The sequence below is a fragment of the Ranitomeya imitator genome, chromosome 7 (genome assembly GCF_032444005.1).
Source record: "Ranitomeya imitator isolate aRanImi1 chromosome 7, aRanImi1.pri, whole genome shotgun sequence".
In the NCBI taxonomy this organism is placed as follows: Eukaryota; Metazoa; Chordata; class Amphibia; order Anura; family Dendrobatidae; genus Ranitomeya; species Ranitomeya imitator.
In genome coordinates, this window is record NC_091288.1 from 59,342,012 (window position 1) to 59,486,190 (window position 144,179).

Here is a 144,179-nt window from a genome sequence, read left to right on the forward strand (position 1 = left end):
TCCAGCCATGCAGAAATTTATAGAGTAACCATTGTTGCATTCTTTTTTTTGTTCCTTACATAAAATAGTACACATGAAAAAAAAGCAACTTAAGAAATATTATAATCAAGAGAATGATTTTAGGAATTGTCCCCTTGAATTGAGAACACAGGCAAGATAAAGAAGCAGATTTCTTCAATAAGAGCTCATTTTATATGAAAAGGAGAGTTACCAGTTTGAGACATATCAATTAGGAGAGCAGACTGTCAGTCACTATGTGTCTCACACTGGTAATGATTAGTGATGAGCGAATATACTCGTTACTCAAGATTTTCCGAGAACGCTCGGGGGTCCTCCGAGTATTTTTTAGTGCTCGGAGATTTAGTTTTTATTGCTGCAGCTGAATGATTTACATCTGTTAGCCAGCATAAGTACATGTGTGGGTTGCCTGGTTCCTAGGGAATCTCCACATGTACTTATGCTGGCTAACAGATGTAAATCATTCAGCCGCGGCAAGAAAAACTAAATCTCCGAGCACTAAAAAATACTCGGATGACACCTGAGCATGCTGGGGAAATCTCGAGTAACGAGTATATTAGCTCATCACTAGTAATGATTCCATTCATTTAAAATAAATTGGATTCTCAGAGAGATCTATGTCCGGCCCATAGATCTTAACTAATTATTTACATATTATGAAAAATATGGGATTCATGTGGACTAAAACATCAGATCACAGACATCAAGGTATCATTTTATTCAACTTTCTATAACCTCCATGCCCATATAGACGGCTTAGGCTACTTTCACACTAGCGTTGTGCGACGTACGTCGCAATGCGTAGTTTTGGAGAAAAAACGCATCCTGCAAAGTTGCCCACAGGATGCGTTATTTTTTCCATAGACTTGCATTAGCCAACGCATGTAATTGTTCATCGATATTGCTTCTGCTTCACAGATGTTTAAATGCAATCAAAGTTGCTGTTAAATGATCATACATTAATGATTTATTACACAAATCTCATCAAATGCTCGTCTGCCATCATGTGCAGATTGTTTATTCCGATTGTATTGTTCATCTCTTGCATGATTTGTCTATTAGTATATTAGAACAGGTTTGGCATTAAATGCAAAATTGCACTAAAATATTGACATATTACTGGCGCTAAATATAAATGAATATTCGAGTGTCTAAAGTAAAATTTGTTAAACAGGAGCCAGCGTGATAAATTTGGTGCACTCTCAACAGGAAGTTGCATAAGAAGAAAAGCAGCTTTTGAAAGAAAAAAAAAGGAAAAGGATTATATGTAAAGATTTGCCAGATTATCCAACTTCTAAATTTGTCACTAACACTGTAAAGGCAATGTGGCCTCATGTTAAACTAGAATGAAAAGGATCCATGGCAGTCCATATGATCTATTGAGCACACAAGTAGGCTACCATTGAATCGGTCACCAGGGTTTTGCTATGTAATCTGAGAGCAGCACGAAGTAGGAGCAGAGAGCCTGATTCCAGAGATGTGTCACTTAAGGTACCGTCACACTAAGCGACGCTGCAGCGATACCGACAACGATGTCGATCGCTGCAGCGTCGCTGTTTGGTCGCTGGAGAGCTGTCACACAGACAGCTCTCCAGCGACCAACGATCCCGAAGTCCCCGGGTAACCAGGGTAAACATCGGGTTACTAAGTGCAGGGCCGCGCTTAGTAACCCGATGTTTACCCTGGTTACCAGTGTAAATCTAAAAAAACAAACACTACATACTTACATTCCCGGTGTCTGGTCATGTCCCTCGCATTCAGCTTCCCGCACTGACTGAGCGCCGGCCGTAAAGTACAGCGGTGATGTCACCGCTGTGCTGTGCTTTACGGCTGGCCGGCGCTCACCAGTCAGTGCGGGAAGCTGACGGCGGGGGACATGACCAGACACCGGGAATGTAAGTATGTAGTGTTTGTTTCTTTACATTTACAATGATAACCAGGGTAAACATCGTGTTACTAAGTGCGGCCCTGCGCTTAGTAACACGATGTTTACCCTGGTTACCAGTGAAGACATCGCTGAATCGGCGTCACACACGCCGATTCAGCGATGTCAGCAGGAGATCCAGCGACAAAATAAAGTGCTGGACTTTCCCCAGCGACCAACGATCTCCCAGCAGGGGCCTGATCGTTGGTCGCTGTCACACAGAATGATTTTGTTAACGATATCGTTGCTACGTCACAAAAAGCAACGATATCGTTAACGATATCGTTATGTGTGACGGTACCTTTACTGGTCTGCATGAAGTAATTTTGATACAAATCACTGTTTTCTCTACTGCAGATCCAGCAGTGCTCAGAATGCTGAGCCATTTATGACCCCTCCCAAAGTGATAACCTCCTGCAGATAAAACACTGTTTTTTTTATTAAAACAGCAAAACACAACCCAGTAAGAGACATCGCTGGAATCAGAGTCTCACCCTCCCAACATTATGCTGCTCTCAGATTACATATAAAAACCCACTGACTGATTCCTTTTAAGCCAAAATATGAACAGAAAACTTGGCACTCCCTTGTAGTATATTAATGAAGAGTCAATGCTTTATTGGCCCAGCAATCTCAAAAATGTGTGATGTTTCGGTCAGGCAAACTGCACCCATCAAGCAACAGCAGAGTATGTCTGCCTATTTTGACCTTACAAGACAGATTGGACAAAATGTCACACGTTTTAGAGACTGCTGAGCCAATAACGTATGGATTCTTCATTAATATACTACGTTGGAAAGCCGGGTTTTCTCTTCACGACAGACTTGTTTAAACTAAGTTTGTAATTTAAGGGCTCACACAGACAAGCATATAAAAAAATTGGACAGCACCCTGCCCCATGTTATTCAATAGTGCTGTTCAGATTTTTTTTTTTTTTCCGGTCCAAAAGCAAAAAAAAATAAAATAGAAAAAAAAAATCTCATTCTCCATTCTATGGGTACACGGAAAAAAAAGATTGGATCCCACATTTTTCAAAAGGAAATTGTGATCATGTACATATGGAAATGGATCTCGCGGATGTAAAATAAATAAATAAATAAATAATTTTTTTTAAAAAGCACACGGTTTACAATTAGGAAAAAAAAAAAAAACATCCGAATTTTCTGGATAAAACACGGATAACATTCTTCTGCACTTTGAACAAAATATGTGTAAATAATATTCATATTCTTTCTCGAAAAAAAAAAGTGAAAAAAATAGGCAATAGATATACCGTAGATAGATCTATTTTTTTTTCCCATTTAATTTTCTATTTGAGCATTTAACCACAATACCCAGAAAGTTAAAAAGGAAATACACATTGCATCTTACAACTCTTTGACCTAGACTTTTATTAGACTCATGTGAAATGAATGCGAGGTAGTTAGAAATTTGTCAGAAATAAATTTACAAGGAACAGTGAAAAGAAAAAAAAAAGGACATGTCTGCTCCTAGCCAACATCTTCCAGTAGTAAAAGCCTTTTTCTATGCAGACATGCAATGAAGGGACAATGGGGGGCTGGTGTGAGCGAGACTTGTAAGCCCATCTGTCTATTGGGAGAAGTGCAGTCTTTATATTAATACAACAGGATAAGGCACAGCAAAAACACTAACAGGTCCTAGGGACCGGTGGACCAGTTACAAAAAGTCAGATTGAGACTGAAACATCAACTCAAAACCAGGCAGAGTGTTTTATTATTTCCAGGTCAAGGCGTTCGATGTGATAACCCGATCAGACTGCATTGGAGGGCACCGGTGAATGGCATCTAGCTCCAGCAAGTCTCTGCCTAGATTAAACCCACTATGTATTGCTTTAAACAGGCACATGTGACAAACGATTGTCCGCTAGATGTCCTACATACACTTAGGGGAATTATTCGGGGACAAAGCTGCATATTTACAAGACAATAATTAGCCAAAATGAGACATAAAATCAAAAGGTTACAAAAAGAAAAAAAGATGATAACCCAAAAGGGGAAGGTCGTATAAAATAATCCATGCAGAACATGAACTAGAAGTCACAAATGACCCTGTGCAAGGAGGCCATCAACAACTACGGAGAAGAAACGCTGAAGGATAGGATACAAAGAAGTGAATGCATTTGTGCTCCTTCTGAAACCATTTATGCGGAGTCCGGAGGATTAAATCTCCGGCTCCCAAATCACCCTGTGTCTTTAAACCATCCCCATGTATTTACACTGTACACAATCCCTAGAGACAGAACAAACAAGAGAGGAGCAGGGACTAAAAGCCAGGGTCACCCAGTGTACAGACTCAAATAGGTCTGCATGGATTAAAAAAATTAAATAGTTGCAGATGTAACCCTTACCAATGGAGGCGTTAATCTGTTTCACTAATATACATCAGCTCACTGGAACATTACACGGCATTAAAGGTGCCAAAATAGTACAAAATTCACAACATTAAAGATCTGACGGTAATAGTCCAAGTCTAACAATTAATGCATTAAAAACGGGCATTCTGTGCTCAGTCCATCCATAGCAATGTGCCGACTAGATGACACAGTCCTCCTGCTCCTGTGTGCTGAAAGCGTTGGCTCTCAAGATGTCCAAAGAATTCACAAGAATGAGCGTCCCCGTGAGATGCTTCCACCTCTTGGTGATGGGACTGCGCATTTTATCCAGGCCTGTGTGCAGCTCCTGGATGACGTCTCGGTAACTGTCCCCAATCTGCGCACTCCACGTAAGAAGAAAATCATAGGCTGGCTTCCACATGGCCTGAGAACAAAACAAGAGCGTTACACTGAATGGTTGAGAAGATCTGGATGGGACAAATACAGATAGGGCAGTAGCGTAAAGGCCCTGTCATACTTAGCGACGCTACAGCGATCCCGACAACGATACGACCTGCCAGGGATCGTTGCTGCGTCGCTATGTGGTCGCTGGTGAGATGTCAAACTGTGAGATCTCCCCAACGATGCAGCAGCGATGCGGCGACCTGTACAACGATGTCACATGGCAGCTATTTCATGACGATTAGCAGACCTCAATGCGGGACGTCCTGTCATGAGGTCGTTGGTAAGGTGTCAAACACAGCGATGTGTGCTACCCAGCGGGACCTCAACGACCAAAAAAAGGTCCAGGCCATTCCGACACGACCAGCGATCTCACAGCAGGGGCCTGGTTGCTGCTACGTGTCACACATAGCGAGATCGCTACTGAGGTCGCTGTTGCGTCACAAAACTTGTGACTCAGCAGCGATCTCGCTAGCGATCTCGCTTTGTGTGACGGGGGCTTAAGGAACAAGATGGGGGGTGAGTGTGATGGTAGCGCTTACCTGTAAGGGTTGGGTAAGGACACTACACGTATAGAAGCCGCAGCCCCGTGGCTGGATGAGAGCATTGGAAAAGGCGAGATCATGATGTGCCGGCTGCGCTCACGGAAAGTATAAGCAAAGTTTTTTTTTTTCACCAATGCGTTTCAGTGCTGGACCGGAACCTTTCTTAAAAGTAAATAAAAATGTGTCATTTGTTTTTTTTACATTGCGAAAGGCACAGGTGCAGAGCCAAAGCGCGTAGGTGAATAAAAAAAACAAACGAAAAACAAAAAACCTTGTTTGTACTCGCCAGATCGCACCCTTTCCATGAGCGCAGCCGGCACATCATGATAAATTCCCACACTGCCAAGTTACAATGAATTATTAGCTAGTGCTCCTGTATTGGTGAGTAGAGACTATTAGGGCCTAGAAGCCCATACAGTTAATTATGAGACAAGAAAAATAGTCAAGTTGAATTGCTGAAAAAATTTTATGATGATTTTTGACATTGAATATTAAAAATTTATACTTTAAGAAGGAAAAACTTCAAAGCCTGTGCACCAGTTTTCTGTAATAACATTCACATTGCCATCTTTTCACACAAAAATTAGCAATTGATTTTGTTTTTGCCTTCAAAACATTTTACTGTGAAAGTTAATATTTTTGAAGTTACCGTATTCCATTTTGATAGAGTGGAGTTTATAGATGTGGAAATACCTAAAATGCTCTATTATAACTTTCTTTAGATTTCTTTAATTTTGGATTTGGAAAAGGGGGGAGAGGAGGAAGGGAGTCATTTCAAGTCATAACTTTTTTTTTTTTTTTTAAATTAAACATCTGTCATTTTTACTTTATACTACAATATAAAAAGTATTGCAGTATACAGCACAAGTTATCTATCAATAAGCTATGTATAAGCTATAAAAAAAAAATCTGTTGCTTGGGACATATCAGATGGTATCAGCCATATTGGTTTTTTTTTTCCTCTGATGATAAACCCAGAGCTTATGACTGGTGGGACAAAAAAAATCGAATATGCTAGGACATTCAGTCTTTTGAAAAATACTGTAAATTCAGTCTGCAATCAGTGAAAATTTGGCCAATTTTTATAAAATGTATTTAGGGGTCATTGCACTACTGCTTTTCCCCCAATTAGCAGTAGTCTGAATGTCTCAGTGATCTCACTTGCCGTAATATCAGTCAGGCTTAAAAGAAGTTAAGCTTTGCAGAATTACAAATACTGACTGCTTATAGGCAAAAACCACGCCACAAGTTGTTTCTAGTATTGGTCAGCCCAATTCATTCAATAGAGTAGAGCTGCAACGCCAGACAATCTATAGTCACCTGTGGTGAGGCACCTGGTGGAAACGGTCATAAATGTCTAATCCTGTACAACAGCTTTGATTGCTTATATTTATCGGCTTTTATGTCTTATACAGTCCTCATGTGACACCAGTGTGTTCGGACATCAGTGTGTTGGACCTGCACTCTGATCTACGCTCTCTGATCCATCTTACCTCACTGTCCAGGATTCCATTTTTGTCACGGTGGGGAGCTTCATAGCCTTCCATCTGTTGTCTTGACACCTTTGCCAGTTTTTCGGCCAGCTCTCGCCAACGTTGTGCAACTTCAACTGCAGTCGTGAGCAATACAAAGTCCTGAATAAGGCGGACCACCAGGCCTTGGCAGTCCATTTTCAGCAATGCCTGTAAGAAGCCGGAAGGGTCATAATGGAAAGGATTTGTACAGTTTCTAGTAAAAAGCTTAATCACTGTACATATCTTGTATGGGAGGGGAGGAAGATAGGGAAAGAATGTGTAGTAAAATTTAACTTTTATTATAGTTCAAATAAACCTATAAATTCACATACATCCTATAGGATGTATATTGGATCACAGTTTTAACGGTATTTTATTATTTAAACTGTGATCCACTAAATTCCAATGAATAAAAGAGTGCAAGATATGTTGCAATTAGAGGACAGTATACAGCCTGTTATAGGAGCTTCTAATTGAGAAGTATCATCTACTGGTGGTGTACACCAATCTTGTCTAATGAGATCTGACAACAAAAACACTTTCCGTATATACTTGAGTATAAGCCGACCCCCCTAATTTTGCCACAAAAAAACTGGGAAAACTTATTGACTTGAGTATAAGCCTAGGGTGGAAATGCAGCATTTACCGGTGAATTTCAAAAATAAAAATAGATCATTATTTTCCCATAGCTGTGCCATATAGTGCTCTGCACCGTTCATTATTTCCCCAGAGCTGTTCCATATAGTGCTCTGCACCGTTCATATTGCCCCATATCTGTGCCATATAGTGCTCTGCACCGTTCATATTGCCCCATATCTGTGCCCCATATAGTGCTCTGCACCGTTCATATTGCCCCATATCTGTGCCCCATATAGTGCTCTGCGCCGTTCATTATTGCCCCGTAGCTGTGCCATATAGTGCTCTGCACCGTTCATTATTGCCCCATATCTGTGCCATATAGTGCCCTGCACCGTTCATATTGCCCCATATCTGTGCCCCATATAGTGCTCTGCACCGTTCATATTGCCCCATATCTGTGCCCCATATAGTGCTCTGCACCGTTCATATTGCCCCATATCTGTGCCCCATATAGTGCTCTGCACCGTTCATATTGCCCCATATCTGTGCCCCATATAGTGCCCTGCACCGTTCATATTTCCCCATATCTGTGCCCCATATAGTGCTCTGCACCGTTCATATTGCCCCATATCTGTGCCCCATATATGCTCTGCACCGTTCATTTTTGTCCCATAGCTGTGCCCCATATAGTGCTCTGCACCGTTCATATTTCCCCATAGATGCTCCACATAAATCTGTGCCGCTGCTGCTGCTGCAATAAAAAAAAAAAAAAAAAAGCCATACTCCCCTCTCTTGATTGCAGCTCCCAGCGTCCGGTCCCGGCGTCTCTCCGCTCTGACTGATCAGGCAGAGGGCGCCGCGCACACTATATGCGTCATCGCGCCCTCTGACCTGCACAGTCAGAGCGCAGATAGACGCAAGGAAGATGGAGCGGCGCCCGGCGGCTGGAACGTGGACAGGTGAATATGACATACTTACCTAGTCCCAGCGATCCTGGCGCTCCCCGCCTGTCCCATGGTCTTCTGTGCTGCAGCCTCTTCCTCTATCAGCGGTCACCGGCACCGCTGATTAGAGAAATGAATAGGCGGCTCCACCCCTATGGGAGGTGGAGCCGCCTATTCATTTCTCTAATGAGCGGTCCCACGTGACCGCTGAAGAGGGGAAGAAGCTGCAGCACAGAAGACCGTGGGCGGCAGGGGGAGCGCCAGGATCGCTGGGACTAGGTAAGTATGCCTCAGCGCCCTCTCCCCCTCACCTGCCGACCCCACCGCTACCGTGACTCGAGTATAAGCCGAGAGGGGCACTTTCAGCCCAAAAATTTGGGCTGAAAATCTCGGCTTATACTCGAGTATATACGGTAATCACTGTACAGTAATACAATGCAAACGTCTGGAAAATAGTGAAGAACCAAAAGTATATTTGATTTTGGCTTGATAATTTTCTTTACAATCACACACAAACCCTGTGCAAACCCAATATCGGCCATAGTTAAACTATTTTTTTTGTAGGTGAAGGCTTGGTTTGTAGAAAAATAACAAAATCAAGCTTACTTGGTCCCTGCAGCTTCAGATTCCCTGCTTCCCCCGGTGTCCCAGCTACAGCATGTGAACACTGCAGCGAATCACTGGGCTAGGCCAAATTGGGCCATTAACATCAGCAAGACCGCTGAGTCCAGTGGCTGAATCCAGTGGTCACATTCTGTGGCGGAGACATCGCCATTGCAACCTGTCAAGAAAGACCACGGACAGTGCATTGGAAGGGGTTATTCAAGATTTTTTATTTTTTTTGGGAGGGGGTGTAAAAGTAAAGTTAAAACCTGAAAAACCTCTTAGGCTAGGTTCACATTGCGTTCATTGACTACGTTAAACGGACTACGTTACACCGCGGCATAACGCGGTGTAACGTAGTCCGTTAACGCCACCATTGAATGCAATGGCGAACGCATCGCTAGCGCACGCCCACAATGGGCGTGCGCTAGCGATGTGCCGTCATTTGAGTGACGGACCCGAGACGCTGGCTGCTGCGTTTCCGGGTCCGTCACTGCTAGCGCAGATGGAGCTAGCGTGATGTAGCGCAGGCACTTGCGCTAGCAGCAGCCCGTTAGTGTACGTGCTGAATGGGCTGCTGCTAACGCAATGTGAACCTAGCCTTGGGCTACTTTCACACATCAGTTTTTTGTCGTCAGGCTCAATCAGGCGAATTCTGAAAAAAAACGGATCCGGCAAAAGTTGCCGCCAGATCAGTCTTTTTCTCATAGACTTGTATTAGCGACGGATGGTCTCATATTTTTTGCAGGATCCGTCGAAAATTGGTTTTCCGGCGGCCTGAAAAAACGGACTTAGTAACATTTGCGCCTGTCAAATAGACAGCGACAGATCCATCGCCGTCTGTCGTTTGCTACAATGGAAACCTATGGCGTCGGAGCCGTTAAATGACTGAATCCGGCGACGAATTCCAATTTTTTTATTTTAATTTTTTTTTTTTTTTAACTGAGCATGTTCCAATTTTTGGGGGATCCAATTAGCTGGATCAGCTAGTCGGATCCGTCGCATCAGTTTTTCACAATCTGCGATGGATCTGGTTTTTTTTCAACATTCGAGAAATTGTACCTGACGGCAAAAACCTGATGTGTGAAAGTAGTTTTATACTTTTGGGAACTTTTTTTTTTTTTTTTTTTCTTCTTACCTACATTGAGGCGCTGTGATAACATTAAGACAAGAAGACATTAGTGCCACGTATGTGTTTAGCTCACAGTGGTACAAGGTTTCTGGTTTAGGCACATCAAACAATTAGTTGTGAAAAAAATGGTTCAAAATGGTTTGCAAACAGATCTGAATGAAAAGAAAATCATAAAACCCTGATCCATTGCACATTCTGGTACTCCGTGGCAACAGGTCATTGCAGTGCCAACGTCCTCAGCTGGTACTCAGTTGGGATTACTAGACCTAGTATCTAGGGTCATGACATTGCTAGGGCCTAATTACAGAGGTGCCCAGGATGCCAGCATTCAAGTTCCGGCCGAGGAAGTTTGCACTGCTCTGATCTAGCTGCCATGGAAGTACCGAGGTGGACTGGAGTAACTCAAAATATTTTGCTTATGTCCACTTGGAAGCTTTAGGTGTAATCTCAAATGTTTTAATTCAATGACTGTTGACGAAACTGGCTAAACGATAACATTTTAGTGGAATATACTACAGCTCCCAAATAGAAAAAAAAAAAAAAAGAAGCAGAATGATGGAGAGACTTAATTCAGCTCTCAGCCTTACCGAAAACAGCTCCTTTTGGAAGGACTTTCTTTCCTTGCCCTCATTGTTGTTGCACTCCTCCTTTAGTTTTTCCAATACCGATGCCACTCTTTCAGTCTCATGCTCCAGTTCCACGCGGCAAAAGTATGAAAGGGGTAGATTTCCATAACCGAGGGCATCAGCAAAGGATCTCCAGCTACCAATGTTCTCCATTAGCAAAGTCCGAACAGAGGCATAGATATAGGTTAAAAACTTACAAGGTCGCAGAATCTGCTCTAAAAGGATGCCTGTGGTCAACTCTGATCCAGAGAAAAAGTTTGGTTTTGCTTTTCCAACAACGAGTACATTCTTAGCATGAATCAGGCCTATCTTGCTCTGGTAATACCCAATGTACCACTCTTTATTCCATAGTTGTCCCTTTAGTCGGATCTTCTCTTCACTCAGTAGAGCCACCACATCTCCCTTTTTGTACTCCAGCAGGTAGGGGTTCTTACTTTGTCGCATAACAGTCTTTATTAATTTGCCATATTTTAGGTTTGTTACCTGCCGTTCTTGGAATGTCGGATACTTACATGTAACAGCCAGTGGAGACAAAACTATTTTTCCTATTTCTTTTTTCTTAAGAAATCTTCTTGGCCCTGTGGTTTTCAGTCCAGTTTTTGGAGGAGGCCTTGGGGTTTGTACACAGTATTGTGATAAGATGTTACCTACTTCATCTCTAACCTGCACCCTGAGAGTGAAGTCGGAAAGCTGTGCAGGGTCATGGCAATTAATTGGGAAGATTAAGCGACTGACTTTTCCCAGTTTCAGTTGAAATCCTCTTACAATCTTGCCCTGGTCACTGGCTTCCACTCTATAGTTGGTCATGTTGGAGTAAAGGCAAAGTTTGAGATCCTGAGGTTTGGAAAGAATAAATTGTTGTTTCCCCCATAGCTGTAAGGTTACTGGTGCTACCCCATGGATTTGCTGGCCTACTTCATTGACAAGAAGTGTTTTAGGGGCACAATCATGACCAAATATAGCAAGTACTGCCTTAAATGAAGGATGAATATGCTTGGGGCCATATAGTCCAACAGTTACCTTCTTGTTAACATATTGCCACACCGTAGACGGTGGTACCATCATCTGGGCTTGAACGACCATCACAACGTACATAACTGGTTCTAAATTTTCCAAATTCACTTGAACGGTGTCACCATATGTGTAGGAATGAGGCAACAAGTTGTAAGGACCTTCTTTAGCATCGCTCCGCAAGCACTTTATGGCGACACCGCTTGGAGCAGGTATATTAAATCGCAGCTCTACAGAGACTTTGACCTCTAACGTCAGAGAGGTCTGCACCTCCATATTGCTAAGTTTGATTTCCATTACAGGGCTTACCGTGGTGCACCTATCATTGTTGAGTTCCAGTGGGGGATCAAGCAAGGCTTTGAGAGAGATTTGCTGCGTCTCACCAGAAGCTACATGCCCTTCGGGGACATGAATACTAATATTTGTATCCGGCAGCTGCACGGCACCCCCAGAGCTGTCCAGCCTGCAGACAATGCTCGTTTCCACAGGCTGAGTCTGACCCCAGCCAGGATTCTGGCCCAACAAGTCCAGATCATGGCAGGACCGGGCCAGCTTGCGGTGATTGAGCCATGCAGTTCTGAAATCTTCCCTGCTTTGGAACTGCTCAGGAGCTGGGGACTTGAGACCAGCAAAAAAGCTACCCATGGCTGGATTATCAGACTTTGCCTGGAGAATGGACAGCTCGGAGAGGCTGTAGGAACGCTTGCTCCGGAAGAATGGGTTATCCCTCTTTACAGGAGCTAGCTCTTCCATTAAATCGAATTGATTGGCACGTGGTAAAACCTCAGAAAACACACCATTGCTTGTTTCTGTGGAGCTAGCAGATGAGGGTGCTAATGGATCAAATATCAGCAAATCCACTGAATTTCCAGAATCTGGGGCCACCTTCTGTGGGGCATTCACTGGACCATTCAGAAAAGGGTTTGAAACGGGCCGTAAGAAGGTGTTGTTGTTATTTGTTTTAACAGAGTTCTGATTAAGTGTATCAGTCCAATCACCTAATAGATCCAGCTCTTTAACACCTTCATCAACGCTTTCCATCAGTCCATCTATCATACCACTGTCGCTAAGACAGGAGTCCCGATAGTTGACAGGTTGTACATAGGCAGATGGTATGTAGCCCATTTCTGTTGTATTATGCGCATACCACCATTCACCTCCTGAAGCGTCCAGCACATATAAGTGTTCTCCTTTAGAAAATTTCAGAGTAGTAAAGTTACTGGGACAATAATCCTTAATAGCCACCACCTCCTTTACATTCTCCAGGGATGTAGGACTGTCCACACGCAAAGAACTAGGTGACAACACTGAAAAATAAAGAAAAATAGATTAAACAAAGAATGAACAACTTTAAATAAACTCCAACTTTAGTTCAGTATTCAAAACATTTGTTTTCGGAGATCGTTAACTAAAAGGTATTTTTTGCATCTTACCACACATATAAATACCGTATATGGTTTTGCGATAAAAAAAAAAAACACACACAAAAAAAAAAAAAACATTCACATATCCTCACCTTCCGGACTGGCGTGCCCTCTTCGCACTGTGTACCAATTTCCCCACCGATCTCTTCTGGCATGAACAGCTGGTGAGGGGCATCGGGTGCTTCATCTCTGTCATCTCAACCATAATTGTGATATTTGCCTAACAAGTTACTAGATAGTAGAAACGAGCAAAAAAGCTTACAAAACCCTAGTCCGGAATACCACCGTTCTCTGTGGCAGCCAGACCAGGGTAGTGTACACCTTCTCGGTCAGCACCTCTTGGGACTGCTTAGCGCTAGTGGCGTTAGGATGTTGCAGGATGCCTAGGAATCAGGCCTCATGTGATGTCATGGTGGCCAAGTAATCACAAGAGATGCCCATGAGGATGCCATTTCAGTGCTGCCAGAGGAACTTCACACAACCCTGGACTGGCTGCTATGGAGTACCAAAGTGGACATTGGACAACGGTGGTGCGAGTCTTTTTCCTTGCGTCTACTGGGTAATTTTAGAACCTAAGCCAAGAACTAAGAATATAAAATAGACAATAGGTATTTTTAATTGACATTTTATTTTAGAACGGTTTTGCTTGCATATATGGTAATTTTATTTTGTTGCTTTTTGTACTTCGTCTACTGAAGTTTAACACTGGAATAAGTACGGTAGACTAAATTGGCTGTAATCAATAGTCAATTTGCACCCCGAGAGGAAGGTAAATGAAAGATTAAATAAGTGGAAACAGATTACCCTCCTACAGAGATCTGGAGCTGGTGTGTGTACATGACCTTGTGAATTAAAAATGTTGTGGGTTCTGAGCTATACTGCTGGAAAAAAGTGTCCTTGTGAGTTACTGGAAGGTAAATGGAAGTAATAATAATGTATGCAAATAAACAATTATAAGTGAGCATTAAAAGCAAAATAATATCTTGCAAAAATAGGAAAGAAAAAAAAAAGTAAACGTTAAAACCTGAAAAGCAGCCAGTGATTGGGGTGGGTCAGATCGTGCACTTTACACAAAGTGAATCCTGTTTACAGTAATCTCTGTAGTGTTGATCATACATACAATGCCGAGAACCTGGCAATTACAATTTGATGAATACTAGAAAAACACGACAACGTGATAACATTCCCTCCTCACACACGTGGGAAAATGTACACGTGTGATAGGCAGAATATTCAGAATTAAACTGGAAATGAATTAACTAGTCAAAAGGTCAAATATAAAATGCTGAAGAATGGGCCACTTTGGCTATTTCACACAGAACGCAACATTTTAGCTTGCTACATAAAAAGCGAGTCCATGCAATGCTGCTGCAAACTGCTCAATATTAGATATAAACAGCCAAGCTATTCCTAATCTATAATCTAATGATTATTTAATAATTAACATTTACTGGCAGGAAAGCACATTTAAGAGAATATTTACCGTATATACTCGAGTTTAAGCCGACCAGAGTATAAGCCGACCCCCCCCCCCTAATTTTGCCACAAAAAACTGGGAAAAAATGACTCGAGTATAAGCCTAGGGTGGGAAATGCAGCAGCTACTGGTAAATTTCAAAAGTAAAAATAGATACCAATAAAAGTAAAATTAATTGAGACATCAGTAAGTTAAGTGTTTTTGAATATCCATATTGAATCAGGAGCCCCATATAATGCTCCCTAAAGTTTATGATGGGCCCCATAAGATGCTACATAATAAAATATGCCCCATGTAAACCTGCATAAAGGTTAATAATGGCCCCATAAGATGCTCCATAAAGATATTTGCCCAATATAATGCTGCACAAACGTTATGGCCCCATAAGATGCTCAATACAGACATTTGCCCCATATAGTGCTGCACAAACGTTGATTATGGCCCCATAAGATGCTCCATACAGACACTTGCCCAATTTGCTGTTGCTGCGATAAAAAAAAAAAAATAATAATAAAAATCAGATACTCACCTCACGTCGCTCAGGCCCCCGGCACTTTAAATATTCACCTTTCCTCTTTCCGGCCAAGGCTCCATCTTCAGTGTCTTCTGCATTGACGTTCAGGCAGAGTGTGCGCACTAACCACGTCATCGCGCCCTCTGACCTGAGCGTCACTGCAGAAGTCGCTGAAGACGGAGCGGCTCCCGGAACGAGGAGCAGGTGAATATCGCGCAGCGCTCCCCCTCCCCATTATACTCACCTGCTCCTGGCACGGTGCAGTCCCTGGTTCCCCAGCGCTGCAGCTTCTTCCTGTATTGAGCGTTTACATGGTACCTCTCATTACAGTAATGAATATGCGGCTCTACCCCTATGGGAGGTGGAGCTGCATATTCATTACTGTAATGAGCGGTATCATGTGACCGCTCAGTACAGGTCAGGAAGAAGCTGAGGCACTGGGAGAAACAGGGTCCGCGCCAGGAGCAGATGAGTATTATTAGACAGCCCCCGCTCCCCTCCCCTGCCGACCCTTGGGTATGACTCGAGTATAAGCCGAGGGGGGGACTTTCAACCCCAAAAAATGGGCTGAAAATCTCGGCTTATACTCGAGTATATACGGTATTATTATTTTATTTAACCCTGCTGTTCTGTTCGGTCTGGGGAGACCTATTTTGAACTTTGGTATTTTTTGGGGTGTTCAAGATGCGGTTCTGAAACTTGTGGTTGATTGACTTAAATGAGGATGGGTCGGTCGGCCACGGGTTTCAGAGCCGCATCTTGAATATTTTAAAGAATATTGAAGTTCAAAGTCGGTCATTTTTGACCAACAGAACAGCAGGGTTAAAGGGAACCTGTCACCTGAATTTGGCGGGACTGGTTTTGGGTCATATGGGCGGAGTTTTCGGGTGTTTGATTCACCCTTTCCTTACCCGCTGGCTGCATGCTGGCTGCAATATTGGATTGAAGTTCATTCTCTGTCCTCCATAGTACACGCCTGCACAAGGCAAGATTGCTTTGCGCAGGCATGTACTATGGAGGACAGAGAATGAACTTCAATCCAATATTGCAGCCAGCATGCAGCCAGCGGGTAAGGAAAGGGTGAATCAAACACCCGAAAACTCCGCCCATATGACCCAAAACCAGTCCCGCCAAATTCAGGTGACAGAGTCCCTTTAATGGCCTTCGACTCGCTCTTGAACCATGACAACTGGATAAAAGATCAGTAGGAGGATCCACCAAGGTCTTCTCCACCATTTTCTTTTTAGTATCAAGCCACTGGATTGCTGGTCTTGCTCTTCATTTATTCCTTCTATTCTTCAGACCATGATGTAGTCATCTAGCGATTACGGTCTTTGTATGATGCTTCCAAAGTAGGCAAGTCGTACCTTGGCGATCCTTGTTCCGAATGACACCTCTGGCTTGACATGTTCAAAAATTGATTTCTTTGTCCTTCTTTCCATATGTGGTATTGAGAACATCCTTCTCCAGCATGACAATTTGACGGCGTCGATTCATCTTCTGTCTTGTTTCTTGATCGTCCAGGATTCGCATCCGTAGGTTACCAAAGAAAAGACCAGACTATGTACGAGTCGGGTCTTCGTCAACAGTGAAAGAGAATATATCCCTTCTTAAAATCATGATTAAAAGGGATTCTCCAATTATCCTTCGGATAGTTCATCAATATCAGAATTGTGGGAGTCTGCACCCCCTTTTGAAGAGAATAGGAGTAGATCTTCAGTACTCAATGTACAGAGCTTTGCGTTCCCAGTCTGTGTACTGTGGATATGATAACAGCTGAATGATGGGGATAGGGAGTAGAAAGGAAGCGCATAGCAGTGCAAGGGGTGCTGGCACAACTGGACGAATCCAAAGTCAGATGAGGAGAAATAAAAACAAAACATGACCGCCAACAATATATTGTAAGAATGTAAAAAAAAAAAAAAGAAAATAGCTGTAATGCCACCATTTTTTTTCAACATTCTTACAATACATTGCTGGCTGTCATGTTTGCATTTATTTTTTTCCCCCTTATCTGGAATGGTATTATGTTTTACATTTATTCTAACTTGTGTGTTCCATCTGTACACCATAATAATCATTTATATATATTTCCCACCTTTCTTTTAGCGATGTTTGAGAAAGACCCGGACGGGGTCGAAACTTCATGCACTACTTAATATCACATTGTCTATTATCTATTTTTTTGTTGTGGTATACAACTTTGTATTGAACCTATACAATTAAAAAATTCATACTTCAAAACCTCTGCGAGTGCAGCCGATTCAACCTAAACTAAAATGATGGGGATAGGCAGGTGTCAGACTACATATTGGATATTGATGACCAATCCTGAGAATGGGTAAAAGTATCAAAATAATATGCCCGACAACCCCTTTAAGTGAAGAAGCATAAATTAAAGCATCACCTCAACAAACCTTTGTAAATCTGGATATTGTCTCCCTGGGTATAATTAGATTATACACCCGTAACAAAAAATAATAATCACCCACACATGTTGGAAGAAATAGTTGTTGGAGTGGAATATTCTCTTTGAACATATAGACATATAAAATTGCTGGAATATTATATACACACACTCCAAAAACTACTTTATAAACCCATCAATGCATGATCAAATGTGTGACATCATTTAATGGGGATTTGTCACCAGATTTTTGCTACCTCATCTGAGAGAAAACCTATGTCAAAGTGAACAAGAGACTAAAGCATCAAAGAAGATTTAAAAGCAACATTTCAAATAAGATATAAAACCGAAAAACTGACAAATTGACAACAGAACTGTACAATATCATATTGCAAAAAATGATAAGTGTAGAGAACAGATCCAAATAATATAATAAAAGATACCAGACAAAATGTACTCCAGGGGAGAAAACCCACATATACAGCTATAATGAGCCGACTATCCAGACTCAATAAAGTGCTTGTGCACCGAGTCGGAGTCCCTGTGAGCTACAGATCACCTCTACACTGTTACTAGTATTTCTCTAAAGACTTTAATGCACTTTGCTGTTTTGAAAGACCATTCACTATATTTTGCACAAGCACTTTATTGAGTCTGGATAGTCGGCTCATTATAGCTGTACATTTTGTCTGGTAACTTTTATTATATTGTTTGGATCTGTTCTCTACACTTATTTTTTGTAATATGATATTGTACAGTTCTGTTGTCAGTTTTTCGGTTTTATATCTTATTTAAAATAAATTTTGCTTCTAAATCTTCTTTGATGCTTTAGTCTCTTGTTCACTTTGACATAGGTTTTGTATTGTTTGGTGGACATTATTCACTAGGGTGAATTGCTTTTTTGTGTTGAATACTCATCTGAGAGAAGCCTGATGTAGGCAAAGAGAAGCGGAATCCAAACAATGTATGACTTAGATTACCGGGTGCAGCAGTTCTGACAGTTTTTAGATTTAGAATGAAGTAGAGCTGAGAAAGCGAATTCTGCTTACACCACACTCTGTATACACAATGTCCATAGACAGTGAGCTGCCTATCACAGGAGGGGAGTGTTGGACCAGGGCTCACATGACCAGCTAATCACAGCAATGATAAGCTCCTGGTGCTAAAAACTGTCATTGTAAGCAAACAAAACCTCTAAGGCTACTGTTACATGGCGACGGCCCCGTACCGACGCACGTTGTGAAAAGAAATGCACAACAGGGGCAGCGGATGGAGTTTTTCAATGCATCCGCTGCCCCATTGTAATGTCCGGGAAGGAGGGGGCGGAGTTTCGGCCGCGCATGCGTGGTCGAAAATAGCGGACGCACAAAAAACGTTACATTGAACTTTTTTTGTGCCGACGGTCCGCCAAAACACGACGCATCTGTCGCACGACGGATGCGACGTGTGGCCATACGTCGCAATGCGTCGCTAATGCAAGTCTATGGAGAGAAAACGCATCCTGCGGGCAAATTTGCAGGATGCATTTTTCCTCCACAACGACGCATTGCGACGTACGGCACACGACGCAAGTGTGGAAGTAGCCTTAGCTTGATAAAAGAGACATCTCTGATGTTTTAACCCCTACAGCATGCAGTCTTCAGATTACATAGCAAAAACCTGCTGAAAGATTCCCTTTAAAAAAGAAAAAAAAAAGCCACATACCACAACCAGGGTGGATAAAAATCATATTTTAAAAAAAAAAAAACGGATTTTTTTTATTTAAATCGGATTTTTTTTTATTTAAAACTGATTTTTTTCAATAAACTGCTTTTTGAGGAAAATATTTTACCATCCAAAGGTTCTTCCATCATGAGATAAAGCTGAGTTGTTTAACTCAGTAGAATAAAGGCTGTATATGTGTAACATTCACAATGCCATGCTCTTCCAGAGGTTTCTGTAGGATTAGTGGGCAGTTTCTCTCCTATATTATCACAGACGTTCGCTTTACTTATGCAGTTCTCAAAACTGAATTGGACTCCGCAGAGGTCCCAGCCTCTTCTTCACGGCAAAAATGTTACAACATGAACAGAGTTGAGAAAAAGACCTTAATCCTATTGTTCTACAAACCTATGAATACAGAATCAACCCCTTCAGTGCCAAGTCCAAGAAGTTAGACAATATGTTTCTGATTGTTTGGAGTGGAATAGATCTGCACAACACAAGAAGAATGTGAATCTAAGTGTGAGGAGGAGGAAGGGCAAGCAGACAAGAAAATGAAAGTGAAACTTTGAGCACAATACTGCAGCATAGCCACAGACAGACAACTCTGGATATGTTTGTGTGTACGATCTGAGGTTTATTACATTCTTTCCTTATAATGGCAGCAGGCCGTAAAAGAGACCCAGTTTGGGAATATTTTAATGAAGCTCCTTCGCCTATCGGTAAGGCAGGCATGCGTGCAAAATGCAAACGATGCAACAAAGAGATGCAAGGCCTGGTGGCGCGAATGAGGCAACATCATGAGAAGTGCGGTGATGAAGATGACCAAAGAAACACTTCTGAACAGGCAGGATCTTCAGGTTGGTAAACATTTTTATTGAATCCTATTTCTAAAGACTGAACTGTCATGTGTGAGAAAAATTATATTTCTTATTATTACTGCATGTTACTGTCATTTGGTACAGTTATGAAGAAAAACAAATATTCCTTTTGGGGCAGGGGCAGTGATGTGTTGTGTACAATAAGCAGAAATTGTATAAACAATAAAATAACAGCATTGACTTTTTTTGTTTAGGGGAATTCATGGATTCTGGAAACTATCCACCTCCAAGATCACCATCATCCTGTTCTACAGTTTCAGAGTTATCCATCCAGGATAGTGCTTCATTAGCAGCAGCATCATCATCAGACACCCACAGCCACATATCACCATCACGCAAAAGGAAGAAAAAACCTTTACCTCCTGGAACCACCATAGATAGGTTTGTGATAAGAACTAGCAGATTAGAAAAAGAGTTGATTGATGAAAAAATTGCCCAGTTTATTTATGCAACGAACTCTTCTTTCCGTCTGACTGAGAACCCACATTTCATTAATATGATTCAGTCACTGAGACCAGGATACAGTCCATCCAGCAGAGCTGATGTTGCAGGGAAACTGCTGGATCAAGTGTATGAGAGAGAAATGGAGCAATGTGCAACAGCTCTGGAGGGTAAAATTGTTAACCTAAGTATTGATGGGTGGAGTAATGTCCACAATGATCCTATTGTATGTGCTTGTATAACAACAGAAGAAGGTAAAGTCTTCCTTGCACAAACAACTGATACGTCAGGAAATGCACACACAGCAGAATACTTACAAGAAGTGGCAGTAAAAGCTATAACGACATGTGAACAAAAATTCAAATGTCTAGTACGCAGTTTGGTCACTGACAATGCTGCAAACGTATCCAAGGTGAAGAGATTTAGAAGAGCATGGAGGGAATACAAAGCTGCTAATAACATATGGTTGGGGTGCTCATTTGCTGCACCTCTTAGCCAAAGACTTAAGTGTTCCAGAAATAAAGGCTAATGTTGTTGAAATTGCTAAATACTTCCGTAATAATCATTTTGCTGCAGCAGCTCTGAAAAGGATGGGTGGAACCAAGCTAACGCTCCCACAAGATGTTAGATGGAACTCTGTGGTGGATATATCAAAAACTGGCCTATTCTGATGACACTTTGTGAAGAAAATCGAGATAAAATAGATGGCACTGTCACGGCCAAAATCCTCAACATTGGGCTTAAGAGAAATGTTGAACATATGCTGAGCTTCCTGAAACCCATCTCTCAAGCTTTAAACAAAATACAGAAAAATAGCTGTTTTATTGCGGATGCTGTTGAAATTTGGAAGGAACTGAGTGAACACTTAAAAACAGAACTACACATGGACAGAATTAAATTACAAGCAGTAAACAAACGAATGGGACAAGCACTGACCCCAGCTCATTTTTTGGCAAATATTGTCAATATCAGGGTCAAAACCTAAGTGCTGAGGAAGAGGAGTTAGCTATGGCATGGGTATCCAGCAATCATCCATCTTTAATGCCAACTATAATAAACTTCAGAGCTAAGGGGGGAACCATTCAAGAAATATATGTTTGCTGAAGATATTTTAAGGAAGGTCACACCAGTAAACTGGTGGAAGTCACTTAAGCGCTTGGATTTAGAGACTGTTCAAGTAATGATTTCACTTTTAACAGCAGTAGCTTCTTCTGCAGGCGTTGAAAGAATATTCCCTTCCTTTGGACTCATTCATTCTAAATTGAGAAATCGGTTGGGACCCAATAAAGCAGGAAAGCTTGTTTTTCTTTTCCAGATTATGAATAGGAACAAAGAAGAAGATGATGATGAAGATGACGACAAGTGAGCTACAGAGGACTGCAGGGACAGTAGTATTTAAGTTTTTCATGTGTCGGCTGGGCTGACAGTCTAAGTTTCTTAAAATATATATATATTTTGTTTAGCCAAATTAGTTAACAAACATGGATGTTTGTTTAAGCAAATAACTTATGCTGTAATGTTGTTATTGTTTCAGTTGAATAAATCTATTTAAATTGTTATTAAGGTCAGGATTATTTTTCTCCTTCCTAAGTACAACAGAACAGTGGTGTCCAAATATGAATGATTAACCCATTAAACTGGGGAGAAAAAAGTAATATAAATAGTGATTCTAAAAATCTTCATCTACTTGCATGTTAAAGTAGCAAGAACTAGTTTAGGTAGAAACTTTGATTTAAATCACTGATTTAAATCAAGCCTTACTGACTAGTGATTTAAATCGTGATTTAAAATCAGTTAGATTTAAATCAAATCCACCCTGAAAACTATAGAAAATATTTTTTTTAACTCACCTTTGACATCACTAAGGCTCTGATCAGGGGCACTGCTGCTAATATCAATCAGTGTTCCCTCGGACTTGCAACGAGGCAGACCATTGGCGTTAGCAGACCGAATCTTTTGTGCAGCCATTTTTGCTGAATCTCTCCTCTTCCCTCAGCGGAACATGTCCTCCTGTTGGATCACTTTCACAATATGCAATGTAGCGATGGGAGGCAGCTGAAAAGAACAGGATCATTGGTTAACAAACCTACTTCAGAGCCAGCAATATACAGCATTGGCAGAGGGAGCCATTTCACAGGATAAACACATGGTAGTACAGCGCCACAACTGTCCACAGGTTATATGAGGTATTGCAGATCTGCTTTAGGCTGGGTCTACACGGCGACTTTAGCGTCACAAACCATTGCTCTACATCGCAGCACAAGGATACTTCACACTCCAGGTTCAGATGAATGTTGGAACATTTAAAGGGACACTGTCACCTGGATTTGGAGGGAACAATCTTCAGCCATGGAGGCGGGGTTTTGGGGTTTTTGATTCACCCTTTCCTTACCCGCTAGCTGCATGCTGGCTGCAACATTGGATTGACGTTCATTCTCTGTCCTCCGTAGTACATGCCTGCACAAGGTAATCTTGCCTTGCGCAGGCGTGTACTATGGAGGGCAGAGAATGAACTTCAATCCAATATTGCAGCCAGCATGCAGCTAGCGGGTAAGGAAAGGGTGAATCAAAAACCCCAAAACCCCGCCTCCATGGCTGAAGATTGTTGCCTCCAAATCCAGGTGACAGTGTCCCTTTAAGGCCCCTTCACATTAAGCGACGCTGCAGCGATACCGACAACGATCCGGATCGCTGCAGCGTCGCTGTTTGGTCGCTGGAGAGCTGTCACACAGACCGTTCTCCAGCGACCAACGATCCCGAAGTCCCTGGGTAACCAGGGTAAATATCGGGTTACTAAGCGCAGGGCTGCGCTTAGTAACCCGATGTTTACCCTGGTTACCAGCGTAAAAGTAAAAAAAAAAAAAAACTCTACATACTTACCTACCGCTCTCTGTCCCCAGCGCTCAGCTTCTCTGCACTCCTCCTGTACTGGCTGTGAGCACAGCGGCCGGAAAGCAGAGTGGTGACGTCACCGCTCTGCTTTCCAGCTGCCCGGCGCTCACAGCCAGTGCAGGAAGAGTGCAGAGCACAGCGCCGGGGACAGACAGCGGTAGGTAAGTATGTAGAGTTTTTTTTTTTTTACTTTTACGCTGGTAACCAGGGTAAACATCGTGTTACTAATCGCGGCCCTGCGCTTAGTTACCCGATGTTTACCCTGGTTACCAGTGAAGACATCGCTGGATCGGTGTCACACACGCCGATCCAGCGATGTCCACGGGAGATCCAGCGACGAAATAAAGTTCTGGACTTTGTTCAGCGACCAACGATCTCCCAGCAGGGGCCTGATCGTTGGTCGCTGTCACACAGAACGATTTCCTTAACGATATCGTTGCTACGTCACAAAAAGCAACGATATCGTTAACGATATCGTTATGTGTGAAGGTACCTTTAGTCTGGGAGATAATTATTTTGATAATTGAGTATTTGATGCCAAATTAAAGCAATTTTACTATAGTAAGATGGCTCTAGCCTAAAGCTTCACTCCAAGGCAATAAAGAAGCTTATCTCCAGCGAGAAGAAGATATAGATCAGCAATAAACACTTAATTGTTAGATATACAGTATATTACTGCCCGAAGCCTGTGGCTCTAAAAGCTATACAAACCTATGGCAGGAAGACAAGGCAATATTCATTTATCTTTATGAGGTAGTGAGAAAGTGCAATATTTATACAACTCGCACACATTGAAAGTAAATAACCGGACTGATAAAAAATGATAAAGCGTTCCACTAGTGAATGGATTACACTGTGGCATTGTAAAGAACAACAAAAACGCGTTCAGTGTACGGGAAAACGGAAAATCCACAATCCATTATACCAAGTGTCCAGCGGTAACGGCGACTGGAGGAGAACCCATGACATGCACCCTGCTCCCCATTTGGAGAGCCCACGGTTTTAACCTTTTATCAGAAAGTTTTTGGATATGACCAATAACACTGAATTTCTAGGCGTTTGGTTCAGGGTGTGGGAGAAACTTCTGAGTGCACCCCATAGTTCCCAATACAGTTTTATGGCCATCACAATGTTCTAATAAATTAAAAATATAATACTCACCTCTCCGCCTTGTTCCCCACAGCTCCGGTCCCCACAGCTTGTCTTCTGAAGCGTCGCACATCTCAGGATTTCATGTAGTGACTTAACTGGCAGACACCGAAGAATGATGGGGGCGGAAGTGCCAATGATGGAAAATCCTCCATCATTGCTTTCAACTGTTGAATAAGGGGGGGGATTGGTGCTGGTGATGGCCCCTTAGCCGCGATGCAGTGCGGGAGTTAGTCTCTCAGGGCCTGGTGCGACCGCTCCCTTGCAAGTTACACTATTAATTTCCAGTAGAAGAGCTTATTTCTTTAACCAAACAAATAATTTATCAAGTGTTGCTGGGAAAAAAAAAAAAAAAAACATATTCCATCTCCTAAATCTTCCCACTTCTCATTTAAAAAGGAAGCTTAGGCATAACAATTAGGCTATGTGCACGCATGGAGTATTTGGATGAAAATTTCTTTTTTGGTTACAACAATGAGGGGGACCCCCCAGTTTTGTTTTTCATTTATTTAATCATAAAAAAAAGTAAATCTAGAATTAGTCCCCCCTTTTCAACATGTCAAAAGATCCCCCCCTATTAAAAAACCTTCAGTATCAATTTTTTGCTGCATTTTTGGTCTAAATACCTAAAAAAGTTAAATCATGCTTTTTGGGGGGCTATTAAACCTTATCAAAATTCACGAGAGACAACAAAAACGCAGCAATAAACGAAGAAAAAAATGCAACATTTGAACATAGCCTAAGAGTTAATTATCTTGTTCTATTACGGTACTTCTAAAAGGTACCTTCACACTGAGCAACTTTACAACGAGAACGACAGCGATCCGTGACGTTGCAGCGTCCTGGATAGCGATCTCGTTGTGTTTGACACGCAGCAGCGATCTGGATCCCGCTGTGACATCGCTGGTCGGAGCTAGAAGTCCAGAACTTTATTTGGTCATCAGGTCGGCGTGTATCGTCATGTTTGACATCAAAAGCAACGATGCCAGCAATGTTTTACATGGAGCTAACAACCAGCGAGAACGATAAGTGAGTCGCCGTTACGTCACTAGATCGCTCCTGCATCGTTCTGCTGTTGCCGTGTTTGACGTCTCCTAGCGACCTAAACAGCGACGCTGCAGCGATCGGCTCATTGTCTATATCGCTGCAGCGTCGCTAAATGTGACGGTACCTTTAGGCTTTAGCTATAATTGTTATGTATACATAGATTATCAGTTGACCAATTTAGAAGTACAAACAGTATTCAGTCATCTCAGAGGAGGTTTTTAGCAGGAATAAACTAGGTTTTCAAGTCGCAAACTTCCTGAGATATCACAAGATCACAAGTGACAAAACACGGTCTATTAATTTCTTTAACACCCTGTAAGGTGATAATGGGATTCCTATACATAGGGGCCTAGTGACAAAAGAACGTTTGGACTTTTGCAACATTTTGTATCAGGGAAAATTAGAAAGCTGAAAAATCTATTTCATTTTATCCATGAAAGAAGTATTGTCATGGGGTGAAATGTACACTGACCAAATCTACATCTAGTACGTGAATAATCTTCACTTAACCAGCAAACCAGAATGGAGTTACCGTTTTCTTCGGACTGCAAGACACTTCTTTCCCAAAAATTTCTTTTGGGAAAAATGGGGGTGCATCTTATAGTCCGTGTGTACTTACAAGGAGTGTGATACCACCAAAAGGCCCCCAAGAATATTATTCAGGAAACAGAATGTTTAGTTCAAACATATAAATTTTATTGATCCATAAGAACAACTTTGTAAAAAACACATAGAATACAAAAAATTGTGCAAGTACCTCCAATCCAAATAAACAAGAATTGATATGTGCTTAATAGTTACACCTGACATACATGCTGACCTTAATTTGAGACCGTGTTACGAGTCAGATTGTTGCATGACAATGCTATGCAGGCTCTAGATTCTTATTGCAAGGTGACTGTTTTAATATGAACTTTCTAAAGTGCCAATGTGCCTAGGTACCTATCTGCATGCTGGGATTTTGCGGCCAAGATCCACTGTGATACTGCCAAAATATATATATATATATATATATATATATATATATATATATATATATATATATATATATATATATATATATATATATATATATATATATATATATATATATAGTAAATACAGCACTACTTCTTTAGCTCATGCCCTAATGAAAAATCCCTTCATAATGCACACATGCCTAGTTAGAACTTTAAGACGGTAAGTATAGAGCATAAAAACATATTCACCTTGCTGGAGCACACTCAAAAGAAACCCCTACGCGCGTTTCGATTGTGTGTGCTCCAGCAAGGTGAATATGTTTTTATGCTCTATTATATATAGAAGTTTATATGGACTAATATGTATAAATTACAAGGAGTGTGGTAGTAGCAGATGTCAGGAGATTCTGCCAGCCCTTGGCTGGGAAGAGAGGGTGTTCGGTGGTCCAATGCTGCAGGGCGATGATCTGACTCCCATCCCACGCTGGTGCAGCAGGTTTGGCAGCGCTCAGTGGTCCGTGGCTCCCCCGACATTTTGTGAAGTTGTGAAACATTGCTGCAATGTGGTAGCCTCTGGGAAAATGGCCACCGGAGGTGGCACAAATGCAGATTGAGAGCTAGGCAACGAGCAATGAATGTGTGGGGGCTCTAGGCTTTCACAAAATGTTGGCGGAGCCCCCACACCACCGATCACTGCCGAATATGCCATACCAACCTGGGATGGAAGTTAGATCATCGCCGGACCACTGAACACCTCCTGTGACTCCGATCCACCAGCGATACATTTCCTTCCCATCCTCCCCCTGGTAAGCTGAATTCAGACTGTAAGACGGACCCCCATTTGAGGTATTAATTCCCAAATTTTCCTTCTGAAAATTTGGGGCGAGTTGCATGGTCCGGTGCGTCTTATAGTCTGAAAAATGTGGTATTTGTTAAAAACAAAAAATTTGTAAAGATAAAATGTAGTTTCCCCATAAACCTTTAAGTAAGTTAGGGCTTAGATTTCTTATAGCCATCTGCTATAAAGGTACTCTTCCCCAATTCCCCCCAATCCTGCACATGTTTAGCTTGCCAGGGTAATTTCACAGTACGACAAGACACTATCAAACACTTCTGCCTGTAGCTCATCTCCAGTGAGAACCGCAGGTTGAAACCCAATGTGTCTGACCCTTTTCTTTATTATTGGAGGGAGAGTGGATATACCACTATACACATTACATGCTCAAATCGGTTTGGCCAACATTCATAACCACACTCCTCAAATAACGGATCGACCCATTCACTGGCAAAAAGACTTGCAGTACCCTGATCCAGCTCCCACATTGGTAGTCTTTGGCGACGGGACCAGAGCTCTGCATACTTCAGCCTACTTATGCCATCCCTGTAGCCTCTTCTGATTAGCAGGACCAGTGCCACGTCATTATTGCAGTGTAATGCAAGCATGATGCCATGCTGGGCTTAGTAATCAGAAGAGGCTATGGGGATGCCAGTAGGTAGGAGGTCGTATGTAGGACTCTGGTTCAGTAGCCAAGCACTACCGGCATGACCACTGGACCAGGGTCCTGTTTTTTTTCCCCCTCAGCTCAATTCAGCCAACAGCTATTTTTCCCCCGACTTCCCAAGCATTAATCTGTTTTTAATAGGGTGAGTTGAGTAAAGTCTTGCCAGACAGCTCTGGGGGTGGCAAATGTCCCAGGACAAATTTAACATCTGCTGTTGTGGGAGAGTCGCGAAGCCTACATACACAATAAATGTTTAGCTGAACCCACAGATATGCATCTTGGGCCTAAAGTAATGGTAAAAACATGTGAAACTATGGTTTCAATAGGTTCTCCCAAATGGAAAGACTCAAGACAAAGAAGTGATCATTCCAAACTTCCCATCAGTAGTCATTTATGGAAACACTGCACGATTATCACAAAAGGGTGTTCACAGGAAGGGGGCTGAAAAAGCATCATGCTTGATAGCTCAATGTTCTGTGTAATCATGACAAGCGTTGCCAAAAAAAAAAAAAATGGCAGTCTACACGTGCATAGAATTCTCTGATCGATCAGTTTTCATAGAAACTGCAGTCTGTCGGTCTATTAAATAAGTACCGAACAACAAACAAGTGATCGCTGATCATTTAAAGGGACTATCTGTAAAGAATGAGTGTATAAACCAAATACAGGTGCTCAATGAATCATGGTGGGGCCAAACATTTAACTGCACCTTCCCACGTGCTTGTTTTCTCTCTCTAACCCAGTGGTCCCCAACTCCAGGCCTCGAGGGCCGCCAACAGTGCAGGTTTTCAGGATTTCCTTAGTATTGCATCGGTGGTAATGTGATCATCTGCACAGGTGATGATTCCAACCCCTGTGCAATACTAAGGAAATCCTGAAAACCTGCACTGTTGGCGGCCCTCGAGGCCCGGAGTTGGGGACCACTGCTCTAACCCATTACTTGGCTTTGAATGACATCTCTTGCTTTATGGAGCCAGAGAAAGGCTGAGATAGATGAAGACCTGTCGGTGGGAAGGTGCACTCCCTTTACGTCAAGTGATGCAAACTCACCCTTAATAAGGAACCAGACAGCTGATACAAACTGCCTGTGTATTGGGATTAGGCAGCATGGATATTGCATGATTGGGAATGAGTGTTCGTAGGAAAAATAACAATCATTCTCGGCAGCACATCGTCCTGTGTAAACAGGACCTGTGCTTCAGTGAACAATGGCAGACTGCACATGGAACGATCCATTAGATTATGTTCTCACGGTCAGTAAATGCTGCGTGTTGGATGCTGCGTACAGCTGCAACGGCCAGATGATACAGCATAGTGGATGGGATTTTAAGAAATCCCATGTCCACTACGCGTGCACGGACGCCTCCAGCTTCCCTGTGGAGACGGCCATGTGGCACGACTTTCCAGACCGCAGCATGTCTATTTATCTTGCGGAGACGCTCAGTCTCCGAAAGATAAATGTCACCCATACAATGTATAGGATGTGGTGACTCCGCACATTTCAATGAACACATGCGGAATCACCGGTGTTCAAAAGCCGTCAGCGCTTTGGACGGAGCGGACATGTGCTGCCGATTACTGACCGTGGGGACTTAGCCTTAGGGTACCGTCACACTGAAACGACGCTGCAGCGTCACTGTTTGGTCGCTGGAGAGCTGTCACACAGACAGCTCTCCAGCGACCAACAATCCCGAAGTCCCCTGGTAACCAGGGTAAACATCGGGTTACTAAGCGCAGGGCCACGCTTAGTAACCCGATGTTTACCCTGGTTACCAGCGTAAACGTAAAAAAACCAAACACTACATACTTACTTTCCGTGTCTGTCCTCCGGCGCTGTGCTTTCCTCTGCACTGTCAGCGCCGGTCAGCCGTAAAGCAGAGCGGTGACGTCACCGCTGTGCTTTCCGGCTGACCGGCGCTGACAGTGCAGAGAAGCACAGCGCCGGAGGACAGACACAGAAGGTAAGTATGTAGTGTTTGTTTTTTTACGTTTACGCTGATAACCAGGGTAAACATCGGGTTACTAAGTGCGGCCCTGCGCTTAGTAACCCGATGTTTACCCTGGTTACCAGTGAAGACATCGCTGAATCGGCGTCACACACGCCGATCCAGCAATGTCAGCGGGAGATCCAGCGACGAAATAACGTTTCAAACGATCTGCTACGACGTACGATTCTCAGCGGGGTCCCTGATCGCAGTAGCGTGTCAGACACAGCGAGATCGTAACGATATCGCTGGAACATCACGGATCGTGCCGTCCTAGCGATCAAAGTGCCACTGTGTGACGGTACCCTTACTGTTTGTTACAATTGAGCAGTTTGCAGGCAGAGCATTCTCTTCCGAGACTGAATAACCCTATTATCTAGTCCCTATATCATGGTCGCCACTTTTCACAAACTTCACAGATCAAATGTAATCACTGTTAAGTTCCACAGCTCATTCCAAATGTAAAGGGGAATCATTGCCTTGATGAAACTAAAAACAGAAAAAGACTTTAGGGATAAATAGGTGTTGCTCTCTGTCTAAATATACAGATATATTATACACACACACGCACGCACGCATGCACCTCACAAAATTAATCAAAAAGTTAATTTATTTATTACACATACACGCATTCATGCACAGAGATCTACAATGAACAATAGAATGGTAAAATACCAAATCTGATCAAAGCTTGTCCCATCGCACATCTATACCACTGCCAGAACACATCATTGTTACCCCAGGAAGCTTTTTAGAACAGGAGAAATTATAGTGTGGCACCAGAGAGCATGGACAATAAATGGAAACAGAAACAGCAGGAATCTAAAGGGGTCATTAAGGAATTCACAACAGTTTCTAGAAAACCACAGGACAGGATTACACAGAAAAACAAACCAAAAGTGCAACAGTGAAACTGCAGGCAACAATAAACATACGGTAAGTCTAGTGTGTGCACACAGTGAAACTGCAGAACAATGGCTGGAGCGGCAGGATGGAAACCGCACACCTGCACAGACCTCCTCCGACTGAGCATCTGACACAAACACTTCAGAAATCCAAAAATATGACATTTCATTTCATTAAGGCTCTCCTGCAAACAAACTGTATTAAGGCCAGACGGTCACAGTCGTTTGCCAATCGGCTGCTCACAAGATGATCAGTGGTCACTTACCGTAATTTCCTGGTTAGACAGGATGGCCGCACAGCACTATTGTTAGGCCACATTCACACATTCAGTATTTGGTCAGTAATTTACATCAGTATAATTGTAAGCCAAAACCAGGAGTGGGTGATAAATACAGAAGTGGTGACGTGTTTCTATTATACTTCTCCTCTGATTGTTCCATTCCTGGTTTTGACTTAAATACTGAGCGTGTGAATGTAGCCTTAGGATGATAGTTTAGTGTTCATGGAACATTATGTTTTCGGCAGCACATGTACCATTTGTAAAGAACAATGTGCTGTCGAGAGAAACAACTTTTTTATCCTACTTATTAAAAAATTATTTATAACATTTATCACCATCCCATAAATTACATACATTTATGGTCCATAAGTTAATTGTCTATTTATGATCTCTGCTCCCATTTACATGAATGGACATCAAGTAAGACATACTCAATGCCACGTTTTCCCTATAGCAGTGATAAAAAAGATCTTGCTTCACAAGCTATCCTGTGAAAAGGCGATAAAGGGTATTTATTGTCCTATCCCTTTAATACCTTCTATATTACAAGAGTAGATCTCGGCATCACCAACATTGCCGGCTGATGCTACACAGTAACACGGACATAACTTCAGGGGTAATTCAATAAAGATCTCAGGCTTCTCTGAGCCGGCTGCTCTTAGCAATCGATGATCAATTATAGCTACGTGCCTCTGATGTGATTCACAAGGCAACTAGATAGAAAAAAATAAAAAAAATAAAAAATTTGCAGTGCTTGGTTTGTTTTTGTTTTTAAGACAACCAGCAGTATATATTTCTCTGCTAAGGCAAGGTTTTAACAAAAAATAAAACAAACAACAAATAAAAAAAACTGCAGCATTCAGTAACTGATGCATTTGATCTGCATGTTTCATTTACACAAGTAAAATGAAGAAAATATGTCCTACATCTACGGCTTTGCAATTTCTATATCAATGTGGACATCTACAAAACATTTTTACATCACTAGATCACAGTGATCTCTTCTGAATGGAGCACTATCTGCTGCAACAATCACAAATTAGTCCATGGCGCAAAACCAATAAAGAGCTCATCGTACATCCTAGGAGCCCTTAAAGAGGCATAGAAGTCTTTATTCCCTCTATACCCAGCAGATCCCTCATGCCTTTCCTGGCTAGACTCCTTGCTTGCCTTGTCTTACTCCCCCCATCAGGATTAGCTCCCTTCCGGTTTATATACACACACAATGGCTCAAAGCTATAAATACTCAATAGTCTGGTCAGACTGGGTGGGTGTTTGGTATCCATATTCTCCTCCCCTCCAGGGGGTCTCCAGGGAAACTCAGTCTTCCAATTGTGGGAAATGGCAAATCAAGGACATCAGATTTCGCCTTAAAAGATAGCTGCAGGGCGGGTTATTGTTCAAATCATATTTTACAAAGGCACCTGGTAACCAACACTGATGTCCGGATTAAATATTAAGCCCGTCTACCCCCCAACAAGTATCACTGGCGGGATTACTGAGACAATATGAGTAGTACACAACCCAAAAGCTTTATTTTAACCCTTTCCTACATGCTTCTTCAATGTTAGAGCAACTGGCTTCCCACCGAAGGATACCCACATTTGCACTAGTGAAAACACTTACAAATCATTGTTATATTTGAACATAGGCATTTTTTTTTCTGGACTGCTCTGATATGGGTATACCGTGAAGTTTGGTAGAGCAGCTTAGTATACATTTTTTTGCAAAAAACGTATCACCCAAATACCCTGTTTTTTTACATCTTTTACTAGCACTTGCGGATTACTGCGATTTTTTTCAAACTGAGTGTTTTTGGTTTTACTATTCTCTTTTGTGTCTTCAAATTCTTTTTTCTGGGTTGTAAACCCAAAAGACACAATAATGTATAATATATATATATTATAATAATAATAATAGGGACCATGTTCTGTACAGTACTAGGACATGGCTGTTTAAGGGTATGTCTCCACGGTCAGGAAACGCTGCGGGTTTGACATCCACGCAGAATAAATTTCCCATTGACTAATAATAATCTTTATTTTTATATAGCGCTAACATATTCCGCAGTGCTTTTTTTTTTTTTTTTTACACATTATCGTCACTGTCCCTGATGGGGCTCACAATCTAAATTCCCTATCAGTATGTCTTTGGAGTGTGGAAGGAAACCGGAGTACCCGGAGGAAACCCACGCAAACACGGAGAGAACATATAAACTCTTTGCAGATGTTGTCCTTGGTGGGGTTTGAACCCAGGACTCCAGCGCTGCAAGGCTGCAGTGCTAACCACTGCGCCACCGTGCCGCCCCATCAAAACAGCTGACATGTCCCGGCTTTGATGCGGGCTCACCGCCGGAGCCCGCATCAAAGCAGGGGTTCTGACCTCGGACGTACTATCCCGTCCGAGGTCAGAAAGGGGTTAATATCAACCCGCAGCTGTCTGCCTTGCCTTTGCCGGTTATTAATTATGGGGGAAGCCCACGTCATTTTTTTGGGTCCCCCTATTTAAAAAGCCAGTAAAGGATAAGTATACAGCTGCGGGCCAATATTCATAGCCTGGGAAGCTCCTTGGGTATTACCGCCTTCCCAGGCTATAAACATCAGCCCCCAGTTGCTGGCTTTCCCTCTGCTGGTTCTGAAAATTGCAAGGGAGCCCACACCATTTAAAAAAAAAAAATTATTTGTTTAGTTAAAAAAAAAAGAAAAGGACATAACATGTTCCTGTGTGGCCGGTGTCACACTTGCGAGTATGATGTGAGAAACTCACGCGAGTCTCTCGCATCAACACTCGGAACCGGAGTGTGCGGCTGCATGTATTTCTATGCAGCCGCACGTTGGTCCGAGTGTTGGCGTCCGTGCCAGGTGTTGATGCGCGAGTTTCTCGCATCACATTCGCAAGTGTGACACCGGCCCGTCACGTACTTCCGGATGTGACACAAGAATCAACATAAGTAAATTAGTACGTTCCTGCAGTTATTACGCATGTGACTAATAATTAGATGCAGTTTTACCGCATGTAATGATAGTCTATGGGAAATTTACTCTGCGGGGACTGAGCGTCTCCATATCGTAAATAGACATGCTGTGGTCTGGAAAGACGTGCCGCATGTCCGGATACGCAGGTCTACCGCCTGCATCTTTGAACGCATAGTAGAGATGGGGTTTCATGAAATCCCACCCACTATGCTGTAACATCTGGATGCTGCGGCTGTATGCAGCGTCCAACCTGCAGTGTTTACTGACTGTGTGCACGTACCCTATCTGCAAAAAGGAAATCACTTTTTTTTTTCCCTTCCCAGAAGCCAACTTTCAATAAGCTTTATTTCAAGTGACAAAAAAAAAAAAAAAATGTATGTAAAGAAAAAACGCATCAAAAACACAGATGACCTGCCAGTAACCTCAGATGCAGATTTCACCTGCGTCAAATCCCGAGCAAATACGGAGCCAATCCTGACTGTGGAAACATACCCTTAAAGTAAAAACCTATGTTTTGTACCCCCTCTTACCTCGAACTCCCAATCACTAGTCTTGTATGTAGGCATCACCCTCATATATATATATAAAAAAAAAAAAAAAGTACCCATGTTGTGGAGGAGAGACTCCGTGTGGCACACCAAAATGTAGCAGCATGGTGGCTCAGTGGTTAGCAGCACTGTTGCTTTGCAGCGCTGGAGTCCTGGGTTTATATCCCACCAAGGACAACATCTGCAAGGAGTTTGTATGTTCTCCCCGTGTTTGTGTGGGTTTCCTCCGGGTTCTCCGGTTTCCTCCCAAATTCCAAAGATATACTGTTAGGGAATCTAGATTGAGAGCCCCAATGTAACATAGTAACATAGTTATTAAGGTTGAAGGAAGACTTTAAGTCCATCTAGTACAACCCATAGCCTAACCTAACATGTTGATACAGAGGAAGGCAAAAAAAAAACCATGTGGCAAAGAGTAAGCTCCACATTGGGGAAAAAAATTCCTTCCCGACTCCACATACGGCAATCAGACTAGTTCCCTGGATCAACGCCCTATCGAGGAATCTAGTATATATACCCTGTAACATTATACTTTTCAAGAAAGGCATCCAGTCCCCCCTTAAATTTAAGTAATGAATCACTCATTACAACATCATACAGCAGAGAGTTCCATAGTCTCACTGCTCTTACTGTAAAGAACCCGCGTCTGTTATTATGCTTAAACCTTCTTTCCTCCAGACATAGAGGATGCCCCCTTGTCCCTGTCTCAGGTCTATGATTAAAAAGATCATCAGAAAGGTCTTTGTACTGTCCCCTCATATATTTATACAGTGATGATCATGTCTAAAGCGCTGTGGAGTTAATGGTGCTAAATAACCAAAGCATAATCTACTATATAATTGGCTAAGGGTCACTTCCGTCTTTCTGTCTGTCCTTCTGTCTGTCTGACACGGATATTCATTGGTTGCGGCCTCTGTCTGTCATGGAATCCAAGTCGCTGATTGGCCATGGCAAAACGCCCACGACCATTGCTACGACCAATCAGCGACGGCCACAGTCCGGCAGCAATATGGCCGCTCTTTCCTCCCTGCAGTCAGTGCCCGCTCCATACTCCCCTCCAGTCATCCAGTCAGCCCTCACACAGGGTTAATGCCAGCGTTACTGGAGCGCGGTGTAACGCACTCCGGTTACACAGCTATTAACCCTGTGTGACCAACTTTTTACTATTGATGCTGCGCTTTATCAATAGTAAAATGATCCAATCTTAAAAATAATAATAGTAATAATTAAAAAAAAGGTTATTCTCACCCTCCGACGTGTGTGCTGTGACCGCGACGTCATCAGAGGTCCTGTGCTCATACCAACCCTGGGACCGGAAGCTGCCGCGTGCACCGCACACAGGCGACAGGACTACAAGGGGCCCCTCGGAAGGCGAGTATATGTTTATTTTTTATTTTTTAACCTGTTACATACGTGACTGGGTAATATACTACGTGGCTGGGCAATATACTACGTGGACATGCATATTCTAGAATACTCGATGCGTTAGAATCGGGCCACCATCTAGTAATAAATAAACACTTTCAGACCAGTATTACAATGTAACGGCTAAACCTTACTGATACAAAAAACCCATTCCAGAAGTTTCCAGGTACGGTAATAATGCAGCACACTGATGAATTCTCCATTCTCATACCAGGAATTGGATGTAGGAGTACACTCACTGCATAAAGACAAAAGTCATTTCATCCCCTCCTACCACAACTACTAACCATGAAAGACCTAATTTTTGTAGGTCATGAGAGGTGAAGATAAGAAACCTAGTAGACCAAATAGTGATCACCGATTGCAGTGCCCTATGCAATTACGGTACACAATAAGAAATTCCCCCAGGTTATAAACTATACAAAGAAAGGTAAACCTGACTCCGTAGGGTGATGAAGGGTTAATGGGAGCACGTCAACAAATCCTAAGCAGGTGACAAGCGTCATCCTGATCCCATAATAAGGAGCAGCAGATGTCAGAACCAGGGACTTCATGTACAGTATATGGATACATTTAATACATGTGGATACAGTATATGGATGCATTTCATCATACTGTATATATTGCAACCAATATATGCAAATGACATGAAAGTGTTGAAGGGGTTGTACACCCTTCAGGACAATATTAGCTTTATATTTTTTATTCTTAAATTAAATGCATGGAATTTGGGCTGAATTTTTTTTCTTCTTGTAATTGTGCTTCATTATAAATTTTGCACAGTTTGCCTTTATAACTCTTTTCTGAGCTCCTCTCCACTGAATTATGACCACATCAAAAGTTGACGGTGAAGGGAAATACAAATCCTGTAAATAAAAAAAAAATAAAAATTCAAAAAGGTGGACAACCTTTCATTGATGCTGTTGTAATAAGGTCTAATGAGGTTGTAGTAGTAAGGTGCTACATGCATCTGCACCTTTTCTGCTCTGTGACATCAGACCTCTGGTTACAGCCTAAGCTCTCCATGTGCCTGTACATTGCAGGCAGCCTCAAAACATTTTTATGAGAATACTTTTTCACAGAAACAAGTGTGATGTTGAATCTCACCTGGGGACTGCAGATGTTTGTGAATAAGGCAATAGTTAACTGTGAAGCTGGTCTGCGACTTGCTGTTGTGCAAATATAGCTTTGCTTTTACTGTATATAAAACAACCAACTTGCACACAAGTGACATGGCCAGTCAAGGCGCCGCGCGTCAGGGCCGCCAGTCAAGGCGCCGCGCGTCAGGGCCGCCAGTCAAGGCGCCGCGCGTCAGGGCCGCCAGTCAAGGCGCCGCGCGTCAGGGCCGCCAGTCAAGGCGCCGCGCGTCAGGGCCGCCAGTCAAGGCGCCGCGCGTCAGGGCCGCCAGTCAAGGCGCCGCGCGTCAGGGCCGCCAGTCAAGGCGCCGCGCGTCAGGGCCGCCAGTCAAGGCGCCGCGCGTCAGGGCCGCCAGTCAAGGCGCCGCGCGTCAGGGCCGCCAGTCAAGGCGCCGCGCGTCAGGGCCGCCAGTCAAGGCGCCGCGCGTCAGGGCCGCCAGTCAAGGCGCCGCGCGTCAGGGCCGCCAGTCAAGGCGCCGCGCGTCAGGGCCGCCAGTCAAGGCGCCGCGCGTCAGGGCCGCCAGTCAAGGCGCCGCGCGTCAGGGCCGCCAGTCAAGGCGCCGCGCGTCAGGGCCGCCAGTCAAGGCGCCGCGCGTCAGGGCCGCCAGTCAAGGCGCCGCGCGTCAGGGCCGCCAGTCAAGGCGCCGCGCGTCAGGGCCGCCAGTCAAGGCGCCGCGCGTCAGGGCCGCCAGTCAAGGCGCCGCGCGTCAGGGCCGCCAGTCAAGGCGCCGCGCGTCAGGGCCGCCAGTCAAGGCGCCGGGCCACCAAAGCCAACATTTCTGTGAGCCGTGTCTTTAATTGCTCCAGGCATGCCTGTAAGACAAAGCCTGCAGCATGGCATGGACCTTTAAACATACACCCCCTGGCAAAAATTATGGAATCACTGGCCTTTGAGGATGTTCATTCAGATGTTTAATTTTGTAGAAAAAAATAGAATTATTCTTACCGTTAATTCGGTTTCTAGGAACCTTCCACGACGGCATACGGAGGTTGCCTCTTTGCCCTAATGGGGAACATGAAATGGAGAGGTTAAAAGGCCCTTCCACCTCCCTCTCACCAGTGACTTATAACTGAAAACCATAGCACCGGTTTACCTTAAATCCCAGATTAAAATCCAGGAGTACATAGGGAGGGAACTAGCGCCGTCGTGGAAGGTTCCTAGAAACCGAATTAACGGTAAGAATAATTCTATTTTCTCTAGTCACCTTCCACGACGGCATACGGAGGAATACCAACTAATTTTGGCGCTAGGGAGGGACAACAGCCTGGAGTACTTTCCGGCCGAAGGCTAAATCCTTGTTGGACATTACGTCTAGTCTGTAATGTCTGGAGAAAGTATGCAACGAAGACCACGTGGCTGCCCTGCAGATTTGCTCTGTTGATGCACCTGCTCTTTCTGCCCAGGAGACTGAGGTTGATCTAGTCGAATGAGCTTTGATTCCCACTGGAGTTTTATCTTGAGCGAGATATGCTTCTGCTATCGCTTTCTTTATCCAGTTGGCAATAGTGCTTTTTGCTACTTTCTTTCCTTTATTTTGTCCTGATGGATGGACAAATAGGTTCTGATCAATTCTGTAAGAGCTGGTTTGCTCTAGGTAAAACAATACAATGCGTCTGACATCCAGAGTATGAAACTTTTCTTCTTTTGGATTTGTTGAGTTTTGGCAAAAGGAAGGTAAAATAATTTCCTGAGAGCGGTGGAAATCTGATACGACCTTTGGAAGAAAGGAAGGGTCAAGGCGCAGTATTATAGAATCATCTCGTATAGATAAGTATGGTTCTCTTATTGAGAGGCCTGTAATTCTCCTATCCTCCTTGCTAAGGTAATGGCCACTAGAAAAATTGTTTTATAAATCAGATTTTTCTGAGAGCAGGAGGATAAAGGTTCAAAGGGTGGACCTGTAAGCCCTTGTAATACCAGATTCAGGTCCCATATTGGTACTGTTAATTGTTTTTTAGGGTTCATTCTAGAGGCTGATATCATGAACCTCCATCGATGATTCGCCAGATCTTGGTCAAATATTGAACTGAGGGCGGAAACTTGGACTTTTAGGGTGCTAGGCATGAGGCCTAATTCTAAACATTTTTGCAGAAAATCTAGGATTTGTGATAAATTCGGATTGAAGGGATCCGGTACTTCAGGAAGACAAAAAGATGAAAATTTCTTCCATATTTTATTGTATATAGCAATGGTTACCGGCTTTCTTGATTTTTGAAGTGTGGAAACCACTGCTTCTGATAGTCCTTTGGCTTTCAACACCTGGGCTTCAGTAGCCATGCCGCCAGGTTCCATTTGTGGACATCTAGTAGATTGATTGGTCCTTGAGAAAGAAGGTTTTCTTCTATCGGAAACTGGAACGGCCCATCCACCTGTAAATCCACTATCATGTTGTACCAACTCCTCTTTGGCCACAAAGGAGCTACCAATATAGTTGGTGTCTGTTCTTCCCGAATCTTCTGCAAGACTTTGGCCAATATCGGAATTGGTGGAAACGCATATGCCAGTCGAAAATTCCATTTCTGGATCAATGCATCCACTCCTCTGGAGCCGTCTCTGGGGTTTAGGGAGAAGAAGGTTTCGACCTTCGCATTTTGCCGGGACGCAAAGAGGTCGATTTCTGGAAGACCCCATTTGTTCACCAGCATCTCGAAACTTCGGTTGCTCAAACACCATTCTCCGGGATGTATGTCCTGACGGCTTAGATAATCTGCCTGAGTGTTGGATGAGCCCTTCAGGTGAACTGCCGTCAGGGATAACAGATGTCTTTCTGCCCAGGAGCATATCCGGGCAGATATGTTCTTCAGGTTGTTGTTTTTTGAACTGCCCTGATGTCTGATGTGAGCCACCGTGGTCACATTGTCCGAATATATTCGAACATGATGTCCCTTGATAAGGTGACCCCCTATCATAAGGGCTTCCTCTACCGCTTTTAGCTCTCTGTAGTTGGATGATTTCTTTCTTGTCGATTGGTCCCAGAGCCCTTGGAAAGGGGTGTGATTTATCATGGTCCCCCAGCCTCTTTTGCTGGCATCTGTTGTAACAGTAGTCAGAGGGACTTGTGTCCAACTGACTCCTTTTTGTAGATTTTTTGGGGCCATCCACCATGCCAGGGAGGCCTTGACACGACCTGGTGTATACAACCTCCTGTTCAAAGAACTGGGCTGGCCGTTCCAATTCTGTAGGATATGTGCCTGAAGAATCCTGGAATGGGCTTGGGCCCATGGTACCGATTGGATGCAAGCCGTCATCGATCCTAGCAGAGACATGCCTTCTCTGATTGTAGGGGATCTGGTGTCTCTCAACATCTTGACCTTTGATAGTAGGGTCAGACGATGTTCCAATGGGAGGAAGGACATTTGTCTTGCAGAGTCCAGAAGAACTCCCAGGAATTTCCTGCATTTGGAGGGTCGTAGATGAGATTTTTCTAAGTTCGGCACCCATCCCAGAGATGTCAGAATATCGAGTGTCTTCGATACATGAGACTCCAGAGCTTGTTTGGTGGAAGCCACTAACAAAAGGTCGTCTAAGTACGGCACTATACAGACGCCTTGCCTCCGGATAAAGGAGACTACTTCCCCCATTACCTTGGAAAATACTCTTGGAGCAGAGGAGATCCCAAAGGGAAGTACGTTGAACTGATAGTGCTTTATCCGACGTCCCTTCTGCACTGCAAACTTGAGGTACTGGCGATGTCTCTGGTGAATGGGGATGTGAAAGTATGCATCTTTCAAATCGATAGTGGCCATGAAGGAGTGCGGGCTTATCAAGGGAATCGCATTTTTCACTGATTCCATCTTGAATTTCCGGTATTTGACATGCCGGTTGAGGCCCTTTAGATTTATAATAATACGGGACTCGCCCGATGGTTTGGGAACCAGAAATAGACGAGAGTAGTGACCCCCGATCCCTCTCTGATTCCGGAACCTGGGATATCACATTTGACATCTTTAGGGTCCTGAGACCCGACTCTAGCATGGACTGGTCTTTCACGGAGGGAAGGGAGGTAATTTTTAGACCCCGTGGGGGAGAGGAAATGAATTCTATTAGAAGACCCTCTTTGATTACTTTGAGGACCCAGGAGCAATTGGTGATTTTTTGCCACTGGAGTATAAATTCTGAGGGTCTCCCCCCCACCGGGTCGAAGTCACCACTTTTCTTGTTGAGACTGCTGCTGCTGTTGCTGAGGGATAAGGATGTTTCTCCCGCCTCCCTTCGGGTAACTCCACCTCCCGGTTTTGCCTTTCCCTCTCTGAGAGGTCTGGCCCTGAAAGGGACGAAAAAACTTCTTTTTGGGAGTTTTTTGTTCTGGGAGGGCTTTCTTTTTATCGGTTGCCTTTTCCAAGATGTCATCCAGGGAAGGCCCGAAGACATAGTTACCCTTAAACGGTATGGCGCATAATTTGGCTTTGGAGGTGATATCACCGGACCACATTTTCAACCAAAGCGCCCTTCTAGCCGAATTAGTTTGTACTAATGACCTAGCAGCGATTCTGATGGTCTCCATAGAAGAATCTGCTAGGAAACCCGTGGCTCTAAGGAGACTGGGTAGGGATTCCAATAATTCAGCTCTAGGGGTACCCTGGGATATGTGTGATTCCAGTTCGCCTATCCAACGGAAAAGTGCTCTAGCCACACATGTTGAGGCAATATTGGCTTTGAGAGCTACCGTGGAGGTCTCCCACGATTTTTTCAACAGACTTTCTATTTTTCTGTCCATTGGGTCTTTTAATTGAGACGAGTCTTCGAATGGAAGAGCCGTTCTCTTAGCCACTCTTGCCACCTGTGAATCAACTTTAGGTGTATCCCATTTGGTCAAATCCCCTTCTAAAGGGAATCTATGTTTCATCTCGGATGGACTACTGAGACGTTTTTCAGGTGATTCCCACTCTTGATCAATCATGTCAGATATATTTGAGTGGATTGGGAACCCCACCCGTTTACCCTTAGATATACCGCCAAACATCTGGTCCTGTATGGACTGTGGCTCTGGCTCTTCCTCCAGCCCCATAGTACTGCGTACGGCAGCTACTAGATCCTCAACCCATTCTGAAGAGAAAAGATAGTTTCTAGCTTCAGCAGTTATAGGGGACGTAGGTTCCTCCCGTCGACCCGAGGATGAGGCATAGGAGAGGTCTGATTCGGACTCCGAATCCTCCTCCTGGATCTTCCTTTTTTTAGCTGGAGAGAGTGGTGGAGGGGGTGGGGGGGGGGGGGTAAAGGCCGCTAGGGAGGATTGCACCTCTTGTTTGACCAGAAAGCGTATTTCTTCCAGTAAAGAAGGTTGCTCTGCCCTGACAATCTTATCAGTACAGGTCCTGCAGAGTTTCTTCTCCCATAATGGTGGCAGCTTAATGTTACAGATGGCACACTTCTTTTTAGTAGTAGTTTTGGGGGTAGACTTTTCTCCCTGCAATGAGAGGGGAGAGAGAGTCATACTAATAATACCCCCAAGTCACTAACTAGGGACCCCCTGTCCCTGCAGCACTTACTGTGGCAGGGGCAGCGCTGGGCTCTGCAAGCGCAGGACAGGTATTGCTCTCCATGTCAGGATAGTCTTACCTGCGACGTCTTCTGGCAGGTTTTATGCTCTGCGGCATGTCCCTGCCCCCAGCGATTCGAAAAATCCCCCTCCCCTCCATGGTCCAGGGTGGAGGACACCGTCCTGCACGAGACACCGCCGGCGGAAGTGCCTCCAGGGAGCGCAGAAAGGACCGGAAGTGACGCGCGCGATCACTTCCGGGTCGCCAGCGGCATGTGGAGGAGAGGGAACCGGAGAGCTCCAGGAGGACTCCGGATGGAAACTAGCCTGCTTTGCCCTCACGGGGGCGCGGGAAGGCTAGGACCAGGTCCCGAGGACACCGCAGCGCGGCGTGATGGGAGCAGCATAACAGGGGGAGGTAAGATACGACCCCATGCTGCCCGGATACATTTCAGGCAGAGCCTGCAGCAGTAGTTACCGGCCACCACTGCATACGTAGTAAACCTCTCCTGTCCCATGGGGAACAGGAAAGACACTGGTGAGAGGGAGGTGGGAGGGCCTTTTAACCTCTCCATTTCCTGTTCCCCATTAGGGCAAAGAGGCAACCTCCGTATGCCGTTGTGGAAGGTGACTAGAGAAAAAGCAGATCACAGACAAGGCACCAAACTAAAGTCATTTCAATGGCAACTTTCTGGCTTTAAGAAACACTAAAAGAAATCAAGAACAAAAAGTGTGGTAGTCAGTAACGGTTACTTTTTTTTTTAACCAAGCATAGGGGAAAAATTATGGAATCATGAAAAACAAAGAAACAAAAAAACACTCCAAAACATCACTAGTATTTTGTTGCACCACCTCTGGCTTTTATAACAGCTTGCAGTTTCTGAGGCATGGACTTAATGAGTGTCAAACAGTACTCTCCATCAATCTGGCTTTAACTTTCTCGGATTGCTGATGCCAGATCAGCTTTGCAGGTTGGAGCCTTGTCATGGACCATTTTCTTCAACTTCCACCAAAGATTTTCAATTGGATTGAGATCCGGCCTATTTGCAGGCCATGACATTGACCTTATGTGTCTTTTTTTCAAGGAATGTTTTCACAGTTTTTGCTCTATGGCAGGATGCATTATCATCTTGAAAAGTGATTTCATCATCCCTAAACATCCTTTCAATTGATGGGATAAGAAAAGTGTCCAAAATATCAACATAAACTTGTGCATTTATTGAAGATGTAATGACAGCCATCTCCCCAGTCCCTTTACCTGACATGTAGCCCCATATCATCAATGACTGTGGAAATTTGCATGTTCTCTTCAGGCAGTCCTCTTTATAAATCTCATTGGAACGGCACCAAACAAAAGTTCCAGCATCACCACCTTGCCCAATGAAGATTCGCGATTCATCACTGAATATGACTTTCATCCAGTCATCCACAGTCCACGATTACTTTTCCTTAGCCCATTGTAACCTTGCTTTTTTCTGTTTAGGTGTTAATGATGGCTTTCATTTAGCTTTTCTGTATGTAAATCCCATTTGCTTTAGGCGGTTTCCTATAGTTCGGTCACAGACGTTGACTCCAGCTTCCACCCATTCGTTCCTCATTTGTTTTGTTGTGCATTTTCTGTTTTGGAGACATATTGCTTTAGGTTTCTGGTCTTGACGCTTTTGCAGCGCCCCAGGGTCCTGGTCGTTGCAGTAATGTCATTCTTCCACCTGGGGGAGTGATGTTACATCTGATGGCAATAAAGGAGATCACCTTACCAGGTATCACAAACCATACAACACACTTCACACTCCAGGCCGCCAGGGGGAACCATGCTTCTATCTATTAGGGCACTCCTCACAATTAGGCAAAACTGGTAGTCTGGATAGGAAGTCAGGGAGAAGCTGGCTGGAGTGAGAGGGAGCCAGATGCAGACTGAGGTCTGTGGAGAACGAGGGTTCACGGAGCTGCGCCTGCCCCACGTGCGGCAGCATCCTAAGGAAGGACACAAAGGGAATTGCGTTGCTGAGAGTGAGAAACTAAGTCATAGCACAAGGAGAGGAATCCATAGGGAGTTCTGCCCTGCAATAGGCTGCCTCCCTCTGAGGCGCACAAGCCGGTAGCCAGAACACAGAGGGAGTATGGATCTCTATGCTTTACTTTAGAGACTGGCGGGACAGTTAATTCCATGTTGGCTGTCCGACCTTATACCCAGGAGGCACGGTGGCAACTAGTGGGGGCTGGGGCTTTGTAGGGTCCCTGTAAAAAGCCTCGGGCCATCAGTCATACGGGTTTGTCCTATCCATCAGGGGGGACAGAGAGAAAGAGACATTACATCTACGATAGTTGTGAGGACCTCACCCAGAAGCTCAGCAGGGAGGAACTACAACACTCAGGCGCTAGAGGAAGGCTACTAATTTCCACCTGGATAAGGGGACTCTAGATTTACCTTCGGACCGGCCAGACTCTGCCTGCCCTGTGGTCTGGTGCTCTGGACTGTGGACACTGAAGCCTTCAGTAAAAGGTAAAGAGACTGCAATCTTGTGTCCTCGTTCTTTACTGCGCCTCACACTATCCATCATCTACACTCTGGGAAGCCCTGGGGACATACTTCACCTGTGGGAAGGTATACCATCTAGCTGCCATAACATTACCCCAGCGGACCCCTAAGCAGCGTCGGTCACCATGGCCGAATACCACAGGTGGTGTCACGAACATTTCCCCTTTAAATACCTTTCCCCCATTTATTAACGGACGTCCCCTAGGGCCAGGGACCGGGTCAGCCACAGTGACAACCCCCTTGAGAACCGACGGGCCCGGCTCCGAGTACCCCACTGCCCTACTGGGGGTGCTCCACTTTGATGTCTTCCTTGGTCTACCAGTATATTTGCCTTTAACAACCTTCCCATGTTGTTCGTATTTGGTCCAGATTTTAGACACAGCTGACTGTGAACAACCAACATCTTTTGCAACATTGTGTGATGTTTTTCCTCAGAATTGAGTGATTCCATAATTTTTTACCTATGCTTGGTTAAAAAAAAGTAACCATTACTGACTACAACATTTATTGCTCTTGATTTCTTTTATAGTGTTTCTAAAAGCCAGAAAGTTGCCATTTGAAATTACTTTAGTTCTGTGCCATGTCTGTGATCTGCTTTTTTTTCTACAAAATTAAACAACTGGTTGAACATCCTCCAAGGCCAGTGATTCCATAATTGTTGCCAGGGGTTGTACACATTAGATACTTCTTGAATTCTCCATAAACAAAACTCTTGTCCGAGCAAAGCGTTCCTGTGTCCTCAGAGACCTGCTGCCAGATTCCTCTGGCAACGTCCTCTGTGTGCAAAACAAAAGGATGGGCTCTTGAAATTCAACAGGTTGGATTCTTTCTCCACCAACATTACCTATTGGGAGAAAATTGAGAGTTCCCCCATACTGTCAAAACTGAAAACTTATCTACTGTTTATGGGGTTCTTTACTTGTTGTACTGCCGATACCATGTTGACACAAGTTACCGCTGCAGCCAATCAATGCTCTCGGGGGGGCATCAATGTTTTTTGTTTAAAGTAAACAGGAAGTGATCATGCACATGACTGCATTTTGGGATCTTTATGACACGGGCCCTGAGCAAGTGACATGAATCTTAATAGGATTTAACATGCCACTAAAAACAAATACAGGAGCATACAGTTTCTTTACATGTATTCGGAATGAAAAAAAAAAAAAATGCGACAGAATGCTGGACACTGAGCTTATTAGATCTAGAAAGCCAGGCTTAAAAAGGTGTCCATACACCTCAAATAGATTAGTTTTGTTTTATTTTTAGACCACGCTGGGTTCACATTACTGGTGGATTTACAATACACCACCCGTGGGGCTGAACAGCTGTTAGGTTACATAGAAGTCATTTAACAGGTCCAGTAATCCTACCCTTTAGAATTGATCCAGCATGCAACCGTTTGACAACTTTACCTGCCTGAAAAAAGCCAATTTCAACTGGATCCATTTCTTTTTTCTTTTTACATTCAAGACTATCGAAAAAGGATTAGTTAAATAGCCACCCGTTTTTCTCGTATTTGAAAAGAAGAATCTGTTTTTTGCTGGATCAGTGTAAATAGAAGATTACTTGAAAGCTCAGATGATCAGTAGTATGTGTTAAATATTTATTTTTCAACACCAAGTAAGCAAAAAACAGATGGAAAATTAACGGATCAGTTTTCTATAGACTTCAATGTAAAAAAAAATATATATTTTTTTTTACAACATTGTTTTTGGTCTTACTGTGCACTTTTGTGTCTTCAAGTTTCTTGGTGGTGTGTGGACATGTTCCTACAGACTTGTTCACTGTGCAAGTAGCCCGTGTGTGTGTGTGTGTGTGTGTGTGTGTGTGTGTGTGTGTGTGTGTGTGTGTGTGTGTGTGTGTGTGTGTGTGTGTATGTATGTACATATATGTATATATTTTTTTTTTTTTTTCAGGCAGACAAAGCTGTGTTTGCACAAATTTTTTGTCAATGGATTGCTGATGGATCAGTTCTACAGAATGATTACTGGACATTTGAACTTTAGTTTTATGACCAAGAAAGTGTGATCACCTTGTCTCAAGGCTATCAGTAATATAATGGTCATCTGCGTACAGAGTACCATTGTTCTCGGCAGCACGTTTTGTTTACACAGAACAATGATTTTTAAGCAAGCACTTGTTTGTCGGATGATTTGCGGCTTGTTTACACTGGCATTTATTTTCGGAAACAAGCACTCCTAGGAATGCTCATGCCCATTACAAGTTCAGTGCAAGTGGACCTAATTTTTCTCTATAAAAGGGTGGATAACATGTTTGCTGCAGTAATGAAAGCATATCAGTAAAAAAAAAAAATTGTTTAATTCTGCCATGTGCCAGATGAATTGTGCCTAAAGGCCATTCATTCTTTAATTAATTTTTGGGGTGCAGGAGCGGAGATCTCCACCGACCGCTCATAATACCGATCGGATGCACTCACTTCTGCAATAGCATTGCTCAGCTCTTGCACGAGTGCACGCACATCATTGGAGGGGCTCAATAGAAAGTCTATGAGCCCATACTGAAATTATTGAAGTCATGTCAAATATAAATTACCGTAATATGGAAAAATAAAGTAATTTCAGATGGTAGTTACCCTCCCAAGGTGCAAAACCTGCTTTTTGTTGAGGCTTCTGTCTCAGTGTTTTACCTGCAGTTGAGATGTCATGTTGACAGCTTACATCACCACTGCAGCCAATCACTGAGCTCAACAGATTGTGCCATCTACTCTGTCAAAGTTGTGAAGCTCAGTGATTGGCTGCAGTGGTGATGCAAGTCGTCAAAATGATGTCACTGTAGCCAAAACACTGAGACACCACTGCAGCCAAAACACAGACAAACACTGGCAGAGGGCAGGCACTCGACCTGGAGAGGAGGAGTACAATTTGATTTTGGTATTTTACAAAAGTGCTATTAGGGGACCACTTTTTTTTTTTTTTTTTTTTTTTTTTTTTTAAGGCAGAGATAGTAAATTTCAACGGGAAGTCACCCATTTTGGATGTTATTCATACAACACAAATATAATTACAATCCGTTAGGTGATTAAAGAAGTTATGGTGAATTGTGAAAACATTTAATTCAGTGATACTAATAACTCAGATAGGTATTGGACTATGTAACTATTAATATTGGGCACTTTCATTAAAGTGCATCGACATTGCACAATGATGCTTTCCGACATGATGGGACAGGGTGGTCAGATTGCTGCTGTGGTCAGAGAATGGGGTAATACCTCTAAAAACTTGGCAAATATTAAACTTAATTAGAAAGGACATTAAAATCAGATCAGTGGGGTGAGACTTCCCAAAAGTTGGCAGAATACAGGGCACAGCTCTACACTGTTGGTAGTTGCTGTGCCCGTCATTGCAGCTAAGTTCTATTTGAGTAGATTCAAAGCATTGGAAAAGAAATGCCAGCCGCAAGAGGACAACACATACCAAATTATATACATTAGTTTTTATATCAATAATAACAATGGAAGACACATAAAAACCTGTTCTGCATCATTTAGATGAGAACATAAAAAGATTATTAAAAAGGGAATACTCGTTGCTGAGAGCCTAACTTTCAGTTATACACTCATTGCTTTTACAAGTGGTTGGCAAAGGGCAAGCAAGAATCAAAAATGCCTGGCACAATACATGTTTACAATGAACAAAGCCAAGAATCTCTCCGAATAAACAGCACGAGTACAGAGGAGCTGAAATGGCTTATCCTCCGACTGGTACGTAGCTGGCAGTGTAAAAAAAAACAAAAAAAACAGTCAAACAAAGGGTTAACTTTTTCGGAAGCAGCAAGAGGATGAAGGCTCTGAGAGGGCACCAAAATTGGCCTTAATCCTTTCATAAAAAAAGAAAGAGAACCCGCACCCTCTCCTCCCAGGATCCCACACTGCCTGGACAAATGACAAGAATCATTCTTCAAGCAACACAACCAGCCAGCTACTAGACACAGAGGGAAATGCCCAAGATCATGCATGGTGTATTACTGTACAAAACACATGCAACCCACAGAAGATGGGTAGAAATGAAGCAAAAGGAGAAAATGGAAGACATACCTGAAAGGAAGGATGTGCAGTTGTAGATGTAAAGAGTTGTAGATGTAAAGTGACCAGATAGGTCTGAAGAGTGAAAGCCAAGACTGGCATTAGGGTAAGCGCCACATGGATCCCGAGCATAGAGGCCAAAGAGAACCGAAAACTATATGGAGGAACGGAAGGTTTTCTTTTTACAGGATTCAATTAGAAAAATCACGCATACTTTAATGCCAGTCTTATGAAATACTGACCTTTTTCACAAGAATGGTAACCTGCTGGTAATGGTCCTCCTAAAAATTTCAGAGAAAAAACAAACAAACGAACCACTTTAGGATACTCCAGATTTGCTATTTTAGGCTACATTGACACATCGGTTGTACACGTTTATGTGGCGGATGTTTTTTCTTGGACACCACACTGACATATACACATCAGTCTTAAAAATGGATCCGTGTCTCCGGGACAAAAGGCTCAGAGCAAGTGCTATTCTCATCTGATCTGTGGATCAGATCTGGCCATTAACGTATGTGACGATCTGTTAAACACAGATCAAACACGGATGGAAAACTGAAGACAAATGTAGGCCTTTTGTTTTCATCCATTTTCACTAATCCATTGAAAAGGGATAATGGATTAAAAAAAAAAAAAAAAAATAATAAAAATTAATAATAGTAAGTTCACACAGTTTCCCCTCTTTCAATTTTTATAAACCGATACAATGCGGAGGCTATATGGAATACGTGAGAGAAAAATATAGTTCTTACCGATAACGGTATTTCTCTGAGCCCATGACGGCACCACGGAGAGAGAGGGGATCCGCCCACCAAGGACAGGAAACCTACGGATAAAAAGGCGGTACCACTCTCCTGCATCAGTTGTTTTACATAGAGAACGATGGGAGACTACTAAACATTTGTTAAATTTTAACTGTTTATCATAACGAGATACCGCGTGTTTAAAGACTATAAATAGACTATGGCACTAATTTGATGTGTGCACCCATAAGTGAAGGGAGGGAATGTACGGGTGCCGTCATGGGCTCAGAGAAATACCGTTATCGGTAAGAACTATATTTTTCTCTGATCGCCCATGACGGCACCACGGAGAGAATTGCATAGATAGTACATTCAGGGAGGGACAACCGCCTCCAGAACCCTTTTACCAAAAGTAAGGTCTGAAGAGGAGATTAGGTCCAATCTATAGTGCCTATAGAATGTGGATGGTGAGGACCAGGTAGCAGCTCTACATATCTGGTCTATGGAAGCTCCGGCCTTCTCCGCCCAGGAAGTCGCTACTGCTCTTGTTGAGTGAGCCTTAATCTCCCCGGGAACAGACATCCCACTTGCTGAGTATGATAGACTGATGGCGTCCGTGATCCATCTTGCTATGGTGGCTTTAGATGCTTTTTTCCCCTTCCGGGGACCCTGGAAACACACAAACAGAGATGAATCCTCCCTACTCTCTCTAGTGACTTCTAGGTAGTGTAAGAGACATCTTCTTACATCTAGTGTATGTAATGTTTGTTCCTCCTTATTTTTAGGATTGGGACAGAAGGAGGGGAGAGATATCTCTTGAGACCTGTGAAATTTTGAAGCCACTTTTGGGAGATATGCTGGGTCTGTTTTTAAAATGACCCTATCCTCTAGGAATTGTGTGTAGGGAGGGTTAGCTGAGAGAGCCTGTAAATCGCTAACCCTGCGGGCCGAAGTGAGGGCGACTAATAGAGCTGTTTCGTGCAGTGTGCAGGCTGACGCGTGCTAGGGGAGGGCCACGCCGCACCTCCCGCAACCACAGAGGGACCCCCCTGGATGTTGCCGCTGCTGCATCTTACCTGGGGAGGTGACCGCGAACTCCTTGTCACCTCCCCCGCACACCCTGTCGGCCCACTGGCTCCCAGCGGTGGCGCTTCGGGTCACCACCCTAGCCGAGGCAGAGGGACCCCAGCTGCCTGAATCGGACTGGTTGGCCCCGGAATTCCAACGACGACTGGTAAGTCCGTAGGTCTCCCATCAAGGACAGGAAACCAACTGATGCAGGAGAGTGGTACCGCCTTTTTATCCGTAGGTTTCCTGTCCTTGGTGGGCGGATCCCCTCTCTCTCCGTGGTGCCGTCATGGGCGATCAGAGAAAAATTGTCTGTTTTACATGGATGTGTGAATGCAGCCTTACGGGAAGTATTCGGATTCTCTGGGCTTGTTTAATTCACACAACCAGTGGAAGCGACCAATGTTTTTGTTGTGTTCTGTGCCCCCTTCAGTATCATGGACCAGCACACTATTAACGTGTCATTTGGCACAGTTCGCACCATCTGACCCACCAGAGATAGTGCACGCAGTCACAATTTGACTATGTGAATTGTGCCCCTCATGCAAACTTTTACACATTACACATGTAGTGTGTGTGGATTGCTACATTCACACAATCGCTTCCATTTTTGCATCCAATAAATGACTTCCATTTTTCAGTTTTACATCTATGTTTGTGTCTCATACACTTTTTTTATATAATGGAAGTAAACTAAATTTTTTTTTTTTTATCCATTGACTCTTTGCAAAGCATGTCTTCCATTTAGAACAGGTTCACTTTAATGGCCGAGTCCAGATCTGCAAAACAGATCAGAATGCTTTGGATTTCACAGATCTGACACACATGGATCTGTTTTGTTCATGGATGTATGAATGGATCAAAGAAACTGTATGTTTATTTGCTGTCCGTATAAAAAAAAAAAAAACACAGCACATTTGACAATAACAAATGTAGCCTCGGGTTGAGTTCATACAACCATATGAAAAAAAAAATATATAGTCAGTCACGTCTGCAGGATGCAAATGGGATTTGCTCTGTGTGCTCATCCGTATCACAGATGGATGCAGAAGATGCCTTCTAGTGCATGCGCTGTTCTACAAACTAGACCAAACTAGGGCATGCTGCAATGCTGTGTCCCATAGACTATTATTGGTCAGTGCTGTCCGTTGGGTGCACGAAGCGCACAATGACCGAAAACACTGTCGTATGAAAAATCAAGCCAGTAGCATCTATAAATTGGTGACGCGATTGACTCTGTGCTCGCTCACAAAACAGATGGGTGCAGAAGTTGGCTATTTACATGCACTTGTCTGATTTGTGTTGAGGTGGGGGAGCAGAAGAAAGAAAGAAAATATATGTGTCCTATCTCACATGACATTGATGGATTAATAAAAAAAAATAAAAAGATAGAGGCAGCTATTCTTCCTTACCACTTATGGTGTCCACATTTTCAGTGGCCACGTTCACACAACACAAGTTCAGTATTTGGTCAGTATTTTACATCAGTATTTGTAAGCCAAAACCAGGAGTCGGTGATAAATGACAGAAGTTGTGTCGTGTCTCTTTTATACTTTTCCCCTGATTATTTCACTCCCAATTTTGGCTTACAAATATGGATGTAAAATACCGAAAGTGTGAACGTGGCCTTACAGGTACTTCGGTCAATGAACACTTCTAAGATTATTCGGGATCCTAAACTTTATCGTCTCACTTCTAACAATTCCCCAAGTGGTTCAAAGGCCAGGACTGCGGATGACTTGAAGTCTTTGCCCAGCATGAGCCTCTATCCAAGGTCACAGTGCTGGCCGTGATTTCTTCTCAGTGAATACAATAATCTCTATAGATGAACTTTATGATATGGGCTGACTGCAACCGCCCATATAATTTAGAAAACAATAAGTTATTTGTGGGCTGTATAAACAGACCAATGTGGCAGACAAACGATCGATTTCCTCAGGTAGAGAATGTCAGGGTAGACCCATGCTGACCATAAGTCTGGAAAGAAAAGATTTACCAAAGTTAAAACAATAGTACAGGCATTTCCTAGAATCTCATTTATCTAACATTCATGTTAGTTGCCTACATGGAGAAAAATAAATTCCATAAATAAATAGAGATGTAATGAAACAATTATTATTATTATTATTATTATTATTATTATTATTAAACAATGGCTCAGTAAAAGCCTAAAAAGAATGAGGTAGACTAAAGACATTCCACAAACACTGGTTGAGGAGATAAGAGACAAGGCAAACTAATCTGAAACAGGGCAGCACGTTATCCTAAATCACTGTATCCAGCATTGCACGGAGATTAAAGGTTTTTGATTAAAGACAGTCATCTACAATTTTGACATAAAACATATGTCTTTACCAGATGCCTGGTGTGAAAGGCTGTCATCGAAACAAGCAGACTGGTAACATAAGGATACCACAGTTGGAGACATACCCTTTTGCTATACAAGTGGAAAGAGTGGAGAACAAAAAAAAAAAAAAAGGGAAACCATTTCAGTTTTGTGTCAATCTACTAAGTCTATGCACAAACATGCCTATAATTTATTTACCTAAACCCTCCAACAGTAGAATTTCTTCTGAGAGGCACCAATGCTCAGGCTTATTAATTAGGATCCATATACACAGGTGACAGTGAGGCTGGCCCTGCAGTGATCAGAGGTGTGTGGCCCACTAGTAAAAAGCCATACAACTTATGTACAGAGATTTTCCTCCCTAGAAGCAATGCCTCCATGGGAAAATACGCCTGTACATTTGCCATGTAAAACAGACGGAAGCCGAGACATCCCACTGATTATTATGGGGGTCCATCATGCAGACCTTTGAGGGCCCGATTCATTAAGACGTTTACATTACAGTTCTCGTATAAAACACCTTCATTGCAAAATCTTTGAGCAACTGAGAAGTTTTGAGTTCTGGCGTTTTCACTTTTATCCCACCCACCTATCAAAATTCATGGAAAGTTACCGTAAGTCATTTTAGTGGTGTAACTTACTCCGCTTCTAACTGGAGTAACATTTTTGGCAATGGCGCACGCCACTTGTAAGATGCACTCAATTCATTAAGTTGCGTGTGCCTCTTAATGAATTCGAATTGAACGCAAGAGAGCCCTTTAATTAACACTGATATATGCAAGGTCAATCTTGATGAATCAGCTAAAAACACATATTTAAAGGAGGCTGTAATAACCAATGAGGTCCCTCTGTTTCCATTTGCGCCAGTAATACAATGGATCCATTTCAGACACAATTCCAATTGTCTGTTCCTAAAAAGTACAAAAAAAAGTCTAAAACAGAAGTGTGAAAGAAAATAGACAAGGCACTCAACTTATGCAGAACCTTTTGTAGTTTAATGTAGTCAACAAATAAACATTTCGGCCATAGTAAAAGGCCTTCTTCAGTAACAGTTAGTACCAGAAGAAGATGATAACGTAGGAGTGTCTGGCAGGGACATGGTATCCGCTTGTCAGCTGACAAGCGGTGGATACCGCATCCCTGCCAGACACGCCGGCACGTTGTCCTTTCTGGGTCTCTCATACACACCGGTTGCTCCGGTTGGGACCTTATACTCCTGCACAGATACGGCTATTATCGTGCCTACGTTATATAACCACTTTCACCTATGTTATTATCTTCTTCTAGTACTAACCATTACGGAAGAAGGCCTTTTACTGTGGCCGAAACGTTTATTTGTTGACTACATTAAACCACAAAAAGTTCTGCATAAGTTGAGTGCCTAGTCTATTTTCTTCTACATATATGGTGTGGGACCCTACTAAGGCACCTATTCTGGTAGTGCATACGGTGTTTCTTCATAAACAGAAGTGTGAACACAGCCATACATGAAGTCAAATGAGTGCTCCTGCTAATCATCACACTTTTGGGAATAAAAGGTCAGCACATACGGTAAGTCTGCACATACTTTAGGGTAATTCATTTCATATGAATGAAAAAACAAACAAACAATCGGACAGTTCAGGGCTGATGAAAAGTTAAACTTGCTATTCACTTGCGCATCAAAAAATATAGTTCTTACCGATAACGGTATTTCTCTGAGCCCATGACGGCACCACGGAGAGAGGGGATCCACCAAGCCCACCAAGGACAGGAAACCTACGGATAAAAAGGCGGTACCACTCTCCTGCATCAGTTGTTTTACATAGAGAACGATGGGAGACTACTAAAACATTTGTAAATTTTAACTGTTTATCATAACGAGATACCGCGTGTTTAAAGACTATAAATAGACTATGGCACTAATTTGATGTGCGCACCCATAAGTGAAGGGAGGGAATGTACGGGTGCCGTCATGGGCTCAGAGAAATACCGTTATCGGTAAGAACTATATTTTTCTCTGATCGCCCATGATGGCACCACGGAGAGAATTGCATAGATAGTACATTCAGGGAGGGACCACCGCCTCCAGAACCCTTTTACCGAAAGTAAGGTCTGAAGAGGAGATTAGGTCCAATCTATAGTGCCTATAGAATGTGGATGGTGAAGACCAGGTAGCAGCTCTACATATCTGGTCTATGGAAGCTCCGGCCTTCTCCGCCCAGGAAGTTGCCACTGCCCTTGTTGAGTGAGCCTTAACCTCCCCGGGAACGGACATCCCACTTGCCGAGTATGAGAGACTGATGGCGTCCGTGATCCATCTTGCTATGGTGGCTTTGGATGCTTTTTTCCCCTTCCGGGGACCCTGGAAACACACAAACAGAGAGGGATCCTCCCTACTCTCTCTAGTGGCTTCTATGTAATGTAAGAGACACCTTTTTACATCTAGTGTATGTAATGTTTGTTCCTCCTTATTTTTAGGGTTGGGACAGAAGGAGGGGAGAGATATCTCTTGGGACCTGTGAAATTTTGAAGCCACTTTCGGTAGATATGCTGGGTCTGTTTTTAAAATGACTCTATCCTCTAGAAATTGTGTGTAGGGAGGATTGGCTGAGAGAGCCTGTAAGTCGCTAACCCTACGGGCAGAAGTGAGGGCGACTAACAGAGCAGTTTTTAGAGATAAATTTTTCAGTGAAGCTTCGCGTAATGGTTCAAATGGAGTACTAGTCAGGGCTTTAAGGACCAAGTTTAAGTCCCATTGAGGAACAACTTTTACTGGAAGAGGCCTCGATCTTCCTGCTGCCCTGATAAATCTAGAGACCCATCTGTTTGAAGCCAAGTCAAAATTGAATAGGGCTCCCAAAGCTGCCACATGAACTTTTAGGGTACTAGTGGCCAACCCCATCTCCAACCCATTTTGTAGGAATTCCAGTATGGAAGTAAGGGGAATTTCTTTCCCTATTCTTACACCTGAAGAAGACAGAAATTTTTTCCATACCTTGCCGTATTGTTTTGTTGTAACCGGCTTCCTACTTTGTAACAGAGTTGAGATTAGCCCCGGAGAGAACCCTCTGCTCTCTAATAATTTCCTTTCAAGAGCCAAGCTGTCAAGTGCAAGTTCTTGACTCGTGGATGACAGACTGGTCCCTGCGACAATAGATCCTGAAGGTCTGGTAATACCCAAGGGTCGGATATTGACATCTTCCTCATCCATGAGAACCAAGGTCTCTTCGGCCAGAACGGGGCAATTAGGATGACCAGCGCCCCGTCCTCCCGAATCTTCCTCAGCACTGCTGGAATCAGAATAAGAGGAGGGAAGGCATAGACCAGATGGTGACCCCAAGATATCAGGAAAGCGTCCACCGCTACTGGGTTCCCCAGAGGAGATAGGGAGCAAAAGGAGGCTACTTTTTTGTTTAGATGGCTCGCAAAGAGATCTATTTTGGGAACACCCCATCTTTCTGTGATCTGGGTGAATATTGACCGATTTAGTTCCCATTCCCCCTGTTTTAGGCTGGACCGGCTGAGGAAGTCTGCTTTGTAATTGTCTACTCCCCTTATGTGTAGGCTTGTTAGGGATAAGAGATTGCTCTCGGCTATTTGCAGGATTGAGTCGGTCACTTCCATTAGATTTTTGGAACGGGTACCCCCCTGGTGATTTAGGTAAGATACTACCACCCGGTTGTCCGACATTACTCTTACATGGTGAGAGTGAAGGACCCCCAAGAATTCTTGAAGGCCAAATTTTACTGCAAGGAGTTCCTTCATGTTGGAGGATTTGTTTACCAGAGATGGAGACCAAATGCCCTGGGCTACTAGGTCGCCCAGATGGGCCCCCCACCCTGAAGGGCTTGCGTCTGTAGTCAGGACTTTCGAGACCTGAATTACCCATGGGACTCCCTGGGAAAGATTTTCCTGCGATTTCCACCATGTTAGAGAGTGATTGGTGCGAGGAGATAGTCAACTGCCCGTCTAAATGCCCTCCTAGATGGATTTGCTCCGATAATATCTGCCATTGAAGGACTCTCGAATGTAATTGGGCCCACTGGACCGCTGGAATACAAGAGGTCATGGAGCCTAAGAGGGACATGGCCTGACGGAGTGTTATGGAGGGGAGAGATTGGGTTCTTGATACTAAACTTTTTAGTTTTTGTATCTTGTTCTCTGGGAGCCGACACTCCATCTTTTTGGAGTCTAGAGTAAGACCTAGGTACTCCTGGACCTGAGAAGGCATTAGTCTGGATTTCTCTATGTTTATTAGCCAGCCCAATTCCTTTAAAGAATGCATCACTATTGCCAGTTGATCCTCGCAATGTTGCGGGGAGGAGCCTATCACCAAGAAATCGTCCAGATATGGAACGATTAGGGTATTTTCTTCCCTGAGGTGAGCCATTACCTCTGCTATCAGCTTTGTGAAAACCCTCGGGGCTATGGCAAGGCCAAATAGTAGAGCTGAAAATTGGAAGTGATTTAGGACTCCCCTGATGAGAACTGCCATCCTGAGGAACCTCTGGTGATCCTTGTGTATTGGGACGTGATAATATGCGTCCTTTAGGTCCAGGACCACCATGAAGCATTGGGGAAACAACATTTTGATAGATGATTTTATCGTTTCCATCTTGAATGCTTGAACATCCAAGTAATCGTTTAGTTTTTTTAGATTTATAATGGTCCTGAAGGAACCGTCTGGTTTCTTCCTCAGGAATAGAGGGGAATAGTACCCTTGCCCTCTTTCTTGTGGGGGAACCTCCAGGAGTACTCCCTTTTTTACTAGCCCGATGACCTCGTTTTCCAGTGCCAGCTGTTGTTCTGCCGAAGATCTTATAGATGTCATCGTAAAAGAGGGACGGGGCCATTTTTTGAATGTCAGCCTCAGACCTGATTCTAAGATGTTTAGAATCCATTGACTGGAGGTAATCTTTTTCCAGGCTGGGAGAAAGAGATAATCTCCCTCCCACCTGGGGCGAACCTTCATTGAGAAGGCTTCTTGGTATCGCTGGGGTTTTTGTTAAAGATGAACCCCTTGTTCTTGTTCCTCTTATCCTCCCACTTTCCCTGGCCTCTCCCAGGGTTCTTACGGAAAAACCTCTTGTTCCGAAAGGGCTTCCTGTAAGAGGGGAGACCTAGAGAGGGAAAGGACTTTTTCTTGTCCCCTGCTTTTTCCAAGATATCATCTAATGTGGAACCGAACAAAAACTCCCCTTCGCAGGGGATAGTACACAATTTTGTTTTTGTTTGTAGATCGCCAGGCCAATTCTTAAGCCAGAGGGCACGCCTGGCCGCATTAGCAAATACTGCCGACCTGGCAGCTAATCTTATAGAGTCTGCCGAGGCGTCAGCCAGAAAGGCCGCAGCTCCCCTTATTACGGGTAATGTCTTCAGCATCAAGTCTCGGGAAGTTTTCCCCTTTAATTGACCCTCTAGTTGATTCAACCAGATCATTAGGGAGCGAGATGTGCATGCTGCTGCCACTGCCGATTTCAGGCCTCCTCCCGCTGACTCCCAAGAGCCCTTGAGGAAGGCATCCGCCTTCTTGTCCATAGGGTCTTTTAGGACCCCCATGTCCTCGAACGGGAGAGCGAATTTCTTTGATGCTTTCGCTATTGCTACATCTAATTTGGGGGCTTTTTCCCAAAAGGAGCAGGATTCATCCTCAAAGGGGTATTTCCTTTTGGGAGTTAGGAGAGTCTTTTTCATGGGTTTTTTCCATTCCTTTTTGATTAGCGCTGCAATTGTTTCATTAAGCGGAAAAGCTCTCCTCTTTTTTTTTCTAAGCCCCCAAACATAATGTCTTGTGCTGATTTTTTAGGGTGGGAGTCTACTAACCCCATAGTACTCCTCACTGCCTTTATGAGGCCATCAGTGTCCTCTAATGGGAAACAATTGTGACCTCCTGAGGAAGAAGTGGATGACGAAGATGCGGAGGAGGAGTCGGAGGATACCGAACTCGCACTATCGCTGTCAGATTTAGAGACTGGGGACGGGGACCTGTGTCTGGTCCTTCTCCGTTTTCTTCCCCTTTTAAGGGATTTAAAGGTGTCTTCCACCTGCTCTTTAATCAGGTTTTTAAGATCTGTTGCAAACCCGGGCAGGCTTTCTGATACCGTCTGCTGTATGCAGGAATTACATAGCTGCTTCTCCCAGGCGAGTGGAAGATCCTCTTTACAGATGGCACAGACCTTGTGCTTGGTTTTACCTACGCTTTTCCTCCCCTAAAAGAGACAAATAATAATCTTACTGTCTCTAACTTTCACGAAGATCAACTTACCACCTCCAGGACCCATAAATACCGGTTGGGAATTCTCAGCCTCTGGCTTTTTCCCCGACGCCATGCTGGACTCCTTGCTGTGTTGAGACCTTTGGCGTTCTTTGCTGGTGTCCTGGTAACCTTTCTGCTGCCGCCTTTTTTGCTGCTGCGGCGATGCTATAGGTGGAGGTGATTCAGGCAAGGGAGATGCCGGGTCGCTCATACTGCTGCTGCTGGTCTGCGCAAAACAACACTTGCTACGATGGCGCTGACACGACTGCTCCTGAGGCTCCTGCCAATATACTGCAGAGCCACTGGGGGGAAGTAAATCCTCCCATTTAAACTTTCCCGCCGCTCCTCTTTTTTTTTTTTTTTTTTTTCCTTCCCGGCGCCTGCGCAGTAGCGCCCGGCCGGCACGAGGAGCGCTGAAACGCTGGCACCTGCGCAGACGCTCCTGCGTCTTGTAGAACGCCTAAGCGTCATGTCGGGATCTATGGAGCGTCCAGACTACGGCGAGGAGCGCCGAACGCCGACGCCTGCGCAGTTGCTTCCGCGGCGCCCCGGCGTCTCGCGAGACCAGCGCAGTTCCGGGCATGCACCGACTTTCCAAGATGGCGTCCGGAGTACAGATATGGCACTGCTGACCGGCACCCCCGGTCCTATGCAGACCCTTATTGCGCGGCTCTGCAAGCCCGATGGCGTTGCAGTGTGCAGGCTGACGCGAGCTAGGGGAGGGCCACGCCGCACCTCCCGCAACCACAGAGGGACCCCCCTGGATGTTGCCGCTGCTGCATCTTACCTGAGGAGGTGACCGTGAACTCCTTGTCACCTCCTCCACGCACCCTTGAGGCCCACTAGCCCCCAGCGGTGGTGCCTCGGGTCACCACCCCAGCCGAGGCAGAGGGACCCCAGCTGCCTGAATCGGACTGGTTGGCCCCGGAATTCCAACGCTGACTGGTAAGTCCGTAGGTCTCCCATCAAGGACAGGAAACCAACTGCTGATGCAGGAGAGTGGTACCGCCTTTTTATCCGTAGGTTTCCTGTCCTTGGTGGGCGGATCCCCTCTCTCCGTGGTGCCGTCATGGGCGATCAGAGAAAACACCATTACAGATCTGGCAAAAGGTGGGACATTATCCAGAAACCCGACTATAGTCAAGACACATTGGGTGTCCTGGGGAGGAATCATGTGATGGATTTTGCTTTTTTTTTATTTTTATTTTTTTATCTGTTTTTGTAACGGAATAGAACAATGGAGGTGATTAGTGCAGAAGACAGCAGCGGATGGAAAAACAGCCTAAAGGTACCTTCACACTCAGCGATGCTGCAGCGATACCGACAACGATGTCGATCGCTGCAGCGTCGCTGTTTGGTCGCTGGAGAGCTGTCACACAGACAGCTCTCCAGCGACCAACGATGCCGGTAACCAGGGTAAACATCGGGTTACTAAGCGCAGGGCCGCGCTTAGTAACCCGATGTTTACCCTGGTTACCATCGTAAAAGTAAAAAAAACAAACACTACATACTTACCTTCCGCTGTCTGTCCCCGACGCTGTGCTTTCCTGCACTGACTGAGCACAGCGGCCGGAAAGCAGAGCGGTGACGTCACCGCTGTGCTTTACGGCTGGCCTGCGCTCACAGCCAGTGCAGAGAAGCACAGCGCCGGGGACAGACAGCGGAAGGTAAGTATGTAGTGTTTGTTTTTTTTTAACTTTTACGCTGGTAACCAAGGTAAACATCGGGTTACTAAGCGCGGCCCTGCGCTTAGTAACCCGGTGTTTACACTGGTTACCAGTGAAGACATCGCTGAATCGGCGTCACACACGCCGATTCAGCGATGTCTGCAGGGAGTCCAGCGACAAAATAAAGTTCTGGACTTTCTGCTCTGACCAACGATGGCACAGCAGGATCCTGATCGCTGCTGCGAGTCAAACTGAACGATATCGCTAGCCATGACGCTGCAACGTCACAGATCGCTAGCGATATCGTTCAGTGTGACGGTACCTTAAGGCTATGTGCACACGTTCAGGTTTTTTGCGCTAAAAACGCTATAAAAACTCATTAAAAACGCATACATTATGCATTCTGTCATTTAGAATGCATTCTGCATGTTTTGTGCACATGGATGCGTTTTTTTCCACACAAAAAACGCATCGCGGTAAAAAAATGAGCATGTTCATTATTTTTGCGGATTTTCTGCGTTTTTCCCGCAATTCTATGCATTTGGGAAAAAACGCACCAAAAACACGTGAAAATCGCAGTAAAAACGCATGCGGATTTTTGGCAGAAATGTCTGGTTTTTATCAGGAAAATTTCTGCAAGAAATCCTGACGTGTGCACATACCCTAAGTTCTCCCATAGACCTTACATGGTTGTCGGCCAACTCTCCCCGACAGAGGAGCACTGTCTCCTATGAGAGAGCCCCCGCTAGACATCTCTTGAAAGGCGACTCATCTCTAGAGAACAAATGGATTCGTGATCTGAAATTGGATCTCATTAGAATGTCTGCTGAACTTTTTGATATCGGCTGGTTTGACTGGTGTTAGGCTAATATGTATGGAGGTCTTAAAGGGGTTGTCCAAGCTTGGGGTTCAAGACTTAGCGCATACACTGAGTGCTCCCAGGATTCTCCAGTGTAGGAAGCGGGCAGGCGCATTATTGCAAGTATGAGATTTGCACAGATGTGGTTGCGTGCTGACTAGAGGTGCATAGCCTCAAGCAATACAAGTGAATTGAGCAAGGCAGGACATGTCTAGAAGTGGCCAGAAGTATACTAATTGAATACATGCGGTCACATGACTGCCCGCTCCCAGAGAATCCTGACAGCGAACACTGTGTGAGTGGTGTGAAGATAGATTCATAAGCCTGCAGTCAGTGAGAACGCCAAACCTGGATAACCCATTTAAGGCCGGGGTCACAATTGCGAGTGTGATACGAGAAACTTGCACGAGTCTCTCGCCTCAATACCCGGCACTGCCGCCGACACTCGGGACAGGAGCATTCAGCTGCATAGAAATACATACAGCCGCAGGCTCCGGTCCCAAGTGCCGGCGGCAGTGCCGGGTATTGAGGAGAGAGACTTGCGAGAGTTTCTTGCTTCACACTCGCAAGTGTGACCCCGGCCTATAGCTGATATCTTCAGTACGTCAAGCAACGAGTTCAACTACCAAAACTAAATAAAATGGTTATTGGCATTATAGACTTAGGATACTTAATAAAATGATATGCATACACTAAATTACTCAAGATTCCCACCGATGGAAAAAATGATCGCTTCCTGTCTAGCACCCATGTCCCTCACAGATACACTCTCCACTCCCACAGGTACTCAGCTCACATGTCACCCTTGGAGACGTGGCAAAAAGGTTTATTTGCAAACGACGGGAGGAGAATGGCTGTCGCACAACAAAGCACAGTTCTGGCACCATACTGCTATCATCATTACATAAATAATCGTCCTAACCTCGGGTAACACTATGTTCTGCTGCCATACACTGAAAGGGTTAATCCACGTACAGCTGCAGGCCACGTATTGTACAGTCTCAGAGCAGCTGGGACAATGGATGTGAATTTGCCCTTATAAAAGCCTCCAGAGAGCCCAGCACTTCACTAACCCGAGCCTGGGCCCTGCACACATTACCATGGATACTTCAGCGCTATCCTCACATCCGCTTGTTGTCTCCCCTTTCAAGCTCCGCGAGCCTCATTTGGGCAAACACAGGGCGGCCAAGAGAAGATGTGAGGTAACAAAGCTGCTGCCACCTACCACAAACGTGCCTCACTGTACCAGGCTCCTGTGTCTGCAGCATGTCACACCAGCCATCAGACTACTATCTCCCTCATGGAAGAACCTGCTCCGCTGAGCCAGGTATACAGGTGTGGATCAGGTTTTACATTGCCAGGAGAATCCATGTTTCTCATGTCCCGCAGGTTTGGGAAATTAGCATAGTAAAAGTAGGCAATTAAATTTAGCAGCGTTACATGAGCAGTAAATATACAACCAAGGCTTTTATAACCTGGAAAGACAACTTTATGGCCTATTAACAAAGGGAAGGAACACCATAAAGCTTCTGTCCCCCCACAAAATACAAGAATAACGGCAATGGTACGACAGGCTATGTCCAGACAGAGGCTTTTTGAGGTATTAGGCCGGCGTCACACTAGCGTATTGCATCCGATGCGAGATCATCGGATGCGATATGCTAATGACACTCGGCTCCTGCTCGCAGCAGAGCAGGAGCCGCGTGTCATGCGTCTGCGCTCCGATTCTCTCGCACAGGGAGGACCGGAGCACAGCTGCGGAGGAGGCGGAGAAATGAATTTCTCCATCTCCTCCATTGCTGGGGTCCGCTTATAACGCACATAGCTCGGATGATATCCGAGTGGTTGTGCGCTGTCTCACTCGCACCCATAGGCTTATATGGGTGCGAGTGAGCCGAGAGTTTTCCTCGGTCCGAAACAATCGCAGCATGCTGCGATTGTCTCGGACTGAGAAAAACGGCCGACAAAAAGTCAGCTGCTGGGAGCGGCCCCATATGTTAACATTGGTCCAAGTGCAATGCGATTTTTTATCGCATTGCACTCGGCCGTTTTAAACGCCAGTGTGACGCCGGCCTTAAAGACAAATTTTTCAACCGGAACATACCCTAAGGCCACTTTCACATGTTCAGTATTTTACCTCAGTATTTGTAAGCCAAAACCAGGAGTGGGTGAAAAAAAAAAATGCAGAAGCGGTAACATGTTTCTATTAGGCCGGGTGCACACGGCCCAGAAGTAGCAGCGCATCTTTGCTGCATCCAAAGCGCTGCAGTCTAATGAACGCAGGGGAATCCGCATGTGATCACTGAACCGTGCAGATTCACTGTGTCTGAAAAATGCTATGGGTGAAATTGACATGCTGCGGTCTGGAGAGATGTGCCACATGTCCATCTCCACAGGTGATCCATGGGCGTCTGTGGACGCATAGTGCGCATGGGATTTCTTGAAATCCCATCCACTATTCTGTAACATCTGGACGTTGCGGGTTAGACGCTGCATAAGTACACAGCGTCCAACCCGCAGCTTTTACTGATCGTGGGCGCATACCCTAATACTTTTCACTCTCCAAATATTTAACGTATGAACGTGACCTGAAATAATGCAAAAAAATAAACAAAACAAAAAAAATACAAAGTTCATAATCATTTAGAAACAACAATACAAGCCGCATACAAGGTTTTCCTGGAAAAACAGTTGATTCCTTCTGCTCAGGCAATGTTCCCCAACTCTGAGGACTGGTTTTCCAGCAGGACAATGCGCCATGCCACACAGCTAGATCAATCAAGGTGTGGATGAAGGACCACCACATCAAATCCCTGTCATGGCCAGTCCAATCTCCAGACCTGAACCCCATTGAAAACCTCTGTAATGTAATCAAGAGGAAGATGGATAGTCACAAGCCATCAAACAAAGAAGAACTGCTTACATTTATGTACCAGGAGTGGCATAAGGTCACCCAAAAGCAGTGTGAAAGACTGGTGGAAAGCATGGCAAGACACACGAGAGCTGTGATAAAAAATCATGGTTATTCCACAAAATATTGATTTCTGAAATCTTTCTGAGTTAAAACATTAGTATTGTTGTTTCTAAAAGAGTATGAACATGTTTTGTTTTTGCATTATTTGAGGTCTGCAATCAATGCATTTTTTTGTTATTTTGACCATTTTTCATTATCAGGAAATAAATACAAAATTTATTGCTTGGAACTTCGGAGACATGTCAATAGTTTATAGAATAAAAACAATTTACTCAAAAATATACCAATAAAAAGAAAATTGAGAGAAACTGAACATTTTGCAGTGGTCTCTTAATTTTTGCCAGAGCTGTATATCCCCGATGGTGTTTTGTCGAGTTCTCAACGCAAAAAACATGAGCAGTTTAAAAAAAAACAAAAAAAAAAACACAGACACGAGTTTTGATTGGAGAGTTGTAGAGATTCTGCTCCAAAACAACTGAAAAAAAAATATGTGGGTATGACATCTTTCAGACATCAGTATACCATCAAGCTTTTCAAGCAGAAGATTCTTCAGGAACATGATGACAATGTTTTTCCTGAAGCGTCTTTTCTGTCTTTTTTGCAGCTGGAAGTTTTTTTTCCCATTGTGTACACAGTTTTGTAAGCATGAGCTGCCTGAAGAATAGTCAGGTCACGTCTTTTAATAGCTTTGTGTCTTAGGAAACGTGAAGTGGTTAAAAGAAGCTCAAAAGACTGAAAATACGCACAGCAAGTCGTTTTTATATAGCAGTGAATATTTTCATTATTACGCTTCTTTATTAACCCTTTTTCAGGCGGGTTACGGAGCGGATCTACTTGAAAATATGTTGTGTGCACATACCCTTACAAGCGAATCTGTTAGTGGGATCAATCCTCCTAAGCCATCTATATGGGCATGTAGGTCACAGAAGATTAAATAAAATGATACACTGATATCTATGATATGATGTTTTATTTCAGAGTAATCCACATTTCTCTAAACATATAAATGAGCTGTTAAGATCTATGGGCTGTACATAGCTCTCCCTGAGAATCTGCCTCCAGGGTTTAGGTTACATTAAAGGGGGCATTACCAATGTGAGACATGTAGATCAGACTGTCAGTCATTACATGTCTCACGCTGGTAGCACCACTTTTTATTTTAAATGGGCTCTGGAGGCAGATTCTCAGAGAGATTAGTGTCCGACCCATAGAGCTTAACAGCTCACTTACATATTAAGAAAATATGGATTTCTCGAGACTAAGACATCATATTGGAAATGTCAAGGTATCATTTTCTTCAACTTCCTATAACTTGCGTGTCCATACTGACCTAGGAGGGTTGATCCTACTGACCAATTCCATTTAAAGAGCTTTTAAAAGCAATTTTTTTTTTATTCCTTTTGCCTGTCAAATTTAAGGAAAATTCTCAGAAGAATCCACCTCATAGAAGCGACCTGAACTTCTGTGTTTTGCCACAAGTTTTCAAAGCCTGAGGCTAAAAAAAAAATAAAATAAAAAAATTAACATATGAAAATTACAGAGGATTATGGCTATCCTCCCATGTTGTGTTTTTTTCCTGCAGGCAAAACCTGTTCTCTTGGCAGTAAGGCTATGTTCACACATTGTATTTTTTCAGCTTTTGTTTTTATAAACATTTTCAGTTGCGTTCTACAGTACAGTACCATTGAAATGAAAGTCTTTCAAAAGATGTTGAAGGCAGTTGTCGGAGCAGATCCGCTCAAAACACAACTGTCTGAATATAGCCTTATGCTTCATGTACATGTACTAAAAAAATAATAGGATTTCAAATCTCAGGATCCCGGTACTTAAAAAAAAAAAAAAAAAGGGGGGGGGGGGAGCAAGAACAGTCAATGTCCACAACGGGAGACCAGCCTGGCACATGAGGATTTTCTGGGGAACCACAGTGCAAAGATCAACACATGTAAATGTACCCTTAGGCTATGTGCACACGCTGCAGATTTTTCAGCGGATCCGCAGCTGTTTTCCATTAGTTTACAGTACCATGTAAACCTATGGAAAACAAAATCCACAGTGCACATGCTGAGGAAAAAAAAACGCGTGGAAAAGCTGTGTTGTTTATTCCGCAGCATGTCAATTCTTTGTGCGGATTCCGCAGCAGTTTACACCTGCTCCTCAATAGGAATCTGCAGGTGTAAAACCGCAGGTGGAATCCGCACAAAAACTGCAAAAAAACGCGGTAATTCCACAATAAATCCGTAGTGCAGATTTACTGCGGATTTACCAAAACAAGTGCAGAAAAATCCGCACAACATTCCGCAACGTGTGCACATATCCTTAATCTCCAAAATCAGCAGATCTAGTCTTTGATGCGAAGTATGTGGTTTATGTATAGTAAGGCAAGACTGGGTTCAAACTGCACTTTTTAGAGAGGGTTTTTAACAAACCAAAAAATGCAGATATACAAATAATGACAGATAGCACAGTAAGGAAATAAGGAAATCCGATTTTCTTTTTACATTTAGGGCCTCCAGCAAAACACCAGTATAAGCAAAGATCATGTTCAAACCAGTATGGAAAGTTGAAAGCTCGAATCGGAGTGTTGCCACGGGTAAGTGACATTTTGCATCTCCATCATTATACAAAAAGGCACAATGTATATTAAAGCGCTCTATTTATGCGATATTAAAAGTATATAACATATTCCAAAGCAGAGGAATGAAGACTCCTCTGATCTATGCCGGTGGCTGCCCAGGGATGAGGCAAGTGTTTGGTGGCCTGTATTATGCTGACACTGTCAGGGCCACAATAGAAACCCCCTGCGGAGCGATTACCAAATCAGTCTTGTCCAAATGAACCACACTTATGACACACACTGCCTCTGAGGGATAGGTGATAAAGGGGTTGTCCAATGAAAAAGTCACGTTCATGTCTTTTTATTGGGTTGCAGCGCCATTCATTCTATAAAAAAAAAAAAAACAACACTACAGCCCAAATGGAAATCTGACAAACCCCACTGATTGGGACATACAAGATGCACCAGGTCTATATGCACGACGGACTGCACACTCACTGTAGTCTGTGGACCTCAGATCCATGTGAATATATAATATATATATATTACACACAGAGCTGACTAGTGCACAGAAACAGCGCATGAGGGCATGAAGCTGTACTGAGATTCTGTTCTGGCTGCAATCAGCAGACATAACTAGTTCAATAAATTCTAAGCTCAGACAAGCAGTGATCAACAGCACAATTAGGGTGCATGTCCACGGTCCGTAACGATGGCGCTTTGGACAGAGCGGAAAACCCGCTCTGCCCAAAGCTCCGTCCACTTCTGTACGTGCAGCGATTCCGGATGTGTTCACTGCACATATTCGGAAACTCCGCACGCCATACATAGGACCCTGTGATTTACCTTTCGGCGACTAAGTGTCGCCGCAAGGTAAACAGAGATGCTGAGTTCTAAAAAGATGCGCCACATGTCTGGAAACGCAGGGCCGCCGGGTGCGTGTTTGCACACATAATGGAGACGGGATTTCATAAAATCTCCTCCACTATGCTGTAACGTCTGGACGCCGCGGGTTGAACGCTGCGGCTGTACGCAGCGTTCAATCCGCAGCTAATCCGGCTGTCATCCGGCACGTGGACACATACCCTTAGATGTCAGTTTCTCTTGTACGAGTTCTGTGTTTTCCAAAGAGAACACTCGCACCTATCATAGTCTATGGGGTAGTTCACGTGACCAAGTGGTCCTCAAGAAGTATGGAGTCTTGTCCGATATTGATGGGAGCGTCTGCTCAAACCTGCCAATGCAAGTCTATGGATCAGTGGAAAAAAAAAAAAATTGTGGACAGCACTTTGATGCCATCCCTGTGCCATCTATTTTTTTCACACAGATTGATAGAAGCTTGAGAAACATCCATAAAAAAAAAACTCAATCAAACTCTGACAAGATACTGATCAAAACCACTGATGAAACTCAGAACTTTTTGTTTTGCATATGAGAAAAATCACTGATGTCTGAATGAGCCCTAAGGTCACAATCACGTGCTCAGTATTTTACATCAGTATTTGTAGCCAAAACCAGGAGTGGGTGATAAATGCAGAAGTGGTGACGAGTCTCTATTATACTTTGCCACTCCTCATTTTAGTTTACAAATACTGATATAAAATACTGACCAAATACTAAATGTGTGAAATGCAGCTTAAGAGAAAAATCAGCTGAATGTGCAGAAGAAGCCGGCTAACATGTAATTGAGGTTGTGCCAACTTTCCCCCCAATAGGTGATATTGGGGGAAGGAACGATCGGCCATAATGAAACTCAACATGTCCAATCTTCTGTCATCACAGGAGATACTGAAAGGGAATGTAGATTGTGAGCCCCAATGGGGACAGTGATGATGATGTGGAATAAATGTGTTACCACCAAAAGGAGTCTGGTAGCCACTTACTTTCCTCTTCCCACTGATAATACAGACACGCTGAGCGTGCGTGTATGAGGACGTCGGAAAGGAAGTTGGATGCCAGTTATTGAAATTTTGTGGCCATGGCTACATTACCAGTACTTTTGCTCTTTCGTACTTATGTTCCCACATTATCATTACTGGTTGTAAGACTCAGGTACCAGTAGAGGAGTTGTAGGCTCGGTCCACTTGGGAATAAGTACACCGCTGGCGACACCACACCGTGTATGGGACCTTCTTCAGAACACGGATAATCCAACTGCAACCAGAATGATCCTGAACCTGCGGGCGAGCGGCACGAATGCTACCAGGAGGCGATAATGGGAGGACAATGCGGGGAGAGTGAACATTACGGAGAGGGCGCTAATCTTAGCGGTTAGTGGAGGGTCATTAGCTGAGGACTGCTTACAAATGAGCAGGGGCATTAATCAGGAGCTACTTGGAGAGAAGGACATGCATTTCCTCTGTGGAAGTGACCGGCTGACATTCTGGATCACTTCTGTAGGGAGCACCAGCGAAATCCTGCAGGACGCGTTCTGTGGACATCCGGCACCAGCACACGTCAGAACCGGCACTTTCTGCCCCCAAGGTATCTACATATGGGAGGAATCACAATGACATTCCTATGGCATGAGCCTGCCGGATACTTCCCTCATACAACTTCCAAGGTGCCAGATCTTTGACAGGCCTTAAAGGGATAGAGGAACCACAAGTGGAAGCATGATCAGCATCTGCTATGCAGTTCAGTGCAATGTATTGTTCTCTGTGATCCCCCCCAATGCAAGAAAAACATTATAAATGTATGCCCCTCCATGATCCAGTTGTGAGAACCTACTCTATCCATTGCAGATGTAGCAGAGCTGTGTTTGTCACTTCCAGCGCTACATAGAGGCAGCTGTAAGGAGTAGCATCAAATGACAAACTCGGCTCTGCTCCGTATAACACGTCACACACACAATCCTCAGAGTGTGAACACCCCAGAGAGGGGCAATTAGAGAGATACACAAGGTAGCAATGACATATGCACGACAGCTGCGAGCAGATAACATGGCCAGCACTATGCTGCAGAGGGCTATGTGCTGCGAACAGGGGGCGCTCACCTCTCCGTTACACCGGGGGTCCTCCTAGTCCGGGGTCACCGCAGCCCCATGCCTCTGCTCCGCCGCCGCCGCCGCTGTCTGTGTGTTCTCAGGTCCCAGCTGCTTAGAGGAGTGGGAGGAGCCGGCCGTGACCCCGCCCCGGGGAGGGGCCAGAGTGGGGGAGCCTGGGATCCTTATTAACTCCTGCAGAGCAGATACAATCTGTCCCAGGAATCCTGATGCTTCGGGGTCAGGTTGCAAGTCTGGAGGTCTGTGCTGATACCAGCAGCAGGCAGGAAAGGGACAAAAATGCTAAATGAAACGTTGTAGCACAAAATAACCACAATGATTCCCCTGATCACATTTTTTCATGCTGTGACACATGGCAGAGAAGCCAATTTGCCTTTTTATTTTTTTCTGGACAGCTTATCAGAAAATCATGGACAGACAAGATGTTTTTTACAAACACATTGGAAAACCGTGGTAAACTCATATTCGACATCTCTGATTCGCTGACGTCACGCAATGCGACATATAAGTCCTAGAATAATGTCGTTTTATAAGGTTTACAAGTGTCACTTTTGATGACTGACCCCGGCCATGTTGGAGGATGACAAAACATTCATTTTCTGGTGAACTTAGCCTCAAAACTCATTTAAATGTCCGTCAGCTGATATCAAGGATATCAAATGATACCTTGATATCTGCGATCCAATGTTTTATTCCAGAGTAATCCACATTTCTCTTAACATATAAATGAGCTGTTAAGATCTATGGGCTGGACATAGATCTCGCCGAGAATCTGCCTCCAGAGATTATTTTACATAAAGGGGGCATTACCAATGTGAGACAGGTAGATCAGATTGTCAGTCATTGTCATTGTCAGTCAGTCAGTCATCAATTGTTACCATCCACCTCTCGTCTCTCCCCTTTTCCCCATAGTCTGTAAGCTTGCGAGCAGGGCCCTCATTTCTCCTGGTATCTGTTTTGAACTGTATTTCTGTTATGCTGTAATGTCTATTGTCTGTACAAGTCCCCTCTATAATTTGTAAAGCGTTGCGGAATATGTTGGCGCTATATCAATAAAAATTATTATTATTAAATTATTATTACATGTCTCACACTGGGTAACGCCACCTTTTATTTAAAAGATCAAATGGAGACGTCTGTTTTTGATTCGAGTCGCTGATCAAAGTCGCCAATGTGTCTACATCTGTGAAAAACTCGGGCCGCACACTGGTGGCACCCTACATCCTAGTGTTGTGTTCAGCTTTTACTGTTTGATAGGAGAAACTTGAGGAACCTTCATCGGTTTTTCACATACAGAAATGCTGAAAATCTTATAAAATCTTATAAAAAATACCAATGAAAATATGATCAGGCACACTGATGAAATTTTTCTTTTTTTCAGGTATTAGAAATATCTCTGATGTCTAAACACAGTCTAAGGCTACGTTTACACGGGCCGCTGAATTTATCAGACCAGTCATATCTGGAAATTGTAGATGTATCTAGCTCCATGTTCAATTTTGTGGGCCCGCCCGCATAGGAGAGGTGCAGGAACTGCTGCTATTTACATTACGCAATTCGGTTCAGGCTAATGTGTGCTGCAATTCTATTCACTCGTTCCACAGGTGAGATTTTAGCGCTTTCAAAAATGCTCAAAAAAGCAAAAGAAAACAAAAAATATCTTTGAGTTTGCATAGATGAATCAAACATAGATAATTTTGATGTAACTGGCACAACATCCAGCAGCGCAGCAAGAAAGAAAAGATGAAAAAATAACAGCAAATTAGTGGGGTTTGCGGCAATTTATATAGTACAACACCCTCTGTACTATTTAGATCTTTTATGTATCTTGTATCTATCCAAATACCAAAACCATCTTAAAAACTCCATGAGCTTGAAGCTTTCAGAAGTAATGTGTGAAGACTCAGCGGTCTGGTGACTCAGGACTATGGTCTCCTTCCCTGTCCCTACCCCTAGGGGGCGCCCTAGCTCGCCCTATGCCCCAGAATACTTCTGAAGGTAAAGACGCCAGTGCCGCCACCTTTGCCTTATTTCCTGAGTTTGCCCTCCATCTGTTCTTTTTCCCCACCCAGGGAAGAGGGGTGCTACTTTGCAATGCAGTACACCAACCCTACAAACAAGGCTACACAAACAAGAGGGTAACTGAAAATAACAGGCATACAAATATTCACTCACAAATAACAGAGGAATGCACTGGGGAGTGGAGGACGGGGAAATAACCCAAGAAAGAGGAGGGAAGGGAATTATCACACTCACAAACCAAGCAACAGTCACAGATAACTACGCCAAAACTCCTCATATGAACACCTCTCCTCCTAAGCCATGCAGCAAATGCTAGCTCTGACATGGTTTGAATCAAGACTCAGATTATAAAGGGAATTGGAGTGGCTAACTGAGTTCAGCTGAGAGCTCAGAGTTTCCAACATGACTGATTAACCCATGTTCTGCAAAAAAATAAATAAACACCATTAAAAAGGAGAAGTGCTTCTTCTTAGCACAGGAGTAGGACCATTAAGACACTGCAGTCTTCAGGCTCCTCTCTGTTATGGCAACCCCGTGATATTATGGACCTGGTTTCGAATCCCACCAAGGACAACATCTGCAAGGAGTTTGTATGTTCTCCCTCTGTTTGCGTGGGTTTCCTCTGAGTTCTCCAGTTTCCTCCCACATTCCAAAGACATACTGATAGGGAATCTAGATTGTGAGCCCCATTGGGGACAGCGATGATATGTGTGCAAACTGTGAAGCGCTGCGGAATATGTTAGTGCTATATAAAAATAAGGATTATTAAAGCTAGATTTGAACAAACTCCATCTTTGCTATGTGGGATGCTTCCTTGCCTAAATTGACTTGTGGTGCAAACTTAAAAATCTGCAGTATTTTATCTTCTGTTATGAGCATTTATCATGGATTTTCAAGGTAAAGTGGTGAAATCCACATTGAAATTTGCAGCAAATCCACATGTTACATGTGTGCATTTGGTGCATGTTACCAGCTTACCAGGGGACTTTGTAGCACAATTTACCAACAAATTTGTGGAGCATTTTTATGCTATGTTTACATTTTGCAGGGAGTTTTTGTGGCAATTTTTGAGCCAAGGCTTGATGTGGACCCATAAATTATAATGGACAGACTGATACTTATCCCCAGTTTTTAAACCACCCTGTGTTTGGTTTTTAAAAAATGGATGTCACAATTCCCATGGGAACTAAACTGTTGCTGTAAAGTCACCATTACACATTAAAGTCAAGTGATTTAGATAGGATAAGATGACCATCTAATGTGTATGGAAGTTCGATTCCCCACCTCTCCCTTGACAGATGATATTGGGGCGCAGGAGATTGAGCATTTTAAATTTCAGTGACAACTCTCATTGCTTTCCATGGAGACTAGCCGCCACCAGAAGTTTACTCTCCCCCTCTGAAACAGTGTGCATGTTTGCTCGACCGAGAGAGGTCAGTAGAGTTCAGCCAACATATATCTAAGGCCAATTGCACACGTTCAATATTTACAGTCCAAGAATGGACCCCAATATTTGGACTGGTCTCAGATCTCCTAACCTGAACTCAAAAGCCTCAAATGAGCGTATAGAGACCCATTTTCAGTCTGAACATAGTAGACCAAACGCTGACCGTGAATGTAAACTACATGAAACTAGTCTAACGTGTATGGGCACCTTTAGACTACATACGTTATTTGTGTACCAGGTTGCAACTTCTCAGAATTTTGCAATAAGATTTTGTCACCAGCATAACATGCTGATACCTGGAAGCAAGATGCCAAATGACTATTTTACCATAATTATGATGAGGGATATGAATTTCTAATTTACAAACAGTAAATCACATTGGTGAAAAAAGAACCATTAATTTCACATTTCTGTTAATTATAAAGACATTAGGCATCAAAGACAATTGCCTCCAAATACTGGGAGCTATCATTTAATTCCGTAAAACCCAATTCAGTCTAAATACCCTAAAATAAGCACCACTCCCATCAATCACGCAGCATGACTAGATGCTCTTTATCTTTCATGGCTGAGGGCTGTGGAGTGACAACCCCTCTATGCACCAAAACTACAGCAGGACATACACCGTAGATGTCTGTGAGATGAACAATGTGGGATGGTCATTCAGCCACTAGCCATCTCGGCAATCTTTCTCATACACAGGAGCGCTGACTCGGCCAAGCATTCCTGTGTTCTCTACGAGAAAGTATCTGCAGAGATGTCTTCAGGAGCGCAAAAAGATTGTTAGTCTGAAATTGGACATTCCTGTTCAAAATCGTTTCCGATAATCAGTCGGCCAGCACCCCCATACACATTAGAGTGTTGGCCAAACCCGTCGATATTGCTGGGTTCAGTGGACATTAGTCTAATGTGTATGGGGCCTTAATCTATATATATAAAGCTGAGTGAATGTATGTGTGTTTGTATGTATCAAGACACACCCACTCCACATAGCCACACTCCACACGCAAAGCCCCGTCCACACGAAGCACGTTGTTAGCGCACACGGGCGGAGACACATTCACATGGAAAGCCGCCCTGCAAAACTCACCGGCTGCAACGTCCCAGCCGCTGCGAGCTACAATCAGGGCCGTCGCCTTCAGAGTATCAGTGTGTGGAAGGCACAGGCCACATCTAGCTCTGTCGTGTCTAGAATGGTTGCTCCTGTGAGGCATGACATCAAGGGAAAGGGAGGAGCCTCATGGATTACACCGCTGTGCTCATAACAGGAAGTTACTGTGCATGTGTGATGGGAAGAGAGGAGTGAGGTGAAAATGAGAGAAGTGAGGTAAAAATAAAATGAGTGAGTGGAAAATGAGAGGAATGAGGGGAAAATGAGAGGAGTGAGGGGAAAATAGAGGAATAAGGGGAACATGAGAGATGTGAGGTGAAAATGAAGAGAAATGAGTGGAAAATGAGAGGAGTGAGGGGACAATAGTAGAGTGATCGGAAAATGACAGGTGTGAGGTCAAAATCATAGGTGTGAGGGGGGAAATGAGAGTAGTGAGGGGGAAATGAGAGGAGTGAGGGGAAAATGACAGATGTGAGGGGGAAAATGAGAGGTATGATGGGAAAATGAGAGAAGTGATGTGCTGCTGCAGTATGAGGCTGTATATAGAGAAGAGTAAGGCGCTGCAGGTGGAGAATGTGTATAAGGCCACATTCACTCGTTCAGTATTTGGTCAGTATTTTACCTCAGTATTTAGAAGCCAAAACCACAAGTGGGAGAAAAATACAGAAGTGGTGACGTGTTTCTAATATTCTAATACAATCAATACTTGGGTAAGCATTTAGTTAATTTGTGTTGCAAATCTGTAGTGTTGAATATACACTGCTCAAAAAAATAAAGGGAACACTAAAATCCCACATCCTAGATATCACTGAATGAAATATTTCAGTTGCAAATCATTATTCATTACATAGTGGAATGTGTTGAGAACAATAAAACATAAAAATGATCAATGTAAATCAAAATGAATATCCCATGGAGGCCTGGATTTGGAGTGATACTCAAAATCAAAGTGGAAAATCAAACTACAGGCTGATCCAACTTCAGTGGAAATGCCTTAAGACAAGGAAATTATGTTCAGTTGTGTGTGTTGCCTCCATGCGCCTGTATGACCTCCTTACAACGCCTGGGCATGCTCCTGATGAGGCGGCGGATGGTCTCCTGAGGGATCTCCTCCCAGACCTGGACTAAAGCATCCACCAACTCCTGGACAGTCTGTGATGCAACGTGACGCTGGTGGATGGTGCGAGACATGATGTCCCAATGTGTTCAATCGGATTCAGGTCTGGGGAACGGGCGGGCCAGTCCATAGCTTCAATGCCTTCATCTTGCAGGAACTGCTGACACACTCCAGCCACATGAGATCTGGCATTGCCCTGCATTAGGAGGAACCCAGGGCCAACCGCACCATCATATGGTCTCACAAGGGGTCTGAGGATCTCATTTCAGTACCCAATGGCTGTCAGGCTACCTCTGGCCAGCACATGGAGGGCTGTGCGGCCCTGCAAAGAAATGCCACCCCACACCATTACTGACCCACTGCCAAACTGGTCATGTTGAAGGATGTTGCAGGCAGCAGATCGCTCTCCACAGCATCTCCAGACTCTGTCACGTGTGTCACATGTGCTCAGTGCGAACCTGCTTTCATCTCTGAAGAGCACAGGGCGCCAAAGGCGAATTTGCCAATCCTGGTGTTCTGTGGCAAATGCCAAGCGTCCTGCACGTCCTCCTCATGGAGTCGGTTTCTAACCGTTTGTGCAGACACATGCACATTTGTGGCCTGCTGGAGGTCATTTTGCAGGACTCTGGCAATGCTCCTCCTGTTCCTTCTTGCACAAAGGCTGAGGTAGCGGTCCTGTTGCTGGGTTGTTGCCCTCCTACGGCCCCCTCCACACCTCCTGGTGTACTGGCCTGTCTCCTGGTAGTGCCTCCAGCCTCTGGACACTACGCTGACAGACAAAGCAAACCTTCTTGCCACCGCTCGCATTGATGTGCCATCCTGGATGAGCTGCACTACCTGAGCCACTTGTGTGGGTTGTAGAGTCCATCTCATGCTACCACGAGTGTGAAAGCACAACCAGCATTCAAAAGTGACCAACACATTAGCCAGAAAGCATTGGTACTGACATGTGGTCTGTGGTCCCAACCTGCAGAACCACTCCTTAATTGAGAGTGTCTTCATTAATTGCCATTAATTTCCATCTGTTGTCTATTTCATTTGCACAACAGCATGTGAAATTAATTGTCAAATAGTGTTGCTTCTTAAGTGGACAGTTTGATTTCACAGAAGTTTGATTTACTTGGAGTTATATTCTGTTGTTTAAGTGTTCCCTTTATTTTTTGAGCAGTGTATGATGTGAAATGTTTTTATGTGCAATATAATCATTATAATTTGTTATAACTAACTACAGTTAGTTACTATGACCGAGCAAGGCCACGCTCTTCAGCTAGTTGTTTATATTGAGGGAAAGTTATTCTGAAACAAAGCCATTGAGATATGGCTCATTTAAACAGTAAAACCACAGTTCATATTGTGTAGCATGATAATCCCTTCTTTCTCATGGATATGTAAGACTGGAATTGAACTCAATGGTAACTGTATAAATCAGTATGATGTGAGGCCTCTCTCCCCATGACATGGATTGTAGGCAGCCACTACGAACGCAGCAAGCAGTTCAGTCACCATCACCGTCCCACCTTAAGCTCCATAGAAATCTATGGTACCTCTATGATAGATATATCTTTGTGTGTTTGCTTCCCAGTGGCAAGTTCATTATAAAATATTACATTTTAATTAACGGTTTTAAAACCATCATACTCAGTGAATCAGACATTGGATTATCTGCATTTCTACATGACAATCGTTATCTTATCCTTTCTTCCAGAAGCCATTAACATAGTTCTCTACTAAGTGAAGCCCAGTGCTGAGGATTATGACAAGTCTTCAAGGACTTGTGGACTGCACTCATCAGACCAGAGAGAGCAAAAGTTTCTCATCCAGAAGCCATGCTAGATAAGATAAGAGAAATAAGAAACAGATAATGTCTGCAGGAAGAAGGTGAGGAGCTAGGGATGTCTCCAGGAAGAAAGTGCTTCATACAGAAGGAGTGTAGAGTACAAGTCTTGTGTTTTCAATGTCCAATAAAATTCCGTTTACTCAACAAATGATCATAAAAAAGTTAACAAAAGCCTCATAATAATCAGCATTAATTGCAGCAATCACAGTGGAGTATACTGTGTCCCTTGGTTTGTGTATATAATTAGTTATCAGTTCTTGGCACTCCGCAGGTATATACAGAGTCACACCATTTAGTGTAGACCATAATCTGATAAACCAGTAGTATATACTGTACAGGTATTGTTGACTCAGTTCATCATGATGTCCAAGATGACAGTCTACTATATCCTAAAGGCCTACATAAACTGACAATTCCAACTGTAAAGAACAGAGCGGGTGAGCGCGCGGCCGCAAGTGTGCGATTTGCATACGTGGTCACGAGCCGACTACATGTGCGTGGCTTCGCTCAGTACAAGAGATTTGAATAAGGCAAGGCACGTCTATGGACCGGAAGTATGCAAATTGGATACTTGCGGTCACATGACCTTACCCGCTCCCGGCGTGGGCACCGGAGAATCGTGACAGCGTGTATGGTGAAGAGTCACAATTCAGCAGATACTGTACATATAGTCACTGCAGACTTGAGCCCCAAGCACGAATAACCTCTTTAAGATCCGTTTAGACACACCGACCAGTGGCACTACGGGACCACTCACAGTAAACTTTTACAGATCGGTGGTGATTTGAATGCCTGTTTACACAAGCAGACCAAAGCAAACGATGCGCACTTACACTGTACAGATCACTCAGAAGGCCTAGGTTGCCATAGCTCTTGGCAGTGCGAGTTCTGCACAAAATATCATTTCACCTTATGAATGAGCGTCTTGCTCATTCATTGGATGATCGGCAGCCTGTTTGAACACCAAGATAATTGTGAAACAAGCATTTTTAACAACACTCATTCATGATTTCTTGCAATGTAAATGCCCCTTTATTTTCATTTCCAAAGTGCAAAGGCCAGGGACTTGCTTCCCTAGCCATGGCTAGGTGTATAAAAGTATGGAATCACTCACCTAGACATCCACCCATGAACCCACTCATAAATACTGACATTCATTCATATACTCATCATTCCATGTTATCATTCATGCACATCGCAGACATTTATCCTTGTGCTCATTCATGTATCAAGTAGATATCCGTCATGTGATCATGTGCATTAATATCAGCTTACTCATGCACACAGAAATGCACCTTTGCACTTAGAAATGCACCTATGAATTCATGTACACAGAAATCCACCCAAAAATGTACTCAATCATGCAAACATCATACTATGTGTTCACTCTAAGGGTTCAAACTCATTTGCGAGAAAATCGGATTGCACCCTGACCAATGTTAATCTATGAATCCCTGCTCATCTGTGATTTTTTTTTCTCAGCTCAGATAGGGCTAAGAAAAAAAAATCGCAGCATGCTGTGATTGTTCTCGTATCTCGGACGAGACTCGCCAACTCAATGGGTATGATGAAAAAAAATGAACAGCACACGGAACATGCAAATGTGTCCGATTTTTACGCACCCATGTCCTTGAAAATATGACATTTCATCTGCTACGTAAAAACACAGCATGACCTGACAAAATAGAATAGACAGATATATATACACTGCTCAATAAAATAAAGGGAACACTAAAATATCACATCCTAGATATAACTGAATTAAATATTCGAAGTTGCAAACCTTTATTTATTACATAGTGGAATGCGTTGAGAAAAAAAAAACATAAATTGATCAATGTAAATCAAAATTAATATCCCATGGAAGTATGGATTTGGAATGATACTCAAAATCAAAGTGGAAAATCATATTACAGGTTGATCCAACTTCAGTGGAAATGCCTCAAGACTAGAGTTGAGCGAATAAGTTCAATTTCCCTCTTATTTGGCAAGCTACCGTATAAGCTGCAGAGGGAACCTGGATCGTGCCGGCTCATTAGCTGATCGGCGCCACAGCTGTATGTGTTGCGGCTGTTTCACAGTCACAGCACATGCAGCTGCTGAGCCTAACAGCTGATCAACCGGCGCGCTCCATGTATTCGGGATCCCTCTGCAGCTTATTCTGTAAGCACTATAACTTGCCGAATAAAAGGGAACCTGAACATATTCACTCAACTCTACTCAAGACAAGGAAATGATGCTCAGTAGTGTAAATGTTCATACTCCTAGAGGTGCAGTAGCATGAGTCTACAACCCACAGAAGTTGCTCAGGTAGTGCAGCTCACCCAGGATGGCACATCAATGCGATCTGTGGCAAGAAGGGTAGCTGTGTCTGTCAGCACAGTGTCAAGAGCATGGAGCAGATACCAGGAGACAGGCCAGTACACCGGGAGATGTGGAGGGGGCCGTAGGAGGACAGCAACCCAACAGCAGGACCACTACCTCCTCCTTTGTGCAAGAAGGAACAGGAGGAGCAGTGCCAGAGCAAGCAAAATGACCTCCAGCAGACCACTAACAATCATGTGTCTGTTCAAACTGTCAGAAACAGACTCCATTAGGGTGGTATGAGGGCCCGAAGTCCACAAATGGGTGTTGTGCTTACAGCCCAACACCGTACAGGGCGAATGGCATTTGTCAGAGAACACCAAGATTGGCAGATTTGACATTGGTACCCTGTGTTCTTCATGGACGAGAGCAGGTTCACACTGACCACATGTGACAGACGTGACAGAGTGTGGAGACGCCGTGGAAAGCGATCTGCTGCCTGCAACATCCTTCAGCATGACCGGTTTGGCAATGGGTTAGTAATGGTGTGGGGTGACATTTCTTTGGAGGGCCACACAGCCCTCCATGTGCTCGCCAGAGGTACCTTGACTGTCATTAGATACCTGGATAAGATCTTCAGTCCCATTGTGAGACCATATGCTGGTGCACTGGACCCTAGGTTCCTTCTGATGCATGGCAATGCTAGGCCTCATGTGGCTGGAGTGTGTCTGCAGTTCATGCACGATTAAGGCATTGATGCTGTGAAATGGCCTGCCTGTACCCCATACCTGAATCCAGTAAAGAACATCTGGGACACCATGTTTCATTTCATCTACTAACGCCACGTTGCACCACAGAATGTCCAGGATCCACTAAAGACATGACTTTATTATTTATCTATTAAAAAATGGCAATTACAGCATGAATGTCACAACCCTTTAGAGGGGGATAAATGGTGTAACAGACGTGTTTCCAGGGGCGGATTATCAGAGGGTCAATATGGGCGGTAGCCCAGGGCCCAGTGGTCTGGGGGGGCCCTGGGCTACCGCACAGATTGACCCTCTGATAATCATCTGTGAATGCCGGCGGCCGTCGCCGGCATTTATGTGCCCCCGCCGTACCTGGTGGGCAGAGAGAGGGGGCCCGCATCGGGCCCCTTCTCATCTGCTCACCGGGCCCCTTCCGGCGCTGCGGCGGTTTCCTATTGATGTGCGGGCGCGCGCCCGCACGTCAATAGTTAACAACAGCCGCCAGCCAATTGGAGGCTGGCGGCTGACGTCATTGTCAGTCGCCGGCGAGTGTGCTCTGTTGGAGGGAGCTCACCGCTGGAGCGCGGACAGGTGAGGAGACTTTGTTTGTTTTTTTTTGTTTTTTTTTATAACGGTGGACACACTGAGGGCAATGCTGGAGGACACTGGGGCAGATTGCTGGAGGACACTGGGGCAGATTGCTGGAGGACACTGGGGCAGATTGCTGGAGGACACTGGGGCAGATTGCTGGAGGACACTGGGGCAGATTGCTGGAGGACACTGGGGCAATGCTGGAGGACACTGGGGCAATGCTGGAGGACACTGGGGCAGATTGCTGGAGGACACTGGGGCAGATTGCTGGAGACACTGGGGCAATGCTGGAGACACTGGGGCAATGCTGGAGACACTGGGGGAAATGCAGGACATACTGGGGCAGATTGCTGGACACACTGGTGGTAATATTCTGGACACACTGTCTGGGGGCAATGCTGGACACACTGGGGCAGATTGCTGGACACACTGTCTGGGGGCAATGCTGGACACACTGGGGGCAATATGCTGGAGACACTGGGGCAGATTGCTGGACACTGGGGCAATATGCTGGACATACTGGGGCAGATTGCTGGACACACTGGGGGCAGGACTGGAGGCATGGGCAGAATGTAGACACGAGGCATGATTGGAGACACGGGGCAGAATGAAAGACATGGGGCAGGATTGGAACATGGGGCAGGATGGATACGATGGAGACATATGGGGCAGGATGTGGAGATCATATGGGGTAGAATGGATACTCATGAGGGCAGAATGCGAGAACATATGGCTGGAGCCAGGAATGAGACACACGGAGCCAGGCTGGGGAATATTATTACCATAGGGGCTAATTAAGGGATATTATTACTGCAGTGATGTATTTATTTTATTTTTTGAGTATACTGTTTTAAATGGGGGTCGGTCCTGTTACTGTGCAGAGTGACACTATATCGCCTTTTTTTCTTCATGTGGTGTAATGTAGAAGTTGTGAAAAATTAAGTAATGTGTTCTGCAAGCGGAGCTCGAGATAACTGTGTTATTTCCTGCAGAAACGAGTCCTGGCTGGAAGAAATGATGGCGGTCTGTGCTGGATGAAAGATGAAGGACTACACCTAGAGACGTCACTGGTGAGTCAGTGTTACCTATACACTGACACTATACACTGTATACTATATAGAGGTCCTGTGTATAATACCACCAGTGATCTCTGTATTACCTCTACACAGACACTGCATACTAAGTACAGATCTCCCATGAATACTGGCACTTATGGTGATAGTATTGTGTTGTTGTTTTTTACTGATCCGTATTGTAGTATTCAGTCACTATGAGGTGGTAATATGTGGTCTGGAAATGGTGTTGTGGTATTTGTCCCTTGTATGTGATATTTGGTCACCAAGTGGTGGTAATATGTGGTCTTGGTGTGGTGTTATTTGTTCCTTGTATGTGATATTATTCGATCACTGTGGTTGTAATTTGTGGTCTGGTCATGGTGCGGTGGAATTTGTTCCTTGTATGTGATATTATTGGTCAAAATATACCTAAATTGTATTGCAGATTCTAACAAATATTTAATAGGTTACAGTAGAGTAGGGCCCGGCCATTTTTCTGGAATAATCTGGTTCGGGTATAACATGACCCCCGTCACATGACCCCCGTCACATGACCCCCGTCACATGACCCCCATCACATGACCGGGGGGGGGGCCCACAGTGTCTGAACAGCCCGGGGCCCTGGCTACCCTTAATCCACCCCTGCGTGTTTCAGACAGTAAGGTCTCTAGCCATTGCAATGCAGCATGCTGCAATTTTGCTCTGAAATCGGTTGGGTGCGAGAAAAAAATTGGATGTCATACGTTCCATCAGAGTGATATCCAATTTTTACGTATACATTACAATTCTGTAATATAGGAAACTGTAAATGATGTTGTAGAAGATTAATAGTTGTGAGTAAAATACGTGTTGCACAACACGGACAGCACAGGGATGACAAGTGAGAAGAAATATTGATTATTTATCTTTTCTATGTGTTTTTGTTTTGTCATTGCTGTCATTGTTTAATTATTTAGATTAGTTTTATATCATGTGGCCTTTATCCAATTAGATTAATTCATTGTGGATTTAGAATTCATGGGAAATTTTTCTCATCGGCCCTTGAGGAAGAACGTGGATAGTGTTCGAAACGTGTCGCCATGTTTTTTGTTCCCCACATCATGCCATGAATTTTTAACTGTTTTTTAAAAAAATCATATTTTTATAATTATTGCCAGTAGCTGGAATTTTCTTCTTTTTGTTTGAAAAAATATAGTCCCACTTTTCTGGATGAAAATCGGCCAATTATTTACATGCATGTGTGAGCCTGAAGATCATGTGCTCATTTGCTGGTTTTTCAAATGCCTAACGCAATGTTTTATTTCGAAAGCAAAAAAGGGGAAATATGTCTGTCTCTCTATTGGGAAATAAGATGTTGTGCATTGCCACTATTGATGAATATTAGATTTTTATACTATGACAGTTGGACAGTGTATGTGTCCTAACCCAGTCCTGGTATGAAGTCCTTGTCACTAGCATTCACAGTGATTTTCACTGTTTGCAAAACTGGATTAAACTACAAAATCGTAGCTTCTCAATGACGTCAAGAAATTATTTAGATGACATTTCATGACATTGTGGAATGTTGTTCCAAAGATAGCTTCAGCTAATACACCTACCTCGGGGCATATGCATCAGCGATAAAAAAAAAATTACTTTAAGGGAACAGTAAGATTTAAAATTGGTCACAAACTGTACCTGCTATTAGCACATGTAAACATTCCTAAATCCCATCAATTTTTTTTTTAACTAAAAACTTTTTTTGCATTGCAGTGAAATAAAAAAAACAACTCGTCTATCACCATACACAAGAGTTTTCAAAAGGTCAATTTCTCTATGACTTTTCATTCATGATTGATCTGTAAGATCAGCAACTGTCTTGACATTTGGGTCAAACTGAACCTCACCGCTGTGCTGTGCTTTCACTTTACGGCCGGCAGTCACTGAGTGCGGGAAGCAGACGGCAAGGGACAGATACCGGAATGTAAGTATGTGCTGTTTGTTTGTTTTTTACGCTGGTAACCAGGGTAAACATCGGGTTACTAAGCGCGGTCCTGCGCTTAGTAACCCGATGTTTACCCTGGTTACCCGGGGACCTCGGCATCGTTGGTCGCTGGAGAGCTGTCTGTGTGACAGCTCCCCAGCGACCACACTACGATTTACCTACGATCACGGCCAGGTCGTATCGCTGGTCGTGATCGTAGGTAAATCGTTTAGTGTGACGGTACCCTAAGGCAACTATGGCCATGGCACATTGCAAAGATTGCTCTGTACCCCTGCTACATTGCAGTGTAATGCAGGTAAATGGGATCGCATTGTTACTTACAAGGTACAGAGGCCTTGACAAGCAAGTCACAGAAAATCCAACTAGTCTGACTTTTTGTGAGTTACTTGTCATGGTCATCGTACCCTGTGGGTCGCAATGTGACAATCATTCACCTCTTGTCCAGCCAAAATGCACTTCTGTTAACGTCAACTCTTTCTGAATGATAATACTTGGTGCCTCCACTACAGCATTAAATAGATATTCACAGCATTATACAGGTGTTCTCATTTTCCATGTTATAGGGGATAACTTATTGCTTGCTGGGGGTCCACCCAGCGATCCTGAGAACCGAGGCTCAAAATAACCGGTGGCCACAGCAGTTGGACTCCCACTATCGGAAAGTTAAACCCTATCTAGCGGAAAGGGAACAACTTTCAAATCAGATGTTATAGAGAAAAAAATGTGAAATCCATAGACATATGGGATTAATTATAACTGGGTAAGTGAAAAAGAGCTGACAATTCAACCTTCACTTAAGAATGGCATTCTGCCGCGAAGAAGTAATTACACCATGAGGTCTGCTGTGAACCAACCAGCAAGTCTAGGATTCATATACACAGAGGCGAAGAAGTACAGCGGCTTCCTCTGTTCAAAAGAATTATCTCAGACACTCTGAAGCCAGTGGTCAGTGATGTATTGGGGTATGTATCATTCCAATAATTATGGGAGATATATTTTCAGCGTCATCGCGAAGGAATGAACATAATGCATTCACTCACATCACTGTAAGACAGGCAGAACACCTCCAACTTAATATCAGACAGAGGGATGATGCTATCCATGCTATGTTTCACATCAATAGAAAGGTAAAATCGTGATAGAAAACATGACAACAATTTCTCCTGCATGGGATCTCCAGGAGTGAATATATTATGAAAGTTGGGGATCTCATAATCTAATCTTCTAAAGATCTAGCTCATCTGATGACCAGCCGCCCCGTATGAGCTCACCAAGGGAAGGTATGTGGATGTAACCTTGATGTAATAAAAATCAGAGTTTGGATTTTTGTCATTTGTCAATCCTGTGGATTCATCCGTTTTCCTAAAATTAATGCTTCCCTCCGCTAAGCTCTGAACCATATCCGTGTCACAGGTTTAGTACTTTTCTATCGTTATCCCTTTCATCCCATGTGATTGTATATACCGTATAGTCCTGTTCCCATTTTGCAACATATTTGCATATTTTTTATAAACACTGTCTACCTTTCTGGATTATATATATATATATATATATATATATATATATAGATAGATATATATAATTAAATAGCTCCGTTCCTCTTGCTCTCTAAACCACACCCCTGAATCCATACGCTACTTATAACGGATGTCCAATAAGCCTGAATATATGATTGATGGTGGAAGCTAGTTCTTTTTTCTCTTGTGGAGTTCGCAGTGACTGTACCGCGGTATATATATTTATATACAGTATATTCCATGCGTTGCAATCGGAGGTGTATATACCATATGCTCACTGTGCGTTCTCAATAACTGGCCTAATAATGGAAGCAGCCACGGCCTCGTCCATCAATCAATTGCGTAATTGTCCTGATGATTGGAGGCAGTGGAGTTGCGTCTCCTGGCATTTGAGTATACCCTTTTACTGAAGCCATTGAGGAGTGCATTACGTTGCAATTTAGTAGTGGCAAATAATAATCTTTTGTTGCGTGGTCTGTGTTGTTTAGTTTTAGCCTACAGATGAACAGCTAAGGATTTTTTTCTAACACTGTTTTACCTGAAATATTGGTGCATCACCAGCACTTAATTCAAGGGTGCCAAAAACTTTCACTTACGCAACTTTCTGCCAACACTAAACTTTACACTTTCAGCAAGTTCATATGTAAATCTAAAGAAATGATACTGTAATTTACAGCTACGTGTGATTTGTCACAGTGTTCCTGCTATAATGAAAACTCAAATCAAAGAGCTAGAAGCGTTGTCTGTGTACAATGACCTCATACTCCTTAGTGATTTTGTTCTGGTTGCTATTCACAAGTGGTAAAAATAGACAAAGCTGTCATCAGAATTTATTATATCATTTATCTGAGTTTATTCTTTGTCCAGACCAGCAGTCCAACCACCTGAAAGAAATAAATCTATTTTTGTTGTTGTTGCATTTATAGACATTGTGGGGCAGAAGTCTTTACCAATTATTATAAAATTGCTAATATTTCAATTATGGTACCTATTATATTGAAATATGTTACATGCTTCATTTCAGAAAAGGAAATATCTGACTGCACTAACCTGGTAACTGCAAAACTTTGAAAATACTATATCTGTTCATCCAGGATGCAGATAACAAGCTGTATCCTGTAACTAAACTTCTAAACACAGAATGCAATACATTATCAATGTATTTGACACAGAACGCAATGAATTTGAAATGAAAACCTGGGCGATTGAGCGTATGTTATTCTAAGATCAGTTCTCTGTTAAAATAAGAAAAACTCACAATGGTCACCGAAAAAACTTGAAACTCACAAAAGTAATTTTCAATTTAAGTTTACTGAAAATCAACTAACAAAAGTCAGACATTGCTTTTGAGTTGTGATTGATCAGAAGAAGAAAAAAATAATGAAAATGGCCTGGACAAAGATGATGGAACTCGTAGAAATTACAAAAAATAATTTGACCATAGGGACATATTTAACTAGGGTATGTCCTGTTATCATCACAAGGGACTACCAACTTGTAATAAATCAGTCTGCTTATTTGGAGGGTGAAAAGTAGTCACTGTGCTGTCTGGTATCATGGTGTGTATCACACTGAACATGGACCAAAGAAGGCTAAGGAAAACATACAGTATATACTCGAGAAGAAGCTGAGATTTTCAGCCCACTTTTTTGGGCTGAAAGTCCTCCTCTCGGCTTATACTCGAGTCATACCCAGGGGACGGCAGGGAGGGGGAGCGGGGGCTGTCTAATTATACTCACCTACTCCTGGCACGGTCCCTGGCTTCCCCGGCGCCGGCAGCTTCTTCCTGTACTGAGCGGTCACATGGTACCGCTCATTACAGTAATGAATATGCGGCTCCACCTCCCATAGAGGTGGAGCCGCATATTCATTACTGTAATGAGCAGTAACGGTGACCGCTCATTACAGGATGAAGCCACGGCGTCAGGGAAGCAGGGTCAGCACAGTGCCAGGAGCAGGTGAGTATAACGGGGAGGGGGAGCGCTGCCCGATATTCACCTGCTCCCCGTTCCGGGCGCCACTCTGTCTTCAGCAGTGACGCTCAGGTCAGAGGGCCCGGAGACGTGGTTAGTGCGTGCCCTCTGCCTGAATGTCAGTGCAGGAGATGCTGAAGATGGAGTGACACCGGAACAAGGAGCAGGTGACTATTGAAAGTGCCGGGATCTGAGCGACGGAGAGGTGAGTATGTGATTTTTTTTTTTTTATCGCAGCAACAGCAAATGGGGCAAGTGCCTGTATGGAGCATCTATGGGGCCATAACGTTTTTGCAGCACTATATGGGGCCATAACGTTTGTGCAGCACTATATGGGGCAAGTGTTTGTATGGAGCATCTATGGGGCCATAACGTTTGTGCAGCACTATATGGGGTCATAACGTTTGTGCAGCACTATATGGGGCCATAAAGTTTATGCAGCATTATATTGGGCAAATGTGTCTATGAAGCATCTTATGGGGCAATTATTAACCTTTATGCAGGATTATATGGGGCATATTTTAATATGGAGCATCTTATGGGGCCCATAATAAACTTTATGGAGCATTATATGGGGCTCCTGATTCAATATGGATATTCAAAAACACTTAACCTACTGATGTCTCAATTAATTTTACTTTTATTGGTATCTACAGTATTTTTACTTTTGACATTTACTGGTACCTGCTGCATTTCCCACCCTAGGCTTATACTCGAGTCATTAAGTTGTCCCAGTTTTTTGTGGCAAAATTAGGGGGGGTCGGCTTATACTCGAGTATATACGGTAATTAGAAAGCAAATTATAGATAAACAGGTGAAGAGTAAAGACTATAAGGCCATCTCCAAACAGTTTGATGTTCCTGTTACTGCAGTTGCACATGCTATTCTGAAGTTTAAGGTGTACGAGACTGTAGTCAACCTCCCTGGACATGGCTGCAAGAGGAAATTCATGACAAATTGAAGAGACGGATAATGCGGATGGTGACCAAAGAGATCAAGAAAACTCCCAAAGAGATTAGAGGAGAACAGCAAGGGCACGGTACATCAGTGTCAGATCGCACCATCCGTCGACCATATCTTGTCTCCAACAAGGCCCAGAATACATGTCTTTGGATTGAGTGGAACTTGGAGAACATAAACTTCCGAGAGGAACTTTCCGTCATTTTCCCATAAATCAGTCAATTGTGGACAGGATCAGAGCATATGTATTAAGTCTGCTGCTTTCTCCCTACATCTTGAACACATATCATCTCTTCTAAGGCCCAGTTTACATAAGGCTTTGGGGGTCCTATACACTCTATGCACTAAAAATAACTGATATCTTCTCTGGGCTGTGTTAATCAAGATCTTTCTTGTCAATTCAAGGCTGTTCTCCCACTCCTCCATAGAAATGTTTCCTACATCTCTCTCCCACCTAGCTTTAATCTAGGCCTTGGGGTCTCCCAGAGTTTTTTTTTTTTACAAAAGAGAATTATATAGTAATGAATTCAATCCGGTAGTTGCTTTAGTACATACCACATAGTCTATTACCCCATTATGTGACATGATGAGGTCCGAGATATTTTCCTGAATTTTATTAGCAGGTCTTAATTGTAGATATTTCAAAAACTCAGAGTTGCTCAGATTGGAATAATTTCAAATGATCAAATGAACAGAAATGCACAGTATGACACCCACAAACCAAGATGGCCACCGCTGTTTTTCCCATGCTTGCCAGCTTTAGGGTTATTAAGAGCGGTCCAGGGCACATCTCAGGCACCCACAGTGCCCACTAGAGGCCTCGTCCCTTCTTCTCACCCACCCACTCATTAGTGTGTATTTTATTTGTATAATGAGTGGATTGCACTCAGGATAGTAAACAGGATTGTAAGAGCTTCACTCAAGCACATCTGATCAGCTCCAGAGCATCACCATGTCTCCATATAGAGCATTTCCTATACGTCACTGACAGATCTGTAAGTTTGGACATGTCATGGAGCAGAGGTCTCCAGCCTTTTGTCATTGTTGAGCCACTTTCAAATTAGCACGAATGTATAGTAAAGCTATGCTTTTTCTTGCCTTTTTTTTGTGCACAACCAAATTTGGAGTTGCCAACAGCTGAACAGCCAGATGAAGAAGTCTAAGAGCCGCATGCAGCTCCCAAATACTGGTTGGGGAACACTATCATGTAGACATGTCAGAAGTTTTCCATATATGGCGGTTTTGCTGAATGAAGGGGCTCAAAAGCTTGGCTAATTATTCTTTCCGTTCATCTTCTGTTCACATTTTCCTTCTATCCTCCAAGGATTAGTTAAAAACCACTGATAGACAATTAGGATCTATAGTAATGTTGTATTTGGCACAATTTTGAATCCATTGTATATGGCTCAATCATTCGGCACTGTAGTTGTGAACTTATTGCACATATTTGTTTGAACTATGACAAGTTTAGTGATTTTTCTTAGCTTACTATTATGAGAAATTGGCTGCATTGTATGCGTCTGATTAACCGATCGACAAAACTGAAAACCTTGTAATCGAACTAAAGCAGGCTAGCCAGGGTGCAAGGTCAGAAGGAGAATTTGTGCTCACTTTTCTCCTCCTCATTCAGTAATAGACTCCAGGGTTCTGTCCAGGTTGCAGTTCCCCTTCTGGCTGCTGTGTCTGGTAGTCAAAACCAAAGATCATAGTTCCGCGCTAGTAATACTGTACAACATACTGGGAAGGAAGCAGAAGATTAAGTTAGAAGTGCAACCAAAGGGCAAGATCAGAAGTCAGAGCACAAATAATAAAACCAGGGAAGGTATCTGCACGAACAATATCAATGAAAAAAGCAAGGTCAGAACAAAGAGTAAAGAAGCTGTATATCAGCTAAAGGTATGAGGCATAATGACACTCAGAACATTAGGGTAGGAGAACGTGGTGCTTAAAGCAGTTGTTCCCTTCACCTATTTTTATCCCACAGGTTCAGTGATGTATAATCTAACAAATTTAGCTTTTCTTAAGCTGAAGCAACAGCCTTCTTTCTCTACATATCTACAAATTGTGACATCAAAAAGGAAAAGTCTTGGCATGGTGGAAATCACAAAATTGCTAGATATGCAAGTGATGAAAAAATGGAAAAAAGTTTTAAAAACATCTCAACTTACTCAGTATCAAGTATGAGCGACACATGCAGAAATCCCCACACTTATACATCTTGGCTGCTATTGTCACGAAGGGAGTTAGAAGTGACACTCACCGATGCTATCTCCTGGGAAGACAGGACCCGGAGAGATCCACAGACTCCCAGGAATGCGGGGCAAGCGAGACTGGAGAGAGATTGCTTCAGGCCTGACAGGACCTGAGTCACCTGACTGCTGGAGGGCGTGGCCTAAGCTCCAGGGAGCTGAAGGAAAACTCCTAAAAAGGTTGTTTTTTCCTTGCAGATCTGACGCATTTTCAAATCTGCAGAATGTCAATTCTTTCAGCGTTTTTGCAACGTTTTTTACCTACTCTAAAGATTGGGGAAATAATATTTAAAAAATTGTTAATTTACGCTGCACTTTTCCTGTTAGGAGACATGCGACATCCGCTAGGGCCGCAGGGTACTTGGTCTGGGTCAAGCAGTTCTTCAGGGGGTTGTCACGGCAGCAGTGACCCGATCCGTGGCCCTGGGCATGCAATAAAAATGATGAGGGAAAGTTTGTAGAGGATTTAGCGTGATGCCATCTGTGGTGTTCGGCAATGAGTGGCTGATGCTGCCTAAGGAGACCGCTGGGGCCGATGGTGACACAGCTGGGATGGTTCTGCTCCCCACAGGTTGAGAGGGGCCCCAGGGCTACCAGTATAGTTTTGTAAGGGATCATGGACGTTGGGGTGCAGAACTGAGGGTGCGGGAAATGACTGGAGGACACAAGGACTGTAGTTTTCTTTACCTTTACTTGGTAGCTGAAGTTGCAGTCCGAGGCATGGGTAACAGGTGATGATGGGGGGTCTAGGCAGCCTGGAAGCAACTTAGGATCCACCTAGTCAGTTGGGTTCAGAGGCCTTCCTGCTGCGCTCTCTCTTAGGTGCTTGCTGCTTAAAGCTCTGCTCAAGTTCCTCTCTTGCGTGTTGCTTCTAACCTGTATGGCAGACAGCGTGAGCCTATCATGAGCACTTCCTTCTCACTGGCAGCCCCGGGGTCTTGGTCTGTTGCGGTGCCTCTGGATGTTCGGTGTGGCCAGGGAGCTTGCAGTCCCCTGCCCTCCAGATTCGGCTGTCGGGGCGTACAGCTCCCACACAGCCAAGGACTCTGGCGTCCTCTTTGTCAGCGCTATGTTCTGGGGTGAGCTTGGCTACTGCTCCACTCCCCAGGTTTTCCTCGTCTGCTTTCCTCTCACTCTCAGACTCGACCTACTAACTCCGCCTCCAGGCCAGAACTTATAGGGAAGCTCCTCTGAAACCGGGTGTTAGAGCTCCCCCTTCTGGTCTGGAGTAAAGCAAGGTGTTGGATGCTGGTGTTATCTGCTAAGGGGACCCCTCCTTGCTTCCAGGCATGACATCACCCCCTGTGAGAGAGGCAATACCACTGTGGCAACCGGACTCCTGGGGTGCCACAGACACATTTTTGGTACAGAAATGTCTGCAGCCAATACTTATCATGTGCATATACCTGTGAATAGCCAGCATTTGTGTATAATAGCCATGACCAGAGTTGAACTGTTAACCATTTACATGACACTTGTCAATTTCTGACAGCTGCATGTAAATTGTGCTGCAGCCAGATCTCGCAAGCATCGGCTCCCATCGTCCTTCCAGTGAAGTGATCACGTGACAATGATGGATTTCCATGGCAGCCAAGGGCCTACTGAAGGAAACCCCACAGCGGCTATCTTGGTACTCCTGCGAAGCCCAGATTTGATATGTGTGTGGTATGTGGTATTGCAGTATATAGTACAAGTGTTCCTAAGATTGCAAATTTAATTCACGATTGGAAATAAAAAATTATGCAAAAAATATAAAAATTGAAATCTCCCCCTTTTTATCCTATTAAAATTACAGGAAAAATAAACATATTTAGTTTAACCGCATCCATAAAAATTCATTGTATCAAAATATGAAACTAACTAACCTATTATGTACACAACAAAGAGAAAAAAATCACACTCCAGAAGTGCATTTTTGGTCACCTCACCTTCCTAAAAAAATGCATCTCCGCAATAACAAAAGAACTACTAGTTGCCACCAATAGTTTATACAGGCTTATTGGACACCCATTAAAGGTAGTGTATGGCTTCCGGGTGCGGTTTACAGTGCAAAGAGGAACAGAGCTATTAAATTTATATATTTATATATTTAATCCAGAAAGATAGGCAGTGTTTAGAAAAAATATGCAAGATGATACAAAATAAAACAATACAATATATACAATTACATATAATATAAAGGAATAATGAAAGAGAATCACTAAATTTGGTGACAGAAATGGCACGGAGCTTAGCGGAGGTAAGCACTCCAATTGGGAAAATAGACAGAACCATTGCAAACAATGTCTTCCAAGGACAGACCCAAACCCAAATACTGCTTTTTATTAGCTCAAAGTTAAGCCCACATACCTACCCTTTATGAGATCATGTGTGGGCGGTTTGTGGGATGTGTTGGGTTTGTTAGAATATTATAAGAACCCAACATATCTCAAAGCTTACGGTCTTTTGCCCAGCAGATATTCTGTTTAATCACCTGTCCATGGCAGGAGGTCTCTGCTTCAAAGGTTGTTTTAATTTGTTTCTCGCTCTCTAGCTATAATTAATCCCACTTCAAAAGGAGGTTGGAGTTTCAACTCTTCTCCAGTTATAGGTTGTTTTCCCTCTTCCCCATATATTCAATGTGAGGGAGGTGTATGACCCCTCCTTGGAGATGTATTATGTATTGTAATTTTCCTCTATAACATTTTGCTTCCATTTTTTCATTATTTGCATGTAATTAACATGTGTACTGATCCTGTGATTTCCAGAGTTCCATCGACTTTTCCTTCTTAGGCTATGTGCACACGTTGCGTTTTTTTCGCGTTTTTTCCCAATAAAAACGCTATAAAACTGCAAAAAAAACCCGCATACAATAAGCAACCCATCATTTACATAGTAACATAGTAACATAGTTAGTAAGGCCGAAAAAAGACATTTGTCCATCCAGTTCAGCCTATATTCCATCATAATAAATCCCCAGATCTACGTCCTTCATTTAGAATGAATTCCGCATGTTTTGTGCACATGATGCGTTTTTTTCTGCAAAAAAAAAACGCATCACGGTAAAAACAGCTTCATGTTCATTAATTTTGCATATTTTTTTTTGCGGATTTCCCACTACAAAATGCATTGGGAAATGTCCGGAAAAAAAACGCGGCAAAACCGCATGCAGATTTTTTGCGGATTTCTTGCAGAAAATGTCCGGTTTTTCTCAGGAATTTTCTGCGAGAAATCCTTAACGTGTGCACATAGCCTTAGTGTTGCAATTTCAATGTGGAGGAGAGTGCATGCAAAGTTGTATCTGCAACCTTTTCCGTTGAGCGTACACCTGTTGTGAGTGTACTCTTATGTCTCACTATGACTATAAATTCACAGAACAATAGTTTGGAACCTCGGTTTGCTGGTGGTGACGTTTTCCATTTATGCAAGTAAATTTGTATAATACAGCACTGTATTATACAAATACAAAGAAATGCATTAAATAACAGGTTTGGAAAGTACTGTATGTTCATTTTTATATATTGGAGAACCCTCTAGTTTGCAGGTTTTTCAGGGTGAAGACATGCAATTATACTGAACATAATTCTGCAGGATTAACAACTTGGTAAATTCTACAAAGCTTGACATTTTATGTTGAAACTTTCTGCCTTTTTGGCACAGGAAATGTGTCTGGGGTACTGCCAACATTCCAGGAGCCTTCTGAAATATTGTGTGCATTGCAAGATACGTCTTTTAGATTAACTTTTTTCATCCAATTATGTTTGTAGCTTTTTTTGGACATTTTTTGAAGCATCTCTAATCCCCCACAAGCTTATCTGTACTTCTGTAACATGCAGTGTTAGTCAGACATTTCCTGGAGATGATTATGTTTTAGCACTGGTTGATAAGGTACAAAAACAGAATTGGGAAAAGGAGAAGGAAAAGGGTGAGGTGTGGACCTTTCTTGGCACAGTTACAGTTTTACTCGTTAGCAGACACAGACAGAAGAGGGCCCCTGTGCAAGAACTGTATATGGGGCCTTCGCAGTCCAATAGCTCATTATAATGCACAAATTCACCTTCTTTGGAAGAGGAAATGGTCCCCCTATCCTGTTGGGCAGGTTTACAGATTGCACTAATTATACGGTTTTACTGTAGTTGCCAGGGCTAAAAAGCACGCCATACAAAAGACCTGTTAGTTTACCCTTACAGCAGTAGTCTGTGGCTTCGCAGCTGTCATAGTCTGTCAGAACATGCTGGGTAGTGAAGTCATGCAACATGTGAAGAGCCACAGATTTGGAGTAACCATAACGGGCAACGTTGGGGTGGCGCATTGCTGGAATGGTGGGCATCAGGGGCATAATGATCGCAGTCACAGAGGGTGTAACCGCTACTGGGCCCATGCGGGAGAGGGGCCCACTCATTCCAGCTATTTTATCAGCTAGATGTGTGTCCGAGGTTTCAGCTGAAGTGTAATGCAGTGCAGGGACTCTCCGGTTCACTGCGCTGCAATACATGTTGCTAGCCAATCAGAAGCTGGAAACTGACGGTGGCATGCCAGGAATTGGAGTTCAGCTGAAGTAGGCGCTGGGGTTGGCAGGCCCCCATGCCGCATGCGCCCTCCTCATGTATGGGCCTTAAAAAGGTCAACACAGAGGACAACCCACATTGAGGCAGCAGAGGAAGGTGAGAAGAATTTTTTTTTTATGTACAACAGGGAACATATATACCAGAAAGGGGCTCAGGATGCGGGACATATATACAAGGATGGGAGACAAATACCAGGATATGGTATATAAAATAAGAAGTAGGACATATAAAAATCAAGATTGAGATACATATATACCAGGATTAGGAGACATATATACCAAGATGAGTGACATATATACAATTAATACCTAATGAAATGGTGGTGCACATTTGTCTTTATATGATGTAGAAGTCCACAAGAGACTATACATCTGACCAACATGGAGGGGGTATCAGGTTCAAATTTTGCATCAGGACCCATCGGACTCTAGTTATGCTACTGGTGGGCCTAATGCCACAGCTTGAGTAATTCATAACGAGCTGTGGCATACGCCCTGTCAGAAACCTTACTCTAGTCCCTGAATAAAGATTTGTGAAGTGCACCTCTTAATGAATCAAGCGTCTCAGACTCATCAAGACTTGCATGAACAACGTGTCTTGATGCTTCGGGGACTATGTGCGTCAGATGACTAGTATGACATTGGTCCCTGATGACATCTCCATGCTCTGTTCACACAGACTGACAGGTTTCTTCCTATGCAAGTGCATAGGTCGAGACCAGCCAGTCAAAGGGACTGGGGCATGGAGAAGTCTTCAAAGACCTGTCTTCGACTAGTTAGCTGAGACACAACACGCACACAAGTTTTAATAAACAGACTCGCTAGAGTATGATGCGCCTATTTCATTATAAGGTGCACTTCACTTAATGAATTAAGCACTTACCGTATATACTTGAGTATAAGCCGACCCGAGTATAAGCCGACCCCCTTAATTTTGCAACAAAAAACTGGGAAAACTTATTGACTCGAGTATAAGCCTCGGGTGGAAAATGCAGCAGCTACCGGTAAATACCAAAAATAAAAATAGATACCAATAAGAGTAAAATTAATTGAGACATCAGTAGGTTAAGTGTTTTTGAATATCCATATTGAATCAGGAGCCCCATATAATGCTCCATGCTGTTCTTTATGGCCCCATAAGATGCTCCATATTAAAATATGCCCCATATAATGCTCCATGCAGTTTTTTATGGCCCCATATAATGCTCCATGCAGTTCTTTATGGCCCCATAGATGCCCCATATAATGCTCCATACAGTTCATTATTTCCCCATAGATGCTCCATATAAAACTGTGCCACATATAATGCTCCATACCGTTCATTATTGCCCCATAGATGCTCCATATAAAACTGTGCCACATATAATGCTCCATACCGTTCATTATTGCCCCATAGATGCTCCATATAAAACTGTGCCACATATAATGCTCCATACTGTTCATTATTACCCCATAGATGCTCCATATAAAGCTGTGCCATATATAATGCTGCTGCTGCAATAAAAAAAAAGACATACTCCCCTCTCGTCGCTGCCTGCTGCTCCTCAGCGTCCCGTCTCTCTGCAGTGACTGTTCAGGGCAGAGGGCGGCGCGCACACTAATACGTCATCGCGCCTCTGACCTGAACAGTCACAGCAAGAGGACGGGAAGATGGAGCGGGGCCCGGCAGGTGGAACGCGGACAGGTAAATATGAAATACTCACCTGCTCCGGCGCGGTCCCTGGCTCCTTCTCCCGGACAGATGGTCTCCGGGCACTGCAGCTTCTTCCTCTGTTCAGCGGTCACTGGTACCGCTCATTACAGGAATGAATATTCGGCTCCACCCACATGGGAGTGGAGTCCATATTCATTACTTTAATGAGCAGTACCACGTGACCGCTGAACAGAGGAAGAGCTGCGGCACCCGAAGACCATTGGACAGGCAGGGGACAGTGCCAGGAGTGCCAGGAGCAGGTGAGTATGCAACAGTCCTCTCTCCCCCTCATCCGCCGACCCTGCCGCTGACCATGACTCGAGTATAAGCCAAGAGGGGCACTTTCAGCCCAAAAATTTGGGCTGAAAATCTCGGCTTATACGCGAGTATATACGGTATCTTAATTGGTGCTACTGGAGCACAGTCAGTGGCTGGAGTAGATTTCTGGAGTAAGTTATGCCAATCCGCATTCTGACCATGTGCTGCCCATTTTTGTGTAGCTGGCCAGGAGTGGCGGGCAGAAACCAAAATTCGCAATATTTTTCAGCAGCTTCCCAACTGTGTAAAAATATTGCAACTTGTTATGGTGTTTTACACGCATACACACCTTAATGCATTGGACGAACAGTCTCTGGCCAGTTTTTCAAAGTATGCTTTCTCTGAAAATGTTTCAGAGTAAAACACGTCTGCAGTAAGGCAGGCAGTGTCTGATTCATGCTGCCCTGTTATGGCTGGCAATCAGGCAACACAGCGTGCAGTAATCAGCGCACATACAGAGATCTGGCAATAACCAAAAACAATAGGACGAGCTCTGAGACGTGGAATCTCTGTAGACTGCAGTACCTGATCTATCCTCACACAACTATAAGCAGCAGTGGATTGCGCCTAACAACTACCTATGCAACTCGGCACTGCCTGAGGAGCTGACTAGCCTGAAGATAGAAATACAAGCCTGACTTACCTCAGAGAAATACCCCAAAGGAATAGGCAGCCCCCCACATATAATGACTGTTAGCAAGATGAAAAGACAAACGTAGGAATGAAATAGATTCAGCAAAGTGAGGCCCGATATTCTAGACAGAGCGAGGATAGCAAAGAGAACTATGCAGTCTACAAAAAACCCTAAAACGAAAACCACGCAAAGGGGCAAAAAGACCCACCGTGCCGAACTAACAGCACGGCGGTGCACCCCTCTGCTTCTCAGAGCTTCCAGCAAAAGACAATAGCAAGCTGGACAGAAAAAAACAGAAAACAAACTAGAAGCACTTATCTAGCAGAGCAGCAGGCCCAAGGAAAGATGCAGTAGCTCAGATCCAACACTGGAACATTGACAAGGAGCAAGGAAGACAGACTCAGGTGGAGCTAAATAGCAAGGCAGCCAACGAGCTCACCAAAACACCTGAGGGAGGAAGCCCAGAGACTGCAATACCACTTGTGACCACAGAAGTGAACTCAGCCACAGAATTCACAACAGTACCCCCCCCTTGAGGAGGGGTCACCGAACCCTCACCAGAACCCCCAGGCCGACCAGGATGAGCCACATGAAAGGCACGAACAAGATCTGGGGCATGGACATCAGAGGCAAAAACCCAGGAATTATCTTCCTGAGCATAACCCTTCCATTTGACCAGATACTGGAGTTTCCGTCTAGAGACACGAGAATCCAAAATCTTCTCCACAATATACTCCAATTCCCCCTCCACCAAAACAGGGGCAGGAGGCTCCACAGATGGAACCATAGGTGCCACGTATCTCCTCAACAACGACCTATGGAATACATTATGTATGGAAAAGGAGTCTGGGAGGGTCAGACGAAAAGACACCGGATTGAGAATCTCAGAAATCCTATACGGACCAATAAAACGAGGTTTAAATTTAGGAGAGGAAACCTTCATAGGAATATGACGAAAAGATAACCAAACCAAATCCCCAACACGAAGTCGGGGTCCCACACGGCGTCTGCGATTAGCGAAAAGCTGAGCCTTCTCCTGGGACAAGGTCAAATTGTCCACTACCTGAGTCCAGATCTGCTGCAACCTGTCCACCACAGAATCCACACCAGGACAGTCCGAAGACTCAACCTGTCCTGAAGAGAAACGAGGATGGAACCCAGAATTGCAGAAAAATGGAGAGACCAAGGTAGCCGAGCTGGCCCGATTATTAAGGGCGAACTCAGCCAACGGCAAAAATGACACCCAATCATCCTGGTCAGCGGAAACAAAACATCTCAGATATGTTTCCAAGGTCTGATTGGTTCGTTCGGTCTGGCCATTAGTCTGAGGATGGAAGGCCGAGGAGAAAGATAGGTCAATGCCCATCCTACCACAAAAGGCTCGCCAGAACCTCGAGACAAACTGGGAACCTCTGTCAGAAACAATATTCTCAGGAATGCCATGTAAACGAACCACATGCTGGAAGAACAAAGGCACCAAATCAGAGGAGGAAGGCAATTTAACCAAGGGCACCAGATGGACCATTTTAGAAAAGCGATCACAGACCACCCAAATAACCGACATTTTTTGAGAAACGGGAAGGTCAGAAATGAAATCCATCGAAATATGTGTCCAAGGCCTCTTCGGGACCGGCAAGGGCAAAAGCAACCCACTGGCACGTGAACAGCAGGGCTTAGCCCTAGCACAAATTCCACAGGACTGCACAAAAGCACGCACATCCCGTGACAGAGATGGCCACCAGAAGGATCTAGCAACCAACTCCCTGGTACCAAAGATTCCTGGATGACCGGCCAGCACCGAACAATGAAGTTCAGAGATAACTTTACTAGTCCACCTATCAGGGACGAACAGTTTCTCGGCCGGACAACGATCAGGTTTATTAGCCTGAAATTTCTGCAACACTCTCCGCAAATCAGGGGAGATGGCAGACACAATGACTCCTTCCTTGAGGATACTCGCCGGCTCAGATAACCCCGGAGAGTCGGGCACAAAACTCCTAGACAGAGCATCCGCCTTCACATTTTTAGAGCCCGGAAGGTATGAAATCACAAAATCAAAACGAGTAAAAAATAACGACCAACGGGCCTGTCTAGGATTCAAGCGCTTGGCAGACTCGAGATAAGTCAAGTTCTTATGATCAGTCAATACCACCACGCGATGCTTAGCACCCTCAAGCCAATGACGCCACTCCTCGAATGCCCACTTCATGGCCAGCAACTCTCGGTTGCCCACATCATAATTACGCTCAGCAGCAGAAAATTTCCTGGAAAAGAAAGCACATGGTTTGAACACTGAGCAACCAGAACCTCTCTGTGACAAAACCGCCCCTGCACCAATCTCAGAAGCATCAACCTCGACCTGGAACGGAAGAGAAACATCAGGTTGACACAACACAGGGGCACAGCAAAAACGATGCTTCAACTCCTGAAAAGCTTCCACGGCAGCAGAAGACCAATTAACCAAATCAGCACCCTTCTTGGTCAAATCGGTCAATGGTCTGGCAATGCTAGAAAAATTACAGATGAAGCGACGATAAAAATTAGCAAAGCCCAGGAATTTCTGCAGACTTTTTAGAGATGTCGGCTGAGTCCAATCCTGGATGGCCTGAACCTTAACCGGATCCATCTCGATAGTAGAAGGGGAAAAGATGAACCCCAAAAATGAAACTTTCTGCACACCGAAGAGACACTTTGATCCCTTCACAAACAAGGAATTAGCACGCAGTACCTGGAAAACCATTCTGACTTGCTTCACATGAGACTCCCAATCATCTGAGAAGATCAAAATGTCATCCAAGTAAACAATCAAGAATTTATCCAGATACTCACGGAAAATGTCATGCATAAAAGACTGAAAAACAGATGGAGCATTGGCAAGTCCGAACGGCATCACCAGATACTCAAAATGACCCTCGGGCGTATTAAATGCCGTTTTCCATTCATCTCCCTGCCTGATTCTCACCAGATTATACGCACCACGAAGATCAATCTTAGTAAACCAACTAGCCCCCTTAATCCGAGCAAACAAATCAGAAATCAATGGCAAGGGATACTGAAACTTAACAGTGATCTTATTAAGAAGGCGGTAATCAATACACGGTCTTAGCGAACCATCCTTCTTGGCTACAAAAAAGAACCCTGCTCCCAATGGTGACGACGATGGGCGAATATGTCCCTTCTCCAGGGACTCCTTCACATAACTGCGCATAGCGGTGTGTTCAGGTACGGACAAATTAAATAAACGACCCTTAGGGAATTTACTACCAGGAATCAAATCGATAGCACAATCACAATTCCTATGCGGAGGTAGGGCATCAGACTTGGACTCTTCAAATACATCCTGAAAGTCCGACAAGAACTCTGGGATGTCAGAAGGAATGGATGACGAAATAGACAAAAATGGAACATCACCATGTACTCCCTGACAACCCCAGCTGGTTACCGACATAGAGTTCCAATCCAATACTGGATTATGGGTTTGTAGCCATGGCAACCCCAACACGACCACATCATGCAAATTATGCAGTACCAGAAAGCGAATAACTTCCTGATGTGCAGGAGCCATGCACATGGTCAGCTGGGCCCAGTACTGAGGCTTATTCTTGGCCAAAGGCGTAGCATCAATTCCTCTCAACGGAATAGGACACCGCAAAGGCTCCAAGAAAAAACCACAACGTTTAGCATAATCCAAATCCATCAGATTCAGAGCAGCGCCTGAATCCACAAACGCCATGACAGAATACGATGACAAAGAGCACATTAAGGTAATGGACAAAAGGAATTTGGACTGTACAGTACCAATAACGGCAGAGCTATCGAACCGCCTAGTGCGTTTAGGACAATTAGAAATAGCATGAGTAGAATCACCACAATAGAAACACAGTCTGTTCAGACGTCTGTGTTCTTGCCGTTCTACTTTAGTCATAGTCCTGTCGCACTGCATAGGCTCAGGTTTACTCTCAGGCAGTACCGCCAGATGGTGCACAGATTTACGCTCGCGCAAGCGACGACCGATCTGAATGGCCAAGGACATAGACTCATTCAAACCAGCAGGCATAGGAAATCCCACCATTACATCCTTAAGAGCTTCAGAGAGACCCTTTCTGAACAAAGCCGCTAGTGCAGATTCATTCCACAGAGTGAGTACTGACCATTTCCTAAATTTCTGACAATATACTTCTACATCATCCTGACCCTGGCATAAAGCCAGCAGATTTTTCTCAGCCTGATCCACTGAATTAGGCTCATCGTAAAGCAATCCCAGCGCCTGGAAAAATGCATCAACATTACTCAATGCAGAATCTCCTGGTGCAAGAGAAAACGCCCAGTCCTGTGGGTCGCCGCGCAAAAAAGAAATAATAATCAAAACCTGTTGAATAGGATTACCAGAAGAATGAGGTTTCAAGGCCAAAAATAGCTTACAATTATTTCTGAAGCTCAGGAACTTAGTTCTGTCACCAAAAAACAAATCAGGAATCGGAATTCTTGGTTCTAGCATCGATTTCTGATCAATAGTATCTTGAATCTTTTGTACATTTACAACGAGATTATCCATTGAGGAGCACAGAGCCTGAATATCCATGTCCACAGCTGTGTCCTGAAGCACTCTAATGTCTAGGGGAAAAAAAAGACTGAAGACAGAGCTAAGAAAAAAAAATGATGTCAGGATTTCTTTTTTCCCTCTATTGGGAATCATTGGTTAGGCTCCTTGTACTGTTGAGGCTGGCAATCAGGCAACACAGCGTGCAGTAATCAGCGCACATACAGAGATCTGGCAATAACCAAAAACAATAGGACGAGCTCTGAGACGTGGAATCTCTGTAGACTGCAGTACCTGATCTATCCTCACACAACTATAAGCAGCAGTGGATTGCGCCTAACAACTACCTATGCAACTCGGCACTGCCTGAGGAGCTGACTAGCCTGAAGATAGAAATACAAGCCTGACTTACCTCAGAGAAATACCCCAAAGGAATAGGCAGCCCCCCACATATAATGACTGTTAGCAAGATGAAAAGACAAACGTAGGAATGAAATAGATTCAGCAAAGTGAGGCCCGATATTCTAGACAGAGCGAGGATAGCAAAGAGAACTATGCAGTCTACAAAAAACCCTAAAACGAAAACCACGCAAAGGGGCAAAAAGACCCACCGTGCCGAACTAACAGCACGGCGGTGCACCCCTCTGCTTCTCAGAGCTTCCAGCAAAAGACAATAGCAAGCTGGACAGAAAAAAACAGAAAACAAACTAGAAGCACTTATCTAGCAGAGCAGCAGGCCCAAGGAAAGATGCAGTAGCTCAGATCCAACACTGGAACATTGACAAGGAGCAAGGAAGACAGACTCAGGTGGAGCTAAATAGCAAGGCAGCCAACGAGCTCACCAAAACACCTGAGGGAGGAAGCCCAGAGACTGCAATACCACTTGTGACCACAGAAGTGAACTCAGCCACAGAATTCACAACACTGCCCATGATTCGGGCGGCATGAATCAGATGACAGGCTCCCTTTAAAATATTGGAGCATTTGGTGTTGGAAAGCAGTGGTGGTCCTAAATCATTTACACCAATGTTCACCAATGTGATGTTCTTACCGATTTACGCTACACATCACAACTTTTTATTTTTTGCCTTTAATTAGATTCTGCAAAGATATTGAAAAAAAGCAATGATGTAAGTTTTTGCACTCTGTTATATTTTTTTTTTTTATGTTTTATCATTTTTACCTAATTCAGTAAATGATGTCAGGGATACTACTTGCCTCGTAACTTAAAAAACACAGGAGGCCCTGTTATACCCATTGTGTCCACCTAGTTGTAGAAACTTTATACACCTTCAATGAGATGGATTGTGTTACGTATTTGGCTCCAAGTTCTTTTACACAATTCAAGACATCATTTCATTTTTTCCGATGACAAGTGAGGTTTGCCGCTGCTATTGTAAGGAAGCATAGATGAGACACACAAACAATAGCCAAGACAACAACACTACTCCGCTACAGGCATGGGATTCTAGGCTGAGCGGACGCCTCTGAAGTGAGGTCATCTAACATGTGAGATATTTTCCCTTGGGAAAACACACTATTATGAGCACATTGTCACAGCTAGCGTTAGGATAAGCCAATGTGAACAGCTAAGTGGAAAATCTCAGAGATGACAATATTTGCATATAGGTCAATTTACAGTTTTATTGAAAATGGGAACAAAGAAACCACAAAATCCAAATATTCCTGCAGGAGACTGCATGTAGCTGAATTTGCTTTGCTAAAAAGTCTTTTACCTGGATCAGCGTTTCCAGTTGAATAGGAATGAATTACCTACAATCTGCTGCTTCGGTTCTTCTACTTGATTTGCATTTTACCAAGCTTGCAAGATGGTTTAGCTAAAGATAAAAGATGGTGTCAATGTTATAAAATGGGAAAATACTAAAAAGTGGATATGAGGAAACTGATATTTTTCTTTTTGACGCCCGATAATGTTGTGCAATGGGAGAAATACTACAGTAGGTAAGGGGAGGCTTATTTTATTATTTTTAAACCTACTGTGTCACTATTTATTTGCGAGAATCAATGTTAACTTATAGTTCACAACATTCGCTTTCATACTAAAACTTTAAGATTTTTGCCAATATCAGTCACATTTACAATAGTTGTTAGCCTGTGGACAAAATGCTGAAAGCAAATCAGACAACATGCGATACCTCTACATAGTGACCTTTTATCGGTAGATATCATAGTAACATAGTAACATAGTTAGTAAGGCCGAAAAAAGACATTTGTCCATCCAGTTCAGCCTATATTCCATCATAATAAATCCCCAAAAAGTTTCAAAGTAAAAATATACTGGCAGCTGTGGGATTTGAACCCACGCCTCCAAAGAGACTGGAGCCTAAATCCAGCGCCTTAGACCACTCAGCCATGCTACCTTTTTAATAATAATCTTTATATAGCGCTAACATATTCCGCAGCGCTTTACAGTTTGCACACATTATCATCGCTGTCCCCAATGGGGCTCACAGTCTAAATTCCCTATCAGTATGTCTTTGGAATGTGGGAGGAAACCGGAGAACCAGGAGGAAACCCACGCAAACACGGGGAGAACATACAAACTCCTTGCAGATGTTGTCCAAAGTGGGATTAGAACCCAGGACCCCAGCGCTGCAAGGCTGCAGTGCTATCCACTGAGCCACCGTGCTGCCCATAATATCAGTTAGTGATTATAGTACAGTTCAATTCAATGACTTACAGACAATATTTTCTCTGGTTGGAGTCATTCACTTTTTCCTTTTTTTCCCCATCTGGCCCAGACCGTTATGAACTCTTCTTCCAGCCATAACTTATGTTGGCAGAGTTTCCAACACAGGCACATTTGATTTCTCACATCTACAGCCATCTCCCCATCTGTTACTAACTTACACAAACTCCACATTCTGATATCACATAACTGCTTTCCTTCAAAAATAATGTTATCATTACAATAATTACGCCTCTCTCCAGAATGGTATCACATAGATGTCATCCAAAAAAACAATACTAGGTAGCTAGAGCCTCCCAAAATAATAATACCAAACAGTGCCCCATATTGTGCCACAAATCATAATCACAGTACAAATGGAGACTATATTTTACACAGTAATAGATTTTTTCCAGTGCCCCCATACAGTAATAATGTCTGATTTTTGAAGCCCTTAAAAAGTAATAATGCCCTCTTTGTGCCTCCTAGACAGTAATAATGACCCCTATAAAGTAGTAATTCTCCATCTGCACCATAGAAAGTAAATCTGCCTTTAGACAATAATAAGCCATGAGCCCCTTTAAAGATTACAATGACACAATAAAATGTGATAATGCCCCGGGTGACCCCTTAAAATGTCATATTGCCCCTAAATTCCCCCTAAAGGAGTAATATTTTTCGGTAACATCTCTTTTTGACTTTAAACAAAAATATTGCTATATTAAAATTTATAATGACCCTAATTGTCCCCAAAATGTAATAATGCTCCCTGAGTGCCCTTTAATAATAATTATGCCCCAAGTGTAACGTAGAAAGTAACAGTGCCCTTTTATGCTTCTTTTTAGCAACTATCTGCCTAAGCTTTGATTTGTTGTTTTGCTTGATTTTTCTTAAAAATGAAAACCTGATGAATTTCTTTTTAGTACGGCGTTTGTCATTTCTGTCATAGCTTCTGTTAAATTAGAATCCATGACACTGGTGAAAAGCCTAAGTGTATGATATGATATGATATATGTTTCTTTAAGGCACATTTAAAGATCACTGTGAAAAAATACTTATGATCTATTATGCAATAAAAAGTCAATCAAATCGCATTACTGTTTAGTGTGTTCTTCTTTAGGAAAAAAGTTTTGCCTTTTAAGGCTACTTTCACACTAGCGTCGGCATCGGCCCGTCGCAGTGCGTCGGGCCGACATACCGACGCATCCTGTCACAATGCAGCACAACGGGGGCAGCGGATGCATTATTACAAAGTATCCGCTGCCCCATTGTGACTTGCGGGGAGGAGGGGGCGGAGTTCGGGCCGTCCATGCGCGGTCGGAAATGGCGGACACAACGCACCAAAAAACGTTACAAGCAACGTTTTTTGGTGCCGACAGTCCGACGCAACACGACACAACCGTCGCACGACGGTTGCGACGTGTGACAATGCGTCGCTAATACAAGCCTATGGAGAAAAAACACATCCTGCAGACAACTTTGCAGGATGCGTTTTCTGCAAAACTACGCATTGCGACGTGCGTCGTACGACGCTAGTGTGAAAGTAGCCTAAGTCGGCTAACTGCTTGTTTTTGCTGTACGTCTTGTGCAGCTGTAAGTAGATGACTAAATGCAACAGCGGAGGCACCAGGTGGGAACTACAATTTATTTCTTGTATTAACAATATGAACTAGAAACAGGATACTGAAAATGACAAATCACAAAAGCACAATATTTACAGAGTATTTGACAAGCAATTATATATGAGGGCAGCATGGTGGCTTAGTGGATAGCCTTGCAGCGCTAGAGTCCTGGGTTCAAATCTCACTAAGGACAACATCTACAAAGAGTTTGTATGTTCTCTCCGTGTTTGCGTGGGTTTCCTCCCACATTCCAAAGACATACTGATAGGGATCTTAGATTGTGAGCCCCATTGGGGACAGCGATGATAATGTCTGTAAAGCGCTGCGGAATATGCTAGCGCTATATAAAAATAAAGATTATTATTATTATATAGGTACATGAAATTGTTTACAACAGAAAACTCCAGTATCAGCTCCGAGTCTGCAGACCATCATAGTGCTAGTGGGGCTGAAAAGGACAGTATTTGGCGGGAACAGTCTCTAGAAGTTTCTACACTTTCTGGGGCCTTAATGAGGGCCGCTACTCCATCTCACTAGCGGCACGTTTTTTGTATAAAGTCTATCAACATTTTCTGAGTCACTCTAGCGTCAGCCAGACCCAGTCTGGTCCACAGCCCTCCCTCTGCCCACGCCTGGTACCGTAAGCCTATGCTGGAAGTGATGACTTGTCTCACACATCTCCTTTAATCTCTGGCCCAGGCTGGAGTCTCTGGCCAGGTATTCCCAGGGCCTCTTTGGTGCTTGAGCGTCTCCTCAGTCTGTATCAGTAGGGGCTGATCCTCGACTGTTGACTGATGTTGTCTCTGTTGGGAACCTTGACAGACGTCATTCGGCTCTTCAGTGCTTGACCATCAACAACTGCAATCTGGACCTTGACCGATGTAGCTCTGGTCTTCCGTGCTTGTTCATCTCTGTCCGTGCTTAGCTGGTGCCTGTGAATGCGGCCTACTATCTCGGCTGCTGGAGCTGCAGCAGAGCGTCTGTCACCTCTTTTGGCACCAAATCTCCTCCCGTTTTTGCACCCTGATCTGTTCTATTAAAGGCTGGCTTCATCTTATCCGGGGCACTGCCTAATTCTGTCCCTTTTGCAATGCTTCTCCTTGATAGTTCCGCTGGGTTTTGTTCAAGTCTGGAGGTCGCACGGCTTTGCAACACTTTGTCTCCTATGCTCCGTTCTCCTACACAACTGCTACATACCAATTAGAAGGTCTTTAGACATATGTGCTAAGATAACTATAGGCTTCTGTTTTGCAGATGTTTACCAAAAGATGGCCCTTACATATTTTATTTTTTTTCCGATTACTTACATTGTGCTTTACAGAGATTATAATCACAACTTTGTCTGTGCTTTCAGTCGGGCGCACAATATTGCTCTGTCTAAGCTTAGTGCACACTTTGTGTTATTATACTTTTTTTTTTTTACACACCACTCCTTGAAGACTCTAAAATAAAATAAATGTACAATGTTGCAAGTTTAAAGTGATTAATCACTATTTAATACTCTAGAGCCGATGGTTTATTGCTTTACCATTTCCTTAATTGAAAGTCTGATTTGTGCAGTAAAGCAAAAGATTAAAACTTTGCATGACCTGTTTGCTGAGGACTAATCTGATTTTTTCCTCTATGGTGTTTCAGATTAACAGACAGACTTTCTAAAAATGGCCTCTCCTGCAGTTTGTATAATCCCCTGCAGATAATCCAAATCTTTTCAACATTTTTGTCTGTCATTTAATTTTGTTTAGTGACACTGAAACAATGGAAATTAAAAGCATTCTGGTCATGTAATATTATATTCTGTAAATTTACAGAGCCTACTGATTCCTCTGCAAGTAAACTGGGAGGCCTTCAGATTAAAAATCTGATATAAAGATAATAGCACTTTCCATATTTACTCACATTCATGTATCCTTAATCTGTATATATCTACAGGCTATGATTTTTGCAAATTGCTCTGTGTGAGCATGATTATATCCTTGTATAAAGTGAAACTCCACTATTGCAGTCTCTTTGAGACAGAGTATTTAAAATATTTTCAGGACTGTGCTCTATTAATTTGCAAGCAGTAGATCTCACATTGTCAGCCATAGTTTCTCCTTTGTACATGTGCCATTGTATCAAGCTCCATCAGGTACTCTCCAAACCAAGCTTCTGTAAGGAAGTGGAAGTGTTGCCCACGTTCCCCCTTGAAGATATGTAAAATGACGTAATGCATTATGGTGTTTGAAATGTTTAATGATTCATATTGTTAGTGATAGAGTTGTCTTCTGCCCAGCGATAGGTAGTTGACAAGAGTAGTTAAAGTTAATAGTGGACTAGCCCAGATAGATGTTAGATAGGGACGAGCCCTGCACCAGTAGCAGACCTTAGGTCTGACTGAGAAGCAGAGCCGCATGCAGTGCGTTCCCTGTGGCAAAAGAGAGAGACGATGGAGCAGATAGTAAAATCCTCCAGAAAAGTGAGTCACAGTCCGGAGTTGGTCAAGAGTGAAAAAGAGGAAAGTAAATAGTATCAGGGCCTGGGGTAGGAAGCCTAGTGGGACGGTATGAGTTGTCCGTCAGTTGGGTGATGGAACAGAGAAGGAAGGATAAGTGAGAGGAAGAGGAAATGCCCCATGTGATGATTCAGAGGAGTCAATAAAGCGGAAAGCTAAGTAGTCGCCATATGGGCATAGAAAACTCCTCTAAGGGGAGAAGTATAGGACCCTTGCTTGCTGGACTTTAGTGCCATTATTGGGGACTCTGAGGCTCCCGGGATAGTGTGCAGGGCTGTGTTGGGGCAGAAAAACTAAGGCGACTTTCACACTTGTGTCGTGCACCGCACGGCGCTATGCGACGTTGCGGCGCACCGACGCAAGCAGCGAAAGCGCCGCACAACGGGGGCAGCGTATGCATTTTTACAGCGCATCCACTGCCTCATTGTGAGGTGCGGGGAGGTGGGGCGGAGTTCCGACGGCGCATGCACGGTCGGAAAAAGCGGTCCGTCGGCAGCAAAAAACGTTACATGTAACGTTTTTTGCTCCCGGCGGACCGCCACAACACGGCGCAACCGTCGCATGACGGTTGCGACGTGTGTCAATGCATCGCAATGCGTCACCAATGTTAGTCTATGGGGCAAAAACGCATCCTACAGACAACTTTGCAGGATGCGTTTTTTCCCCTAAACGACGCATTGCGACGTATTGAAAAAAAACGCTAGTGTGAAAGTAGCCTAACTGAAGTGGAAAGCGAGAGTGACTCCAGGAAAGGGAAAAAGAAGTGTGTGATAACTGTTATGAAAGGCAATTCAGAATCACAATGGACATGGAGGTCAGAGCACATACAGCGAACTGACAATAACCCAAAATAATAGAACGAGCTCTGAGACGTGGGAACTCTGCAGACCGCAATCCCTAAGCCTATCAAACCACACTAAAGGTAGCCGTGGAGCGCTCCTGACCAGAACCTAGGCGCCTCGTCACAGCCTGAGAAACTAGCTAATCCTGAAGATAGAAAAATAAGCCTACCTTGCCTCAGAGAAATTCCCCAAAGGAAAAGGCAGCCCCCCACATATAATGACTGTGAGTAAGATGAAAACACAAACATAGAGATGAAACAGATTTAGCAAAGTGAGGCCCGACTAGCTGAACAGAACGAGGATAGGGAAGATAACTTTGCGGTCAGCACAAAAACCTATAAAAAACCACGCAGAGGGGACAAAAAGACCCTCCGCACCGACTAACGGTACGGAGGTGGTCCCTCTGCGTCTCAGAGCTTCCAGCAGGCGAGAAAAACCAATAAAGCAAGCTGGACAGAAAAATAGCAACAAAATAACATAAGCAAAACTTAGCTTTGCAGAGCAGCAGGCCACAGGAATGATCCAGGGAAAAAACAAGTCCCACACTGAAACATTGACAGGAAGCATAGATCAAAGCATCAGGTGGAGTTAAGTAGAGAAGAAGCTAATGAGCTCACCAGATCACCTGAGGGAGGAAACTCAGAAGCTGCAGTACCACTTTCCTCCACAAACGGAAGATCCCAGAGAGAATCAGCCGAAGTACCACTTGTGACCACAGGAGTGAACTCTGCCACAGAATTCACAACAGTACCCCCCCCTTGAGGAGGGGTCACCGAACCCTCACCAGAGCCCCCAGGCCGACCAGGATGAGCCACATGAAAGGCACAAACAAGATCGGGAGCATGGACATCAGAGGCAAAAACCCAGGAATTATCCTCCTGAGCATAACCCTTCCATTTAACCAGATACTGGAGTTTCCGTCTTGAAACACGAGAATCCAAAATCTTCTCCACAATATACTCCAATTCCCCCTCCACCAAAACCGGGGCAGGAGGCTCAACAGATGGAACCATAGGTGCCACGTATCTCCGCAACAATGACCTATGGAATACGTTATGTATGGAAAAAGAATCTGGAAGGGTCAGACGAAAAGACACAGGATTAAGAACCTCAGAAATCCTATACGGACCAATAAAACAAGGTTTAAACTTAGGAGAGGAAACCTTCATAGGAATATGACGAGAAGATAACCAAACCAGATCCGCAACACGAAGTCGGGGACCCACACGGCGTCTGCGATTAGCGAAAAGTTGAGCCTTCTCCTGGGACAAGGTCAAATTGTCCACTACCTGAGTCCAAATCTGCTGCAACCTGTCCACCACAGTATCCACACCAGGACAGTCCGAAGACTCAACCTGTCCAGAAGAGAAACGAGGATGGAACCCAGAATTGCAGAAAAACGGTGAAACCAAGGTAGCCGAGCTGGCCCGATTATTAAGGGCGAACTCAGCCAAAGGCAAAAAGGACACCCAGTCATCCTGATCAGCAGAAACAAAGCACCTCAGATATGTTTCCAAGGTCTGATTGGTTCGCTCGGTCTGGCCATTAGTCTGAGGATGGAAAGCCGAGGAAAAAGACAAGTCAATGCCCATCCTACCACAAAAGGCTCGCCAAAACCTCGAAACAAACTGGGAACCTCTGTCAGAAACAATATTCTCTGGAATGCCATGCAAACGAACCACATGCTGGAAGAACAAAGGCACCAAATCAGAGGAGGAAGGCAATTTAGACAAGGGTACCAGATGGACCATCTTAGAAAAGCGATCACAGACCACCCAAATGACTGACATCTTTTGAGAAACGGGAAGGTCAGAAATAAAATCCATAGAGATATGTGTCCAAGGCCTCTTCGGGACCGGCAAGGGCAAAAGCAACCCACTGGCACGAGAACAGCAGGGCTTAGCCCGAGCACAAATCCCACAGGACTGCACAAAAGCACGCACATCCCGCGACAGAGAGGGCCACCAAAAGGATCTAGCCACTAACTCTCTGGTACCAAAGATTCCAGGATGACCAGCTAACACCGAACAATGAAGTTCAGAGATAACTCTATTCGTCCACCTATCAGGGACAAACAGTTTCTCCGCTGGGCAACGATCAGGTTTATTCGCCTGAAATTTTTGCAGCACCCGCCGCAAATCAGGGGAGATGGCAGACACAATTACTCCTTCCTTGAGGATACCCGCCGGCTCAGATAAACCCAGAGAGTCGGGTACAAAACTCCTAGACAGAGCATCCGCCTTCACATTTTTAGAGCCCGGAAGGTACGAAATCACAAAGTCAAAAAGGGCAAAAACAACGACCAACGAGCTTGTCTAGGATTCAAGCGCTTGGCAGACTCGAGATAAGTCAAGTTCTTATGATCAGTCAATACCACCACGCGATGCTTAGCTCCTTCAAGCCAATGACGCCACTCCTCGAATGCCCACTTCATGGCTAGCAACTCTCGGTTGCCCACATCATAATTACGCTCAGCAGGCGAAAACTTCCTGGAAAAGAAAGCGCATGGTTTCATCACTGAGCAACCAGAACCTCTCTGTGACAAAACAGCCCCTGCTCCAATCTCAGAAGCATCAACCTCGACCTGGAACGGAAGAGAAACATATGGTTGACACAACACAGGGGCAGAAGAAAAACGACGCTTCAACTCTTGAAAAGCTTCCACAGCAGCAGAAGACCAATTGACCACATCAGCACCCTTCTTGGTCAAATCGGTCAATGGTTTAGCAATACTAGAAAAATTGCAGATGAAGCGACGATAAAAATTAGCAAAGCCCAGGAACTTTTGCAGACTTTTCAGAGATGTCGGCTGAGTCCAATCATGGATGGCTTGGACCTTAACAGGATCCATCTCGATAGTAGAAGGGGAAAAGATGAACCCCAAAAATGAAACCTTCTGCACACCAAAGAGACACTTTGATCCCTTCACAAACAAAGAATTAGCACGCAGGACCTGAAAAACCGTTCTGACCTGCTTCACATGAGACTCCCAATCATCCGAGAAGATCAAAATGTCATCCAAGTACACAATCAGGAATTTATCCAGGTACTCTCGGAAGATGTCATGCATAAAGGACTGAAACACTGATGGAGCATTGGCAAGTCCGAACGGCATCACGAGATACTCAAAATGACCCTTGGGCGTATTAAATGCAGTTTTCCATTCATCACCTTGCTTAATTCGCACCAGATTATACGCACCACGAAGATCTATCTTTGTGAACCAACTAGCCCCCTTAATCCGAGCAAACAGATCAGATAACAATGGCAAGGGGTACTGAAATTTAACCGTGATCTTATTAAGAAGGCGGTAATCTATACAAGGTCTCAGCGAACCATCCTTCTTGGCTACAAAAAAGAACCCTGCTCCTAATGGCGACGATGACGGGCGAATATGCCCCTTCTCCAGGGATTCCTTCACATAACTGCGCATAGCGGTGTGCTCAGGCACGGACAAATTAAACAATCGACCTTTTGGGAATTTACTACCAGGAATCAAATTGATAGCACAATCACAATCCCTATGCGGAGGTAGGGTATTGGACTTGGGCTCATCAAATACATCCCGGTAATCAGACAAGAACTCTGGGACCTCAGAAGGAGTGGATGACGAAATTGACAGAAATGGAACATCACCATGTACCCCCTGACAACCCCAGCTGGACACCGACATGGATTTCCAATCTAATACTAGATTATGGGCTTGTAGCCATGGCAACCCCAACACGACCACATCATGCAGATTATGCAACACCAGAAAGCGAATAACCTCCTGATGTGCAGGAGCCATGCACATGGTCAGCTGGGTCCAGTATTGAGGCTTATTCTTGGCCAAAGGCGTAGCATCAATTCCTCTCAATAGAATAGGACACTGCAAGGGCTCCAAGAAAAACCCACAACACTTAGCATATTCCAAGTCCATCAAATTCAGGGCAGCGCCTGAATCCACAAATGCCATGACAGAATATGATGACAAAGAGCAGATCAAGGTAACGGACAGAAGAAATTTTGACTGTACAGTACCAATGGTGGCAGACCTAGCGAACCGCTTAGTGCGCTTAGGACAATCAGAGATAGCATGAGTGGAATCACCACAGTAGAAACACAGACCATTCAGACGTCTATGTTCTTGCCGTTCAACTCTGGTCAAGGTCCTATCACACTGCATAGGCTCAGGTTTAAGCTCAGGCAATACCGCCAAATGGTGCACAGGTTTACGCTCACGCAAGCGTCGACCGATCTGAATGGCCAAAGACATAGACTCATTCAAACCAGCAGGCATAGGAAATCCCACCATGACATCCTTAAGGGCTTCAGAGAGACCCTTTCTGAATATTGCTGCCAGCGCAGATTCATTCCATTGAGTGAGCACTGACCACTTTCTAAATTTCTGACAATATACCTCTATCTCATCCTGAGCCTGACAAAGAGCCAGCAAATTTTTTTCTGCCTGATCCACTGAATTAGGCTCATCGTACAGCAACCCAAGCGCCAGGAAAAACGCATCGATATTACTCAATGCAGGATCTCCTGACGCAAGAGAAAACGCCCAGTCCTGAGGGTCGCCGCGCAAAAAAGAAATGACGATCCTAACCTGTTGAATTGGGTCACCAGAAGAGCGAGGTTTCAAAGCCAGAAATAGTTTACAATTATTTTTGAAACTCAGAAATTTAGTTCTATCTCCAAAAAACAAATCTGGAATAGGAATTCTCGGTTCAAGCAAAGAATTCTGGACCACAAAAACTTGAATATTTTGAACTCTTGCCGTGAGCTGATCCACACATGAAGACAGACCTTTAATGTCCATTGCTACACCTGTGTCCTGAACCACCCAAATGTCTAGGGGAAAAAAAAGACAAAACACAGTGCAAAGAAAAAAAAATGGTCTCAGAACTTCTTTTTTCCCTCTATTGAGAATCATTAGCACTTTTGGCTTCCTGTACTGTTATGAAAGGCAATTCAGAATCACAATGGACATGGAGGTCAGAGCACATACAGCGAACTGACAATAACCCAAAATAATAGAACGAGCTCTGAGACGTGGGAACTCTGCAGACCGCAATCCCTAAGCCTATCAAACCACACTAAAGGTAGCCGTGGAGCGCTCCTGACCAGAACCTAGGCGCCTCGTCACAGCCTGAGAAACTAGCTAATCCTGAAGATAGAAAAATAAGCCTACCTTGACTCAGAGAAATTCCCCAAAGGAAAAGGCAGCCCCCACATATAATGACTGTGAGTAAGATGAAAACACAAACATAGAGATGAAACAGATTTAGCAAAGTGAGGCCCGACTAGCTGAACAGAACGAGGATAGGGAAGATAACTTTGCGGTCAGCACAAAAACCTATAAAAAACCACGCAGAGGGGACAAAAAGACCCTCCGCACCGACTAACGGTACGGAGGTGGTCCCTCTGCATCTCAGAGCTTCCAGCAGGCGAGAAAAACCAATAAAGCAAGCTGGACAGAAAAATAGCAACAAAATAACATAAGCAAAACTTAGCTTTGCAGAGCAGCAGGCCACAGGAATGATCCAGGGAAAAAACAAGTCCCACACTGAAACATTGACAGGAAGCATAGATCAAAGCATCAGGTGGAGTTAAGTAGAGAAGAAGCTAACGAGCTCACCAGATCACCTGAGGGAGGAAACTCAGAAGCTGCAGTACCACTTTCCTCCACAAACGGAAGATCCCAGAGAGAATCAGCCGAAGTACCACTTGTGACCACAGGAGTGAACTCTGCCACAGAATTCACAACAGATAACGCTCCAGGTAATAATAGAAACGTCTATGAAGATGAATGTTATGTTTGCTAATGACAGGTGTTATGAAGGCAATCCAGAAACACAGTGTGCTTAGCGATCAGAGCGCACACAGTGATCTGACAAATACCCAAAAATACAAGAACGAGCTCTGAGACGTGGAAACTCTGTAGACTGCACACCTGATCCTATCCTAAACACAACTAAAAGCGGCTGTGGATTGCGCCTAACAACTACCTAGGCAACTCGGCACAGCCTAAGAAACTAGCTAGCCTGAAGATAGAAAAATAGGCCTGACTTGCCCCAGAGAAATTCCCCAAAGGAAAAGGCAGCCTCCCACATATAATGACTGTGAGTAAGATGAAAAGACAAAACGTAGGGATGAAATAGATTCAGCAAAGTGGGGCCCGATATTCTAGGACAGAGCGAGGACAGTAAAGCGAACTTTGCAGTCTACAAAAAACCCTAAAGCAAAACCACGCAAAGGGGGCAAAAAAAACCCACCGTGCCGAACTAACGGCACGGCGGTACACCCTCTGCGTCTCAGAGCTTCCAGCAAAACAAAAGACAAGCTGGACAGAAAAAAGCAACAAAAAAGCAAAAAGCACTTAGCTATACAGAGCAGCAGGTCACAGGAACAATCAGGAGAAGCTCAGATCCAACACTGAAACATTGACAAGGAGCAAGGATAGCAGCATCAGGCGGAGTTAAGTAATGAAGCAGTTAACGAGCTCACCAGAACACCTGAGGGAGGAAGCTCAGAAGCTGCAGTACCACTTGTGACCACAGGAGTGAATTCAGCCACAGAATTCACAACAGTACCCCCCCCTTGAGGAGGGGTCACCGAACCCTCACCAGAGCCCCCAGGCCGACCAGGATGAGCCGCATGAAAGGCACGAACAAGATCGGAAGCATGAACATCAGAGGCAAAAACCCAGGAATTATCTTCCTGAGCATAACCCTTCCATTTAACCAGATACTGGAGTTTCCGTCTAGAAACACGAGAATCCAAAATCTTCTCCACAATATACTCCAATTCCCCCTCCACCAAAACCGGGGCAGGAGGCTCAACAGATGGAACCATAGGTGCCACGTATCTCCGCAACAACGACCTATGGAATACATTATGTATGGAAAAGGAGTCTGGGAGGGTCAAACGAAAAGACACAGGATTGAGAACCTCAGAAATCCTATACGGACCAATAAAACGAGGTTTAAATTTAGGAGAGGAAACCTTCATAGGAATATGACGAGAAGATAACCAAACCAGATCCCCAACACGAAGTCGGGGACCCACACGGCGTCTGCGATTAGCGAAAAGTTGAGCTTTCTCCTGGGACAAGATCAAATTGTCCACTACCTGAGTCCAGATCTGCTGCAACCTATCCACCACAGAATCCACACCAGGACAGTCCAAAGACTCAACCTGTCCTGAAGAGAAACGAGGATGGAACCCAGAATTGCAAAAAAATGGAGAAACCAAGGTAGCCGAGCTGGCCCGATTATTAAGGGCGAACTCAGCCAACGGCAAAAAGGACACCCAATCATCCTGGTCTGCAGAAACAAAACATCTCAGATATGTTTCCAAGGTCTGATTGGTTCGTTCGGTCTGGCCATTAGTCTGAGGATGGAAAGCCGAGGAAAAGGATAGGTCAATGCCCATCCTACCACAAAAGGCTCGCCAAAACCTTGAAACAAACTGGGAACCTCTGTCAGAAACAATATTCTCAGGAATGCCATGCAACCGAACCACATGCTGAAAGAACAAAGGTACCAAATCAGAGGAGGAAGGCAATTTAGCCAAGGGCACCAGATGGACCATTTTAGAAAAGCGATCACAGACCACCCAAATGACTGACATCTTTTGAGAAACGGGAAGGTCAGAAATGAAATCCATCGAAATATGTGTCCAAGGCCTCTTTGGGACCGGCAAGGGCAAAAGCAACCCACTGGCACGAGAACAGCAGGGCTTAGCCCTAGCACAAATCCCACAGGACTGCACAAAAGTACGTACATCCCGTGACAGAGATGGCCACCAGAAGGATCTAGCCACTAACTCTCTGGTACCAAAGATTCCAGGATGACCAGCCAACACCGAACAATGAAGTTCAGAGATAAGTTTATTAGTCCACCTATCAGGGACGAACAGTTTCTCTGCTGGACAACGATCAGGTTTATTCGCCTGAAATTTTTGCAGCACCCGCCGCAAATCAGGGGAGATGGCAGACACAATGACTCCTTCCTTGAGGATACCCGCTGGCTCAGATAAACCCGGAGAGTCGGGCACAAAACTCCTAGACAGAGCATCCGCCTTCACATTTTTAGAGCCCGGAAGGTACGAAATCACAAAGTCGAAGCGGGCAAAAAATAACGACCAACGGGCCTGTCTAGGATTCAAGCGCTTGGCAGACTCGAGATAAGTCAAGTTCTTATGATCAGTCAATACCACCACGCGATGCTTAGCTCCTTCAAGCCAATGACGCCACTCCTCGAATGCCCACTTCATGGCCAGCAACTCTCGATTGCCCACATCATAATTACGCTCAGCGGGCGAAAACTTCCTGGAAAAGAAAGCACATGGTTTCATCACTGAGCAATCAGAACCTCTCTGTGACAAAACCGCCCCTGCTCCAATCTCAGATGCATCAACCTCGACCTGGAACGGAAGAGAAACATCTGGCTGACACAACACAGGGGCAGAACAAAAACGACGCTTCAACTCCTGAAAAGCTTCCACAGCAGCAGAAGACCAATTAACCAAATCAGCACCCTTCTTGGTCAAATTGGTCAATGGTTTGGCAATGCTAGAAAAATTACAGATGAAGCGACGATAAAAATTAGCAAAGCCCAGGAACTTTTGCAGACTTTTCAGAGATGTCGGCTGAATCCAATCCTGGATGGCTTGGACCTTAACTGGATCCATCTCGATAGTAGAAGGGGTAAAGATGAACCCCAAAAATGAAACTTTCTGCACACCGAAGAGACACTTTGATCCCTTCACAAACAAAGAGTTAGCACGCAGGACCTGAAAAACCATTCTGACCTGCTTCACATGAGACTCCCAATCATCTGAGAAGATCAAAATGTCATCCAAGTAAACAATCAGGAATTTATCCAGATACTCACGGAAGATGTCATGCATAAAAGACTGAAACACAGATGGAGCATTGGCAAGTCCGAACGGCATCACTAGATACTCAAAATGACCCTCGGGCGTATTGAATGCAGTTTTCCATTCATCTCCTTGCCTGATTCTCACCAGATTATACGCACCACGAAGATCTATCTTAGTGAACCAACTAGCCCCCTTAATCCGAGCAAACAAGTCAGATAACAATGGCAAGGGATACTGAAATTTAACAGTGATCTTATTAAGAAGGCGGTAATCAATACACGGTCTCAGCGAACCATCCTTCTTGGCTACAAAGAAGAACCCTGCTCCCAGTGGTGATGACGATGGGCGAATATGTCCCTTCTCCAGGGATTCCTTCACATAACTGCGCATAGCGGCGTGTTCGGGCACGGATAAATTAAATAATCGACCTTTAGGGAATTTACTACCAGGAATCAAATTGATAGCACAATCACAATCCCTATGCGGAGGTAGAGCATCGGACTTGGGCTCTTCAAATACATCCTGATAATCAGACAAGAACTCTGGGACCTCAGAAGGGGTGGATGACGAAATCGACAAAAATGGAACATCACCATGTACCCCCTGACAACCCCAGCTGGATACCGACATGGAATTCCAATCCAATACTGGATTATGGGTTTGTAGCCATGGCAACCCCAACACGACCACATCATGCAGATTATGCAACACCAGAAAGCGAATAACTTCCTGATGTGCAGGAGCCATGCACATGGTCAGCTGGGCCCAGTATTGAGGTTTATTCTTGGCCAAAGGTGTAGCATCAATTCCTCTCAATGGAATAGGACACCGCAAAGGCTCCAAGAAAAACCCACAACGTTTAGCATAATCCAAATCCATCAGATTCAGGGCAGCGCCCGAATCCACAAACGCCATGACAGAAAACGACGACAAAGAGCATATCAAGGTAATGGACAGAAGGAATTTGGACTGTACACTACCAATGACGGCAGACCTAGCGGACCGCTTAGTGCTCTTAGGACAATCAGAAATAGCATGAGTGGAATCACCACAGTAGAAACACAGACCATTCAGACGTCTGTATTCCTGCCGTTCAACTCTAGTCATAGTCCTATCGCACTGCATAGGCTCAGGTTTAACCTCAGGCAGTACCGCCAAATGGTGCACAGATTTACGCTCGCGCAAGCGTCGACCGATCTGAATGGCCAAAGACAAAGACTCATTCAAACCTGCAGGCATGGGAAATCCCACCATGACATCCTTAAGAGCCTCAGAGAGACCCTTTCTGAACAAAGCTGCCAGCGCAGATTCATTCCACTGAGTGAGTACTGACCATTTCCTAAATTTCTGACAATATACTTCTATATCATCCTGACCCTGGCACAAAGCCAGCAAATTTTTCTCAGCCTGATCCACTGAATTAGGCTCATCGTACAGCAATCCGAGCGCCAGGAAAAACGCATCGACACTACTCAATGCAGGGTCTCCTGGCGCAAGAGAAAATGCCCAGTCTTGAGGGTCGCCGCGCAAAAAAGAAATAATAATCAAAACCTGTTGAATAGGATTACCAGAAGAATGAGGTTTCAAGGCCAGAAATAGCTTACAATTATTTTTGAAACTTAGAAACTTAGTTCTATCTCCAAAAAACAAATCAGGAATAGGAATTCTTGGTTCTAACATAGATTTCTGATCAATAGTATCTTGAATTTTTTGTACATTTATAACGAGATTATCCATTGAAGAGCACAGACCCTGAATATCCATGTCCACACCTGTGTCCAGAATCACCCAAATGTCTAGGGGAAAAAAAAAAAGTGAACACAGAGCAGGAAAAAAAAAAAAAAAAAATGATGTCAGAACTTTTTCTTTCCCTCTATTGAGAATCATTAGTTTGGCTCCTTGTAAAATTATGTTTGCTAATGACAGGTGTTATGAAGGCAATCCAGAAACACAGTGTGCTTAGCGATCAGAGCGCACACAGTGATCTGACAAATACCCAAAAATACAAGAACGAGCTCTGAGACGTGGAAACTCTGTAGACTGCACACCTGATCCTATCCTAAACACAACTAAAAGCGGCTGTGGATTGCGCCTAACAACTACCTAGGCAACTCGGCACAGCCTAAGAAACTAGCTAGCCTGAAGATAGAAAAATAGGCCTGACTTGCCCCAGAGAAATTCCCCAAAGGAAAAGGCAGCCCCCCACATATAATGACTGTGAGTAAGATGAAAAGACAAAACGTAGGGATGAAATAGATTCAGCAAAGTGGGGCCCGATATTCTAGGACAGAGCGAGGACAGTAAAGCGAACTTTGCAGTCTACAAAAAACCCTAAAGCAAAACCACGCAAAGGGGGCAAAAAAAAACCCACCGTGCCGAACTAACGGCACGGCGGTACACCCTCTGCGTCTCAGAGCTTCCAGCAAAACAAAAGACAAGCTGGACAGAAAAAAAGCAACAAAAAAGCAAAAAGCACTTAGCTATACAGAGCAGCAGGTCACAGGAACAATCAGGAGAAGCTCAGATCCAACACTGAAACATTGACAAGGAGCAAGGATAGCAGCATCAGGCGGAGTTAAGTAATGAAGCAGTTAACGAGCTCACCAGAACACCTGAGGGAGGAAGCTCAGAAGCTGCAGTACCACTTGTGACCACAGGAGTGAATTCAGCCACAGAATTCACAACAGATGAATGCCTACTATCAGCTGTATACAGTTCCTCAAAAGTTGTTGTTCAGTAAAAATATGTTTATTTATGAACTATGATCTCTCTGATTGAACTCTGCAACACCTGATCCTGGCCAGCAGAAAAACAACAACACTATGTAGTCTGCAAGGGTGTATCGGCATCACAGCCAAAGTCCACACACCCGCCTAAGACCACCATTTTTATGTGGCGTGCCAGAGCGTGGAAGATGAGTTCCTCGTCCACAGCCACCACCCCTCACCACGTTACACTTCTATAGAACATTTCCTACTTATTGTTGTGCATGATGGATAATGTCACAATATGTTTTCTGTTTGATTCTGCATAGAGCCCACCTCTTCCCTGTATATAAATCTAATCTGTTAGCTAACTGGGCATGGTCATCAATATAATATTCACATAGAAAGGTAAGGACCATTCCCACTTGACTAAGTGCGCCACTCCTCATACAGCCTGACGTCTCTCAGCCTATTATTGTTAAGCTTGACGTGTCTGAGGTGGGAGCTGTGTTGTCATAGGATGAGTCTCCTGGTAAATGCCATCAATATTTTTAGAAAAAAATGTCATCTGCAGAGAAAAATTATGACATCGGCAACCGGGAACTCTTGGCAATCAAGGGGCTTTTGAAGAGTGGCATCATTTTTTGGAGTGAGTGGTTCATCTGGTTATGGTGATCACAGATCATGAGAATCATATGAATCTTTTATATTTAGAATTGGCGAAATGTCTAATGCCTCAACAGACTAGATGGGCATTGCTCTTTATGATGCTTAGCTTTTTTGTCACATATATGCCAGGGAACAAAAACATTAAGTCAGATGCCTTATCTCATTGTTTTCCTGGGGGAGGAAATAATTGTGAACTGGTATCTTTTCTACAAAAAGGGGTGGTTATAGCGTCTATATGCTCTGATCGTGAAAGAGAGGTTTTTGACGCTCAGGGGGGCGCTCCTGCTGCCTGTCCATTAGGTAAACTGTTTGTTCCTGTTAATCTTCACCTAAGACTCCTTAATGAGCATCATGATTCGGTCTTGGCCGGACATCCTGTTAATAAAGCCACCACTGATCTTCTTACTCTGCGTTTTCAGTGGCAAGGCGTTCATCAGGATGCAGCCTTCTGCAGTGTCTGTGTGCATGCTAAGACCTCTCATACTTCTCATACTCATCTGTCAGGGGCTCTCCAACCATTGGAGATTCCCATTAGACCTTGGACTCACTTGTCAGTCAATTTTGTCACGGATCTATCCATGTTGGTGAGAAATACGGTAATTTTGGTGGTCGTGGATAGATTCAGTAAGATTGCGCATTTTGTTGTATTACCAGCTTTACCAAACGTCAAGTCGTTGTAGCAAATTTTCGTCAGGGAAATTGTAAAATTACATGTTGGGAGCTCTGGGAGTCTGAGCTCCCACCTGAGTTCGGTTTACCACTCCCATCCCCTCCATAATCTGAGTCCTGATTGAAACCAATGTCAGAGCTAGCTTATGCTGCATGGCTTGGAGGAGAGGTGTTTGTAGGAGAAGGCGTTTGGAGGAGTTATGTGTGACTATTGTGTGGGTTTGTAAGTGTAATAATTCCCTTCCCTCCTCTTACTTTGTTTTTTCCTGTCCTCCACTCCTTAGAGCATTCCTCTGTTACATATGAGTGAATATTTTTATGCCTGGTACTCTTGTTCGTGTTGCCTTGTTTGTTGGGTTGGTGTACTGCGGTGCATGGCTGCACCCCTCTTCCTTGGGTGGGGGAAGAGCACAGACAGAGGGCTGATTCAGGAGATAAGGCAAGGGTGGAAGCCCCCCGACATCTTCACCTTCAGAAGTATGCCGGGGAATAGGGCATGCTAGGGCGCCTCCTAGTGTTAGGGACAGGCAAAGAGCCCCTGGTCCCAGGTCACCCGACAGCTGAGTCGCAACAGCAGGGCTCAGACGGGAAGTAGCCCATTTGACTTTTTGAATGCAAAATTTGCTGGAATAATTAGTGGATGCCATGTTGCATTTAAAGAGCCCCTGATGTGTCTAAACAGTGAACATCTATTTTTTCAATCCAGTATTCAGTATTATCAATATTATCTTTATAGATATACAATTTTCTTTTTTCAAACAAACTTTGTTAACATTTTTAACATACAAACTGGCCTAGGAAAGGAAATTAGGTAATATAAGGAAAAGGGATATGGTAATTAGTTTAAATATTCTTTATTGGGAAACAAAACAGGAAGGGAAGGGGAAGTCAGAGGGAAAAGGGAAAGGGTACAATAACAAACAAATAAATAAAACAATCTTAACAGTAAAATTTATAACTGTTTAACAGCGGTTAGGCTGGTTTCACATTTGCATTTGTGTTTGCGTTTTTGCGCAAAAAACGCATGCGTTTTTTCCCTATACTTAACATTAAAAACGCATGCTTTTTTTTGCATGCGTTTTGACTCGTTCATGCGTTGTGTTGCAGAAATGCAACATGTAGTAACTTTAGCGGCTTTTTTTGCGGCAAAAAAACCCTATTGATGTCTATGTAAACGCATGCGTTTTTAAGCACATGCGTTTTTAAACGCATGTGTTTTTATAGAAAAGCACAAGAATACACACTGAAAAGCCACCCCCCAACCCTAACCCTAACCCTAAGGGATCCTAACCCTAACCCTAAGTGTTTGGGTTAGGATCCCTAGGGTTAGGGTCCCTAGGGTTAGGGTCCCTAGGGTTAGGGTTAGGGTCCCTAGGGTTAGGGTCAGGGTTAGGGTTAGGGTCCCTAGGGTTAGGGTCCCTAGGGTTAGGGTTAGAGTTGGGGTTAGGGTTAGAGTTTGTGTTAAGAGTTTGTGTTAGAGTTTGGGTTAGGGTTAGGTTTAGAGTTTGTGTTAGGGATAGGGTTAGGGTTAGAGTTTGTGTTAGAGTTTGTGTTAGGGTTAGGGTTAGAGTTTGTGTTACAGTTTGTGTTAGAGTTTGTGTTAGGGTTAGGGTTAGAGTTTGGGTTAGGGTTAGGGTTAGAGTTTGTGTTTTAGGGTTAGAGTTTGTGTTTTAGGGTTAGGGTTACAGTTTGTGTTTTAGGGTTAGGGTTAGGATCCCTAGGGTTACTATGGATCCTAACCCTAACCCTAACCCTAACCCTAGGTATTTCTGTTTATAGTGGGTTTTCTAGTTGATTTTGATGATTGGCAGCTGTCACACACTTCTCATCATGCGTTTCAAAAATGCAAACGCAGGAAAAAACACATGTAAACGCATCAAAACGCCGCGTTTGTGTTAAAACATGCAAAAACGCATGCGCCTAAAAAACTCAGCATTTAAATGCGTTTAAACGCGTTTTTTCACCAAATGCGTTTGCGTTTAAAACGCTGAGTTTTTAAACGCAAATGTAAAACCAGCCTAGGCTATGTGCACACGTCAGGATTTTTTCCTGACATACTCCTGAGAATTCTGCCAGAAATCCGCGTGCTTTTTTCGCGCGGATTTCTCGCGGAATTTGAGCGTTTTTTGTGCATTTTTTTTGCGCGGATTTTTTGCGGATTTTTTGCATTTTTTAATTTTATTTTCCAGAATGTCCTTTTTGATAGGAAATTCGCAAAAAATCCGCAAAAAGATAGAGCATGTCCGGATTTTTTGCGGTATGCGTTTTTGTTGCGGAAAAAAACGCTAACATCTGCACAAAAAATGCGGAATGCATTCTAAATGATAGGATGCATAATGTTAGCGTTTTTTTTAGCGGATTTATAGCGTTTTTATGGCGAAATTCCGCAAAAAAAACGCTAAAAATCTGGACGTGTGCACATACCGTTAGAGGTTTACAATTGACTGGTTGATCAAGGTCAAATATATACAATTTTCTTATCCAGTATTAGTCTGGATTTATGGAGTAGTATATTAGCATATACATATAACGCTCTAATCCAGTATTGATCTGGTAACACTAATTTTCTAGTCCAGTATTAATCTGGCCTTGTTCATCAACTTTTTTTTTCGTATATGTGTATTGCTTTAGTCCAATATTGAATTGACAACACAGACATTCTCGGTCTGATTGGCGAACCTTTTTTACTCAAGACAGTAATAATTTTTCATACATTTTCTATAGCCTTATCTATTACATCTAATTAGTGGTCTGACTTTTAATGATTATCTGTTTCTTTATGTTTAGTTCTATTGCACTGTAGGGAACTGGGTGGCTTTTTTAAATTAAATTATTAATAAATGCTCATCTTAAAGGTTTTATGTACGCACTGGTCAGGAAGGTGAAAACAGGCTTCGCGGTGAACAGGTTAAAGTACACTTTTCTCTGAAATGTCGCAGCATTTCAGAGTCAAATATACCTGGCTGAAATCATGCAGCCAGGGCCTGATGCATGCGGGCCGTGGATCGGGTAACATGTATCAGCTGTAACTTAAGGTTCCCTTTAACATGGAACTATAAAAGCAATCAGAAAAATACAGCATATAGAAAGATTGCCCCTTGCAATGCTGTAGCTGTAAATTTATAAAATACAAATCCTTGCCTGAGGAGGAGGTAATGGCGAACTCAGTCGAGGGGTTCAAGAGAATCCTGGATGTCTTCCTGGAGAATAACAATATTGTATCTTACAATTATTAGGTTCTGTAGAAGGACGTAGATCTGGGGATTTATTCTGACGGAATATAGGCTGAACTGGATGGACAAATGTCTTTTTTCGGCCTTGCTAACTATGTTACTATGTTACTATGTTACAATCTCATATATGTTACATCTATATATTAGATCAATTTTTAAGGATCTTTCCATGTCCACCAGCACTACTACTGGCAGCACCTTATGAGAACCATAGTTTTTCAATGCCTTACTCCAGAAAATCATGACACTGAGGAAGGAAAATGTTTCATCGGGTGATCGTATTTTGCAAACATCCAGTTTTGCTGTCAAGTAAAGTGTAAGAATCACTGAATGGTGTATTGTTTCAATTCAATAGCAAAAGCCTTTCCTACCCATTATGCATGCAGTGCAGTGTAGTGGCTATTGAAAATCTTGCAGTACGTTTCAAGCACTGGACTATTATGGGTACATTTTTTCTTGGTTAAATGAGCCGTGCATTGGTAAGGTAGAAGTTATTTGGCTGCCATTATTATACATTCCAGATATCCTACGTGCAGAAGTTTAGCCCCTTAGGGGGTATCATTAAAACTGAAACAACTAGCGATGTCTGCACAGACTTTGAAGTTCTGGTACTTATAAACACTTCTTGTAAGAACTTTTCCTGTTAGAATCCCTGCTGCAACGCACAAGTTCTGCCAAGATTTGAAAGTACTTTAAAGTACACGTATCTTCCCAATACTATTATTGAATATGGAAACATTAATTATAGAATTGTGTTAGGTGTGTTAAAGGGGTTGTGCAGCCTTAGGCTAAAACTCTGCCATTATTGTATGTTGCTACAGACTTGTGAATCCTCATATGAGGCGCACTGCGCGCTGTGAGGATTCTCTAATGCCGTCGATCGGGAGCGGCAGGTTCATGAGAGCAAGTATGACATTTGCACACATGCGGTCATGTGCCAACTAGACGTGTGCAGCCTAACTCATAGCAAGTGTATTGAGAGACGCTGAAGACGTCTAGTTGCAATGTGGCAGGAAGTATGCAAATCACATAGTTGCGGTCATATTATCGCCCGCTCTCAGCATCGGAGAATCCTCACAGTGTGCAGTGCGTGCGATGTGAGGATTCACAAGTCTGAAGTCACGTAGAGTGACTATAGACTTGTAGCCTAAGGCCTCTTTCACACTTCAGTCTTTTGGCATCAGTTTGAATCCGCCGTTTTCATCAAATTGCGGATCCGCCATTTTTTTTTGCTATTGCATTAGCAACGGATTGTGGCGGATGGTCGTCTGTTCCATCCGCCATGTGACGGATCCGTAGAAATTTGGTGGACATCATCTAGACATTGACGGACATTGCAACGTTTTTTGTCTGCACCAAAATGGCGGTTCATGATGGATCCGTCGCGTCTGCCATTTCCTAGAATGTCCGCCTATGGGTGACGGATCCGTCGCGTCCGTCATTTGGCGGATCCGTCACCCCAATCCGCTTTTTCAAATGAGCATGCTCCAAAAAGTAGATACTTTTCCCAGATACAAGGATGCGTAAAAAAAAATGGATCCGTTAGAACCGTTTTCTCAACAATTGTGACGGATCCGTCGATCCATCACGATGTCGGAGCAGACTGATGCCAAACAACTGAAGTGTGAAAGAAGCCTAAGGCTGGACAACTCCATTAATGTGAAGCATCATTTTTTGACCTATGTATAGTTTCTATTTCATTCACTATTCTAACGCCATCCTTTGTGCAGATATTTGGACCTTATGTAAAAACACTGAAAGTTCTACAATTCTATGGACACCTGTTTCAATTCTTGTCTGTCCTAGTTTTCATATATGAAAGTGCCCATAACATTTTGTTATATTATAAGACAACTAATGTTCAATAATGATGACACTTAGGGCAGAGTTAGATGGCCGTAAAAATCGGAATGAGATTGGAACGCAATGCATGGACTGGTCGGAGGCTCTCCCAACCCGAGCGTGACTACTTCATGTATTGTTATGCAAATGTCACGCTCAGGTCGGGACAGACGCCGGCCAGTCCCTGCACTGCACTCCGATCTCGCTCTGATTTATATAGTCGTCTGACTTTGCCCTAATAATGATCAATAATGCAGACATATAAAGGGTTACTTGTGTCCACAAAACTCAGTTTATAGATACCAACCTTGATAAAAGCAACCTGACCTTGACCTAAACATGACTAGGAGCCAGTGAATGCTTCACTCTCTGAATCCATTAGTCTCTGTTGAGAAACTCTTTCGGGAATTTCACCCCCCAGTGTGTGTGGTCTGCAGTATTAACCACCTCAATCTCAGCTCCACAGGACCAGACTGAATTAGGGCTACTTTTCAAGATACAATGACTATTGATGCACATGGCTTGTGTCACTGAACACTCAGATTTATTTCTATGACTTAGTACATGATTAATTTTGCCAAGAGCAATCTGAGGAGCCACATCCATAATCACCTCTGTGCAATTATTAATAGCCGTACACAGTATCCGTGCAACTCTAATGTGACAAGAGGATGTTTCTATTTCTTCCCCAGCAACCTGAACACACTAATCTTTTGTATTGTTCAATTGGGGTCATTTTGCACATGTCAAAAAAGAAAAGTTCATTATCCCCCAGCATCTCAAAGCTCCGTCTCCATGGAAACATCGGAACCTCTTTACTTGAAACATCTGATTCAGAGAGAATCTTTTGTCCAAAATGAGATGAAGGCTGTCAGCTTTCTTTTCCATAAAATGTCACATCTATTATAAGGACTTCAGGACTCTGGACAAAATATCATTACATTTGCAGAGCAACTGACACTGACACGTACATAATGTGCATCCCATTACCACATACATGGTTCCATATTTACATAGGATGGGGTCTAATGGCTGAGACTCCCACTGATTACCAGAAGAGGACCTTTTGTGGCAGTTTGCATATTCTATTAATTCTCTGTGGACTGCTGGAGTAAGTGCTGAGTATCATAAAGTAAAGTCAGCTAAACACACTACTTTCAGATAGATTTATTAACTATCTAATATATAAGGACGTTTCATAACTCTCATCTAAAGATGGTGAAAAAAAAGAAAGATTAGGCATGTTCAGCTTCAACACCCCATTGTCACTAGTGTGCCAGCTGTGACAGACAATCATTTTGGATCTGGCTGTGTGAACGTCATTGCGCTTGGCTTTGCAAGCACCTTCTTAATTTTCATCTCTGTATGGAGTGATATCCTTCTCCTTTTAGGACCTAGAAATGACCTCCACCTTCTGCTGCTTATTGACACACCCTTGCTGGATATTTAACCCCTTAGCGTCCAATGACGGACATGCAAGCGCAGGAAGCGCGTCATTACCTCGTCCCATTGGTGCCCATGTCACATGACCGTGGGTCCCCGATGGGTTGGCATGACAACCAGGGGTCAGCAGGAGACCCCTGTGGTTGTCATAGCCGGATATCTATGAGCGCCGCCCAGTGGTCGGCGCTCATAGCAAGTGAGGTATTCTGCCACATGCAGGCAATCTGATCATCGCCTGCATGTAGCAGAGACAATCAGGTTTTGGCAGCTTCTAGTCTTCCATGGAGTTTTAGGATTTAGTGAACATGGTAAAAAAAAATCCAAAAAACAATTGTGGAATTGCACTTTTTTGCAATTTCACCGCATTTGGATTTTTTTTTACCATTTTCCAGTATATGATATGGTAAAATCAATGGTGCCATTCAAAAGTATAACTCGTCTCGCAAAAAACAAGCCCTCACATGGCCATATTGACAGAAAAAAAAAGTTATGGCCATGGGAAGAAGGGGAGCAAAAAATGGAAACGCAAAAATGAAAATACCCGTGGTCCTTTCAGCATGGCGCTGGTGTTAGCTTATTTACCACTCTCTGTTGGAAGTACTAGAAGTCGATTAGTCTCTTCTTGGAGTCTCTTGGAGGATTGCTGGCGTGAGCTCTCTTGTGTCGTCTCAAGCTAAGTGTATACCCTCTTCCCATTGTTGTGCACCTAGCTTCTCCCTCACCTAGTGTGACACCCATCCTTTTGTTCCATGGAAAATACTGTATGCCGCTGACAAATATGTCTGACAGTAACTTATTCTCTTGTCTTTAATGAAAATATATGCATAATCTTTGAAGCAAGGATACACATGTGTAATGGGGGTTTGGGAGGAAAAGCTGGAGGTTGAACTAACATCTGTCAATTATTGAAGGTGTATATCCACCTTAAAAGTAACCTGTCATGAAAAAAATGTTATTAATCTGCAGATGTGTGGTTAATCTGTAGGTTATAGCGTTCTGTAGCTGCCCCGTGACTGCACTGATAGCCCTGCTGCCATATGGAAATGATCTATATTCCCTTCGGCAGCCTTAGACTTTCAATCATAGGAATGGGCCTGCGTGGCTTGAGTGATCACTCACTGTATAGTGAGTGGCGGTAACCGTGTCCTCAGCACTGACTGACAGCCAACTCAGCATTGAAACTGGCTGTCAGTCAGTGCCGGTAGCACATTACAGCCGCCGCTTACTATGCACAGAATGATGACTGAAGCCACACCTGCTCACCCCTATGACTGAAAGCCTGAAGGCTACTTTGAGGGATACAGTTCATTTCCTCTCGGTTGCTGGGGTCTCAGTGGGGTGGCCACACGGTTTCTGAATGCTATTAACCTGTATGGAGTTAGTCACCGCTCAGCACCATGTATTTGGCTATTTATTTATGTGTCTGCTGCTATTTGAGGTCCAAGAATGCATTTGAGATTGGGTCTCTGGTTGGTTTGTTATACAATGAGAGATTGACTTATGTAGTGCCATTGTGGAAATGTCAATATTATTTTGAAACTGTTTAAATGGTGATCTATTGCTGTCACTATTGACATCTCCGATTTGATTGCAGTAATCGTCCTTTGTCCTGATGTGCATAGCATATGTAACTTTTTGCTGTACTCCACTAGTAGTGGGCCACTGAATTGTGATAATATACACCAAATTATTATGCAATTTGGATTTAAGTGTCATAAAGATTTAACTGTTTTGTTTTTCAAATGATCTCATGGATAGTATTGTGTCTCAGGTTTCAATGGATCACTGAAATCAATCTTAAACATGTGATAATTAGTTTTCCAGGTGATTAAAATTAAAGGAAAACTACTTAAAAATGATGTTCCACATTATTAAGCAGGCCACAGTTTTCAAGTAACATGGGAAAGAAAAAGGATCTCTCTGCTGCCAAAAAGCATCAAATAGTGCTATGCCTTGGTCAAGGGATGAAAACATTAGATATTTCCCAAAAACTTAAGCGTGACCATCGTACTGTTAAGAGATATGTGGCTGAATCTGAACACAGACAGGGTTCAGGCAGATAAAGGCATAATGAGGAAGGTTTCTGCCAGGCAAGTTCATCGGATTAAGAGAGCAGCTGCTAAAAAGCCATTACAAACCAGCAAACATTTATTTAAAGCTGCTGGTGCCTCTGGAGTCCCTCGAACTTCAAGATGTAGTATCCTTCAAAGGCTTGCTTTGGTTCATAAACATACTATTCGGCCATCCCTAAACAGTGTTCACAAGCAGAAAAGGTTGCAGTGGGCCAAGACATACATGAAGACTAATTTTCAAACAGTCTTGTTTACTGATGAGTGTCGAGCAACCCTGGATGGTCCAGATGGATGGTAGTGAATGGTTGGTGGATGGCCACCATGTCCCAACAAGGCTGCGACGTCAGCAAGGAGGTGGAGGAGTCATGTTTTGGGCCGGAATCATGGGGAAACAGCTGATAGGGCCATTTAAGGTTCCTGAAGGTGTGAAAATGACCTCGGCAAAGGATATAGAGTTTCTAACTGACAACTTTCTTCCATGGTATAAAAAGCAGAAACGTGCCTTCAAGAGCAAAATCATCTTCATGCATGACAATGCACCATCTCATGCTGCAAAGAATACCTCTGAGTCATTGGCTGCTATGGGCATAAAAGGAGATAAACTCATGGTGCGGCCACCATCTTCCCCTGACCTCAACCCTATAGAGAACCTTTGGAGTATCATCAAGCAAAAGATCTATGAGGGTGGGAGGCAGTTCACATCAAAACAGCAGCTCTGGGAGGCGATTCTGACTTCATGCAAAGGAATACAAGCAGAAACTCTCCAAAAACTCACAATTTCAATGGATGCAAGAATCGTGAAGGTGATATCGAAGAAGAGTTCCTATGTTAACATGTAACTTGGCCTCTTAGGGTGTTTTGGAGTTAAGTAGTTTTTTTTGTTCAGTGAATGTGACCTTCTAATGCTGCAAATTCCACAAATGAGCATTTTCAGTTCTTTAAAACATATCAAATGTATAGAAATTCTACTGTGCCTAATAATTTGGAACAGTGCATTTTGAGTTTGTATTCATTTTGGAGATTATACTGTTATCACTGGGAGGTTTCTTCAATAAAATTCAATGTATACTCTAACGGGTGATGACTTTTATTAGACTGACTGTCATTTGCACCGACCATTTAGGAAAATCCGAGAAAAATATAATTTGCATAATAATTGGGAACATGGTGTATACTTGGATTTGTGGGGATTATATATACCCCTGGTGCTGCGACACTCACTGACACCTCCTTGTTTTTAATCTTTATTTTACAAATAAGTGTGTATTTTGTCAATAAAATATATTTTTCATCTTTTATAATTTGTACGCCTTTTGCTTCTTTTTGTTTGGTTGGGATGGTAATCTGAAGATTAGCCCCATATGCAGGTTAAGAGTGCATTTCTTATATGAAGGTTTCCTTTAAAACCACAGAGATGTAGTAAAGCTGTAAGAGTGGGAATTTCTGTGTAATTGGATAAATAAGTAATCTTATTTTTTTTTTAATCATCAGATTAGGGATTAGTAGTTGAGATGTCTAGTACAGATACATTATGCTTTCTTATAATATCTAGATCTAATCTTTGCCTAAAAAGTGGCTCTCATGACTATAAATATTTACCATTTACTCCTTATTATTATATTATAGAAAACTTTGTGAAAGAATGTCAGCAGGAGCCACACCTTATCCTACTTACTTCCAAGCAGAAAGATACACAAGTCATAGTTGAGTTAGGGTAGAAAGATACACAGCATGACATGAGGTTATCGCAATTGCAAAAGGTAAAACTGGAAGTTACATGAAACTGTTGATAGCCTTTCATTATTTGTTCCTCGATAGATTTTACTATACTCGTAGATTCCCATTCCTGTACATTTAAGGCTGGTTTCACACGTCCTGATATTTCTGGTACCGGAAAAAACGGTACCGGAGATATCAGTGTCCGTGTGTGTACTACGCGCGGCACACGTGTGGCAACCGTGTGCCGCCCATTTGCCGCATCAGTACCACACAGACGGCTGCCTGGGACGTAGCGCAAATGTAAGCGCTGTTCCCTGGCGGCTCGTGCTGAACGCGGCTGTAATCCGTTCTCCCCTGCTCGGCCGGCGAGCAGCATGAGCAGGGTTAGAATTAATGAATGAGAAGCTGCTGGCACAGACTCAGTAACTAGCGGTGACGTCACTGAGTCTGTGCTCGCTGCCGGCAAGAACTCCTGTGACCTCAGGACTGTGGGAGAATGCAAACGATGAGGTCACGTAAGTTCAAGCTCTGTCACAGTGACCTCATCACTTGCATTCTCCTATGGTCCTGAGGTCACAGGAGTTCATGCCGGCAGCGAGCACAGACTCAGTGACGTCACCGCTAGTTACTGAGTCTGCGCCCGCTGCGTATCATTCATTCCCCAGTGGTTTACAGCCGGGACGGTCATATTAGCACCACTCCTGGTTGCAAACTGTACATTCCCCAGATAAAGATTACGGCGTGGGACTGACTGAACGCCGGACAGATATGGGTATATTGTTGTATTTTTTTTTTTTTTTTACAGGAGATCGAGGGTGTCGTTTGGATTGCCAGTACAATAAAGATGGCAAAACTGTGTGGTGTGTGATTTCATTAAAATACTTTATTCTTACTGTGTGGTGTTTATGTACCGCTAGGACCGTGAAGTACTCGGTATCAGGTCTGCTGGTACTTAAAGGGGTGGTCATAGTGGCAGTGACCCGGTCCGTGGCCCTGGGCGTCCAGTTAAAGGGGATGTGGATGAAAGTGGAAATTAAGTCTTTAACGGATGATTTGTGACTCCACCTGTGGTGTTCAGCCATCCCCTGATGCTGCTTAAGGGGACCACTGGGGCTGATGTTAATGCAGCTTAGATGGTTCTGCTCTCCAGAGGTAGAGTGTGCCCCAGGGCTACCAGATACAGTTGGTAAGGTATGGTAAACGATGGGGTGCAGGACTGAGAGCGCAGGTAATGATTGAGGAACACAAGGGTAGCAGTTTCCTTTACCTTTTACTGGTGAAGTACAGGTACAGTCCAGGGTACAGGTAGCAGGCAGTGTTGGGGTCTGGGCAGCCTGGAAACAGCTTTAGATCCACTTAGCCAGGTGAGTTCGGAGGCCTTCTTTTGCACTTTGTACTCTGACCTTTGCTACCTGAAACTCTGTATATGTCCTTGCAGTGTCTGTACTCCCAACCCGTATGGCTGACAGCCTGAGCCTGTCTTTGGCACTGCCTTCTCACTGGCAGCCCCAGGTTCCTGACCTGCTGTGTTGCCTCCGAATGTCAGTTGGGGTCAGGAGACTTGGAATCTCCTGCCCTCCGGATTCGGTGGCTGGGTATGCAATCCTCTCATCAGCATGGACTCCAGTGTCCAGTCTCTTTGCACTTTATCTTGTGGTGAGCCCTTTTGCAGCTCCATACCCCAGTCTCTCTCTCTCATGTCCTTCCTTTCCCTTCAGTCTCTCACACTCTACTCTAACCCCATCTCCAGACACGAACTTATAGGGAAGCTACCCTGAAACCGGGTTTAGAGCTCCCCCTTCTTGTCTGGAGTAAGGAAGGTGTTGTACGTTTGTATTAACTGCCAAGTGGATCCCTCCTTACCTCCAGGCATGACATCACCCCCCCCCCCTCTGTGAGGAAGGCATTGTCATTGTGGCAACCGGACTCCTGAGGTGCCACATTTATTTAACTAACTATAGGATTAGTAATGGAGAGGTGTCTTATTGACACTTCTCCATTACGAAACTGGGCTTAATGTCACCTTACAATAGGAAGGTTACATTAACCACCCTTTACCCCACTTGCCACTTCTACAGGGTAAGTGAGAAGAACCTGGCAAAGCTCCAGATTTTGCGCATCTAATAGATGCGCCTTTTTTGGGCATGTGCGGGCTGCTGTTTTTAGGCTGGGGGGCCCATATCCATGGCCCCTTACCAGCCTTAGAATATCAGACCGCACCTGTGAGTTTTGCCAGGTTGGTTTAAAAACATAGGGGGACCCCACGTTGGCTTTTTCATTAATTTATTCTCCCCTGCTCACGCTGCTTGCTGGCAGAGCAGGGGAGAATGAACGAGAGCTGGCTTCAGCACCAGCTGCCGGGGAACAGCAGCTTACAGTGTGATGGAAATATATATATATATATATTTCATATAGATCTCACTTGCATATAAACTCATATATACTCACAGCTAATATATACACTATCAATTGCTTAGAATGGCTGACATAAACTGATATAAGCCAGACAGACTATTTGGGGCTTTTCAGGCAAAAGCGGAACAGCACCAGATGTACTAAGTGATGATCAGATGTCTCAACTTTGTCCTAGATGCAGAAAACGGAGACAGCTACACTTTAGTTGCTTAATCAGCATTCATATGTGCATTTGGAGCGCCCCCAGACACAGGGCCACGAGTTCTCGGTACCGGGCCTCTCTGGTTCGGTTCTGAGGCTGTCACGGTGGCTAGACCCGGTCCGCGACCCTGCTAAGGGGCGTCCAATAAAGGTGGTGCAGTCTGTCAGGGGTTCGTGACGCCACATGTGGTGTTCGGTCAGGGTGACCGACGCTGCTGTGGGGTACGCTGGGGTGATGGAATGGCAGCTGGATGGTATACCTTCCCACAGGTGAAGTATGTCCTCAGGGCTTCCCAGTAAGGTGGATGGTAATGGTGTAGGGTGCAGTCAATAACGAGGACACAGGGTTGCAGTCTCTTTACCTCTTTACTGAAGACTTCAGGATCCTCAATCCAGAGCACGCTTAACAGGGCTATCTGAGACCGGCCGGTCTGATGGGCACATCCAGAGTTTCCTTCGCAGATGGAAATCTTTGCCTACCACTAGCGCCTGTGTGTTGTAGTCCTACCCTGCTGAGCATTCGGAATAGTCCTCACAACTGCTGTTCTCGTTCGTTCGTTCTCTACAGCTCTCTCTCTCTTTGGTTCTAGATGTTACTAGTTTCTCGTCCCCCAGGAATGTTATGGCTAGGACGCACCTGTATGACGGGAAGGCTCGGAGCTCTTCCGGGACCCTAGAGACGCCCCTCTCCATGCATTGCCCCCTATGTCTTCGTAGGTGTAGTAAGGTAGACAGCCAACCTATAATTAACTGTCCTGCGGAGTTCGAAGTAAGGCCTAGAGTTAGTTACGCGCCTCAGTAGGATGTTGCCTCGGTCTCACGGCACGACTCCTACTGGTACTCCTTTGTGCTTGATCTCGTTTACACTGTTCCACAATATCCTTCCCTTCGTGTCTCTCTCTTGGATACCGCCGCGGGGTGTGCAGGCGCAGTTCCGTTACGTTCTGCTCTGTTCGCTAGGCACCTGCCAGGTTCCCACGCCTGACAGGGACCCCCCTGTGTCTTCTCCCTGCAACACCCCCTGCCACGGGATGTTGCCTGAATCCAACCCAGTCAGCTTCTGACTAACTTCCTCCCCAACCCCTAGTTTTACCAGTGTGAGGAGTGGCCCAATAAATAAAGCCTTTTTCTCCCCCTAGTGGCCGGAGTGTGAAGTGTAATGTGTTCTGGTGATACCTGGTCAGAAGAACTCCTTTAGTGCCATCAGACGTACCATCACTCCCCTTAGTGGCAGAGTGTCATACCGCAACGACCAGGTCTCTGGGGCGCTGCACATTAATCACAATATTCCATATATATTTAGATAATCAATAACAGAGGAGCTTGACAATATGGTAATTAACTAACCACCCCTAACTACCCTCTTTCTATATGCAATTTATAAAACCATGAATGTACAATAAACCGTCAGTATTGATGGAATGTTATGCTGTCACCATAGTGTACAGTCTCATTCTTGATGAGCGCTCAAAATACTCAGTCTTATTGGGAACGGCCGCAGCACACACAGGGATAGATTTATACAAACCAAATTTCCATAACAACAGTAGCGCTACTTCCCTGGCAGCCATCCGTGCACACGGAGGACAGTGTGCACTGTCCTCCGTGTGCACGTGTGGCACATTTTGTGGCCCATGTGTCCGGGTGAAGATGGACATGTCTGCGTGTTTTGCACATGGACACACGGTCCGTGAAAACACGCTGACATGTGCATAGACCCATTCATTTGAGAAAACTGTCACCACACGTACCAGAGACACTTACGTGTGAAACCGGCCTAAAGTAGTATTCTATTCAGCGATTCCTAAATGTGGGTCCCACCTCTGGTCAACTGCATCTATCCTGCGAAACACCATTTTGCATTTGTCATGAAAGCAGCTCTCTCTTGGAGTTTCCTTACAGCCTGGTCACAGAATCTTTTAAAGTGTAACCTAGGCAATGATGAGTAAACTATAAAATTAAAAATCTCTCAATTTTTGAAAACAGAGAGGATTTTTTAATAAGATGTGTGATGCAGTGACCCCTGTTACAGGTAAGGGGCGCTGCATGGTCTTCCCAGGATATGCATGGAGGCGTATTGAGGCCGTGAGAGTGCATGGCAGTTGTTCTGGGACCTGTAGTTCCACAAGTATAGCTGTTGGTATAATTATGAAGGGAGGCTGGCAGGGCTAGTTATGAGAGATGGGCGGATCAAACTAGCCACACACATACTTCCATCTAGGGGAGTGGTTACAAGTATATAATGTGACAAGGGTGTGGGTCACATGGTCTCTGAGTATGGATCAGAATGGCCTGTGCTGTAGGTCCTGGAGAGCCTATGTGCTGGGAGTGCTATCTCTCTGAATAGCACGTGGTGGGGCTTTGGACCTGGTGACCTGGGGTGTTGGATGAACGTCCTAAAGAGCACCTGGACCAGCCACATGCCTGTATGTGGACGGTTCCAGGTGGGGACGGACTCCCTGAATAGCGCACTGTAGAAAGCTTCTGTGTTGGGAGGTCCTGGGAGTAGGACTGGATCCCTGAAGAGTACATAGAGACCGTGGTCCTGGATGGTCTGTGTTGGAAGCTCCTCTGAGTGGAGTCTTCCTGGAAGCACCTGAGAGACCGTGGACCTGGACGGTCTGGGTTGGGGAAGCTACCGTCCTTCGGTGGCTCTGGACTGACTGATGTGTGCCTGCCAGGCAAGTTGGTGAACCCCGTAAGGCAGCTTTCCCGGGAGAGAGGACTGACAAGGAGTCAGCAGGTAAGGTACCATAGAGACTGTTGGTGCTTATGATATTCTATGAACTGTGCGGTCACCCACGGCAACTGGTTAGATAAGGATCAGCGTGTTTAGTGTCGCAAGCTGATGATGTGAAGCTTTATGTAAAGACTGTTTGCATTTGGTTAACGTTTCTATGGTTTATGACTGCTTAAATAAACCAAATAGACCGTTTGTGTGAGAAAACCGTGCCTGAGTGCTCGAATCCCGTACCAAGCGAGTGTCCAACACATGCGGTGAGCGCAATCTCACAGAGGTAAATTGAAAAGTTGACTCTTTTTACAAATAGATTGCAGTTTTACTAATTTAGTAGGATGATAAACCCACTTTAATGCCTGTAATCTTGTTCATTTTTTCATTATTAGAAATGATCGATGTTAACTGCAAAAATATAATAAAGAAAAGAAACAAATGTACATGGACCAGTCGAATACCAATTAAATAATACTTCCCTGCTAGCATGCTATCACACAAATACAGTAGTGCAGGTGACCTGCAGCAATTAGCGTTTTCAAAGGAAGTCGGATATCATAAAGCAGCCTGGCTTCCTTCCCGCTGGCTCCTACATTTACAATAGGACCATTGGTCCAGTTAATGTTCACTGCTCAGAAATGGGGACAGACAAGAGGGGGGATGCAAATGCATGCAAGAAAGCAGCAGGCTCTGTTCCTTGAATGTCCTCTCTATGTTCTCTGCATCTGAATACTTATTTGCCCTCACCCTTTCTCTCAGCTCCCAGTAATCCTCAGCACATTAATTAAACAGTACAATTAAGATTTTTGCTGTGTGTGAAATTAGGAAGAAAGAAAAAGATAAATGAATATGCAGCAGCACACAAGTAAGGAGATTGACAGGGCTGGAAGTGAATAATAGATTTGCAGATGAGTAGATTCTATCAAACTATCACACCTACATTTATTGAATAACATTTCTTAAAAAGAAAACACAAAACTGCGCTTACAGTTCAATGTGCTGAATCTCTGTGTATATGGTATGAAGCTGCTGCTATACGTCTATTATTGCTATCTTCTACATATGCCTTTGTGCAGCCATTCAGCAGCATAAGGTGGCGTTGACTACCACTAGTGGTGTAACTAGAGTCCGATGGGCCCAATGCAAAATTTGGACGTGGAACCTCACCACCACCACCTTTCCTTCATGTTGGTCAGATGTATGACCGTTGTCCTAAATCCTATAAGGACATACAGTATGTGTTGCCATCCTCCCCCATTATGTAGTAATGTCCCCCATCCTGGGCCCCTTCCAAGTATATATATCCTCAGTGGCATATCCAGGGGGGGCAGCCGGGGCATGTGCCCCGGGCGCAGCCGTCAGGGGGGCGCCAGCAGGCCGACTGATGCGGTGGTCCAAGGAGGAGGCTCCCCGTCAGCGGAATTCTGCCGCCCCCACGCTGAGATTCTTCCGTTCTCTGAGGCGGCTGTCAAATTGACAGCCGGCTCAGAGAAAGTGCTGCGCGTTGGTTCCCAAGGATGTACTAGCGTCTTCAGACGCTAGTACCCTTGATCTATGCCCTGACCGCCACCGGCACTTCCGCATCAGTCAAGCGCCAGCAGCGTGATCAGGTCACATGATCACGCTGCTGACGTCACTCGCCGGCTCTTCACAGGCAGCCTTGCGTTTTGTGGTAAGTGCTCCAGCTCCAGACGGCTGGGTAATGGAGGCTGGAGCTGAAGACACCGAACTGCCAGAAGGAGAGATGCGGCCTGTGCTGTATACTACTATGCGGGCTGTGCAATATACTACTGTGTGGGCTGTGCTGTATACTACTATGTGGGCAGTGCTGTATACTACTGTGTGGGGGGTGCTGTATACTACTATGTGGGCTGTGCTATATACTACTATGTGGGCTATGCTGTATACTACTGGGGGCAGTGCTGTATACTACTATGTGGGCAGTGCTGTATACTACTGTGTGGGCAGTGCTGTATACTACTGTGTGGGCTGTGCTGTATACTACTGTGTGGGCTGTGCTGTATACTACTATGTAGGCTGTGCTGTATACAACTATGTGGGCTGTACTGTATACTGCTACGTGGGCTGTGCTGTATACTACTGTGTGGGCTGTGCTGTATACTACTGTGTGGGCTGTGCTGTATACTACTATGTAGGCTGTGCTGTATACAACTATGTGGGCTGTACTGTATACTGCTACGTGGGCTGTGCTGTATACTGCTACGTGGGCTGTGCTGTATACTGCTAAGTGGGCTGTGCTGTATACTGCTACTTGGGCTGTGCTGTATACTGCTACGTGGGCTGTGCTGTATACTACTGTGTGGGTGGTGCTATATACTACTATGCGGGCTGTGCTATATACTACTAAGCGGGCTGTGCTGTATACTACTATGTGGGCAGTGCTGTATACTACTGTATTCCTCAGATTTCTCCACCACATGCAACTACACCCAGGAAGAGAGGGGATGGGGGCAGAAATCAGGACATTATGGGGGCATAAGAAATCTGAGCACATTATAGGGGCAGAAATCTGAGAACATTATAGGGGGCAGAAATCTGAGGGGGGGCGCCAAACTGACCCTTTGCCCCGGGTGCAGGAAGAGCTAGATACACCTCTGTATATCCTGGTATATATGTCCCTCATCCTGGGCCCATCCTGGTAAATATGTCCCCCATCCTCGTATACATGTCCCCCATCCTGGTATCTATGTCCTCCTTCCTGGGTCCCTTACTGGTTTACATGTCCCCTATCCTGGTATCTATGTCCTCCATCCTGGGCCCCTTTCTGGTATTTATATTCTCCATTCTGCCTCTGCATAAAAAAATAAACATTGTACTCATATTTCTCAGGTCCCTTGACGTACGGCATCCTCTTCTGTAGAAGGGACAGAGGCTGGCAGCTGACATCAGTGCGCCTACAATGGTGATGCATGACATCACGGCAGTAGCATAGCTACCAGGGGGGGCAGAGGCCCGGTGCTCTGAGGGGGCCCACCCGGAGCAACACTACTGTAACTGTATTGGCGCGTGCAGCGCACCGATACAGTTACCTTCTGTGGCAGAGCAGGGAAAATTAATCTCCCAGCTCTTCCGCTATGGGGCCCCTGAGCAGACGGGGGGCCCCGATGCCAGCAATGGGCCCTCCGCCATCATCTGAAGATCAGCTGCACTGGCATTAAGCCGATACAGCTGACCGCAATGATGGGAGAAGGAGCGCTGCACTCCTTCTGCCATCATCCCCCTGATGTTGCCGACACTGACAGTGGGTGAGATGACGTCACTGCCTGGTGCCTGCTGTCAGGAGATCAGCGGGAGCAGCGCAGGAACCAGGAAGAAGAGAGGTGAGTATTTATTTATTTATTTTTTTATAGGTGCTGCCGCCTTATTACAGGGTCTGCCTATGGGGGGGCTGCCTTATTACAGGGTCTGACTATGGGGGCTCCCTTATTACAGGGTTTGACTATGGGGGTACTGCCTTATGTTACGCCGCCTAATACTTACCTGTCCGGCCGGCGCGCTCCCGATACTCCTTCTCGCTCTCCTTTCTCTGGCTTCTCGGGCACTCGTCCTTTCTGCGGTCGCCGCTATGGCTTCTGGGAGGTCATGACCCGGTGGCTCCGCCCCCAGTATGGCGGGTACTTTTTCCCAGCATCTGTCATGTAAGACGCCTTTGCGTCTATTGTGTTCGCTGGCTCCTTGCTGGTGTCTCCTTAGGTTCTTTGGCTCTAGTCTCTGCTCCTCTCGCTTTCACTCAGTCTTGACTCGTCTCTGTTTGCCGTCCCTGTCAGTCCTGTGTTCCTGCCGTCCCTGCCAGTCCTGTGTTCCTGCTGTGCCTACCAGTCCTGTGTTCCTGCCGTGCCTACTAGTCCTGTGTTCCTGCCGTACCTGCCAGTCCTATGTTCCTGCCGTCCCTGCCAGTCCTGTGCTCCTGCCATCCCTTCCAGTCCTGTGCTCCTACCATCCCTGCCAGTCCTGTTGTGAATTCTGTGATCAAGCTCCCTCCTGTGGTCACGAGTGGTACTGCGGCTTCTGAGTTTCCTTTCTCAGGTGATGAGGTTAAGTCGTTAGGTGCTGCTCTATTTAACTCCACCTAGTGCTTTGATCCTGGCCTCCAGTCAATGTTCTAGTATTGGTCTTGCTTCCTCCTGGAACGTTCCTGTGGCCTGTCTGCTCAGCATAAGCTAAGTTCTGCTTGTGTTACTGTTGTTGCTTATTTTCTGTCCAGCTTGCTTTTTTGGGTTTGCTTGCTTGCTGGAAGCTCTGAGACGCAGAGGGAGCACCTCCGTACCGTTAGTCGGTGCGGAGGGTCTTTTTGCCCCTCTGCGTGGTTGTTTGTAGGTTTTTGTGTTGACCGCAAAGCTATCTTTCCTATCCTCGGTCTATTCAGTAAGTCGGGCCTCACTTTGCTAAATCTATTTCATCTCTGTGTTTGTATTTTCATCTTAACTCACAGTCA

At 44.1% G+C, this 144,179-nt stretch overlaps 1 protein-coding gene across 2 annotated transcripts; it reads right to left on the reverse strand.

The window, feature by feature from the left end:
• Window positions 1-3,313: 3,313 nt before the first annotated feature.
• SH3BP4 (SH3 domain binding protein 4) lies at window positions 3,314-70,964 on the reverse strand. Of its 2 annotated transcripts, XM_069733310.1 has the most exons (6): window positions 70,848-70,927; window positions 49,642-49,680; window positions 22,385-22,589; window positions 10,641-12,997; window positions 6,775-6,963; window positions 3,314-4,719 (listed from the first exon to the last, which is right to left on the reverse strand). In XM_069733310.1, the coding sequence occupies exons 3-6, from the start codon at window positions 22,500-22,502 to the stop codon at window positions 4,495-4,497; spliced, it is 2,889 nt and encodes a 962-aa protein (XP_069589411.1). In that variant the 5' UTR covers window positions 22,503-22,589; window positions 49,642-49,680; window positions 70,848-70,927; the 3' UTR covers window positions 3,314-4,494. The 2 variants fall into 2 exon arrangements, with proteins under 2 accessions (XP_069589411.1, XP_069589410.1); XM_069733309.1 differs by lacking the exon at window positions 49,642-49,680 and having other exon boundaries at window positions 70,848-70,964.
• Between the last annotated feature and the right edge of the window lie 73,215 nt (window positions 70,965-144,179).

Excerpts from the sequence above, each read along its gene's own strand:
- SH3BP4 (XM_069733309.1), bottom strand. The coding sequence starts at position 22,502 with ATGGCTGCACAAAAGATTCGGTCTGCTAACGCCAATGGTCTGCCTCGT. Across the intron at positions 12,998-22,384 it reads GAGCCTTAGTGATGTCAAAG|TGTTGTCACCTAGTTCTTTG; the intron begins GTGAGTTAAAAA and ends TTTATTTTTCAG. Across the intron at positions 4,720-6,774 it reads ATGGAATCCTGGACAGTGAG|GCCATGTGGAAGCCAGCCTA; the intron begins GTAAGATGGATC and ends TTTTGTTCTCAG.